General features: G+C 36.0%; 1 protein-coding gene across 1 annotated transcript; it reads left to right on the top strand.

Annotated features, from left to right (window-relative positions):
- The first annotated feature begins 28,208 nt into the window (after window positions 1-28,208).
- On the top strand, window positions 28,209-103,439 carry Gabrg1 (gamma-aminobutyric acid type A receptor subunit gamma 1). The gene is given in 9 exon segments (NM_080586.2): window positions 28,209-28,411; window positions 54,410-54,558; window positions 68,921-68,988; window positions 79,497-79,717; window positions 81,311-81,393; window positions 85,615-85,752; window positions 85,877-86,029; window positions 88,590-88,801; window positions 102,930-103,439. Coding segments are annotated over 9 exon segments (1,398 nt in total). The 5' UTR covers window positions 28,209-28,307; the 3' UTR covers window positions 103,200-103,439.
- Window positions 103,440-144,179: the final 40,740 nt, after the last annotated feature.

The following is a 144,179-nucleotide window of genomic DNA, read 5'->3' on the forward strand; positions in this document are numbered from 1 at the left end:
CTGAAACTGTAACCCATTATATTGAATTAGCAACAAGTACTATCAGTATACACCAAGAGTGGAGAGGCCTGACGACTTTACCTATGTCCCTATCTTAAATCCCTATCGTAGAGACCACTATGGCAAAAAGAAAAAATATGACTTTATGTCATATTTAAATTAATATGAAAATTAATATCATTTGATCTTGTTCACTTATCATACCATAATCTTTCTATTTAATTGGGGGAGAAGCCTATGGTAACTTAATCTAAATTTGAAATATCAATATTGTAGGCTGTTTGTATGTAGTAAAGGTCAATAAACATAGAACCTAATCACTATATGATTATTGAACTTTGGTAACTAACCACTGATGGTCCCATTATTTTCACGATAAAAGTACGGAAACTTTTTCTGAAATTTTAAGTGCATGGTAATCCTGTTTGAGACTATGAATCTCATCCATCTTTTCATTAAAAGGCCAACAAATCCTCAAAAGTAGTTCAACAGCAAAATTTAAGATCTAGGAAATATTTTAGTGTTTCCAGAAAAATAATAAATTTACCAAAGGCATAACCAGTTCTTCTATGTATTCATTGTTAATTGTCTATGTAGACTAAATTTGCTGCTGTATTTTATATTCTCTGGGATAAAATGTTTTAAATTATCTTTATATAAGAATTTCTTGAGATGGCTGGTATGATGGCACAGCAGTTAAGAATATGTATTATTCTTTCAGAGGCCTCAACTTTGATTCTCAGCATATACATCAGGAAGCTCTCAACCAACTGTAACTTCTACTCTAGTGGATCTAATACATCTAGAATTTTCAGTCACCTCCACACACGTGCACTTTGCCCCATATGTATTTTATGAAATAAAGCAAATCTTTAAGAATCTTTTGAGGAATGTCTTTGACATATGTGTTCAGATTTTCACCTGCCCAAACTGTATGTGTGTGTGTGTGTGTGTGTGTGTGTGTGTATGCACACACACATTCTATTGATTCTTTAGAATTTTCATCATGCACCCTGCTCAAGTGTGAGATTGTCCAATTTGTACTTTTTTCCCTTTATCAAAAAATACTGATAAAAATGTAATTTAAAATACCATAGAGGATGATTTTACTTCATAATAACCTTAAAGCAAATTGTTGGGGCAGAATACTTTAGTGGTGTCTTTAACAATGATGGAAGTTCCATTACTAAATATAGTATTTACTTGAAAATTAAAATAAAATTCATTTTTTTCAGACATTTTTAAGTACACTACTTTTCAAAATTCCTGTGGACAGAGCATATCCTTGAACTTGTGTAGTTCTGAAGATTTTAGTCTCAGAACTCTTAAGCAAATGTGCACTTTTGGCAAGTAATTCTTAATATTATATACATCTCTTATCAAAATCTTTCAAAAATTTATGTTCTTTGTTTGCATCACTTTAATCTTTTCTAGTGAATTCTATTTGGGTTTGAATTCTGCTTTATGTGCCTCATAATGATGTAGACCTTAATTGTTCTTATTTCTGATTTAATTCCATCTACAAATTTAATAAATACTAGCATCATTCTTTGAACAAAAAGACAAGGAAGCAGATTTACAGGATAATGTTTTTGTTTATATAACTACATTATGATTCCTGTCATTATCAAACTCTAGGTCTTGAAAAGGTGTAACATGTAAGGTAAAATTGCCTGGAAGTTATAATAGGTTATAATCATTTACTTACCATGTTTTTCCTCCTGTACTTATCAATAAGGCTATAGAATGATTATTGAGTTCAGTTCTAAAGAACACAGACAATCAAATAATTATCACAGTTTGGGGTACTATAGCAGAATAAGAAATAATGAGTGAATTATTTAAACATCAGATATGGGTTTCTCATAATTCCGTGGGTTATAATATACAAGGTCAGGAAACCATTTGACCTGTTTCTTGTAAAAGGGTATCTTCCAGTCATACACTCATATGACCAAGATAAAATTTCTTTCTTTTGGAAAGGCACTAATTTCAATTGAAGTGGCTCTATCATTTTAGTGCCTTAAATCACAATCATCCTATTGTTTTATGTCATGAAATTGGACATAACAATCAAACATAAACATAAAGAAACACTAGGGTAATTCCATAACTCTTCCTGGAGCTAGAGATCAAGTCCATGGCCTTAAGTTTTGAATACCAGCTTTCTAATAAATGAGCTACATTCTCAACTGCTATATGAGACATTTTGGTTCTTTAAAGTATGATAACTACTTTGTGTGCTCTGTTGTGCATTGACGCAACCAAAAACATATTGGCTCTGGTAAATTCTGCAATTTTCTAACATCATCATCATGGTAATCATCGTCGTCGTTGTCGTCATAGTCATAGTCATAGTCATAGTTGTTGTCCTCCTCATAGTCGTCGTCGTCGTCCTCGTCGTCGTCATCATCATCCCAATGAATGCTGGGTAATTTTTATACTGACTTTCGGGAATATTTACCGTTGGCAATCTTGATCTATTGGCAATAACTGTTAGAGAGCTTTTAGAATCTGGTGAGGCATGTTTCATAAAACATTTAGACTAAGGGAGTATATTTAGAAAACCCAAGCGTTGACATGGCTGTTGCTCAGCAAATCTTACAGGACTTGAATATGAAATTATTTATCCCTAAAACTATGGATAATGACTTTCCTCAATGACATTTCAAGTTTGTTAACAGGTTACCATAAAACCATTGTTGAAGCAGGAAACCAAACTCTTAAGAGACACTCATACTACTTGTTCTAACATATTTGTTATACTTTTCAGTATTAATGTTCCCCAGTGATTCATGTTTTAAAAATATATTCCTTAGCCTTTCCTGGTATTTTAAGTTGGTCTGGAAACTGTAGGAAACCTGACGTAGGTAGGAAAAAGGGTTCAATAAATCTGGTGTTTTACTCATTTAATCCCAAAGTGAATTTCAGCTCCTCCAAGTATATTTCCCACAATGATATATATTTTGTGTCTCTATGAGAGAGGCATCTTTGAAGAACAGGGTTGAGCACTAATATTTTTGAAATCATAAGCAAAGAAAAGAAAACTATTCCTCCAATATGTTGTTTAAGCTAGATGTTTTGTCCCAGTGTTACAAAAGAAACACAATTTCAAAACTAGGTTCTGTTCTCCATGTTTTCACTCCCTCAGCATATTTTATCAACCAAATATTATACTCTTTCCATGTTGATTAAACATTTTATATATAATTCTCACAAGAACTTCCATATAAAGAAACTTGTATAAAGAAACGCTAGCAACTCTTTTGGTGTTTATGGAATCTCCTTATGGGAATAAGAAGTGACTTGATAATAATAAATATTTTATTTCAATTTTTATGCAATTATTTTTTCCTCTGTGGGTCAATGACAGGACAAATGGGAGGAAAATATGAAGTCCTCTCTCTTTTTCAGTTTCGCTGCTTCTTTCTGTCTCTGTTACAATGATCATGAGAAACTGTTATTTTTCAGCTGCTAGTCAAAGTCACATAGGTAGACTTATTATGGGCTATAAACCTGATAAGTAGGGAGTTAGGCACTGAATAGGACCATCTATACCTGCCCTGGGGGCTACTATTTCAATGTAGATCTGCTAGCAAGACAATTTTAAAAATAAAATATATTAGGCTACATGCAAGGTGAACTGAGTAACTATATAATAAAACCCTGAGGGTTTTCATTAAATGTCAGGCTGCAATAAATTTTCAAGTACTGGACCCCATTTCTACAAGTGCCCTGTACCTTAAACAAGACTATATACCTTTGAAAAATAGCTGATTGAAGGCCATTCTTCAGAAATTCTTTCTCACTTTTGACATTTTTATGAGATGACCCCTTAAAGTAAAATATGAAAGGTTTTCATGTCAAATATGTCCTAAAATGTAGCCACAGAAATAACAGTATTGGTTAACCAGAGTGGAAACTATAGTGTTGGAAAAAATATGAGCTGTTTCCTTAAAGGAATGTGCCATAATTCATTTCTAGAGGTTATCATCATGCAGCAATTTCAGATTTGGATTTGCCAATCTTACTCTCTAGGTTCAAGCCTTGCTTCTGCCAGTCACTTAAAAACCTAGGAAAATTAACTCTCTCCTCAGATTTCTCTCTTGAGGAATAACAAAATAACAATAATTGACAATAGATAAGGCTTTTAAAACATTTAAATGTTCCAATCTTTCCAAATAAACAGGAGAACCAATCCTCAGTGAAATATGAGTATTATCCAATTGTCAGCTCTTTCAAGTTTGGATATCTGAAGAGGAAAATTTATACTATGATAGTCTAGAGGATAAAGGAAGGCTAAATTAGTGATTGTAAACATATTTTAAAGTAAAATATCATAATTTAATATATACCATAGAATATGGTAGAATGCCATTTTATTTATTTTAGTGTTTTTAGCATATTGAAGAGTACTTGAGTCCCAGGTGCTCTGTTCCCTCTTGAGTTAATTGAATCAATGAATTATTATAAGGCAGAGTAGTGTCAGGAAGGAAATGTGCTGAGTGCCATTGGATGTTGTAATTAGACGATTAATTCATGTTCAGAAGCTAAAGTTTCTTGGAGGACATGTTCTAAATAGGAAATGTTTGATTTCATTAAACAAAATAAAAGTTTCAGAGTTTTGCTTTGTAAATAAAACACACACGCACACACACACACACACACACACACACACACACACACACGAATGAATGACAGATAGACAGTGATTTTAAGTATCTGAATAGAAGCTGAAGCCACTTGGAGTAATTGTCAAAAAAGGTCTAAACAGTTGGGATACAATATTTATAATTAACTATGATAAATGCATATATTCATATAGATGAGATAGAAAAGGTAAAATGTTGATATATTAAGAAAATAAGCTAAAGTGATATTCCATAAAGACACTATATTAATGTTAAGAAAATAAAAACATATTTAATGAAATCTAAAAACATAATCAAATGCATTATGAGAAGGGGTAACACCTCAGAAGATGGAAAGATCTCCCATGCTCATGGATTGGCAGGATTAATATAGTAAAAATGGCCATTCTACCAAAAGCGATCTACAGATTCAATGCAATCCCCATCAAAATACCAATCCAATTCTTCAAAGAGTTAGACAGAACAATTTGCAAATTCATCTGGAATAACAAAAAACCCAGGATAGCTAAAACTATCCTCAACAATAAAAGGACTTCAGGGGGAATCACTATCCCTGAACTCAAGCAGTATTACAGAGCAATAGTGATAAAAACTGCATGGTATTGGTACAGAGACAGACAGATAGGCCAATGGAACAGAATTGAAGACCCAGAAATAAACCCACACACTTATGGTCACTTGATTTTTGACAAAGGAGCCAAAACCATCAAATGGAAAAAAGATAGCATTTTCAGCAAATGGTGCTGGTCCCACTGGAGGTCAACATGTAGAAGAATGCAGATCGATCCATGCTTATCACCCTGTACAAAGCTTAAGTCCAAGTGGATCAAGGACCTCCACATCAAACCAGATACACTCAAACTAACAGAAGAAAAACTAGGGAAGCATCTGGAACACATGGGCAGTGGAAAAAATTTCCTGAACAAAACACCAATGGCTTATGCTCTAAGATCAGGAATCGACAAATGGGATCTCATAAAACTGCAAAGCTTCTGTAAGGCAAAGGACACTGTGGTTAGAACAAGATACTGTGAAACACAGAATTTTGAAAATGAGATTGCCAGCTAGATCAGGTACACATTAAAGATCATATTGGTACTCTCTGTCTTCAGATTTCTCACTTGGAAAATAAAGAAATAACAATAATAGATATTAGATAAGGCTTTTAAATATTTATATATGCCAATCTCTCAAAATAAAATAGCAGATTCAATCCTCTGTGAACTGTGAGCATTATCCATTTGTCAAGTTTGGATTTCTGAAGAGGAAAAATAATACTGTGATAGTCTAGAGGATAAATGCTACAGAATAGCATTAGTGTCACAGAGACAAAAGCCAAATGAGAGTGTTTAGTGAGTGAACATGAGAGGAAGCAGCAGAAAATGGCTGTGGATTAGAGTCATACTGTAAAGACGGAGAGGGAAAGAACATTGTTTTGGTAATTTTTTGAGATTAAAATCTAATTATATACCTTTCATCCTCCAAACACAGTTACATATCCCTCCAAATCTATCTATCTATCTATCTATCTATCTATCTATCTATCTATCTATCTATCTATCTATCTATCTATCTATCTCCCTTTCTCTCTTTCTCTCTGCATATATATATATATATATATATATATATATATATATACACATATATACATAACCTTGCCCTAGACTTCTAGAATGCCCTTTCTAGTATACTAGCAGCATTTTTAGAAATGTATTCATGGCATGTTCTGCAAGATACAACCAATACCTGCCACTATTATCAAGAATCAGTGATTAGATATGTCATAGTCCATAGAGAATACCTAGTACTATTATTCTATTAAATGAACATAATATACAAATGACTCCTAGTGACTTACTGCCCTACCGATAGACTAGTTCATCTTTCAACCTTTATCAGAGAAATTTCTTTATGCTAGAGATTGTAATTAAATCAGGGATATAAAGCTATTCAAGATTCAAAGAATTTGAAAACAATGTGTTCTCAATTCTAAATAGGGCATTATCAAACACACTCCTTTTTCCAAAGTGCAAAGAATATCACAGAAAATGGGACAAAACCTTTCCTAATTTTCAGTGAACTTCTGTTAATCAGTTAGAGTCCTGACTGTTAAAAAAAAAAGGTGATCCTCTCCTGAGTAATAATGTATTTCCTCTGGCCGGCTTTCAGAGTGACATTTTTCTCTGGCTTCAAACATGAGTAGAAGTATCAATTGATCCTTGATACCTGACTTGTTGACCTTGAGGTTGGCATTAACTAGTAACTTCCTGGGTAACCAATTTTCCAATATACCCTACAGATGTTGATACCAAACTGTCTCCATAATCATGTGCAAATAATTTTATGAGTATTTTCATCTGTAGGAGATGTTTTCAGATCCACAGTGAAAGCTTCATACAACTCAATTTTATACATAATGTGCTTTTTTCTATAAACTGCATATATAACCTGTAAATTAGGCACAATTAAGAGATGAATTATTCCTACTAATAAAATGGGATGATCAATATACTATAATAAAAGTCATGTAAACACACACACAGAGAGTCAGAGTTAGTAGATGAATTCAAAGAAGAATTGTTTTCTGGCTAAAAGTGGTGACTTCACAACTCATAGCATTGGTGACAGCATATGCAATACTTAAGCAACAGGGAGAAAGAAAGTAGACTTGAAATGGGTAGAGATCTATTCATCTATCTGTCTGTCTGTCTGTCTGTCATCTATCTATAAAATAAAAACCCATTATAGGAATGGTTTATATCTTCTCAGGGGGAGGGAGTATTTTTTCTTTAAGGGCATAGCCTTAAAACAACCCCTCATCCTAGAATATTTGATTAACAAAACTTGGACTCTATGTGTCAAGAAAACAAAAGGAAAACATGAAGTTTGGTGGGAAGGGAATTGAGGTGGAGTAGGGAGAGGAGTTGAATAAAGGATAAACACTCAAACAACCAAAAATAAATTGTATGACACTCAGAGAATTAATAAAACACTCATACATACGTTCAAAAGCTCACAAGCTGAAGACTGGTCCTTGCTTTGTGAATGTAATCATTAAAGTATTCCTGAAACCTGAGGGTTCTTATCTACTAGGTGAAATGATCTTTTAGTAGATACATAATCTGATGCAATTTTAGTGGTTGGTAGAGTCTGGTTAGAGAAGTAGGTTATAGAAACCTACATCTGAAGACAATATTCTGATATTAGATTCTTATCACTAATTCCCATGTGTGGAGTTAATCTCTTTTGTTTTCCATAGTAAAAATAATGTATGTTTTCAGAGATATTCTTTACATTTATTTATTTATTATTGGGCATGAGCATCTCAGAATATAGGTATGGAAACCAGAATATAACTTGCTGGAGCTGGTTATCTCCTTAGAGCATATGAATCTCAGGGATTAAACATATCAGAAGGCTTAATGACAACATTTCTATTAAGTGGACAATCTAGCCCTGATGTAACTTTCACAGTAACAAGATACTTGCTTATTTATAAAGAAAGAGCTGGTGTAAGCTTTGGTTGGATGACATAGTAGAAAAAAGAAAAGTACAGGTCTGGTTAGGATCCTTGATACTTGCATAAGAATGTGTTACTTTATTATCAAATTTGTTCTATGATGCCAATAGGCAACACATTAATAAAAATGATAAGCAAACACTAATTTAAAAAGAAACTGAAAAATCCCTAACAAAGACTAATAAAATGAAATAAATACAAATGACTAACAAAATGTAAAGGAAACTATAATGTAAAAAAAGAAAAATTTTCTAAATCTAGGTGTCTGCAAATTTTCTGTTTCGTTTACTTTTTCCCCAATTTTTGTTTCTGAGTTGATCATGTTTCTTTGCAATATTAAACACACTGTGATTCTGCCTACCAGATATTTATGAACCATAGTCTCAAAACTATGAACCAGTCTCTCTCTTAGTTGTAATTTGTAAATGATTTGTCCTAGTGATGAAAAATATGAACACAACAATGTATAACCATTACTTAAAATGTGATAGGCCAGACCTATATTGCAGAATACTTTTGAGTGAGCAATTAATAACGATTTCTCAGAACACATGGAAAGAACAAAAATGAGGAAGTGTCATGCAGACAATGGAGGTAGGAAAGAAGCCGTGGGTGACTGAAGAAAATACTGTGCTATTTAGTAGTTTATAATCATTGAAATCCTATTGAGAACATATTAATACAGATAAAAATAAATAAAAATGTATCTTTTCTCCTAAGATGCCAGGTATGGGGACAACATTGAGAGTATAAGAAATCATTTTCGTTCATTTTCTCTAGACCTCAGACTCAAACTGTGCTGTACCATAATCAGAACAACATTACTTATATTTCAAATATACCATGAATGGTTTATCAATAGGTAACTAATATTTGTAGTTATCGTTATTTATGTGCCTCTCAATGTAATCCTGAAAATGCCTCTGTACATAGTAAGATCACATACTCATACACAATCACTCAGACACACAGAGAGAGGGGGGGAGAGAGAGAAAGAGAGAGAGAGAGAGAGAGAGAGAGAGAGAGAGAGAGAGGGAGAGAGAGAGAGGGAGAGAGAGAGAGAATAGGTAGATAGATAGATGGCCAAAAGATAGTTAGATAGATAGATAGATAGATAGATAGATAGATAGATAGATAGATAGATAGATAGATGGATGGATAGATAAAGTAAGGCATGAGCTGAATTGTTGGTTCAATGGATAAAGTGTTTGCTATTCAAAAGTAGGCTGGAGATTGGATTCCTGACAACCACACTCAATAGTAGTTATAGTAGGATGGCATGCCTATACACCTCATTTTTGGAAACATAGGCAGGAGAATCCAGGTCTTAATACAGTCTCTCTGGCCAGTAAGACAACTCCATCAGTAAGCACCCTGTTAGGAAGAGAACTTGACTAAAAAATAAAATTAAGGTGAAAAATGGAGGATGTAGTCATCTGCTGTTAACCTCTGGTCTTCTCATGTATATCTAAATCAGCATGCACAGTTGCATTTGCATAAACACACAGATACACACACACACACACACACACACACACACACACACACACACACACAATCCTGTGGGAACAACTCCTCTACCTCAGACAACTAAAACAACAAAAGAAAGGAACAAAGGCAAAAAGCAATACCTTTCTCACCATTTTATTTTAATATCAGCATTTGTACCTAGATCATGACTTATGAATGACAGATAGTTCTTGTCTGCTATTGTCAATGATGCACAGGGTATCATAAAGCTGCTGTATTACTAGTCTGACAGGAATATTGTTCCAGGAACATGGTTACCGCGGCAAGTTATCATGTCGAAAGACATGTCCTTATACCAAACAATGTAGATAAGGTTAGTTTGTAGAAGAAATCAATCATGATTAAAAGTGAAATCTAACTGGGAAGAAGGAAAAGTGATGAATCAGAGAAATATTTGACAGAATGCATGAGGATAGAATATTTAGATTGTTTTTATGCAGGTAAAGACAGGCACAAGATAAGGCAAGGCCTATGATTGGGCAGTGAAATATTAAGGTGGGGACAGAATTTTCGCAAGGTGGGAGAGAGAGTAGATGAACCAAGATAGAGGCAGAGAAGGATGACCCAAATTCATGTGACCTTAAATGGCCACAGAGAGTTATGAATATTTCTTAAAGGATGGATTTTTATATGGCAATTTGTATTATCTCGGTGGGCATTTTATATCATTATCAATTGGTGGTGAATTTATTAATGTGGACGTTTTGTGGATTGAGAATTTAAGATATAAGTCTGATTGCTAAATTACAAGCTTATTGAGTTTTTATTTTAATGGGTAACTGGGAGTTGTGATTATAAGTATAGGGGCAGATGCTGGGAATGTGAAATCAAGAGATTTGAAAGATGGCTCAGACAGTGGTAAGTAGCAGCTTGGGATAGAGATTGGGAGCTTAGCCAGTGAGACACTTTGCTGACTGAGATGAAAATACCATGAAGATGCCATGTGGTCCAACAGTGCAGGCACTAGCAAGGGATGGTGAGAATCTTTTGATATTTACTACAACAGGTGGCCAACCAATGTATTAAGCAAGAATCTATTAAAACTTAATATTAGCCTGAGAGCTGGACTTTTATGTTATTTTTTTATTATTTTATTTTTTCTCCATCTTTATTAAATTAGATATTTCTTATTTACATTTCAATTGTTATTCACTTTCCCGGTTTCCAGGCCAACATCCCCCTAACCCCTCTCCCTCCCCTTCTATAGGGGTGTTCCCCTCCCAATCCTCCCCCCATTGCCGCCCTCCCCACAACAATCTCATTTACTGGGGGTTCAGTCTTGGCAGGACCAAGGGCTTCCCCTTCCACTGGTGCTCTTAGTAGGCTATTCATTGCTACCTATGCAGTTGGAGCCCAGGGTCAGTCCATGTATAGTCTTTGGGTAGTGGCTTAGTCCCTGGAAGATCTGGTTGGTTGGCATTGTTATATTTATGGGGTTTCAAGCCCATTCAAGCTATTTCAGTCCTTTTTTCTGAATCCTTCAACAGGAGTCCTGTTCTCAGTTCAATGGTTTGCTGCTGGCATTCGCCTATGTATTTGCCATATTCTGGCTGTGTCTCTCAGGAGAGATCTACATCCGGTTCCTGTCAGCCTGCACTTCTTTGCTTCATCCATCTTATCTAGTTTGGTGGCTGTATATGTATGGGCCACATGTGGGGCAGGCTCTGAAGGGGCGTTCCTTCTGCCTCTGTTTTAAAACTTTGCCTCATTATTTCCTCCCAGGGGTATTCTTGTTCCCCTTTTAAAGAAGGAGTGAAGCATTCACATTTTGGTCGTCCTTCTTGAGTTTCATGTGTTCTGTGAATTTAGGGTAATTAGAGCATTTGGGCTAATAAACACTTATCAATGAGTGCATACCATGTATGTCTTTCTGTGATTGGGTTAGCTCACTCAGGATGATAGTTTCCAGTTCCAACCATTTGCCTATGAATTTCTAAAGACATTGTTTTTGATAGCTGAGTAGATATATAACATTTTCTGTATCCTTTCCTCTGTTGAAGGGCATCTGGGTTCTTTCCAGCTTCTGGCTATTATCAATAAGGCTGCTATGAACATAGTGGAGCATGTGTCTTTGTTATATGTTGGGGCATCTTTTGGGTATATGCCCAAGAGAGGTATAGCTGGGTCCTCAGGTAGTTCAATAACCAATTTTCTGAGAAACCTCTAGACTGATTTCCAGAATGGTTGTACCAGTCTGCAATCCCACCAAAAATGGAGGAGTGTTCCTCTTTCTCCACATCCTCGCCAGAATTTGCTGTCACCTGAGTTTTTGATCTTAGCCATTATCACTGGTGTGAGGTGAAATCTCAGGGTTGTTTTGATTTGCATTTCCCTTATGACTAAAGGTGTTGAACATTTCTATAGGTGTTTCTCAGCCATATGGCATTCTCAGCTGTGAATTCCTTGTTTAGCTCTGAACCCGATTTTTAATAGGGTTATTTGTCTCCCTGCGGTCTAACTTCTTGAATTCTTTGTATATTTTGGATATAAGCCCTCTATCTGTTGTAGGATTAGTAAAGATCTTTTCCCAATCTGTTGGTTGCCATTTTGTCCTAACAACAGTGTCCTTTGCCTTACAGAAACTTTGTACTTTTATGAGGTCTCATTTGTCGTTTCTTGCTCTTAGAGCATAAGCCATTGTTTTTTTGTTCAGGAAATTTTCTCCAGTGCCCATGAGTTCGAGATGCTTCCCCACTTTTTCTTCTATTAGTTTGAGAGTATCTGGTTTGATGTGGAGGTCCTAAATCCACTTGGACTTAAGCTTTGTACAGGGTGAGAATCATGGATCGATCTGCATTCTTCTACACACTGACCTCTAGTTGAACCAGCACCATTTGCTGAAAATGCTATTTTTTTTTCCATTGCATGGTTTTGGTTCCTTTGTCAAAAGTCAAGTGACCATCGGTGTGTGGATTCATTTCTGGGTCTTCATTTCTATTCCACTGGTCTATCTGCCAGTCTCTGTACCAATACCATACATTTATTAATCACTATTGCTCTGTAATAATGCTTGAGTTCAGGGATAGTGATTCCCCCGGAAGTCCTTTTATTGCTGAGGATAGTTTTAGCTATCCTGGGTTTTTTGTTATTCCAGATGAATTTGCAAATTGTTCTGTCTAACTCTCAAGAATCAGATTGGAATTTTGATGGGGATTGCGTAGAATCTGTAGATCTCATTTGATAAAATGGCCATTTTAACTATATTAATCCTGCCGATCCATGAGCCTGGGAGATCTTTCCATCTTCTGAGATCTTCTTCTATTTCTTTCTTCAGAGGCCTGAAGTTCTTATACAGATCTTTCACTTGCTTGGTTAAAATCACACCGAGGTATTTTATATAATTTGGGACTATTATGAAGGGTGTCATTTCCCTAATTTCTTTCTTGGCTTGTTTCTTTTTTTGTAGAGGAAGGCTACTGATTTATCTGAGTTAATTTTATACCCTGACACTTGCCTGAAGGTGTTTATCAGGTTTAGTAGTTCTCTGGTGGAACTTTTGGGATCACTTAAATATACTATCATATCATCTGCAAATAGTGATATTTTGACTTCTTCCTTTCCAATCTGTATCCCTTTGATCTCCTTTTGTTATCTGATTGCTCTGGCTAGGATTTTGAGAACTATATTGAATAAATAGGGAGTGAGTGCACAGACTTGTCTAGGCCCTGATTTTCGTGGGATTGCTTCAAATTTCTCTCCATTTACTTTAATATTAGCAACTGGTTTGCTGTATATGGCTTTTACTATGCTTAGGTATGGTTTTTGAATTCCTGTTCTTTCTAGGACTTTTATTGTGAAGGGGTATTGAACTTTGTCAAATGCTTTCTTAGCATCTAATGAAATGATCATGTGGTTTTTATCATTCAATTTGTTCATACAGTGGATTAAGTTGAAGGTTTTCCATATATTAAACCGTCCCTGCATCCCTGGAATTAAGCCTACTTGATCATGATGGATGATTTTTTTTTTTTTGGTTCTTTTTTTCCGGAGCTGGGGACCGAACCCAGGGCCTTGTGCTTCCTAGGCAAGCGCTCTACCACTGAGCTAAATCCCCAACCCCTGGATGATTGTTTTAATGCACTCTTATATTTGGATTGCAAGAATTTTATTGAGTATTTTTGTGTTGATATTCATAAGGGAAATTGGTCTGAAGTTCTCTTTCTTTTTTGGGTCTTTGTGTGGTTTAGGTATGAGAGTAATTGTGGCTTCATAGAAGGAATTCGGTAGCACTCCATCTGTTTCTATTTTGTGGAATAGTTTGGATATTATTGATATGAGGTCTTCTATGAAGTTCAGATAGAATTCTGTATTGAACCCGTCTGGACCTGAGCTCCTTTTGGTTGGGAGACTTTTAATGACTGCTTCTATTTCTTTAGGAGTTATGGGGTTGTTTGACTGGTTTATCTGTTGCTGATTTAACTTTGGTATCTGATATCTATATAGGAAATTGTCCATTTCCTCCAGATTGTCAAGATTTGTTGAATATAGGCTTTTGTAGTAGGATCTGATGATTTTTTGAATTTCCTCTGATTCTGTTGTTATGTCTCACATTTCTTTTCTGATTTTGTTAATTTGGAAACACTCTCTGTGTCCTCTGGTTAGTCTGGATAAGGATTTATCTTTCTTGTTGACTTTCTCAAAGCACCAACTTTTGGTTTTGTTGATTCTTTGTATATTCCTTTTTGTTTCTACTTGGTTATTTTCAGCTCTAAGTTTGATTATTTCCTGCCTTCTACTCCTCTTGGGTGTATTTGCTTCTTTTTGTTCTAGAGCTTTAGGTGTGCTGTCAAGCTGCTGATATATGCTCTCTCTTGTTTCTTTCTGCAGGCACTCAGAGCTATGAGTTTTCCCCTTAGCACAGCTTTCATTGTGTCCCATAAGTTATGGTATGTTGTACCTTTGTTTTCCTTAAATTATAAGAAGTCTTTAATTTCTTTCCTTATTTCTTCCTTGACCAGGTTATCATTGAATAGAGCACTGTTCAACTTTCATGTATATGTGGGCATTTTTTCTTATTGTTATTGAAGACCAGCTTTAGCCTTTCATGGTCCGATAGGACACATTGGATTATTTTTATCTTTCTATATCTTTTGAGGCCTGTTTTATGACTGATTATATAGTCAATTTTGGAGAAAGTACCATGAGGTACTGAGAAGAATGTCTATTCTTTTGTTTTAGGATAGAATGTTCTATAAATATCTGTTAAGCCCATTTGGTTCATGACTTCTCTTAGTCTGTCTATGTCTCTGTTTAATTTCTTTTTCCATGATCTGTCCATTGATGAGAGTGGGGTGTTGAAATCTCCTACTATTTTTGTGTGAGGTGCAATGTGTGCTTTGAGCTTTAGTAAGGTTTCTTTTATGTATGTAGTTGCCCTTGTATTTGGAGCATAGGTATTGAGGATTGAGAGTTCATCTTGGTGGTTTTTTCCTTTGATGTATATGAAGTGTCCTTCCTTAACTTTTTTGATGACTTTTGATTGAAAATCGATTTCATTCGATATTAGCATGGCTACTCCAGCTTGCTTCTTCAGACCATTTGCTTGGAAAGTTGTTTTCCAGCCTTTTACTGTGAAGTAGTGTCTTTTTTTTCCTCTGAGGTGTGTTTCTTGTAGGCAGGAAAATGTTGGGTCCTCACTGCATATCCAGTTTGTTAATCTATGTATTTTTATTGGGGAGTTGAGCCCATTGATATTGAGAGATATTAAGGAATAGTGATTGCTGCTTCCTGTTATATTCATATTTGGATGTGAGATTATGTTTGTGCTTGTCTTCTCTTTGTTTTGTTGAAAAAAGATTAGTTTCTTGCTTTGTCTAGGGTATAGCTTGCCTCCTTATGTTGCCCTTTATCATTTATTATCTTTTGTAGGGCTGGATTTGTAGAAAGATATTGTGTAAATTGTTTTCGTTACGGAGTATCTTGGTTTCTCCATCTATGTTAAATGAGAGCTTTGCTGGGCACAGTAACGTGGGCTGGCATTTGTGTTCTCTTAGGGTCTGTATGACATCAGTCCAGGATCTTCTGTCCTTCATAGTTTCTGGCGAAAAGTCTGGTTTGATTCTGATAGGTCTGCCTTTATATGTTACTTGACCTTTTCCCCTTACTGCTTTTAATATTCTTTCTTTGTTTTGTGCATTTGGTGTTTTGACTATTATGTGACGGGAGGAGTTTCTTTTCTGGTCCAATCTATTAAGAGTTCTGTAGGCTTCTTGTATGTTTATGGGCATCTCTTTCTTTAGGTTGGGGAAGTTTTCTTCTATGATTTTGTTGAAGATATTTACTGGTCCTTTCACTTGGGAGTCTTCACTCTCTTCTATACCTATTATCCTTAGGTTTGATCTTCTCATTGTGTCCTGGATTTCCTGTATGTTTTGGACTAGTAGCTTTTTCTGTTTTACATTATCTTTAACAGTTGTGTCAATAATTTCTATGGAGTCTTCTTTTCCTGAGATTCTCTCTTATATCTTTTATATTTTGTTGGTGATGCTTGTATATATGGCTCCTTGTCTCTTTCTTTGGTTTTCTATATCCAGGGTTGTCTCTCTTTGTGCTTTCTTTATTGCTTCTATTTCCATTTTCAAGTCCTTTATCTGTTTGATTGAGTTTTCCTGGAATTCTTTCAGGTATTTTTGTGATTCCTCACTGTAGGCTTCTACTTGTTTATTTATGTTTTCCTGTTTATGTTTCTCTAAGGGAGTTCTGTATGCCTTTCTTGAAGTCCTCCATCATCATGATCAAATATGATTTAAAAATCTAGTTCTTCCTTTTCTGGTGTGTTTGGATACTCAGTGTTTTCTTTGGTGGGAGAATTGTTCTCCAATGATGCCATGTAGTCTTGGTTTCTGTTGCTTGGGTTCCTGTGCTTGCCTCTCGCCATCAGGTTTATCCTTGGTGTTACCTTGTTCTGCTATCTGACAGTGGCTAGACCGTCCTATAGGCCTGTGTGTCAGGAGTGCTGTAGACCTGTTTTCCTGTTTTCTTTCAGCCAGTTATGGGAACAGAGTATTCTGCTTTCAGGCGTGTAGTCTTTCCTGTCTATTTGTCTTTACTTGTTCCTGTGGGCTTGTGTCCTCAGTCCACCAGGCAGGTCACTTGGAACAGAAAAGTTGGTCTTACCTCTGGTCTCAGGCCTGAAGTCGTTTCTCGGGGGCTGCATTTCAGCTCTACATGAGGGCAACAACCAGAAGGGTCTGCTCTGCCTTTTCTTGGGTCCCTGTGCACAGGGGTCCCAGATGGTGCTAGGCGTTTTCCTCTAGAGTCAGAAATGTAGGCAGAGAGTAGTCTCATCTGGCTTCCCAGGTGTGTCTGCCCCTCAGAAGGTCTATCTCTCCCTCCAAGGAATTTGGGTACAGGGAGCTGTTTAACTGGGTCTCTTCAGACCCGGGTGCATTCTGGACCACTATTTTATTTTATTTTATTTTATTTTATTTTATTTTATTTTATAGTTTATTTTAAAGTTTAAAAGGTGATGCCACCAAGAAGAGTCTTATGGACTCAATCACCAACTTTGAAACAAAGGAACAGAGGTTGAGTGTACCCTGCTATGAGAAGAAAAGCCTGCTCTAGGTCAAAATCCCAATTGTGTGGCTTCATTCAAAGACGGGTTTATTTGCTTTTAGAATAGATTTATATACAGAATTTGTATGAATCACTTGGGAAATTTCGGACCTAAGGTAAAAAAAAAAAACAAAAAAACAAAACAACAACAACAACAAAAAAAAAAACACATTGAATTCTGTAGCACCAAGCAGAATGCATAACAGATGTATATTATACAAGTTGCTAATGGGTAGAGATCTGAAGTTCTGGTAGAGAGCTTAACAGATAGATGGTATATTTTCGTCTACAGGATACTCAGATTCTTTCTAATCTGGGCTCCATGGGAATATTTTTGTGTTAAAATCCTGGTTTGACAAGCTGGCTGCTTCTTATTGACAGGTATTAATAGAAGTGTGATTAAATTTTTTTCAGAGTTAGAAGGGGAATATAAAGATTTTGCCCAAGTCATGCAGGAAATTCTGCCCACATTTCACAACTAGTACAGGGGAAAATAGACATCGGTAGCACCAGGCAGAGTGCATAACATAGATATACTATAAAAGTTGTTTGTGAATGGACATCTGACACTCCAGGTAGAGAGATTTAAAGAAAAATGGTATATTTTGGTCTGCAGAAGGCTCCTATCATTTCTATTGTGGACTCCACAGGAATATTGGGTTGGTTTCCTCGCATGACAGATTTAAAAGGCCTAAAGTAGACTCGTACAATATTGTTTAGTTTACTTTACTTATTTTGAATTGTTTTAATTTTCAAAATGGGTGTGATTTAAAATTTTGTGATCATATTATTTCTCGAAGAGAATACAAGATACAAACTTTTCTGGTTGCTGACTAAAGAATATACTGATTTGGAGAAAAACGTTTTGCCTTTGTGTTTTCAGAAAAGGTGTTTAGGCTCTGAACACCTTCCAGAACTATATGGATCAGATTGAATAGAGGGAGACCTCCTGAAGAACTAGATTCAAGAAAATAAATCAAAAACAGAATTTCATGCTAAAAGAGTTGGTACACTTTTGGGCTTTGTGATAAACATGAGTATAATTACATTCTTCTACAGGCAGACATACAGTTAACCCACCATTATTTGTTAAAGATTCTTTTATTTTTCCATTGTTTGGTTTTGATTTCTTTGCCAAATATCAACTGTCCATACATGTACAGATTTATTTCTTGGTCTTCAACTCTATTTCATTGGTCAACCCGTCCATTTTTATGCCAGTATCAGAAAGTTTTATTACTATTATTCTGTAGAATAGCTTGAAATCAGAGATGGCGAAAACTCCAGAAGTTCTTTTATTGTTTATTGTTCAGGATGCTTTAGCTATCTTGAGGTATTTTTGTTTTGTTTGTTTGTTTGTTTTGTTTTGTTTTTCATACGAAGTTAAGAATTGGTCTTTCATGTTCTACAACTAATTGTGTTGAATTTTTAAAGGGAATTGCATTGAATCTGTAGATTGCCTTTAGTAACTTGGCCATTTTTACTGTGCTAATTTGACCAATTCATGAGCATGGGAGATCTTTCCATCTTGGGTATCTTCCTCAAAATTTTCTTCTGATGCTTGATATTCTTATTGTACAAGTGGATCACAGTGATGAATTTTCATATATTGAACCTTCCCTGCATCCATGGTGTGAATCCTATTTGGTCATACAGGATAATGCTTTTGATGTGTTCTTGGATTCAGTTTGAAAGCATTTTATTGGGTATTTTCGAATCAATATTTACAAGGGAAATTGGTCTTAGGTTATTTCTTTGTTGAATATTTAAAGAATTTCAGTATCAGTGTGGCTGTAGCCTCGCAGAGTGATTTTACCAATGTTCCTTCAGTTTCTATTTAGTAAAAGAGTTTGAGGAATATTGGTATTAGCTCAAACAATGCCCCACTATACTATAGTGACATTTGCTCAACTATGTTCACAGCAGCTTTATTCATGGTAACCAGAAGCTGGAAACAATCCAATGTCCCTTGACTGAAGAATGGAAAAAAAAATATGGTACATCTAAACAAAGGAATACTATTCAGCTAGTTTTAAAAAAGAGGTCTTGAAAATTGAAGGCAAATAGATAGAAGTAGATAGTATCCATCCTCAATAAGGAAAAATAAGAGTACATATAGAAAGACAGTTATGGCATGTTCTCATTTATAATTGAACATAAGCCTTAAAGTGGAAAATAAACATGCTACTCAACAGACCCAAAGAAACTGGATAATTAGGCAGGTCCAAGGGAGGATGTGTGATTCTCACTCAGAAGGGGATGTGAATGGAGAGAGTTAACTGGGTGGGAGAGGGGGTAAGGAAGACTATGGCAAGGACAATCAGGTGTGAGGGAAGGGGGTAGGAAAGGACTGGGACTGAGAATGGAGATCAGTGAGAGGTATCTCTTGAACCAGGTGGAGATTAGGGATGGGGGAATTTATGGGGAGCTTATGGGGATGAGTGTAGCTAAGATTTTTGAGCTGCAGGGAATATAAAAACAGAAGTGGACACCTTCTGTAGCCAGGCAGGTCTTCCAGTGGAAGGAGGCATCAACTCACCCACAAAACTTTCCATACAAACTAGTTCCTGCCAGAAAGATGAACAGAGATAAAGATGGAGCAAAGACTGAAGGAATAGCCAACCAATGACTGGCCCAACTTGAGATAAATTCCATGGAAGAAAAAAATGACACTATTAACGATACTCTGCTATACTTACAGATAGGAAACTAGTATAACTGTCTCCTGGAAGTTTTCATTCAGCAGTTGATGGAAGCAGATGCAAAAACACACACCTAATTTCAGGTGGAGCTTAGGGAGTTGTCTGGAAAAGTGTGGGATAGAACTGAGCAAGCCTAAGTGTTCAAGGATATAACAAGAATACTTACAAAGTCAACTAACCGGGGCTTATGGTAGCTCACAGAGACTGATCCACCAGCCAAAGAGCATACAGGAGCAGGACATAGCCCCAATCACATTTGTAGTTGATATGCACCTTGCTGTTCATGTGAGTCCCCTAACAATTAGAACAGAGGCTGCCTCTGACTCTGTTCCCTGCCATTGGAAACCCTTCTCCTGTTTGGACTGCCTGGATGGGCAGAGGAGGTGCTTAGTCCTGCTGGGATTGCATGTTCCAAGTTGTGGTGGTACCCACTGGTGGCTTCTTCTTCTCTGAGGAGAAGGGAGGGGGTTAATATGAGAAGGGGTTTGCCAGAGTGGGTTTGTAGGAGAGCATGCATGGGGGGATGAAATTGGGATGTAATGTGTTAAAAATTAATTATAAAAGGAAAGAGAACAGGGCGGGAAGGGGGGCAGAGGGAGGCAGGGAGAAACAGAAAGATAGAGAAAGAGGGATATATATGTATATGTATATATATATATATATATATATATATGTGTGTGTGTGTGTGTGTGTGTGTGTGTGTGTGTGTGTGTATGTATGTATGTATGTATGTATGTATGTATGTATGGAGAGAGAGAGAGAGAGAGAGAGAGAGATTGATTTTACTGAAACTGTTTTACAAGTTGCAGGTGAAAACAGAACCAGTCACAGAATGAGAAGTAGTCATAAGACTGGAACAGATTCCCAGGCTTTGAGGACACGGAGAAAATTCAGTCAGAATCTGAGAGAAGGCAATTTGAATCAGTCAGTTTGGAGAGGAGATTTTAGCTAGAACAACTGAGCTGAGTGAGCTGTCCAGAGTTCTGAAAGGACTAAAAAGGATGAGGTTATTCAGCAGAAAGCCTCTGAGAGGATAATTATATCAGGTGAATAAAAAGTTACTTTTACACTAGTCATCACTAGTCATTTTGAAAGATGATGTAATGGCTATGGCTCTCAAATTCTGATGTATAAAATTTTACGTGGCTATTATTTATAATTCTTAATCCATTAGGTCCAGTGTTTAACCTATGTTATTTTACCTGTAGGTATATCAAAAGTTTTATTCTAAAGTAATTCCAAAACCAGAAACAACACTCAAACCTTTTAAAATAAAAAATCATATGATTATGAGTTGATAGTCACTATGCCTAAATATGTATATAATATATATTAATGCACATTAATTAATACATTAATTAATTAATATGTTAATACATATTAATAGGTATATGGTAGGTATAAATATATATCATATGTAGAGAATAAAGAAAACATTTGCTTTCTAATATATCATTAGAAGATATTTTATGCTATGAACCTCCAGAAAAATAAAATCAGAAGATCATTCAACCCTCTTTAGGTTTGAAGCTTCTTTTGTGTAGCAGATGGTAATTAACACATGGACACCCAGTTGACAACATTCAGAAAGTCAGTATCTTTTCAGTACTAAGGCCTAAATGGGTCTAAATGGGTTATTGTTAACAAACCCTTCCCCTCAAAAGTCAGGGATCTATATAGAAGAGAAGACAAAAGGTTGTAAAGCTTGAGGTGATGTATGTTCCTAAACAAGGAACAATTTGCAACTTATAGTTCTTGGGAGAGATAAATCAGTATTAAACAATGGAGTTTTATTGGTTATGTCAGCCATACTTCATGTTATGCCCCATGCTATATAGTTGTTGGCCAACAGGACTAACTCCATATCTCCTTTCTTTACTTTTCCTTTCACCCCTTCCCCTCCTCGGTTACTCCCAAGTCCCTCCCACCCTCTACCTCCTATGAGAATTTGTTACCCCTTCTAAGAAGGACTGAAACAACCACGTTTTGCTCTTCCGTTTTTTTCATCTTCATAATGTCTGTGAGTTAAATCTTCTGTATCCCGAGCTTTTGGGCTAATATCCATTTATCATTGAGTGCATACCATGTGTGTTCTTTGGTGGCTGGGTTACCACACACAGAATGATATTTTCTAGTTCCATCCATTTGCCTAAGAATTTCATGAAGTCATTGTTTTTAATAGCTGAGTAGTATTCCATTGTATTGTACATTTACTCTTTATCCATTCCTCTATTGAAGGAATTTGGTTTCTTTACAGCATCTGGCTATTATTACTTTGCCTTACCGAAGCTTTGCGATTTTATGAGTTCCCATTTGTCAATTGCTGGTATTAGAGCATAAGCCATTGATGTTCTGTTCAGAAAATTTTACCCATGTGTTCAAGACTCTTCCCCACTTTTTCTTTTATTAGTTTGAGTGTATCTGGTTTTATGTGGATGTCCTTGATCGACTTGGACAAGAGCTTTGTACAAGGAGATAAAAATGGATCTATTTTCATTCTTCTACATGGTGACTGCCAGTTGAACCAGCTTCATTTGTTGAAATGCTTTTTACCACGGGATGTTTTAAGCACCTTTGTCAAAGATCAAGATACAGTAGGTGTGTGGGTTCATTTCTGGGTCTTCAATTCTATTCCATTGATCTTGCCTGTCTCTGTTCCAATACCATTCAATTTTTATCACTATTGCTCTATAATACAGCTTGAGGTTAGGGATCGTGATTTTCTCAGACGTTCTTTTATTGTTGAGGATAGTTTTTGTTATCATTGGTTTTTTATTATTCCAAATGAATTTTCAAATTGCTCTTTCTAATTCTATGAAGAACTGAGTTGGAATTTTGATAGGGAATGCATTGAATCCATAGAATATTTCTGGCAAGATGGACATTTTTACTATATTAATCCATGAGCACGGGAGATCTTTACATCTTCTGAGATCTTCAATTTCTTTCTTCAGATACTTGAAATTCTTGTCATATAGATCTTTCACTTGCTTGGTTAGAGTCACAATGAGGCATTTTATATTATTTGTGATTATTGTGAAGGGTTTCTTTTCCCTAATTTCTTTCTTGCATGCTTATCCTTTGAGTAGAGGAAAGCTACTTATTTGTTTGAATTAATCTTATCAACAACTTTGCTGAAGTTATTTATCATGCGTAGGAATTCTCTGGTGGTATTTTGGGAGCACTTAAGTATATTATCATATCATCTGCAAAAAGTGATATTTTGCCCCTTTCCTTTCCCATTTTTATCCCTTTGACCTTTTGTTGTCTAATTTCTCTGGCTAGGACTACTATTACTACATTGAATTGGTAGGGATAGAGAGGACAGACTTGCTGAGTCCCTGATTTTAGTGGGATTGATTCAAGTTTCTCTCCATTTAGTTTGATGTTAACTACTGGTGTGCTGAATAATGCTTTTAATAGGTTTAGGTATGGGCCTTGAATTCCTGATCTTTCCAAAACTTTTAACATGAGTGGGTGTTGAATTTTGTCAAATGCTTTCTCAGCATTTAATGAGATGATCATGTGGGTTTTTTCCCCTTTGAGTTAGTATATCTAATAGATTACATTGATAGATTTCCATATATTGTAACATCCTTGCATCACTGTGATAAATCCTTCTTGGTCATTGTGAATGACCATTTTGATGTGTTCTTGGACTTGATTTGCAAGGATTCTATTCAGTATGTTTGCATTGATATTTATACGGGAAAATGTTCTGAGGTTCACTTTCTTTGTTGGGTCTTTGTGTGGTTCAGGTATAAGCATAATTGTGTCTTAAAAGAACTATTTTGGTAGTGTTTCTTCTCTTTCTATTTTGTTGAATAGTTTGAAGAGTATTGGTATAGGTCTTCTTTTAAGGTCTGATAGAATTCTGCACTAAACCAATCTGGTCCTGGGCTTGTTTTGCTTGGAAGACTTTTAAGGACTGCTTCTCTTTCTTTAGGGGTTATGGGTCTATTTAAATGGTTTATCTGATCCTGATTTAACTATGGTATCTGCTATCTGTCTAGAAAATTGTCCACTTCATCCAGATTTTCCAGTTTTCTTTAGTATAGTCTATAATAGTAGGATTTGATGAGTTTTTGAATTTCCTCAGTTTCTTTTGTATTTCTTCCTTTTCATTTTTGATTTTGTTAGTTTGGAGACTGTCTCTGTGCCCTTGGCTAGTCTGGCTAAGTGTTCTTCTATCTTTGTGATTTTTCTCAAAGAACCAGCTCCTGGTTGTCGATTCTTTGTATAGTTCTTTTTAGTTCTTTCTTGATTTCAGTCCTGAGTTTGATTTTTTTCCTGCCATCTACTCCTCTTCGGTGTATTTGCTTTGTTTTGTTCTTGAGCTTTTAGTTGTGCTATCAAGCTCCTAGTGTATACACTTTCCATTTTCTTTTTGGAGGCACTCAAAGCTACGTGTTTTCTTTTTAGCGCTGCTTCATTCTGTACCATAAGTTTGGTTATGTTGTGCCTTCGTTTTCTTTAAATTCTCAAAAGTCTCTAATTTCTTTTTGTATTTCTTCCTTGACCAAGATATCATTGAGTAGAGCATTGTTCTGATTCCATGTGTATGTGGGCTTTCTGTTGTTTTTATTGTCATTGAAGACCAGCCTTTGTGGTAATCTGATAAGATGCATGGGATTATTTCAATCTTCCTGTATCTGTTGAGACCTGTTTTGTGACCGATGAAATGGTCAGTTTTGGAGAAGGTACCATGAATTACTGAGAGAGAAGTATATTCTTTTATTTTAGGATGAAATATTCTTTAGATATCTGTTAGCTCAATTTGGTTCATAATTTCTATTGGACTTACTGTGTCTCTGTCTAGTTTCTGTTTCCATGATCTGTCCATTGATGAAAGTGGTGTGCTGAAGTCTCCCACCATTATTGCATGTGTTGCAATGTGTGCTTGGACCTTTAATAAGGTTTCTTTTATGAATGTAGGTGCCCTTGTGTTTGGTGCATAGATGTTCAGAATTGAGAGTTCATATTGTTGGCTCTTTCTTTTGATGAGTGTGAAGTGTCTTTCCTTCTCATTTTTGATAACTTTTGGTTAAAAGTTGATTTTATTCAATATTACAATGGCTAGTCGAGCTTGTTTCTTGAGACAATTTGCTTGGAAAAAAAATTGCATAGCCTTTTACTCTCAGGTAGTGTTTGTCTTTGTCACTGAGGTGTGTTTCCTGTATGTACAAAAATGCTGGCTTCTGTTTCTATAACTAGTGTCTTAGTCTATGTCTTTTTATTGGGGAATTGAGTCCATTGATATTAAGTGATATTAAAGAATAGTGATTGTTGTTTCCTGTTATTTTTGTTTTTAGAGCTGGAATTATGTGGGTATCTTTTTTTGGGGTTGTTGAAAGGAGATTACTTTCTTGCTTATTTCTTGTCTGTAGCTTCACTCCTTGTGTTGTAGTTTTTCATCTATTATTCCTTGAAGGGCTGGTTTTATGGAGAGATATTGTGTAAATTTGGTTTTGTCACGGAATATCTTTGTTTCTCCATCTATGGTTATTGAGAGCTTTGCTGAATGATATAGTAGCCTGGGCTCATGTTTATGTTCTTTTTTTTGTTCATTACAAAACTTGAGTGTATATAAGTGGGTGGTCCACTTATCTCTAAATTTTTAACCCAGAATTGCTCCAGTCTAAAGGAAATATGGTGACAAAGTATGGAGCAGATACTGAAGGAAAGGCCATCCAGAGAATGCCCCACCTGGGGATCCATCCTACATACAGACACCAAACTCAGACACCCTTGAGTATGCTATGAAGTACTTGCTGATAGGATCTTTATATAGCTGTTTCCTGAGAGGCTCTTGTGAGCAAACTGTCCCAAAGTGAAAAGAAGCCCCACAGTGCTCTCTCTCTAGTCCTGCATTCATAGTCATTTTGCACCTTCTAGACTTGAATCACTAGGACATATGACCTGTTCTTCCTATGTATGTGCTCCTGAGATCCAGGAGTTTTATTGAGGGGTACAGTACTTTCTTTTGGATTTTTTTCAGAGCCATAGTTACCATATTTGTATGGCTATCTTAACTTGTCCAGAAGGAGAAACAGAGTTGCCAAATGGTAGCCAACATCCAAACTTATGCCTTTTTTCTTTTTCAGGTTGCAAGGCACTTACATCTATTTTGTCTATTTTAGAGTGAACTGAAATTAGCCATTGTAGTTATAGATAGTAAGAGTTTTGAGAAGAATACCTCGGCACATATTGGACACATCATATTTTGGACAACACAGAAAAGTCCCATCATTGTAACTCTCTCTGTTTTGTGAATGTAAGTCACTTGTTACTATCCAAGGAGACACCCTTCACTTTTCCTTTCCATTCATTTCTTATATCTGCTGCTAGAGCCTTCCAGTCAGATATGAGAAGAAGAGAAATACATTTTGAAAGTTATTGATAGGACAGGATAAGGTTACTGTTGTAGAGCATTAGATGGTATCATAATTTCATAAAATGTGGAGAAAACCCATTTAATATTAGCCAAATGCAAGGAGTAACCAGAAAGCTATTTGCTATCAATTCTGTACTAGAAGTGAATTAATTCCTGCTGTACTGGCTAATCAGATTCTTGAATGTGTGTGAGCATCCTGTGAAGCAGTTAAGTAATCCTTCACAAACACTGTTAATTGACAGAAAAAAAAAAACTTAGATTTATATTGACATCATGGCCCACCTAAATGCAGGCACTTTAGAATCTATTATAACGTACTTTATTTGGTATGTGAATTATTAGATGTGGGCTGCTTTAATTAACATACTTTATGGAAGAGAAAAATGCTAAATAGTGTGGAGTAAGAGAAAAGGAACAAGGAAGGTCAATACACATTTTCTGATGACGGCGAATCAAAAAGAAGGAAAAATACAGCAATATATGATATTCTGAGCAACATGAAAGAAAGGAAGGAAGGGAAAGAGACAAAGAGAGAAAGCCAATCAGTCTCTAGTCTGCCATGCTCATCGTGTTTCTTTAATGGATTTCAGTGGCTATGATAGCAACAGTTCCCTTACCGCCTGGCAAGCACAAGCACTGTTACTTTTGCTTTGAACTGTTTGCTTCTCACGTGAGTACATGGTACATTTCACTTCATTTCTGAATTTGGGCAATTCCAGGTGGTGTGGAGTGATTAATGATGCAGCCTAGGACCCCATCCTTGGGCGACATCCCTGGGAAGCACGGATTTAGCAAGGCGTAAAGGCAGAAGATGGCTGGGCACTGAGCCTGCTTCTCCACAGCCACGGGTCTTTGCAGTACAGTTGTTCCAGCTGCCAGAGGCTTTCTGGTTGCCATGGCAACCCTTGGGCTCTCGGTTGAGAACTCAAAGCAGAGCCTCTGAAGTTAGGAACCAAACACAGGAGCTCCACAAATGCAAATGAAATGCGCTTGGGCAGGGGTAACACAACAGGATCATCCTTGTCAAATGTTACATCGCCTTTTACTGAAGGAGCTAGCGCAATCAATTTTCATGGGTTTTGTGTTTGTAAAATAAGAGAGGACTTGCCTGATATTCTTCATTACTGTCATTTTTCCAGCGACTGATGAGAGATGTACATTGCAAACCGGCACACTAGAACGCAGGCAGTAGGGGGGGTGGGGACGGAAACGTGCTTAACGGGAATGAGTCCAGCCTGCTCATTCATTTACTGAGTTTTACATTCCTCAGCTCCAGAGAGCTCATTTGTGTAGGGCATTGTGTCAGGTTCTATGTCTGCAAAGAGAAACAAGACACTGTCCGGAATCAAAATTTGTAACAATAATTAATCAAAAAAAATAATAATAACAGGATTCTCGCCAGCGCAGAGTAAGGCTTTGTCCACAGAGGGACACTTCCAGGGGCTCTCTGTGAAGACAAATTACGGCTCTCTGTGAAGACAAATTAAGAAAAATAAAATAAAATAAAAAAGTAAATAAGCGATTGCTAGCCAATGAGAGGGTAGAGGTAGTGGCTCCGATATGGACTCGCCGGGCAGCGAGAGAAGCCCTGGTTCCCTTGGGAGCCTGACTCTCAAGGCCACACAAATATTTCTCAGGGGCTGGGACGGAGAAGAGGTTTATTTTTCTTTTACAAAAAACCAAGCCCTTTTCCCCACTGGGCTTGATTTCTAGTTTGGAAAACCCCGCCTTTCTGGAACGCTGATTGGTCCAACTCCTTTTGAGATAATTTATGCCGCATCCATCCTGTCTGATTGGCTTCTCAGCTCAGTTCTGCTGGGAGTCGCATCCTACCTGCTTCGGAGGTGTACTGCCTATGCACATTCCTTGTACTCACTGTGCTGCTGCTGAGGTGTGAGGCAAACTCCGCTTGGGGACTGAGCTAGTGGAGAAAGGATCTTAAAAGCGACCTGATGGGTTCTGGGAAAGTCTTCCTTTTCTCTCCTTCCCTCCTGTGGAGTCAAACTAGAGGAGTGAGGTTGATATTCTTGTTACTAACCCTGCATCTGGGAAACTGGTGAGTAAACTGAGGGACTTGAAATTGTCTCCTTAATTTTCTTTTTCCTTAAAAAAAAAGATCATTCCAAGTAATTTGCATTTTCCCGGAACACGTGCAATGTTTGTCATCATTGTGTGTTTTTGATCCTGCTTACTTGGAGACAGCATGAACTTGGCCTATTTCTGAAGCAAGGATGTTAGTTCGTTTGTTTTTGAGTTCTAAGGGATTATAAACTAATGTAGGCTCCATTTCCACAAAGGAGATTAGGAGTAGAAATGACTTTGTCAATATATTTGAGATTAAATGCTCTTGATGAACTTTGTGGATGATTCTGCATTTTAAACACAAAGTTTTTTTCTTCAGAAACTTTGTGTTACATAGCATGATGTTTATGCTGTATGTATATAAGCAAATATTATGATTTTTTTTTACTCATATTTTGGGTAACATTCTTGATTGAGTTGTTCTTCCCTAAGCTAGGTTTGACAATACATCTTACAGCTGTAAAGATATATATTCACAAAATATCAGAAAGGACTCGATATTTTATTAGAAACAACTTTGAAACTCTCTCAGGACACTACGAATGTCCTGCTATATTTTTGTGTGGTACTACCGTACATAAACCTTCAGGGTGACAGGAGCAAGAATAGACTGTTAAGCCTTTTGAAAACTTTGAAGCCATCTTGTGCCTGATAGACAATCACACTTGGACTGTGGAGGAGACAGTGGAGAAGATGTTGTCACGTTCAGTAAAGGCACAGATACTTTAAAAGTTTGTATATACCATTCATGCATTGTTTCACTGGCTTTAAATAAATTTGCATTCAAGTTATGGTCTTCTAGGCTTTATTCTTGCTTAGAATTCCAGTAAAGCACTCTTACAATTTTTTATATGGATTTTTGTTGTCATTACCAGTCAATAGAACACCTGTATATCCTTGGGATGTGAACACTGGATGACAGCATAAGCAATATTGGCCTCCCTGGATTGGAAATTTGATATTTAGTATGTTTAGCTTTCATTCGAGTGCTACAGTTCTATTTGTCCTTTTGCCTTAGACTTTTAAATGTTCTCTATGTAGAGACCATGTGATGAATGATTCATTCTATATGCTATGTTGTAATCGTGTATGTCCTTGAATATGTCGTGTTTAATAGGAGATATTTAAGGAGAATTGTTACTTTTATACCACTGCAAAGGAAAGCTCAGATTGGCTCAGTGTTTTTCTGGAGTAACAACCTGCATGCTCTTTTTCTCTTTATAACTTCGCATTTCTATTTCAGTCATGTCGGGACACTGTCTCACAAAGAACACATTGTCTATCCAAATGGATGTTTCTTTCCGAGTCGATTCAGATTATATTCATTGTAGCTGGCTCTCAAACTCTCATCAAGCTACTTGGGGTAAAGAGCTCTGTGGTGCAGTGGGCAAGGAACTCACTGGATGGAGGCTTTTACCTGCCACAGCTTTTTAAACTCAGTGGATACAGTAGTTTCATCTACAAAATGTAGGATAGCAATAGACCATGTCTGACTGCTTCAAATATCCACAGTCAATACATCTGAGATTTAAAAGGACATATGCAGTGATTTAAGGGTCTTTTTGTGGGTCTGAGTGGTAATGAAGAGGAAGTTTCTAATGTGGCTACCATCTCCTTTTTTTTACTGTATGTGTGAAAGAATGAATATGTTTCAAGGTTCAAATTTATAAATAATTCATCATTATTATATAGATAAACTGGATTACTTTTGTAAGATGAACAAATGCATATTGAAACGTCTAAACACTGCTACTATTCTTATGGTCCTCAATTATGAGCACTTATGGCTTTATTTTATAAAGCAGCCAACCATGTGATTAATTTTAAACTCTTTCAAGGCATATTTGTAGAAAATTGTCATCAATACTTATAAACTATGTATGATAATAAATATTATTTTTCTTTCCCCTATTCATTTAAGGTTTCTCTTCTCAACACATCAAAGGTTCTGTCTGTAAGAATTTCAATGTCATAATAGTTTCTAAAATACTTGTGCAACGTCATTTATTTAGATATTTAATAACTTGGGTTATGTTACTTTTTATATGAAATCAATGGGGAGGTCTTATTTCCATATTAGTTTCCATAAAGAGCAAAGGGAGACAGTATATTGACTTTCCATATTGCTGAGTTATGAAAACTGATCCTCTTGTTGGATCTAAAAACTCTGGTCACAGAGCCTGGGCTTCATTCTCCAGGAGAGTCTGTAGCATCTTGAAAACTTGGCTTATGCTTCACCAGCCTGATTTCACTTTTGTAATGTTAAAAACTATACATAAGTTAATCAAGTTTACATGGAGTTGAAAAGATCTCTTAAGATTTTAGCTGTTCCATAAAAAAACAAAAAAAGCCATTGTAACCTTTGTCTGAGAAGTTACATTTTTGGAAACCTGCAGAAATATGATATATTTAAACATTTCCAATGGGTTAAAAAATCCACTGCAGCATTCAGTTTTTCACGTTCAAATATTCAAATGCATCTACTTTAAAAATATATTATTTTAGGTCATTTCAAGAATAAATTTATTATGAGTATGGTAGTTAATAGAAGATTTTTTATATTTTTCTAGCATTTAGGTTTATTTTTCTAGTACAATGCCCATGATAGCCATGTAATTGTCCCGTGATTACAAATATTAAAAGAACTCTAGAGACAAATTGATTTTGAAATGAGATTATAATTGATGAAAGTTCTGAATAGAGTACCTTTTAGATTATCTAAACACAAAGTTTCAGTCCAGCTGCCCTCCATTCTTTTTATTGAAACACTTTGGGCCAAGCAATAAAGGAAATGCATCATACTGCATTCAGAGTTCATATATGTTTTGTATTTAGATGCATGACATTATATTTGTTTCAGAGTACAAGAATGAAAGTAGAGTCAAGAAAAAGAAGTGAGTCAAGGTAGGAGAGAAAACTGAGTAAGGGCTGTGTAGTCCTGGGAAAACAAAGATCACATGTAGCAAGTGACTTCCTAAAAGGGAGGGAATGTTGGGAACAACTTAAATGAGGGAACCCTGGTATGCATCATCAAATTTCAGTTTTACTTTCAGCTCTCATTTCTTCCTGAGTGATTTCAGGCAACTTTTGGGGCACAGAAAACTCATTTTCCAAAGTTAATTCTAAGCTATTAAAAATATTTGGGAAAGTTCCTGCACATAATAGTTTGAGAAGGACATAGTATCAGATATTTTGTAGATTCATCATAATTCTAATATTATTTAACTTTTATAGTGGGTTTTTAATAGTGTAGAATTAAATATTAAATGTCATTTAGATTTTAATGAGATCATCATTTATTTATTACAACATGTTTACTGAGTACTAATAATTACAAAGACAGTGAATAGAGGTAGGCTTAATCCAGCAAATGAGGTAAACACATGCTTTATACAAATGAAGATTATCTCTCTGCTAAGTTCTATTAAAGAAAAATATATGGACCAAATAAGGGAACAGAATATCAAAAGTCCAAAGAAAGTTTTTCTATAGTTCTTCATCTAAGGGTGAGATCTTGTGAAATGTTCTCCTCCCACGTTGGGATGTCAAGTGGCATTTTGTTATTTAAGTTTTGTTTAATCAACTATATTGAAGAGATTTCAGGTGTGTAACTTTCATGTCCTATCTAAGAAACGCTGTCTATAATAGTGGTAATCAACCTGTGGGTCAAAAATCCTTTGAGTTTACCTATCAGATATCCTATATATCAAATACTTACATTATGTATAACATTATGTGTAACAGTAGGAAAATTACAGTTATAAAGTGGCAACAAGATAGATTGTATGGTTGGGGAATCATCACACCATGAGGAATTGTATTAAAGGGTCACAATACTAAGACAGTTTAAAACCACTTGTCCAGCTGACAGTGGTCTGATCCCTCGGCCCTTAGAACTTTTCTATCTTCTTTCCTTCAGTTTTCCCTTAGCTGTCAGTAGAGGGTTTATTGAAAATGTCTCAGTCAAGTGTGGATAGTAGATGGATTCTGCATTTTGACCAATTGTGGATCTCTGAAGTCCTATTTGTTGAAACAAGAAGCTTCTCTGAAGAGAAGTTAGAGAAAAATCTTATCTGTGGTTATAAGTATTGAGAATGCAGTTTTCAATTACATTGGTTTAGGGAAAAGGTAGTAAGAGGTATATGATATCTCTAGTCATGAGTAGTTAGTTTGTAGAATAACCCGTTAGTTTCCTGCTGAGCAATCCTTAAGTATAATTACAAAGCTGTTTGTTATCCTTCAAATAAATATTTATTATTGTACAGTGATGGCATCACATTAGTTGGTAAATATGATTCATTGGCTTTTGTGATGGGTAGACCTACAAATTGATTGTCTCCTTTGGCATGTAACTCAGCATTTTCTGATGATGGGGGAGGCAACCCTGAAAGAGGACGTTGTTAGATCACTTCTGGCTTGGCTGCTTCAAGTGCTTTTTCTGAAGTTTATTGGTATTTTCAGCAATAGAGTTTTCCCTTTGAATTCTGAGAGGCAGCCAAAGGCAATGGTAATAGAATGTATTGTTTTGATAGTTTATTGGACTCATCTGATCAGCAGCTCAACAGTCAGTTTCTCATCCCTGATACTGGGTTTATTAGATAATATTTGGATTCTAGGGTGTGTATTATGACCCCATAATGAACAACTGTATATATATATATATATATATATATATATATATATATATATATATATATATAATTTTAAAGTCAGAGAACACAAATCACTTTTTTCCAGGAATGAGCTGCCTGTTAGTTTATCTATTCCCATTGCTCAGCCATTGAACATTAAGAACAACACTAAATGGATCCAATTGGAATATGTATAGGATTATGACATTTGTAGATATCACTAATACACATATATATATATGTATATATATGACATGAAATGCGACTAAACTCTGAATAATGAATCTATTATTCATTCATCTATCACTATTCATTATATATCAAATATATATATATGACATGAAAGGCGACTAAACTCTGGTTACTGCTCTTTCCCTCATTTTACAAATGGAAATACAAAGGAATAGATATTTTTAGAATATATTAAGGGTTATCTTGCTCTTAAGAGCTAAATCATAGAAATCCATATGTTCTCAGGCCAGAACCTGTATTCTTAATACCAAATATTCCATATCACAAATGTACTGTAAGTCAAAACCATGAGTGTGTTTCTCAATGGATGGAGACTGAAGAGCAAAGAAACAAGGGAAATATTACATAATGTGAAGAGGAGAAAAAGAGACAGAAGAAAAGAGAGGAAGAGAAAGCCATGGAAATGTAATTGTGGGTTCATTGATGCAAACACAGTGAGTAGAAAGTCTAGTGTATACCTATCTCATAGGTCACTGAACTATGCTAGATTCATTATTTTAGGGGAAGCATTAGGCAAACTGGAGTACTTGATAATTAAAACTGACAGGGTCGAAAAGAAATAAAGCAAGAACTTTCAGTTTAGATAAAATTTGTATCTAAACAGCTACTTATTGTTTCAGGGGTCTATAGAAAATCACAGTGAGATTTATTATGTACAGGTGTACCACATACCAGAAGAAAGTAATGAAAGTCACAGGAAGCCACAGCTTCTCTACAAAGAGATAATAGATGCCTTATCACCAGACCCATTCAAGCAGAAGCTTGTGAGAGTGTTCTTGTACTCGGTGGGAGGCTGATGAGATTTATGGTTTTATCTATTTTTAAGCAGTATCTAATTTTCTCCATACTAAAATAGTTTGGCCAATTGAATTCTAATGCTCTAACAAATAGCCTTAGCTATTAATCCATTCAATGAATATTTCTTGCCCATTATTCATCTAATAACTATTTACTCAGTGCTCACCATGTATTAACCAGTGTCCTGGAACCTGATGCTAAAGTGGTGATCAAGAAAAACCTTTGGCCCCTTGTATTTGTAAGTTATAAGAAGAACATAGATATGACACGGGACAGATATATGAGGTATTATTACAATTGAGCTTGAGTTCTGTTGCTTATTGTGTTGACAGTATGTTAATAGAAACAAATAAATACAATAAAACCAATGTAAGCTGTCCACATGTGCTAAGTGAGGTGCAGTACTAATGGTTAATACTCTGGTCTCAATGAAAATCCGAGCAAAGACCATATGCTCTGGATTATGTTAGACTGAAGTTGATCCAGAGCTGTAGAATGAGAGCTCAAGAAATATGTAACAGTCGTGTGTGTGTGTGTGTGTGTGTGTGTGTGTGTGTGTGCGTGCGTGCGTGTGTGTGTGTGTGTGTGTGTGTGTGTGTATGTGTGTGTGTGTGGTGCTATTAGGAAGTTTGATAGTTTTTGGAAACGTCATTGCTCTGATAATCTCATGTAACATTACAGTAGAAACAGCAGTTTGGTAAAGGCTCTAATTTTCTATAACAGTAAAGTTCTGAATTGTACATAGCATTTTCTTCCAGAAACAATGTAGTCTGTAAATTGACGTATCTCTTTACATTTTGACTGCTGAGTAGCAATGTTAAGAGACTACTATGCCACCGGGACATGGAAACACACTTAGAAATTCTATATGATAACTTGCAGCTGCAGGGATAGATTAGAAAATCAATGCTAATGCATGTTGGGTTTAATATTAACATTTTACTCTTGGTGTGGTCCAGTTTCTGAAATAGATTTAGAAGTGTTAGGGTTAAGGGTTATGGCCATTAAATAATCATTGTGTGTACTTCTGAGATGATCACTTGAAGTTGTACAATAGGAGAATTTCTTAAATGCAGGGATGAATTTGCTTCTCTGTCATTAGAGATGTATGCAATTTTCAGAACATTCATCTAATATGTGTAATTCATTGTTTTCAGTAAGGCATACATTTTTCCTAAAGAAGTCATTTTTAATGCATTAAATTTGATCTCAATGGACAACTTCAATCTATAAGGTATTTTGTTATTTGTGCAAGTGATTTATGAACAAATGCATATTTCCAGGATTTACTTAGAAGCAATTTCATTTTAATTGCCCACATTGTCACAATTAGCATATATGAGAAAAAATGATTGCCTAGTTCTCTTACACTCATTCGTATCCCTTGCTTTCTGAAAGAAATATTTCACAAGGATCTTATATTAATGAACACTATACTCTATTTTAAATCTCAGGACAAGATACTGGCTGGCATGTTTCTCTTATTTGAATTACTAAGTCTGAATTCTTTCCCTTTAAAATATTTTAAAATATCCTGTAATTGAATAAGAATCAACATGATGCCTTTACTTTAAAAAACTCTTGCAGATTTAAAGCATACACTTGATACATAAAGGCATCAAAGATTTAGAAAATATAAATGTCTTGAAGGATTGTGTCATATATAAATCCAGTTTATGTGTTGTCAGGCTTTATAGATATAAATTGAAATAGAAACTCTGATGTTCCCTTTAATATAATTTATATGTAGTGGATACTTAAAAAGTACTGTTCTGAAGATTATGTTTGCTTTCTCTTTCTCAAACAAACAAACAAACAAACAAACAAACAAAATCTCTCATGGAAGTGGTTACAAGGAACATTTATAATCTTTGGACATTGACCATATCCCTGAAGACTTTTCAAAGGATCCAAGGTTCCTAGTTTTCTAAAGTCAGTTTACGGGGCTAAAGAGGTGACTTGACATTTGGGGCAGAATGATTTTAGAGGACCAAACTTTGATTCCAGGAATTTGCATTGCATGACTGGAAACTTTCTGTAAATTCATCATTGAGGGTCTCTTATCATGTTCTGCTTTCCAAAGAAAAACCCCCACCTCCACATACACACAGATTTCAAAACGAATCTCTGATTTTAAGGACAGAGTTAGCCCAGAAAATAAAACAGAAAAAAATCAAAATGTTGGCAAGTTGCCTGTTTTATTAGTAATATTTGCTGCTTTTTTTTACTGTCATACATATCAATAAAAATAAAGCTTTTGAAATGGATATCAAAAATATTAAGAAAAATATTTTTATCATTTTATTTTTATTGTCCTAAATATATGTTTCTAGTTATGATTTTTTTTCAAAAATCTACTCTGCGCTACTCCTACTTTCTTTTACTCATTAGTGAAAAATTTTTCAATCATATAGTTCTAATCTGACTTAGTAAACTAGGTTGCAAAAGCTTAGGAACTCTTCAAAATCTTGTTGAAGACAACAATGACCTGAGAAGACCTCACTCCTATGGAAGGAGCTATGGAAAGTTGAAAACAGTGAAGGGAGGGAGAGTCACTCACTCTCCTTTTAGGGACCTGGCTGCTGGTAGGTTACCCCTCGCATTGATGGAGTGGAACTAATATGTGCAAAGGTAGCCCTACTAGGACTTATCAGGTTATTAAAAATAAAGCTATACTCCTTTTGAATTGGTTTAATATTTTATACTAAAGATGAGCACTGATTTATAAATAATTTTTTAAAAAATTCTCTCAGTTCTATAAACATGAATTTTGTGTTTATGTGTGCATATGTAAATAATATATGTGACTGTTATTTCAATAAATTAATCAATATTTCTAAATTACTTCACAAAGAGCAAGTCTCTGATTCTATTAATTGTTGTAAAATGCCATTTGTCTGTCTTCTTACTAATGATGCTTAAACGTCTTTTTATATTTTAATTTATTTCATATTACTACCAGTGAATGTTAACATAGTTCCATATATTTACTGGTTTTTACAATCTTTGAGTTCTCATATGCTTATTGTGATGTGTATCTTTCTTGTCTCTAGTGAGGTCTAAGTTGAACTTTGTTATATAGCTTTTCTAATTTTTCTCTTTCATTTTGCTGTTTATTTATGTGCTTTAAGAGTTGTCAGTTTATTGATTTTCAAAATTAACTCTATCTGCAGTTTCTGTTAGGAATCTGATTTTTATTTTTATAACTGAATTAATCACAATTTCAATGCAATTTGCTAGATATTCCACTATTTTATTTCTAAACAAACTAGTCATTTTTTTCTTACCAAATCTTTCCATATCACTAGATTTAATTCTGAAGATTTAAATTATTTCCATTGACAGATTTTTGTTTTGCTAAGTTAGCAAAATTTTAAAATTTATTTTTAATACTTTTGTTTTCTGAGAATTTTTGCATGCAAACAATGGTAATTTTAATGAGCGATTTCCCCATAGACTCCAGTATTTTAATATTATCTCCACTTGGTGCTGCTGTTTGTGGAGCTTTAAGACGTATGTCCATGTTGACAGAAGTTACTCACTGGGGCAGGCACTGAGGTTCAAAGCCTCACACTGTCTCTAGTTTGGTCTTTCTGCCTTGAGCTCTCTGCATGCTGTTCTTATTTTCATCTTCGAAATTTGCTACAATGCTTTCTGCTTTCATAGACACTTATCCTTCAGAAAGTCCAAGCAAAATGAAGTCTTTCACAAGTGTCTAGGTCATGGGTCTTATCACAGCAATAGAAGGGTAGTAAATATGCATGTGTGTCTGATGAAGTTAATTCTCCATTCTTTTTGCTCCAATTTCTACTCCATCTCCACGGTTACTCTCTTTCAATCATATGCATTTTGTTTTACTCATTTTTACACCAAGTCCAGGCAGCACTACCAGTGGTTATGTGCACAGCTTAAGAACATCTGCTAGAACAAGACAAAGAATTGATAAATGAGACCTCATGAAACTGGAAAGCTTCTGTAAGGCAAAGGACATATTAAATAGGACAAATTGGCAACCTACAGATTGGGGAAAAAACTTCACCAATGCCATATCTAATAGAGGGTTAATATCCAAAATATATTAAGAAGGCAAGAAGCTCACCACCAGAAAAACCAAACAATCCACTCAAAAGATGGGGTATAGAACTAAACAGAGAATTCACAACAGAGGAATCTCAAATGGCTGAGGAGCACTTAAAGAAATGTTCAAAGTCCTTAGTGATCAAAGAGTGGCAAATCAAAACACACCGGAGATTCCACCTTGTACCAATCAGAATGACTGAGATCAAAACCACAAGTGACAGCACATGCTGGTGAGGATATGGAGAAGGAGGAACACTCCTCCATTGCTGTTGGGATTGCAAACTGGTACAACCACTCTGGAAATCAATCTGGAGATTCCTTGGACACAGTAAAAACAGTGCTAAGAGGAAAACTCATAGCTCTGCATGCTTCCAAATAGAAACCTAAACATAGTAAAAGCAATATACAGCAAACCAGTAGCCAACATCAAACTAAGTGGAGAGAAACTTGAAGCAATCCCACTAAAATCAGGGACTATAGAAAGCTGCACACTCTCTCCCTACCTATTCAATATAGTACTTGAAGACCTAGCCAGAGCCATCAGATAACAAAAGAGGCCAAAGGGATACAAAACGGAATGGAAGAAGTCAAAATATCACTATTTGCAGACACATTACTTTTTATAATTTGAAATTTTTCCCAGTCGTGGAAGAATCTGTATAATTTTTCATTCCACGCTTATCACTGTCTTTCACACAAAAACTTGCTTTGTATTGTGCTAACATTTAAAACAATTTCTTTTATCCAGCTCTAGTACTGGCACTGTAGGGCCACATGGCATCTGTGGAATATTTTCATCTCAGTCACCAAAGCATCTCACCAGCTAAGCTCCAACCCATACTACACTGCTGATTGCTACTCTCTGAGCCCGACAGCAATCTCTCTACCAATCTAGTTCCCAAGGCAGGTTGTCACCATGCCAGACAAACACTTCCCAATTCCCTGGCAGGCCCAGTGTATCCTGTCACCACACACTCTCTTGAACTCAATTAAATCGCCACATGAAAGAACACACCACACAATAACCTCTAATCCAGTTGATAAGATATAATTGTCCTACTAAACAGCACAAAATCCTGTACACATCAAACCGGGAAAGGTAATAACAATTGAAATGTAAATAAGAAATACCCAATTTAATAAAGATGGAGGAAAAAAAGAATAGCCATGCCAACCTGTAAGTGTGCAGAGAGAAATCTTAACATCTGCCTCCATCTTCTCTCGGCTGCTCCTTTCTCCTCCCCCTCTGGTCTCCTCCTCTCTAAAACTTTTCTCCTGTGCATCCTTCCTGCTCATCTAATGACAGGACTCATTCTATCCTGTACCTGCCTTCACCTGCATAATGACATCAACCTACAGGTTTAATATTTCCAATTGACAATGGAATAAGGACAATTTCTAACAGTATTTTTGGCAAATATTTACATGTTTAGTGCATGCTCAGGATGTGACGGGCCATTCTTTGTCTTTTGTTCTCCTTAGGTTTTTGTGATCACATTTTTTGCTTCTTTCCTACCAATAAAAGTAGAAAGGACCATGTATCTTTCTCCCCCTAACTTTGTCAAAGTGTTTTGAGCTATTTAGTAATTCTCATCTTAAAACAAAACAGCACTCAAGCATACTAAACAAGCTAAGTATTTTCCATGTGGTCTATGTGAAAGGGGAGATGGAAAGACCTTAGGAGCCAGTGACCCCAAGGAAACAGCATCTTCCAGACACCATACTGCTGTAAGTACAAATTCACAGAAACTGTGAATTCATAAGACTTGTACAAATTTGGTCAAACTAGACCTAATCTCAGCATAGAGAATGAGAAATAGTTATAAATTCTCACCCCATTTATTTTATAGATTCATGGGAGGAAAAAAATCAGTTTGCTTCATTGTGTTACATTGGATATATCAACAAAATTTAAGACAAGCTTTAGGCTCAGGAATAGCTGACCAACACAAAATGGATATTAATTTGCATATATGTGTGTGTATGTGTGTCCGTGCGTGTGTGCATGTTTATGCCTTTATTTATTTATTAGACTTTTTGTTCTTTGAATTTTGTTATGTTTATGAGGGAGAGTGTGAGGTAATGTAAGGTGTGTAGGGCTTGGGAGAAGGGAGGATCTGAGAGGATTTGGGGTAGGGGCAGAAGTATCATTCAAATGCAGTATATTAATAAAAGAAAACACTAACCAGTTGGCACATGACAACAAAATGCTACAGAACCTTGCTGAGAAAGATAACCATTCTGACCCATTCCTTGTTGAAATTCGATCTTTTTCCTGATCTGTTAAATTTAAGTAAGTATATACAACTTCACTGATGTGAACTTTCCTAAGATTGAAGGCATACGTGTCTTTTATGAAGGTTATAGTATTGATCAGATCCATAATATTATTTACATGAATTTTTATGATATTAACATATTTGACATTCTTTGGGTGACAAAGAACCAAGATCTGAGACAAGATAGCCTAGAGACTGCATAAAATGAAGTAATATTCTTCTAAAAGGAAAAAAGTTAGTAATAAAATGACTTCTAATGACGTTCTATTATACACTTCCTATGGCATTGCTTAGCGATGAGAGAAGTTCCCTCTTTCAGAAGATGGGAAGAAACACAGAGATTCATAAGCAGACTTTACTCAGAGAGTATAAGGCCTTGGAACACTGAGCCCTTAAATGGATGCCTCCCTGAGATTCTTCCCCTTAGGACTCAGAGAATATCGCAGAAGGCAAACTCGTATGAGTGGATGTGCCAGCTGGATGGAAGAGACATCAAGAAAACAAGGTTCCCTGCATCACCATGTTCAAGGCACATGTGATCAACTCACTGAGATTGTGTCAATATACACAGGGCCTTCAAAGGATGCTATCATGTACTTTTTGTATATGTTATGGCTTTCAGTTCTAGTGTTCTTATTCAGATTTCTGAATGTAGAAATGGGTAGCTCTCTGATTTTTCTACCTTCTGGGCCATTTTCCTTCTCTTTGTTTTGTTCAATTCCAATGTGTTAGACTTTATTTTATCTTTCATATTATTATATTATATTGTTATATTATATTCATTGCAAATTATTATCCACCAAAATTTTATTTGTTTTCTAATAAACAAATTTGTTTGGGAAGGAGGTGGGGAGGGACAGAGGGAAAGAATAATCGAGTTACATTATATGAGAAAAAAGATGAACGGTTTTCTCTATAAAAGTTTCTGCAGGAAAATAGTTGTCTTTAAAACATTATTTTGTTTTGAATATAGTAATTACTATGCTATGCACAGCTACTCTCCACAACACTTACACTTGTAGGCAGTCAAGACAGAGCTCTTCACAGTAGGAAACCTCTTGTGCTTCAGTCAAAACAGCTGTGTGCTCTATAGCTGTTATTCTTTGCTATTCTTTCAGCCTCACTGAATTTCATTTCATTTCATTTTGTCTTGTTTTGTTTTGTGCAAGTCATTTATCGAAAGGACCTGTATCTGCTACAAAGCCATTCAGTTGAATCTTCATGACGAGTTTACCTCTTGACTGCAGAAAGGAGCATTTTCTAGATCCCCAGATGTGTATAGCCCTACACTTACTGTGTAGTTCATGTTTGAGATGTCTCCATACTCGTCAACAGTGGTGCTTGGGAAACCATCTCCCACTTTCCTACCTCTGCTTGGATTCTGAGAAACACAGAGTACCATACCAATAGACTCTTTCAAAATGCAACATTTGTCCAGATTTTAAAGATCTGCAACTGTAAAGCATAAGAACAATCTGGATCAAAAACTTTTAATGACTTCTTTAAGTCCTGCAGTTTCATTAACAGAACAATACTAATGTATATTCTAAACCTTCTATGTCCTATGGGTTTTAATCTGGGGATATTGTCTTTTCCCTTCTATTTTCTTCATCTAGAAATATCTAAGCCTACAGCAATCACTCCATAGTTATTGTAAATAAGATAGCATCATTTTGCAGATGCTTGCTGCCAACCATTGGACTGAGCATGGGGATCCCAATGGAGGAGTTAGCAAAGGACTGAAGGAGCTGAAGGGATTTGCAACCCCAAAAGAAGAACAATAATATCAACCAACCAGACACCCCCACCCCCACCCCAGAGCTCCCAGGGACTAAACCACCAACCAAAGAGTACTCATGGAGGGACTTCAGCTGCATTTCCTGGAATCAATGGGAGAAGAAGCTCTTGGTCCTGTGAATGCTTAATGTCCCAGTGTAGGGAAATGCAGGGGTGGTGAGGTGGGAGTGGGTAGGTGGATTGGGGAGCATCCTTAGAGAAGCAGGGGGAGGGGATGGTATAGGAGGTTTGAGGAGGGGATCCCTGGAAAGGGATAACATTTAAAATGTAAATAAATAAAATGCCCAATTAAAAATACTAAGGAAAAAAGATATCATTTATAAAAGTAGCATTAAAATTGAAGCTAGACTATAATTCCCAGCTCAATTGCTTAGTAATTTTTCCAAATCAATAGGTACTATTCAGCATTTTTCTATTTTACTCATGAATCATTATCAGCAACTTATTTTCCTAGCACTCATAGGGATTGCATAGTGTTTCATACTTATATTTACAAAACGAATTATGTGATTATGTCTACCAATATATAATATGCAATAGTGTCATTTAGTGATAAATACGTATAGAGTAAAATAAAATAGCTATAACATTAAGTGTTATAATATTCTGTCATTAAAGAGAGAGTAGATTGTTTTATACCTTAAATGTTTGTTGAATTCATACAGAGCTAACAACTGCATTATTATCTATGGTATTATAATCCCTAACAGATATCTTTCTACCACAATCTCATCCTCCTAGCTCATCATATGTTTGCTTGGTGTACATTGAAACAGCACGGTCTTTCTTATTTGATTGGAGGCCCTCACACTTTTACTCGCAGAATCATCCCTGACTCTGTGTGCATTCAGAACTTTTGGAAAAATTATTTGTGTCTCACATTTATATTTAAATTAAATCACATCATTTGCATTAAATTAAGAGCTCTTAACTGGGCTCTATTTACTGAATGTTTTATGAAAACAGTAAAATATGTAAACTATATATTTTGATAGCCACTTTTCCTTGAAAGGGTTTTAAATCATCTACCAATTTCATTTACTGATATTAGCATGACAGTATTTGAAAGTTCAGCTAATTAAGTGAATAGATTGATGTGAAAACAAGATCAAAACTTATAGTCAGAATATCTGTGTATATATCATTTTTTTTGAAAATGTTAAATGGTGCCAAATCAGGTTCCTTGCCCAAGTACATTTATCATGTTGCATTTAATGTCTATTGCTCATTCTTATTTCAGGAAATCAGAGTTAGTATAATCCCCACAAATAGTATTATAAATTGCCATTTGGATGATTTTATTAAAGGTGGTAGTATTAATAGTAGCAGCAGCAGCATCCATAGCTATAATAGGAATTTTGCTTGTGATGATGTAGTAATCATTTAGTTGGTCCCAAAGTTTTGAAGTATGAATAACAGTAACAAAATATGTATTATAATTACTACCCAGAGGTCTTATTCCATATATTCTCAGTAAGTAAGTAATAGTTTTTCTGTCCTTGTCCAGAATGTATATAGGGAATACTTATGTAAAAATTATGACCCTGTCACTGGATATCACTTGAAATTTTAATTTTTCTTTTTCAAACCATGGGAAACAGGCAGATAATACTCGTTTAGGGTTTAGAGAAATTCCTTAGGCAACTCATTAAGATGGTCTGGATTACACCCTGTTTTTTCTTAGATTAATGGGAGAGGCTCCACCGTGTGTCAGAATCAGAACGCACTGTTCTTTTCATGTGAACTATCTACAGAGTTTCTGTATAATTCATCATCCTAAGTAGGTCATTTCGTAAGAGGAGAGAGAGGGATTTAAAAATAATTCCGTAGCAACAGGTTCAAACCAGGCTTGTCCTGAGAAAAGTTGAGGAATTTTCATTTTGTGAATGAAAATTAGTTTATGGCAGTCGATTGATTCGCTTTAGGCAGAAGTATGTCATCATTGTGTTAAACATAGCTCCTCCTTTGATTGTATGACAGAGCCCCACTTGTCTTTTCTGATATTATCTCTCAAATAATAGGTAAAACCCTTTCTACATGAAAAAATATGTAATGTAGCCATGGAAGTACTTTCCTTATGCAATATTGTGTCATCAGAGGTCTTCATGGGGTACACTACATTAAGAGTTTAGAGGATGGGTCCCATATAGAAGGAACGGAATAGGGGTTGGGGGATGTTGGCCCTGAAACCGGGAAGGGGAATAACAGAGAAATGTAAATAAGAAATATTCAAGTTAATAAAGATAATAAAGAGTTTAGGAAGATATGATACATATGACATCAAAACATTCTTTATAAACTAGTTACAGTTAACCATAGATGCAGAAGCATCAGTGTGTAGTAGAGATGCCAAGATGAGATAGGGTCTGTTAGAGACACTTGAGAGAAAAATAGAGAAGCAAGTATTGTGAGGAGGGCGAATATAAGAGAGAAGCTTCGTGCAAAACAGTTGCTTGACACCTGTGAAACTAGAAGGTGAAGACAAGTTTAGATGGAATGTGTTGAGAATACATTGTTCTTGTAAGAGAGGCATAGTGGACAGGATGCCTTAGAAAGGGAAGCATCAGACAAGAATAGGTTCAGTACTGCACTGCCTTAGAGGAGCTACTGGTAGCTTAGGGCCTCTATAGTCTCCGTGCTGCTCCCAGGTGCCTGCAGCTGGATAGGATGGAGAGCAATGTTGTCAGGACAGGGAATTTATCAGTGGATTTCAGGGTCATCCTGATAATGTTGACAGAATAATGTTCTGCCTCTCCCTAGAAAAAAGCTCCATTTAATTATTTATATTTTTTTTTGATTTCTTTTTTTTTTTTTTTTTATTAACTTGAGTATTTCTTATATACATTTCAAGTGTTATTCCCTTTCCCGGTTTCCGGGCAAACATCCCCCTCCCCCCTCCCCTTCCTTATGGGTGTTCCCCTCCCAACCCTCCCACCATTGCCGCCCTCCCCCCATAGACTAGTTCACTGGGGGTTCAGTCTTAGCAGGACCCAGGGCTTCCCCTTCCACTGGTGCTCTTACTAGGATATTCATTGCTACCTATGGGGTCAGAGTCCAGGGTCAGTCCATGTATAGTCTTTAGGTAGTGGCTTAGTCCCTGGAAGCTCTGGTTGCTTGGCATTGTTGTACTTTGGGGGTCTCGAGCCCCTTCTAGCTCTTCCAGTTCTTTCTCTGATTCCTTCAATAGGGGACCTATTCTCAGTTCAGTGGTTTGCTGCTGGCATTCGCCTCTGTATTTGCTGTATTCTGGCTGTGTCTCTCAGGAGCGATCTACATCCGGCTCCTGTCGGTCTGCACTTCTTTGCTTCATCCATCTAGTCCAATTGGGTGGCTGTATATGTATGGGCCAAATGTGGGACAGGCTCTGAATGGGTGTTCCTTCAGTCTCTGTTTTAATCTTTGCCTCTCCCTTCCCTGCCAAGGGTATTCTTTTTCCTCATTTAAAGAAGGAGTGAAGCATTCACATTTTGATCATCCGTCTTGAGTTTCGTTTGTTCTAGGGATCTAGGGTAATTCAAGCATTTGGGCTAATAGCCACTTATCAATGAGTGCATACCATGTATGTCTTTCTGTGATTGGGTTAGTTCACTCAGGATGATATTTTCCAGTTCCAACCATTTGCCTACGAATTTCATAAACTCGTTGTTTTTGATAGCTGAGTAGTATTCCATTGTGTAGATGTACCACATTTTCTGTATCCATTCCTCTGTTGAAGGGCATCTGGGTTCTTTCCATTTTCTGGCTATTATAAATAAGGCTGCGATGAACATAGTGGAGCACGTGTCTCTTTTATATGTTGAGGCATCTTTTGGGTATATGCCCAAGAGAGGTATAGCTGGATCCTCAGGCAGTTCAATGTCCAATTTTCTGAGGAACCTCCAGACTGATTTCCAGAATGGTTTTACCAGTCTGCAATCCCACCAACAATGGAGGAGTGTTCCTCTTTCTCCACAACCTCGCCAGCATCTGCTGTCACCTGAGTTTTTGATCTTAGCCAATCGCACTGGTGTGAGGTGAAATCTCAGGGTTGTTTTGATTTGCATTTCCCTTATGACTAAAGATGTTGAACATTTCTTTAGGTGTTTCTCAGCCATTCGGCATTCCTCAGCTGTGAATTCTTTGTTTAGCTCTGAACCCCATTTTTTAATAGGGTTATTTGTTTCCCTGCGGTCTAACTTCTTGAGTTCTTTGTATATTTTGGATATAAGGCCTCTATCTGTTGTAGGGTTGGTAAAGATCTTTTCCCAATCTGTTGGTTGCCGTTTTGTCCTAACCACAGTGTCCTTTGCCTTACAGAAGCTTTGCAGTTTTATGAGATCCCATTTGTCAATTCTTGATCTTAGAGCATAAGCCATTGGTGTTTTGTTCAGGAAATTTTTTCCAGTGCCCATGTGTTCCAGATGCTTCCCTAGTTTTTCTTCTATTAGTTTGAGTGTGTCTGGTTTGATGTGGAGGTCCTTGATCCACTTCGACTTAAGCTTTGTACAGGGTGATAAGCATGGATCGATCTGCATTCTTCTACATGTTGCCCTCCAGTTGAACCAGCACCATTTGCTGAAAATGCTATCTTTTTTCCATTGGATGGTTTTGGCTCCTTTGTCAAAAATCAAGTGACCATAGGTGTGTGGGTTCATTTCTGGGTCTTCAATTCTATTCCATTGGTCTATCTGTCTGTCTCTGTACCAATACCATGCAGTTTTTATCACTATTGCTCTGTAATACTGCTTGAGTTCAGGGATAGTGATTCCCCCTGAAGTCCTTTTATTGTTGAGGATAGCTTTAGCTATCCTGGGTTTTTTGTTATTCCAGATGAATTTGCAAATTGTTCTGTCTAACTCTTTGAAGAATTGGATTGGTATTTTGATGGGGATTGCATTGAATCTGTAGATTGCTTTTGGTAAAATGGCCATTTTTACTATATTAATCCTGCCAATCCATGAGCATGGGAGATCTTTCCATCTTCTGAGGTCTTCTTCAATTTCTTTCTTCAGTGTCTTGAAGTTCTTATTGTACAGATCTTTTACTTGCTTGGTTAAAGTCACACCGAGGTACTTTATATTATTTGGGTCTATTATGAAGGGTGTCGTTTCCCTAATTTCTTTCTCGGCTTGTTTCTCTTTTGTATAGAGGAAGGCAACTGATTTATTTGAGTTAATTTTATAACCAGCCACTTTGCTGAAGTTGTTTATCAGCTTTAGTAGTTCTCTGGTAGAACTTTTGGGATCACTTAAATATACTATCATATCATCTGCAAATAGTGATATTTTGACCTCTTCTTTTCCGATCTGTATCCCTTTGATCTCCTTTTGTTGTCTGATTGCTCTGGCTAGAACTTCAAGAACTATATTGAATAAGTAGGGAGAGAGTGGGCAGCCTTGTCTAGTCCCTGATTTTAGTGGGATTGCTTCAAGTTTCTCTCCATTTAGTTTAATGTTAGCAACTGGTTTGCTGTATATGGCTTTTACTATGTTTAGGTATGGGCCTTGAATTCCTATTCTTTCCAGGACTTTTATCATGAAGGGGTGTTGAATTTTGTCAAATGCTTTCTCAGCATCTAATGAAATGATCATGTGGTTCTGTTCTTTCAGTTTGTTTATATAATGGATCACGTTGATGGTTTTCCGTATATTAAACCATCCCTGCATGCCTGGGATGAAGCCTACTTGATCATGGTGGATGATTGTTTTGATGTGCTCTTGAATTCGGTTTGCCAGAATTTTATTGAGTATTTTTGCGTCGATATTCATAAGGGAAATTGGTCTGAAGTTCTCTTTCTTTGTTGTGTCTTTGTGTGGTTTAGGTATAAGAGTAATTGTAGATTCGTAGAAGGAATTCGGTAGGGCTCCATCTGTTTCAATTTTGTGGAATAGTTTGGATAATATTGGTATGAGGTCTTCTATGAAGGTTTGATAGAATTCTGCACTAAACCCATCTGGACCTGGGCTCTTTTTGGTTGGGAGACCTTTAATGACTGCTTCTATTTCCTTAGGAGTTATGGGGTTGTTTAACTGGTTTATCTGTTCCTGATTTAACTTTGATACCTGGTATCTGTCTAGGAAATAGTCCATTTCCTGAAGATTTTCAAATTTTGTTGAATATAGGTTTTTATAGTAAGATCTGATGATTTTTTGAATTTCCTCTGAATCTGTAGTTTTGTCTCCCTTTTCATTTCTGATTTTGTTAATTTGGACGCACTCTCTGTGTCCTCTCGTTAGTCTGGCTAAGGGTTTATCTATCTTGTTGATTTTCTCAAAGAACCAACTTTTGGTCCTGTTGATTCTTTCTATGGTCCTTTTTGTTTCTACTTGGTTGATTTCAGCTCTGAGTTTGATTATTTCCTGCCTTCTACTCCTCCTGGGTGTATTTGCTTCTTTTTGTTCTAGAGCTTTTAGGTGTGCTGTCAAGCTGCTGACATATGCTCTTTCCTGTTTCTTTCTGCAGGCACTCAGCGCTATGAGTTTTCCTCTTAGCACAGCTTTCATTGTGTCCCATAAGTTTGAGTATGTTGTATCTTCATTTTCATTAAATTCTAAAAAGTTTTTAATTTCTTTCTTTATTTCTTCCTTGACCAGGTTATCATTGAGTAGAGCATTGTTCAATTTCCACGTATATGTGGGCATTCTTCCCTTATTGTTATTGAAGACCAGTTTTAGGCCGTGGTGGTCCGATAGCACGCATGGGATTATTTCTATCTTTCTGTACCTGTTGAGGCCCGTTTTTTGACCAATTATATGGTCAATTTTGGAGAAAGTACCATGAGGAGCTGAGAAGAAGGTATATCCTTTTGCTTTAGGATAGAATGTTCTATAAATATCCGTTAAGTCCATTTGGCTCATGACTTCTCTTAGTCTGTCGACATCACTGTTTAATTTCTGTTTCCATGATCTGTCCATTGATGAGAGTGGGGTGTTGAAATCTCCCACTATTATTGTGTGAGGTGCAATGTGTGTTTTGAGCTTTAGTAAGGTTTCTTTTACGTATGTAGGTGCCCTTGTATTTGGGGCATAGATATTTAGGATTGAGAGTTCATCTTGGTGGATTTTTCCTTTGATGAATATGAAGTGTCCTTCCTTATCTTTTTTGATGACTTTTAGTTGGAAATTGATTTTATTTGATATTAGAATGGCTACTCCAGCTTGCTTCTTCTGACCATTTGCTTGGAAAGTTGTTTTCCAGCCTTTCACTCTGAGGTAGTGTCTGTCTTTGTCTCTGAGGTGTGTTTCCTGTAGGCAGCAGAATGCAGGGTCCTCGTTGCGTATCCAGTTTGTTAATCTATGTCTTTTTATTGGGGAGTTGAGGCCATTGATATTGAGAGATATTAGGGAATAGTGATTATTGTTTCCCTTTATATTCATATTTGGATGTGAGGTTATGTTTGTGTGCTTTCATTCTCTTTGTTTTGTTGCCCAGACGTAATTATTTATATTTTATGGCTAGAAATTCATTTCAGAACACTTTTTGGTATAGACAAAGCAGAAGTTTATTTTTAGGCTGTGATCTCTACTATATTAGGCCCTCTATTCATTAATTTTATAAATTATATATTGGAAAATTATATAATACTAGTAAATGAAGAATAATGTCTGTGGTTTAACATGTATAAAGTATTGAGTATATATATATATATTACCTGTTTTCTTAGTAAATACTTAGAATCACTTTAAACATAAATGATAGACAAACTGCTTAATGTTATGTTCATATGCTCTTGTGCTCATGCTGTATTTTTATAGTTTTGGTAAATAATTGTAGAGAATGAATTCAAGACCTCATGCATGCTAGGCACGTGCTGGAGTTCTCAGCTGCTTTGCTAAGTTCCTAGCCCCGTTTTTCAGATTATTTATAAGCATTAATTGATGACACATGAACAATTTATTATTTGAATATTTAATTATTTACTAAGACATACTCATATTATAAAATGTCTGCTGTTTCTTAACTCAATAAACTCTGTTGTGTATGATATTTTTCAGTATTATTTGTTTGACTACATATGCTCTGTTTTAAGAAATCTTCGCTCTCTTGCTCTCTCTTGCTCTCTTGCTCTTACCCTCTTTCCCCTTTGTCCCTTCTCTCTCCCCATTCCCCTCCCCCTTGTCTCCACATGCTCAACTCCTCTACTCTTCTATTTCTTGACTACTCTTTCTCTTTCTCTGTCTTACTACCCTTAACCCCCTCCCCATGCCCTGAATAAACTCTATTCTATACTAAAAAAAAAAGAAAGAAAGAAAGAAATCTTCAAAAGTCATGTAAACCATGCTATTTGTCTTTGCCCTTTCCAGAATTTCTCACATTTTAAAGACATGGTAATTTCTCCTTAAATGAATGAAAACTGTGTGTTGGAGACTAAGCTCCTTAGAAAGTCTTTTTTCACAGAGAAGGTGTGATTCCTTAATATTCACACTTTCAGAAGTGTGATCCCTTGAGGTTATTATTTTACTTTCTTGGAACCAAAGGATAGACAAGGAAGCATTCTAGACTTACATTTTTCAATAAGCTTCATATATACCTTTTATTGTATGTTCCTCCAAATTAGCAAATTCACATCCCACCACCTTTTCAGGATAAACTGCTTTTAGCTTATAAAAATTTTTAGAAACAAAAAAATAAACAAATCTTCTTTATATTATTCAACCCATAATGCATCCTGTAAATCAAACCCTTTCGTATCTATGAGATAGGATGTATGTGTTTTCCCCAGAATTAATGCCTATTAAATGATATATATGTTAAAGAAACCAACACAATATAAGGGTAGGCAAAAGTACTTAAAACCATTGGTATTTAATAGGTACAGTAGCTGATAATAATAATGAAACCGTTAATTATCATTGTACACAATTAGGAAAATTGCATAATCAAGGCTCAAAGAGTCTTTGAGGTTGCATTTGCATGAATTTAAATTGCTTATAGACTTCTTTGAGAATGAGTCCAGAAAACTTCTAACGTTAGTAAAGGAAATTTAGTAATGAATTCTTACTTCCTATTGTTGCCCAAAATATGTTGACTTTACAGTAATCTCCCAACTGTTTACAAGATCTACACAACCACTTGAATATAGTAGTTATGTTTCAAAAATGGAATTTTTCACTATATAAGTAAGACTACCATGATATTAAAATACTCTTAAAAAAATCCCGAAACTGATTTGGATAGCTTCAAAGAAGGTGTAGTGAAATTAGAATTAATTAAATTTCTTTTATATAATGAGATAAAATAAGGTTTTCTGCTGCATATTGAAGGAATAATATAACTCACTAAAACTTTGTTTATCAAAGTTTATCATATAAACTAGGGTGAAAAACCTTTAACTTACTGAGAGATTAGACTGCAATTATGTTTTAAGAGAAGGTTACATTCTTATATGTTCAGTGTCTCTTCCACAAATGCCAAACATTTAATTTTATATATCATAAATTGAGAGATGAAAGGGAGTTTAAAACATAGCTTATTAACAGTGTCTCTGCTACTAGAAGTTAAACAATTTACAATAAGATTGCAAGATGTCTCACCAGTCTGAATTCTTAGAATTTCAGTGTTTTCAATGTCTTAGTTTACCTAAGTATATACTTACTTATTTTAGAGAAACAAATGAGATGTATCTCAGAAAATAATATATTATAAGAGGATAATTTGCAAAATACATAAAAGACAAGTGAAGGAATAAAATACTTGCATAAAATTCTAATAACTAAATATTCATGGAAGTTTATATTTTCATTATTTGTAATAGCTATTGCTTTATTTGAAGTGTAGGGGAAAGCCTTCATTTTCATTTGTAAATGTTCCTACTATGGAGGCAGTATTTCGTTATCTTTGCTGAGCAGTGCAACTGTCAGACTCTCATACCCACCAACAGATCAGAGTCAAAGAACTAATCTCTCAGGTGCTGTTCCCCCATCAATAATGTACTAGAATACCAATAATATGACAGAAGCATAGAACTATGCTCTGTCAATTACCTTGTGATTCTACAATGGAGATTTCCTAAGGGTGTAAAAAAAGTACATGTCATTATAATTCTTTTATCATTGAAGTAGGATGAACTGAAAGGCAAAGATTAGACTATGTCTTCCTGCGTTCGGGATGTGGCCTTGGTGAGAGAAACTGATAAAAGTTGGAGAAAACAATGAGAGGCAAGAATCACAAGTATATGTCTTCTTGTTTCCTAAGATAGATAGGAAATGAAAACCAAAAAGACCATGGTGACTTTATAAGTAGGAAAAAGCCAGGGTAAAGTGTGTTGGTTGCAAACTGATCTGAAAACCTTGTAACTTGCAAGCCTGGGCTACGTGACCACTATAATTCTGTTATGGCTTGTCCATACCACCTTCATTCTTGGACCAAAGAGACCAACTGCCCTTTTATACAACTAGTTATATTCCATGGGAAATTGATATGACATTAGACTTCTGCTTGGATATGATTAATAATTTACTTTTCAAAACCATGTAAAGAGTCAAATATTAGTTCCTGAGGCCAAGGTTTATATAATTCTCTTGCAGGAAAACAGACCAAGCCAGATGTTATTGGGCTGAGAAGTATGCCAGAATAGAAAAGAACAGACACACATTGAAAAGAAACTAAACACAACCAGCTCTTAGCTCAAAATATCAGAATCACTGCAGAGAGGATTTAGGAAACCAAATTCTTTAAAAGTAATCTTCCCTTTATTGTTTAAATTAATTGTGCATTGCTCAACATTTTGTACTGTTAAAAAATGACAGATAAAATTAATGCATGTGGATAACAGTCTCATCTTGGTCCATGATTTTGGAGGGTTCACCAAGTAATTGTTATCCATTAAGTTGGGTTAGTAAACCCACATGACACAGAGAAAAAAGCAATATTAGACACTCACTTTCCTCTTGGAAATCTTGAAGCGAGATGATAGGGAGACAAAGAGAATGATTGTCCACAATGCCTTTCAAAAGCATATCTCAATTATGTATTACATTAAGTAATATGTAATACATTATGTATTAACATTACAATCCACCTTCAAAGATACTATTACTTTTCAGTGGTTCCACAGACTGGAGGTCAAAGTTTTACCTATGGATGCACACACATTAAATTTACAAAAAATAGTGTGTATTTACTAATAATTTATGTCCATAGCAATAGATATCTAGTAATAGTGCATACTGGTATAAATATACTAAGATAAAACTGATGTAAGTGATTTAGAAGAGCACAGTTCCTTGAGTTTTTCAATGTTAGGTTAGGTATTGGACCTTGTTCACTGAATAACTAAAGGCTTAATAAAATAGAGTCTGTTGCCAAGTCTAGAATAAGTTCCATCAGACTAGAATGGGGTGGTTAAACTTCATGTAATAAAGAAATCCATTATTTCTATTTTCTATTTTTATCTATGTATAAGTAGTATAACCACATCTACACTTGTCTAACTTGAATATCTCTACCACTATTTGGCAACAAATTGAATTCTTATGCTTATTATAAATGGATCTGTGTTTGTATGTAGAGATGTAAGCAAATGCACATATGAGTATAGGAAAACAGTGTAGAAAAGAGTACACTACAGAAATGCGAAGAGGAAATGTTAAATGTATGGAGATGAGTAAGGACAGAATGTAGATCATGGGCCTGAGTTAGGACAAAGGATAAAAAGCTAATTCTTTTTCTAGCTCTAATTCTGTCTTGTCTAGTTTTTAGTCTGGTGGTCTTTAATGAAAGAATTAGAAATACAAACTTTTACTCCTTGTTTCTTTATATGCTTTCTTGATTCTTGTAATACATGTGTTAAATATTTTGCTAAATTATTATACATTTCCTTATGATTATTCATTACCAGGTCACCACATATGTTTTGGGTATTAAATCCTGAATAAGTCTAGGGAGCAACATTCATATTTTTATGGATAATCTGTTTAGGTTATGAGCAGTTTAAAGACAAATTCAATATTTGCTTTAGCATGCTTAATGTGTATTATTTTTAATGTATTTCTTATTTTAGTATTAGCTCGTAAGTTACTGCAGTTTAAACTAATATATATGTTTACCCTGTATTCATACTGCCATAGAAGTTACAATTTTGAAGTAACTTACATATTTATAAATATACCTTTTGATAAAACTTTTTCTGCAAAACATTCTCTTTGAATCATTTAGCATTGATAAAGCAGATGATGAAGATGATGAAGATTTAACTATGAACAAAACATGGGTCTTGGCACCTAAAATTCATGAAGGAGATATCACACAGATTCTCAACTCTTTACTTCAAGGCTATGATAACAAACTTCGTCCAGATATAGGCGGTAAGTCTGAAGTATCAGTCTCAGATCTTGATGGCTTCACTGGTGGTAATTTAGTCATTATCTCAGATCCAATAGATGTTTCTGTTATGGTTGACGGTTGTTAGACGCTGTGGTCACAGTCTTTAAGGAGTTCCTGGTCTGAGGGGAAACAGGAAACAAAACAATTTTAATGTGGTTTTGTGTCAATTGGTACTATAAAAGGTGTTGGCAAGGAGTTTTGATTAAGTGCTTTGGAAAGACCAAGGAGAATCATAAAAGTGATGGTGCTGAAAAATAATTGATGCTTCTAAATTTCTGGCAAAGGAACACATTTTACTAACACAGGACTCTAAGAAGTGATGGCAAAGTGACTGAAGAAATCAACTCTATTCAACATTGTCTCTCTAACGCCCTGGCAACTATGTCTGCATTATTTAACAGAAGGTCCTCACATTAGCTGCAAAGAAAAATCAAATAAACAAATAAAAAAATCTACAAAAACTTTAATTGAAATTGTCTTAAAATTACAGTTAGCAACAAAATCCATACAGGTACAAAACTTTCCCAAGCTTATTATACTTAATGGTGCACTATTTTTCCTTGAAACTATTATAAGACATATGCTTAAATATAATAGATATCTTTGAACAGTACTTTAGGAACAGTAATTGAATTTTCCCAGAATGTACAGTCAGTCTACGTGAATAAAATCAATTTGGTGTACATACTCAAAGTTGATTAACCATTATCTATTGTACAATAACACTGTATTTGTTTTAATAATATAAGGATGCGATTATCTTCACAGTGATGACCACTTCTTTAATTTCATTAAGAAGTCCCATGGCAGGACTGGAATGCAGTATACAATAGTTTTGGTTTGTTTCTGATCCCAGAGGTCGAATTCACATTTCACTCGTAATAAGAATGCTGACAGCTTTGAGACTGCTTGCTACACTCTCCTTTTATATTGCAAGGGTTTTTATTCCCCTAAACCTTGAAATATTTTCTGATATAAAGAGTGTATTTTATCCGTATTTTCTACAAGAAATTTTAGCCACATATAAATTAATATATATTCATATATACATATACATACATATATGTATATATATGTATACATAAATATATGTCTGTATGTAAATATATATTAAATATAAATAAATTATATATAAATATATATAATTTAGGGTGCAACTTCTCCATTCTTTCATCTATTCGCATGTTTACCCCAATGTAAAGCGCACACACTAACTTACAGCTCATAACTCATTTAATAAGATTATACCTGTGTCTGTGTAGGAGACTGATTGACCACGTTGATCTTTGTATTGTCTCTGTGTTTTTAAAAATGTTTTTAATGACATGGACTAATGAGTTACACTTGACATCTCTTTTATTCTCTGGAAATCTGACATGAATGTACATACTTTCTTAAATATTTAAAAAATATCTTATGAGATTTATGATCGAATAGAATAGTATATGTGGAAAATATCTGCAATATGTAAAAGTTTTATTAGATTACATTCAAAGTTAAAATGTCTGTGCAAGTTTTGATTGTAACCATTACAATTCATATGCTATATTTTTAAATTATTCATCTTAAATAATTTTATTTTCTATTTTTATATTTTAATGTTCCTGGGGCATTAGTGTTTTCATTTTCATTCATCTTATTAACAATCTGCTTCTTCATTTATGAAAAAATTTGAAGGTTTTCAATTTTATTTTTATATCAGGTCCAGTCATTTATTTGCCAATTTTCTGTGGTGAATAATTGCAGGACCACTTTGCTGATGTAAAATATTGGATTTTTTACTTTAGTACTTATACATATCTCTTTTCCTACAATACATTAATGTTGAATCAATAAAATCTGTACGTAGACTCAATAATCTGCAATGTTAACATTCAAAGCTCAATTTAAGAGAAATTAATACAAAAACATTGACATAAGGCTACTATTTAATCTATTTATTCTATCAGATCTTCTAACCTTATGCCTCTTTGACATTCTGCAGTATTTGTATTTATATGACCTAAGTGAATTAATAGAGAAAAAGAAACAGTCTTCTTTGGTTAACCAGAATCAAGCAGTCAGGCCTAAAATCACAGACAGACAGACACACGCACACACACACACACACACACACACACACACACGCACACGCACACACACACACACACGCACACACACACACACACACACTCATACACATATTTGCACACACAGGAATCACAAAAAAATCTCAAACTGTAAGCCAAATTATTTATTCAAAGATATGTAAAAAAAATAAGAAATTAAAAGAAGCCCAACATGCACACATACACATATGCATACATATGACATACATAAATACACATATACATTTATTTATGTATTTATTTGTTGGTTGCCTTTGTTTGTTTGAAGTAGGTATCAGTCACAGATAGCCTGTGGGTTATGGATGAGATCCTGTATCCCCTTCTTGCTTCAGCTCTAAGATCGCATTTGCTTCAGCTCTAGGACCTCATTTGCTTCAGACCATTCTGGCCCTGTTAATGTTGCTCTAGTCTCTTTCTGAGTTCATATTTGGGCCAGCTCTGCTGTGTCTCGAAGGCCTTGGGTTCTTTGGTATACTCCATCCACTCTGGCTTCACCACTGCCTCTGCAGGCCAGTGCTCTGAGCCATGAGGGGAGGGGCTTAATGGAGGCATCCCATTGACGATTGCAACTGGGAACAAGGTGGAGTACAGAGATTCAAAGGAAGAAAGAGACAGTGGAAAATTAGGTCATTATATTTTAACTTAAAGAAAGAGGCAAAGAGTACTGGCCATTATAGTGTCTTTAAGTGTGAATTTGCCTAATAGTTTTGTTGCAGTCGTGCTAACCTTTTCGCCGAGAGTCCCAGAGCACTGATTTGATCCCTTTCAGTGCATTACATCAGGAAGACACAGTGCTCGGGCTGCTCCATCCCAGTCCAACTTATTGCTTGTGATATGAACATTGTTAACATACTTAATCAAACCTTTCATGTGTCTCTACTTCAAAGCTTCTATGTTTCTCCTTACTGATTAATTTATTTTAAAGTGATACCGTGAAACTGCAAAACTTTCCAGCACAGTCTTGTCCATGATTCTTGAATCATCAGTGAGTCATGCCTGTGACATTCGTTACTGTCCCGTCTTCCAAACAGACTCAGTATTTCCATTATTTATTCTGTGCACATCGACTGTGATTCTATCAAAAGGTACAGTGGCTCTTTCTTTCTCTTGGTATTGCTAACCTATGATTACCATCATCAACAAAGACCATGAGCAATTATTTTGTTTTATGCTTCATAATCCGTCATTGTTATTATTTATTGTGTTGTACAATGTGAAGCGTTCAGCTAGAGGAGCCTTTTATAACTTGTCCTCTTTGCTTTTGTAAGTGTCCCTATTGTTTTATAAGCTCATGATTTCTCTTCCTCTCATCAGACATTCCAGCTCATCTTGACCTAGAACTACAATTCACTCATCCTCCAAGAGCATCGAGTTCTCTTGGACTTTTATTTGGTTTTTGGAGTGACATTTAGAATTTAAATCTAAGCCTTAGGTGTATTCATTACTACTGTGTCATTTTTTATCCTCTTTGTGGACTATGATAGAAAATTACATGTTTTCTACACACATTCCTAGGCATCAATACTCATAGATATTTCCTTTATACATGCATGATGAGGCATAATTTTGTTCTGTAGTTTTGGCTTAAATACAAATATCGCAGCATTCATTCTAGCCCTTGGCTCCTTATTTCTAACAGCTTCTTTTTCCAAGGCAAGATTCTCATGTCTCTACAATATATCCTCATCCTTAGCCCTCATAAGTATATATGATTTTAGAACTTAATGTATCTCTATGAATTTTATGCTTCATATGTAGTTTACTCACACATTTTTAATTAATTCCTGGATTCGGTATAAATTCTAAATCTATCTATATTTTCCAATTTTTTTTTCATTTTTTATTGGATTCTTTTATTCTGTTGACTCAATATCATAAATTATTTTATTTATTACTTGAGTTATTTTCTTATTATACATGGTATTTTAAGCATATATTTTTCATTTTCCAGCATACTTTACATACTAGAAATACTTATTATTATAGTTTATAATATATAGTTTGTAATACAGTAATTATTCCAGCCCATCTTGACCTGAAGTAGAATTTTCTCATCCTCTGAGGACATTGAGATCTTTTGTACTTTTATTTGGCTTTTGGAATGATGTTTAGAAATTGAGGTCTAAGCCTTAGATGTATTTAAAACTATTACACTGCTAATATATAATATATTTTAAAGCTACAATCATCTCATGATTCTATATTATCTTTGACTTTTAGAGTTACCTGAGCTGACATGCCTGTGTGTTTGAATACATCAAGTTTACTACCCATATATTGGTCCTAAATTTTTTGTTATTTTTATGGAAATTGTAAAGTATTTGTAAAGTTGCTTGAAAAACCTGACATCTTGATAAGATTGAATTTCCCCAGAGAAACTCAGTTTGTGATTTCTAAGAGTAATTAAAATATTTCCCATGTGTTTTTTCTTATGCGTACTGCATATAGTCTGAGGTATTTATTAATATTATAAGCAATGTTTCTTTCAACCATCATACCAAGGAACATTTATTTATAAATACTCATTATGTATCCCGCTATTTCATAATTTTATTTTAGTCATCATTTTATGAATTTTCAGATGATGCTCTCATAGCATATGTAGATAATTAACCCCCTGCTTCATCAGTTAATATGCAATCCCATTTAATAATGCTCACTAGTAGTCTACTTGTCTTCATATGTTCTGCTATCTCACAGAAAACAGTATTTTCAATTCACTTCATTTGGGTCCAATATATTATCCTATTTCTGCATTGTTAAACTTAAGCTTTTATCCTTTTAATCAATAATCTTTCTTGTCATTTTTGATACTTTGAGTGATTCTCTCTGTGGGTAGATTTTCCTCACATCATTTCTGAGTGGGAAGCCTTTTCTGTTGACTTGATCTTTAGTGTAGAAAATACAGATGCAAAAGCCTGGGTCTACTCTTTCTTTACTGAGTTCCCCTTAATAGCAGACTTTGCCCCAGGCATGATCAGCTATTCCATTTGGAAAAGTGAGATGACAGTTCAATACTCTATCCCTTGAAACTTATTTGATTTTAAGTTGTTCTTTCTGTGATGGTGTCCTTTGAATTTTTTTTTAATATTTCAAAAGAGTAGTTTTATAATATATACCCAAGAATCATTCTGTTTAGTTACCTGGAATTCCCCCAAACATTTAATTGTTCTAAAAAATCTGTTTTTCTGCTTTTAATGCCAGGAAGACCCATTTGTTTGTTTGTTTGTTTGTTTCACATGATTTCATTCTTATTTGTATTCCAATGCAATGATTTCTTCGCTAATTTAATTATCAATAAGTTTCTCACACTTGCTTACTCTGTGTTTATCATGTATTTACCTCTGTAATGATTATGCTCTATTACTAAATTTTTAAAGTATTCACTAGTGGTCATCCTGTGATTCCATTTTTAAATACAAGCAGCAACTGGCTTCTGCTGGTTTTTTTTTTTTTTTTGGACAGGGACTGTGCCTCAGGCTTACCTTACCAACTGAATTTCCTTGAAATTTTGATCCAAATTGATTATAGTTCTTTCTAGAATTCTTGCTTGAATACAGGCTACTCTGAGTATATTCCTTTGAGGTCTCTACAGCTTACTTTTTGTAATGTTTTTCCCCATGTTGCATTATTATGACTTTAAATCATTTTTGAAATAATCCTTTTGTCTAATTATCTTGTGATTTGTAGATATTTTTACCATAGCTTCAATCCATTGATGTTCTCATGTGACTGTATACACAGTATTAATGGTTTTAGTGGCTGGGATGGCGATGTTTCTTTTGTATTGGGCAAGGATTAAATGACATTCATATTATTGGATTCTGTTCCTTTGTAGAAACATATAATTCTCCTTTTGCTATTTTTCTCTTTCCCCATTCAATTTTTAAAACATGTTTCTATTTTCACTTTTGACATTGTGCTCTGCCCAGAAACACCTTGTTTTGAAGAATGTTCTTTTATAACACACTTAGTCATAGATTTCTTTTTTCTTACCATTTGTTCTAGTCTCAAAACACGTTCTTAAGTACCTTCAGATTGATGACACACAAGTTCTTGTAATGGGATTTTGACATCATTCTGAAGCTTGTTACGGACTTCCTTCTCTCACAAACCTCATTTCATTCTGTTAACAGAAGAAAAGCCGCACAGAGGATGAGGCAATGTTTGGGGTATTTCTAAGAGAGTTTGATTTCAATTCTGTACCCCCATCTCACCTCTTTCCCTGTCTTTTTCTGATTCTGTCTATCCCCAGAAAGCCATTTTGGAATTTGAGCATAAATGCTTTCTTTCCTTTCTGCACGACGACATTTCCCATTTTGTTGGAAATGTTGAAACCTTGGGGAGAGCTATACACATTACATTAAGTGCTACTTTGGCCACACAGTTTAGTCTTCTTTAATTTCTTCTCTGACATATGGGAAATTAAATGAATATTGGCTAATTCTAATAGTCGAGAAGTGTTTTAGAAATATTCTTATCACTGACCATTTATTTCTACTGAACAAGAGTGATGTACATTGTCTGGGTCTAAGACTTGTATTCAGAACCTGATTCCTTGGTTTCACAGAGATCCCTGAAGTAACTGAAAAGGTTTCCACATTATCATAAAAGCCTACTAACTTGTTATATTCACTTTGTCAGATAACTTCAGCACACAAGTGCCTGAGGACTTTTCATGCAGGATGCCCAACTCTACTCCAAGTTATTTCCCTTGCTGCAGATAAATCCCGGCTACCTCACAGCACTTACCCATATTTTTATCTAACTTAGTGAAATAGCACAAGTGGCTTGATGGACCTGAAGTTTTCTTTGTTGAAGGATGTTCAATCACAATTCAATATCTTTAATATTACGGGGATTCTTCAGTAATTCCTATGAGCTCTCTTAAGGCTATCACTGTCTTCACATTGCTTGCATTTTAAAACACCTGTTTCCCCAGGTTTTTCCTCATCTCTGCATTATTGTGTAAACTAACATCCAAAGTATTTCATATAGAAGTGAGGTTATCACCATATCTTTACATTTATTTTTAGTTTCTGTATATCCTATACAAACATCAGAATCATAACTATAACACTAATATATTGATATTGATTATACAAGTCCCATTTCTGTTTTTTTTTTTTTATTAACTTGAGTATTTCTTATATACATTTCGAGTGTTATTCCCTTTCCCAGTTTCCGGGCAAACATCCCGCTCCCCCCTCCCCTTTCTTATCGGTGTTCCCCTCCTCACCCTCCCCCCATTGTCCCCCTCCCCCCAACAGTCTAGTTCACTGGGGGTTCAGTCTTAGCAGGACCCAGGGCTTCCCCTTCCACTGGTGCTCTTACTAGGATATTCATTGCTACCTATGAGGTCAGAGTCCAGGGTCAGTCCATGTATAGTCTTTAGGTACTGGCTTAGTCCCTGGAAGCTCTGGTTGCTTGGCATTGTTGTACATATGGGGTCTCGAGCCCCTTCAAGCTCTTCCAGTTCTTTCTCTGATTCCTTCAACGGGAGTCCTATTCTCAGTTCAGTGGTTTGCTGCTGGTATTCGCCTCTCTATTTGCTGTATTCTGGCTGTGTCTCTCAGGAGCGATCTACATCCGGCTCCTGTCGGTCTGCACTTCTTTGCTTCATCCATCTTGTCTAATTGGATGGCTGTATATGCATGGGCCACATGTGGGGCAGACTCTGAATGGGTGTTCCTTCAGTCTCTGTTTTAATCTTTGCCTCTCTCTTCACTGCCAAGGGTATTCTTGTTCCCCTTTTAAAGAAGGAGTGAACCATTCACATTTTGATCATCTGTCTTGAGTTTCATTTGTTCTAGGCATTTAGGGTAATTCAAGCATTTGGGCTAATAGCCACTTATCAGTGAGTGCATACCATGTATGTCTTTCTGTGATTGGTTTAGCTCACTCAGGATGATATTTTCCAGTTCCAGCCATTTGCCTACGAATTTCATAAAGTCGTTGTTTTTGATAGCTGAGTAATATTCCATTGTGTAGATGTACCACATTTTCTGTATCCATTCCTCTGTTGAAGGGCATCTGGGTTCTTTCCAGCTTCTGGCTATTATAAATAAGGCTGCAATGAACATAGTGGAGCACGTGTCTTTTTTATATGTTGAGGCATCTTTTGGGTATATGCCCAAGAGAGGTATAGCTGGATCCTCATGATTCCTTTGGTAATGTGTTTACAGCTTAAGGATTCAGTGAAATTCCAAAATCTTTTTGTCTCTATTTGTGAATTTACCAAATTAGTAATAAATGAATAAATTCTGAAAAAAGTATCTCAAAAATTATGGTCCCTGACTCAATTCAGTAAATGGGCAAAATCTTGTTAAATAAACCAGAGTTAGACATTCTAGTAAAATTTGAACACTGGCTCTCCTAACTGAGCAATGTGGCTAAAATAGTTCCTTGGAGAAGTAATTTTCAGATATTTGAATCCATAAAGAAATTTGAAAAAAATCATAAAACTCTGACCATGATTTGGTAATTAAAATTAAAATTTTGGAAGGAATATGAAAATGTGAAAACAAGAGTTGTGAAATCTCCTTAGTCAATGTGGTTCTTTGCGTGGAATTGGGTTTGTATCATTTGCAAACAATATATTTGGTTTCTATATGAAATATAATTCATAAACATAGTTTTAAAACATTTGTTATGTAAAATGTTTCAATCAATTATATAGTTTAAATGATTTAAAGACTATTTTGTGACAATGAGAAAAGTCTGTAAAAATGTCCTCCATTTATTATAGGTTTGACTTAGACGAACTGCCTTAATAAAAGAAGATACATCCAGATGAAAGCAGAATTCTTATAAAATAAAATAAATGTTCAAGTCAACATTATTAAAAATATTGAAATTCTCCTGAAACATTCTGAAAGGGATTGGAAAAGTGCTTCCAAGAATTCATGATCAGAACCCTCTGTGGAGAAAAGACTTATTTTCATTCTCTTACGTAGATGGTCAAGTTAACCTGAAACTCTGTTCTTTTTGTATATTTATTCCTCCTGGGATGTCTCTTACTGTCTTGGTGTGTATTTATAGGAGTATGTTTATCCGAAATGGGAGCCCAGCATGAACATGCCAAGATAGCTGTTGCAAGGTCTGTGAGGCGCTAATCCTATGCAAAGAAACATAGACAACTGAGGAAAGCTTGGAGCAGGAGAGATGGTCATTCACAAGGAGAGCACTCAAAATGGATGTCCACTGCCACATGGTGATCTCTGCAAACATACACAGAAGCAATAGTGACAGAGCAGATATATTTAGGGATATACATATATACATTCATGCATGTGATAATTATAAGTGAGAAAAAGAATTCATGAATTTGAAGAGTGCTGGGTAGATAAAAGGTTTAGAAGAAAGAAATGGAAAGGAGAAATGTCATTATATTATAATCTCCAAAATAAATAAAATTTATAACAAACCAGTGAGGAATATTTAAAGCCACAGCTCAGAAAGGAACTTTACAGAACTAATGCAGGCCATTCTCAGTTTCTTGTTAGTGTATGGGTCTCTTGTTTGTTGTTAGACTGTTTCAAGGAAGATCTTTGATAGATGTGGGTAGGGATGAATTAAACATAATCTGTGCTGACTCTTAAAAAATCACTTCATGAGGCCAAATGGCATTTCTCTCTAAAATGTTTTTCTCTCATATTGATCTGAAAATGTGTTTTCCTTTCTAAATATCATAGAAATGTTGCTGTTGTCCCATTTTGCATAACATGATGTCAAGAAGATACTCTCTCAAATATTTTTTTAATTTTTTATTATATATTTCTTTACTTACATTTCAAAAGTTATTCCTCTTCCCGGTTTCCTGTCCATAAGCCCCCATTCCCTCCTCCCCCTCCCCCATACAAATATTCCCCCCATACATTCCCCCTTACTGCCCCCCCATATTCCCCTGCACTGGGGGTCCAACCTTGGCAAGACCAAAAGCTTTCCCTTCCCTTGTGCCCCAACAAGGCTATTCTCTGCTACATATACAGTTGGAGCCCTGGGTCAGTCCATGTATAGTCTTTCAGTAGTGGTTTAGTCCCTGGAAGCTCTGGTCGGTTGGCATTGTTGTTTTTATGGGGTTACAAGCTCCTTCAACTCTTTCAATATTTCCTCTAATTCCCTGCAAGAGTGTCCTATTCTCAGTTCAGTGATTTGCTCCTAGCATTGACCTTTGTATTGTACATGCTCTGGATGTGTCTCTCAGGAGAGATCTATATCCAGTCCCTTCCTGCATGCATCTTTTAGCTTCATCAATCTTACCTAGTTTTGGTGGCTGTATATATATATATATATATATATATATATATATATATATATATATATATATATATATATATATATATATATATATGGGCCACATGTGTGTCAGTCTCTGAATGGCCATTCCTTGAGTTGCTGCTCTGAACTTTGTTTCCACATCCCCTCCTATGAATATTTTTCACCCTTTTTAGAAGGAGTGGGAGCATCTGCATTTTGGTCATCCTTCTTCTTGAGCTTCCTGTGGTCTGTGGATTGCATCTTTTGTAATTTGAGGTTTTTGGCTAATATACACTCATATATATACCAAGTGTGTTTTTTCTGTGATTGAGTAACCTCGCTCAGAATGATATTTTCTAGTTCATTCCATTTGCCTATGTATTTCATGAAGTCATTGTTCTTGATAGCTGAGTAATACTCCATTGTGTAGATGTACCACATTGTTTAAATCCATTCCTCTGTTGAAGGACATCTGGGTTCTTTCCAGCTTCTGGCTATTATAAATAAGGCTGCTGTGAACATAGTGGAGCATGTGTCTTTGTTGCATGTTGGAGCATCTTTTGGGTATGTGCCCAAGAGAGGTAACCTCAACTTTTAAAAACATTTGATTTTGAGTAATTTTACCTGTGAACAATACTTGCGGTATAAGTCAGTCATAAGGACAGTGAGTCACTGTGATAGGGAACCTACAGAACCTTGTGACTTTTCTTTAATTCTGTATTTTGTGCCTCATAATCATTAAGTTTAGTTTTAAAATTAATCTGAAACATTTTCCACAATTTTCACATCCATGTTCCCTTATCTTTTGCAGGGCTACAGTTTAAACGACCTTAACTAAGTACCAGCCAGCAGTTACCAGATGATATAGGAAAATAAACCATCTTTAGAAAAAATGTGTTTCATGATTGTTATTGAAGCATTATTGTCACCACTGAACACAGAGAGTAAAAAGCAAAAATTGCTCATATTCTATAAACAAACATGGAGAATGGTATCTCATTTTAGTAATATTTTCATCATAGTATCATTCCCCTTTTCTGGTATTACAAAAACACAGTTCAGAATAATATATTGCATATTTCTTATCCAAATTTAGTTTCTTTATACAATAAACCAGCAATTTACCTATTAAGAAAATATTAAAATAAGACATGAAATATCTATGTCAGCAGCATTATTTTGCCTTGAACTGGTGATGTTTCCTCCACCGTGGGGACCTCAGTGGCCTTGCTTTTTGATGTTTGTCAGCAACCCTCCCAGTAACTGGATGTCATCTAGCCTGTGCCCAAACACCAGAGTTCATATTTGACTAACATACACAATTTTATCTGATAATTAGTTCAGAAGTATAGCTATTATGGAGTCAGCATAACTGATTAATATGTAGAAGTTCCTACATTTTAATGTGATCAACACGTCTTTCAAAATAAATAACCTATTTTCATTTGTTTTTACTGTAGGCAGTAAGTGTTGTGCATTAAATACAAAAAACCCCAAATATTTGATTTATGAGTATAAATGAAAAAATCTGATTATGAAAGAGTTGTGTGTTTAGATCAGTTGTAATTACTTAGAATGACAATAAATATACTTAACAAATTCAACTAAGGAACCTCTTGTAGTGTTGTTAATTGGCTGCATAAAAATTATCCTTTAAATCGTAGCTATAATTAGCTTAATTATCTATTTATTGCCGCCAGTAAATAGTTATCAGGAATAAATGACAATTAAAGGCACTCATCTTAGATGTCATCAGTCTCATATAGATTCCAAACCTCTAAATCATGTGACCTATTTTTATTTAAGACAGCCACTTGAGGCTAGCTATTTAAATTACATTTTCTTATGCTATGTTAGTTTGGAAACTCAACTTTCTTTTAAGATACTTTGAAATGATTTATTTGTATTTCTGCTTAGGTAAATGAGTATAATAGTCAACAGTTCTTGTCAGAAGGAACACATAAACAAATCTATGTAGAGAATGAGCGATCCCCCAGCTGCAGATGCTAATCATCGCCATGTCTTTGTGAGCACTGTTTTACAAAAAATGCCTATGAATTTCTATTGAAAATTTGTAGCTTGTGGGCTTTGTTAGGTAGACCAGTAAATAATAACTTGATAAACATTGAAACTGACAGATTCAGCCCTTTGCAAAAGAGCAAGAGAATTCAGTGAAGACTAACACAACCCTGGAACACAGGTAATGTATATCTGGTTAGAAAGGCAAAGCATTCAAGGCTCACAATGTTGGAACAGTGAACTGAACACCATGGTTCCAGCCATGCTGTGATTACAGACAAATGTCCCTACAAGGTGACTTTTCTCCTCACTCATTTCCTGTATCCAGTTCTCTGGAAGACATGATAGATTGTCTTCTTGCAACTGTCTTTTTTTTATTTTTTTAATTAATTGTATTATTTATTTCTATCCCAAATGTTGTTCGCCATCTCTGTCCCCCCATTCTCAGAATTCTTCATCCCCTCCTCTTTGCCTCAGAGATGGTCTCCCCCTTTCATCCCCTCTTTCCTATGGCATCAAATCTCTATAGAATTAGGTGCATCTTCTCCACTGAGGCCAGACAAGACAGTCCTCTGCTACACATGTGCCAGGGGCCACAGAACAGCCCGTCTATGCTCTTTGGTTGGTGGCTTAGTCTCTGGGAGCTCCCAGGTGTCCAGGTTAGTTGACAGTTGGTCTTCTCATGGGGTTGCCATACCCTTCAGCTTCTTCAGTCCTTCCCCTAACTCTTCCACAGGGGTCCTGACCTCAGATCAATGGTTGGCTGTTAAGTATCTACATCTGTCTCTTGCAACTCTTATCCTCTCATGCCTACACTGTCAATATGTTTTGTGTTGGCTCAACTAAAATCCAATGAACCAAATCAAAACGGTCCTTTGCATGTTTGATTATGGAGATGACAAGTAGAATTAAAGAAAGTATGTAAAAATATTCTCCGTGGCAGAAAAACAATTGTCAAATATTTTGGTAAATCTCATTAGAGGCAGGTTTAATAGGAACAAAGGACTTCAGTCACCATCAGATATGGAGCTGTAGTGCATAAGTTTTAATTATAAATCATATCACTTTATAACAATTTAAAATGCAGACCATTGATGTGCATTTTGATGGAATATGCAAAATCAGATGCGGTCTCTGAGTCTACCTGAAAAACCTTTAATTGCAATACACAAAGCAAAGTAGATGAGGACCATAGAAACATCTCTGTACTGATCAGTAAAAACCAGTATCAACAACATCAGGGAACACTGTTACTAAAACATAAAGTAAGGAATAAATGAATGTTTGCTAAGATCCTCATGAGTCTCAGGTCTGGAAGCAGCTTCTTACATTACCTCCTTTGATATGTATGCTAGTTTCACAATGTGCCAAAAGTGGCTCTAATTGGTAGAACTTATTCTATATCATCTCAACTCTTTATTTAGTGACTTTACATTGTATCCTTAAATTAGACATCCTGGATTAGATAAGCACTTTGAAAACAGCAATAGTTAGAAATCAACACCTTTTCCCTTACTCTATGAAAACAAGATTGCTATACACTCACTAACAAAAGACTCATTAAATTTAAGTATATATGTTATTTATATACAAATAGAAATATATATTATTATATATAAAAATATAGTCTAACCCTAAAGGCCTAAAGGAGCTCAGAAAGAGTTTGGTAAACATTTTATTGAATTTAAAGTTGTAATCTCAGTGAAAAAAAATTTGGTGAATAATTTTTAGATGTCTTTAATATTTTAGATGGTACTCATGAAATATCAACTCAGTGATTTATACTCATATAACTGATTTCAAATCAGAATTACTTTCAGATGTTGTAACAGGTTTTTGTTGCTAATTTCATAATGACATATATTATTATTGAAATATATAAATGATATGATGCAAAACTAAATTTAAGGTTTCTCTTAATCCTTGATATCATTAACCATTCTGTGCTAATTTGCAGTGAGACCCACAGTAATTGAAACTGATGTTTATGTAAACAGCATTGGACCTGTTGATCCCATAAACATGGTAAGAGCTGTTTTAATACAGGGTTCATGAGTGTGCCTTACAGCAGAATGAGGAAATGTGTGAATTAAGATGGTTGATGGTGAAATAATTTTGTTTTCAGACTGAAATTACTATTACCTTGGTTAGTTTGACAATTTGACACAGAGTAAATTCATCTGGGTACAGAGAACCCCAGTTGAGAGAAAAGGACTCTATCAGGTTGGCCTGAGTACATGTTTGGGGAATTTTCTTAAGTAATGATTGATGTAGGTAGTACCACAATCTGGGCAGGTGGTTCTAGGTCATATGAGAAAACAGAATGAGCCGGCTCTGGAGGGCAAGCCAGTAAGCAGCAATCCACCAAGGTCAATGCTTCAGTTCCTTTTAAAAAGGCTTTGGCCTGCCTGAATTCCTGCCAAGGCTTTCCACAATGACGGAGAACGACCAGCAAGCCAGATAAAAACATTCTTCCTCAAGATTTGTTTTTTGTTAGCTGTTTTGTTTGGTTTCGTTTGGCTTTTGACTGTGGTCTTTATGACAGCTATAGAAAACAAACTAGACGAACTCTGTGTCAAATACAGGCAAGTGGAACTGTGACACTCTTTAGGGAAAAAGTAGCAACACCTCATTACAGTGGGTTCAGTTTCTAGTGCATAAATAATTATCACTCAATTTATCAAGAGTCAATCTCTGATGAAATCTAGCAAAAGAAAAATGAGAAAGCCCAATGAGAAAACAGACTAAAATTAAGAAAGCTTAGTAGAGAAACAAACAAAACAGACATAGTTTCTGCTAGCAATTTTATGATTGAAGGCATTCAGAATAAGCATTTTAATAGCTTTTATTTATTAAAGAATAAATATTTGTAGCTCCTAGGAAGCTACAAAATTCCATTCTAGCACTCAGACTCCTGTGAATACGTAATGGGGCTCAGTGATATACTTATTATGTAGGTCCTCTAACAGTGCCATCAGTGACTAATTTTCCAGGGTTACTGTAAACAAACAGAGACTGTCATGAGAGGAATTCACTTCACAAATGGGGAAATAGAAGTTCAAGTTTTTCATGGGCATCGTTCATGTCTTGTTCCCCTGGGATCCTAACAATGCTTTTGTGTGCTTACTTATTCCTGGTGTCCCATTCAGTATGCTTTTAAATATTTGTCTCTATAAAATTATGTATATGCTTTCATGTGAATGCAGTATTCATGAGTGTAATTCTTAAAAATAGGAATTTTAAATTTAAAAAGTATATGTCTATGTGTGTGTGTGTGTGTGTGTGTGTGTGTGTTTGTGACTGTCAGGGTCTACCAGTCTGTGTGCCTTTGTGGATGTGTGCTCATAAAACAGGTATTCTGGAGGCCAAAAACTTCAGAGGCTCCTAGAATCAAAGTTATACATGGTTGTAAGGATCTCGGTGTTGGTGTTGGGAACTGATTTCTGGTCCTGTAGAACAGCAGTTCCCCACCACTGTGCTAGCTCTCTCTAACCCCCTTTTCAGTATCTTAATGTTCTTTTCTCATTACAAATCCTAGTGAGTTAGGACGGAGATTAAAAGTTTCATTTTTCAAGTAGTACTTTTATTAACATTTCCTGTTTGCAAATACAATCACATTCTGAGGCACTGAACAGATAGAATTCAATTATGAATTTGAGGAGTGTACAATTCACTCCAAGGATGTCTAACATTTGTCTTATTTTTTTCCCTTGAACTATTTTATTCAATACTACAGAAGGAAAACTGTGTCTTATTATAGCCCTTAATTTCTTTTCCTACACGGTACTTACTAAGGAATTGAACTCAGTGCCCGCACACATGCTAGCCAAGTGCTGTACAAGTGACGTATGTGCCTATCTCATTTATTACCAGGAAAACTGTGAAGATACGTTAACTTTTGAGTGTAGTCATCCAAATTATACTATACCATACTTCATTTCTCTCTTCCTCCTGGATCAGCAGTTCGGCATAATGATTACTCCCCAGAAGACTTACATTTGATTCCCAGAACCTATATGGAAACTCATAATCATCATAACTCGCGTCCCGGGTATCTGACGCCCTCTTGTAGGGATATTCACATGGAGTGCCTGGACATGTATGCAGGCAATACATACATGTTTCCATACATACATACATACATACATACATACATACATACCATAGAAATGATAAAATAAAATGAAAATTCTCTTTCCGAATATGTTGTGTCCGTGGCTAACACTAACTTCCAGAGCTGTCTGTGCCGATGGGTATAATGACAGCATTTTAACCATAACATGACTGACATACTAGTTACCTTAATGCAAGTGAGTATAAAAAGACTGTAGCTCAAAAAACTGAAATGATAATGTGGTGCCCTGTTGGAGTGGCCTAAAAGATGGTCTTATTTATGGGCTAACACTCAGGGGAGAGAGGACTATAGTCAGAACTTCGTGAATCATCTGAACCTCTTCTTAAAGAGCTAATGAAATGAAGTTGTTTTTGAAGCTAATGACACTAAAATATGTGGGGAATAAAATGATCTCCGTGGTGCAGAACATAGAATTTATTGTAGAAAAATAAACAAACAACAGAGAAAATGAATCAAAAGCCCACAGTTACAAAACGGGCTCGTAAGAAGCCCATGTCGAAGACAATTTTAACTAAGAAATCCAGGACAAATATTTCATGAAATGAAAAGAATTGCTTGGCTGTGAGTGCAGAGAAACATGAGCACAGCTCACCAGACAAGAGCTTCACCCTTATCTCAGTAATTGCCCGCCCACTGCAGCCCGAGTGCAAGTATTCATGCACTGTTGTAACTGTTTGATGGGACCAGGTTTGCTTACACCATGTTATCCTTCTTTGTAAAACTTGGCTATATTAAGTAGCACATAATAACACCTAAAATTTCATTTCACAATTAATTGCAGATTTCTTTCCTGTGTTTCAGGATTGGATCACGACTTTGAAATATCATATGCCTATTTTAAAAATTAGGGCTTTTTATATTAACTACATGAATGTTTTCAGCCAATTAACAGTTTTTTTACTTTTTATACTGAGAATTTATATTAAAATATTTGAGAATGTACTGGTGCAGGCTGAAAACAACTAAGTAACATGAAGAAGCATTATAGTTTTATTTACATTCTTACTAAAATGCATAAATATAGACAAAAAGCAGGTACATACAGATCTGAAGCAAGATAATATCAACAGGAGCAATGTAATAGGAGTAAAGCTCTTTCCTACTTGCACATTTACTGTCTTTGAGAAGCGGGTAGGGTTTTATTTTTTTTTCCTTTTTCTTTTTTTTCGGAGCTGGGGACTGAACCCAGGGCCTTGCGCTTCCTAGGCAAGGGCTCTACCACTGAGCTAAATCCCCAACCCCCAGTTATGGTTTTATTTTGTTGATCTCATACAGCTCACACTTACTAGTGGGGAAAACAACCAGTGGTTAAAGAATTCAGTAAGGGACACAGCACTTTTTTTCTCCAGTGAAGGCAAAAGAAGAGAAGCAACCAGAAAGTGAAAGGAGATCTCTTTATGTAGAGAGACTAGAGCAGGAGATTAGCAGGTTTAACTCCATGCAGTGGGTATTAGTGGGAATCACTGGAAATGAAAGCCAGGAGAGAAGTAAGCATTAACAACCTGTCATGGGGTAGACCACATCTTCAGAACATAATCCCTCTGATCCTAGGTACCAGAGTGACCTCTCTCGTTGTCGCAGAACACAACTTCTGAAGGCCCATAGATTCTTCTTGCTAGATTTTCTAACTGGTTTTGCTAATGGAGGCAGAGCTGAGAACGCAAAATTCAGATATGAGGTGTGTAATTCAGAGACAATCTGGATGATCAGCGGGACTGGATTCCAATTATAGGACTGCCCTGTAGGCTACCCGGCCAATGGGGCAGACAGAATAACAGACACAAATGCTTCTAACCTCTCTAGGTTGCTTCCCCAACTCTATTTCCTCTCTTCTCTTCTTCTCAGTTGCTTCTACATTTAAGAAGGGGAAAAACATGAGATGTATGTTTTACACATCAAAGAAAATATTTTCTTTTCGTTTACTATATTAACAGGAAATGTTATTATGCCAAGTGAATTAACTTGAGAAATTATGAACAGGAAAAATGGCACAGGAAGAAAGCTCATTTTTTTCTTAACAGAGTAAGTAGTCTGCAGGTGCTGTGGAGTGGAGAAAATAATTTGGATATTTGGGAGTTGGTGAATGGTTGTTCTGTTTGAAGAAACGCACCTTCAGTTTTGACTTTTAAGTTTATTCCCTTAGTTTTTATGATCATTAAAACTTGCCACCATAGTTTAATTTCCTTACTTAGGCACTAGTTATGACATTTTTGTAACCAATTACAAAAAATGAATTTAATCACAAATCATATTTTAGAACAATAGAAAACATTTTTAACATGGCACTAGCAGACAAAACATATATATATATATATATATATATATATATATATATATATATCTGCCTCAATGATCTGGTGTGCTCATTTTCCATGGACTTACTCATTACATCAAAATTATATTAATGTTTAAGTACCTGAAATTCAATATAAATTTTATTTTGCCTTAGACAAAACAATTTATTTTATGTTTTGTAAACCTCACCTTCTGTATTCCTGAAGTGTTTGAGTTCATGGTATGTGTGTATGTGGGCATATGCATCCCGGCACTGAAATGGAAGCTTGAGGTCAACTCTGGAAATAGTTCCCTTTTTCTACTTATGACTTGGCTTCTGAGGCTCAACCTCAGACTATACACAATGTGATGAGCCATCACATTGATCCATAATCTTTATTTTTATTGCAGTTTGTTGTATTTATTGTTGCTTAGTTGATGAAAATTAGTGCAAACACTTCTCAGTTTGAATAGAAAATCTGGGAGAGATGCAAAAGAAAAAATTTCAGAAAAGGTGTCACAATTTTTAGCAAGTAGATATTTTGGGTTATTTTGTTATTCTATTATTTATTTATTTTACTATTTTAGCAAGAAGCTATTTTTCAGAAAGCAGAAAAGTAAATAGATGTTAAGATCGCTGTATGAATCTATATCAATTTAAGATGCTAATGCCGCTTAAGCCAGTGCCATTTGTTATAAAAGAAAAGTTGATGGGAGTAGTGTTTTCCTATATTGCAAAATAAATGGGCTTGTGATTTAGCCTAATTATGCAATCAACAGCAACTCTTCTAGGGAGAGAGAAACTGTGGGAAAGAGAGGAGAAAGAACAAAGGAAAGAAGGAAGGGAACAAGTGGGGAAGGGAGTGAGGGAGGGAGGACATAAGGAGAAAGAAAGGAGCAAGGAAAAGAGGCAGAAAGGAAGAGATAAAAGAGAACAGAGCTAGCTGTTGCGGTCATAGTGAACCTACAGTTGGCACAGTTGTGATCAATTTTTCTTAAAGGCTGTAAGCTTTTATGAAATTACTTCCTTGCATCACAATTAGGGCAAGAAAAACCAGTAGAGCATGAAAAGGCTGAGCTTGAAAATGCAGAATAATTATTTTGCAAAAAAAATATAGACTCTAGAAGTGAGAATGCTTTGAGGAAAATTATATTTAGTCATCTGTGCAATGAAATATTTAAATGTGAGCATGAATACACTTGTATCTTATAAATGATGTTTCACACACCCAAATCTGATTCCTAATGGCTTTCCGGATCTCATTTTCTGGGAATTTCTTGGAATACAACATGTCTTTAGGGTTAGTCATTTATTTCTAGAATTGATGATCATTTAAGTAAACCTCAGCATGCAGTGAAAATACAATCATGAATCTATAAACATAAAGCTTTAGTTTATTTTTTCCAATCAATTGATAAATATGAAACAAAGCAGAATTAAAAATGAGATGAGACAACATGAAGTAACTGTGAACAGTCTTAGAAAACACGACATAAAATTCTCCCTCCAAAAGGGATCATCCCCTTGTCTAGAAAGAGAGAAGTGGATATTTTTTGTTAGATATTCCAAAGCCAAAGAGAGCTAGTTAATCTAGTGGGATGACACTCTGAACAATAGTCTCTGGGTTATTTTGCTTTGGATAAGATTAACAGTTATTTGTCCAAAATACAATCCCAGATCTTTTTCTAAAAGTTTTTTTTATTTTTTTTACTAATATATTAGAACAGTTTTTAAAAAAGTAAACTAACTTCTATAATGGGGGTAAGCCTCCCAAAGTCACAAGAAAGTATAAGAGAACAAAAGCGGTTCCTCAAAAGGCAACTTTTCCGCAATAGTAAACTTGTGCGGGAACCCTCTCTCTAGCTGTCTGTCTGCTCTGCAAATGTCAGAGGAGCCATCCTTCCCAGGTCTCTGGAGCCAATTCTATATGAGAGGCTTATCTACTCTCTCTGTCATGTGTCCCTCTGATGTATCTGCTCGTTCTCAACAGAAACTGATCAGCATAAATCCATGGAGACAGTTGTGTGCAGATCTGGGTGATAAATGGTTAGAGACAGGAGTTGGTACTGGCCTTTCTGTTGTGCTCGAGTCTCCCTAGGTCTGGGGAAGTTCTTATTTTCTATTCTACAGCAAGAGTTTAGCTGTGGCTCTCCTAGGTTGGATATTCTACTCTTTGAAATTACACACAGATTATCATGAAATTTACACCTGTTAGTAAATATATGATTAAGCTGATACCAAAAATCAACAAACGAATTATTAGGAATTTAGGTTCTTAGCTCCAGTTGTAATAGTACATGGATTTAGGGCTATATTTGTATCTCAGAAAAATTGAGAATTTGATATTAAATAGATAAAAGCTTACACATGTAAAATATTTTGTGTATTTTGTAAAAAAATCTTTGACACACACACACACGCACACACACACACACACATACACAGTCCATTCCTTTGTTGTTTGAATCATGCACTTCTTCAAAATTTGAATATGTGCTAAAATTTAGAGTCTTATTATCAACTTATTAACCAAGGGGCCTTGTACCTTCCACAGTCCTGTCCTTATGTATCCTGTATCACTGTAAATTACTTCCAGCTACAAATAATTTTTACCAGTCTTCACCATTTGGCTACACTTATTCAAACTTTATTGATTTTCAAGTGTTTATTTCAAGTATATTCATATCAAACAGAAGGAGCACAATAATGACGCCATCAAAAGCTGTTTGATGAATGGGTTAGCAATTAATATTTATGATACTGTGTGATATTTGCAAACTATATTCACAGAAACTAGGCCAGAGCCAAAGGATACACAACCGAATTCAGGACTCAAGGGAATTTCTTGAATCTCTTTTTATCATTTCATGACCTCCATGTTCTCCTTGAAAATTTTTAGGAAAAAAAATCATCAAATTCTCTACTTATTGTGAGATTTTCCAGTCTTCTGTTTTTACGATAGTTGAGTGACGTGCAGTTGGTTCTGTGAGCTGTTACCCACGGACACTCCCATAATATGGGTTCACTATTCATCCCTCTTCCTGTCTGTATCTTTACTTTTGCTAACAGATGACTTGGTCATTTAAGGAAATACTTATATGAAGGTAGACAGACAAGATCAAGATCAAACACACAGCACAATAAAGTTATAGCTCTATATTAATAGCTAGGTAGATCATGCATTTTATATGAAGATTTTTTTCCACACTGAAAAAAAAAACCAAATATCAAATATCCCCTTGCTCCTTGCAAACTGATGTATCCAAAAGGTAGCTACAATATTTAACTTTGGTTTCTGTAGTCATATCCAGTGGTAATTTTTCTCTTGCTACCTTATAAATCAGAGTAGCTCATTTTTCTCATTTATTCATTTTGTTGGTTAAATTTCAAGGAGACAGTAAAGTTTGAAAGGCATGGCAGATCTCAAGTATTAAATGTACTGTTCCTTATCTAAAATGTTTCTGCTAGAAGCAATTGTACTTGTTCTGAGTCAGTAGAAACTCCATTTCTAATTTTTTTCTTATTTTGTATGCAGATTATTATAACCTTTAAATGGGAACATAAAGTACAAGAACATAGTTTGATCATTTTCTGGAAATTACTCTAATATGAATGAGTAAACAAAAGTGGATTTTTTGATTACATATAAAATGGCACAGACTTCAATAACCTTCTTATCTCAGTAAGACATTTATTAAGGATTAGCCGTTTAAAGGGGCCTGGGAGTGCCGCACCTGCAAGGCTTTGTGAAGGACAAGTTATCAAGAAATACGCTCTGCCTCTCTTTCTTTTCACCGCAGATTAGTTTTGAGGAGAAACATTTCAGTTTTCTTTAATATTTTCTATTTAGGGAAATTTGACCTCTTGGAAACCATAACCCCTCCAACAGCGATGAACACATTTAGAATTATGTATAATGAAACAAGGATCCATGCTGAGCTTACGGCCACGCGGGTAGAAAGCCCTGCGTTCAGACATTCCTTGATGTTGCTGAATAGCATTTGTGTTGTGTGAACATTTCTATTACTGGGAAAATTGTTCTCAAATGCCACTTTTGATGATATCTTAGGAATCCGGAATTTAATTATGCCTAAGATCACAATGTTTTTTTATACTAGCCACATTTCTACCTGGTTTCATATAAATTATCTGCTGTAGTTGCCTGTCCAAATGTGTAGGGGAAAATGGAGTTGGCCTGGGCTAGCTGGGTTGAGAGCTATTTGTCATAGGTTCTTCAGAGTAGAATCCATGGCTTCTGGGGCACAATGTGCCTTTCAGTTCCAGAGAGACATATGCACTCCCTCAGGTAGTGAAATATTCAGGCTGCTTGTTTTCCTCTGTGTGTTTCCTTAGTAGTGAACGAGGCCTGGAAGCTCGACACGACAATTGGTCATAGATATTAGTCTTGTGTAAACAGTGTAGCTTGCAAACTTCATATATCCTAGCAATAACTAGTATTGACCCTAGCAACTGCCTTTTAATTTTATGTCTGATAAAGCTATAAAAAGCTTGATTGCTATTAATAAACTTGCTGCAGCCTCGGCTTTGCTGGGGATCCTTCAAGTGGCCTGTTTAATGTTGTTCCAGTAAGTACAAGCAAATTCATGAACGTATGACTTGGCTCTCTAAATAGCATTGGCCATGTTCTCTTTCCGGGTGTACCTAGATTTCCCTCTGTTTATATTTGCTGTTAAAAGCCAACTTTCCATCATTGGCAAAGTTAGTGTTGGGCTTCAAAGAGTTAATCATTTGAGTATATGAAGAGAAAATATAGATAAATATCACCAATATCAAATACTTATTAGGGATATTTGCCCTGACCAGGAAGTGAGAAAAGGGTTAAATACTATAACCTTTTATGTTAATGATAATAATCATTTTCACATAATTCAAGGAGCAGTCAGTCCAGTGCTAGTGTGTTTAGAAGTAGATTTGCCTGGCTAAAAATGCAGAGGTAATGCAGCACACCACCGATAACATCCAGTAAGATGATTCAGAATCTCTATCATATGTTTGTGATAAAATCAAGTTTCCCCTCTTAATTTATCTCTGTATTCCAGTAACCAAATGATAAATATTCCTCCTGCAACCTAGGATTTTATCCAACTTCCCTATTGATAAATTGGGTCCCAGACTGTTTATTCATTAGTCTCTTTGGCTTAAAAATAGATATTAAATATTCATCACCCAAACTCACAGTCATGCTTCCATTTCTTATGGTAAATATTTCCTTTCAAGCAAATTGACCAATTGCAAATATCACATCAAGAATATCCTTTCTACTAGCCAACAGTAAACTGCTTTTACTTCCTCATTTAACGTTAACATTTTGCACACATACAAGTCATTGGCCACACAGAAACACACATATGTTTACAGTTTCTTTTTTCTCTCATTGTTCTTTCCTTATTTTTTATGAAAAAATAAACACTCATAGGATGGCAGGCATTTTTTTAGGTTACAAAGGTAGGCGATGTCTGATTTGATATTTGTGATTTATAGCCACGCTTCTCTCTCTGGTAGCTACTTCTTGTTACAGAGTGTTGCACCCTAGGTCTCACCATGAGAACTCTAATAGGAATTTAATATTCAGCCTTGTAAATGTCCATTGGCAATAATGATACATATTTCACAAGATGTTAGAAAGTTCTGGTAACAGGATAGTATACAGAACCATTGATATTAAGTTTCAGATGTAATTGCTTGGTAGTCAACAGTATTGAACTCAAATAGTGGGAATCAAATTTCAGACTAAAGATATTATGAGTGACCTTTGATAAATTGGTAGATATTGTTCATGTTTATGGAAAGTATGATGTAAATATAACCAAATTTAACACTGCTAATGGTACTTAATAACTTCTAAAACTGAAGATTATGGAACTGAAAAATATTACAGAAGATTAATACCACAGAAGGTATCTGCAATTACTGGATTTCACTTTAGGTGAGTCACTCAAACTCAATTTTAAAGTAAGTTTAAAATACCAGAATTATTTCTTCAAAGAGACAGAATCTAAGTGCTACTCATTTATAGGAAATTTTGTTCTATGAAATTCAAATTTCATAGAGAAACATCTAAAATAATACCATTATTAACATATTATTATTGTTATCTTATAGGAGTACACGATAGACATCATTTTTGCCCAGACCTGGTTTGATAGCCGTTTAAAGTTCAACAGCACCATGAAAGTCCTTATGCTTAACAGCAACATGGTGGGAAAAATTTGGATCCCTGACACGTTCTTCAGGAACTCAAGGAAATCTGATGCGCACTGGATAACAACGCCCAATCGCCTGCTGCGGATATGGAGTGATGGAAGGGTTCTCTACACTCTGAGGTAACAGTGATTGTAACCTACAGTACTCTGTCTGCTACCAATAGGCCTTCTTCGTACCAGCCGAGCAGGACACAGGAGCCCCTTCTACTTGCCAAAATCTAAGATGGGGAACTCTTTAGGTTACCTTTTCATAAGCAGAGTTGCTCTTATGTGAAAGGTCTGGGGAAAGTCCTTGGACTTTTTCTTGGAAGCCGAGAAGATTTCATCTAGTGTTGTAGTATTCGTTCATTTATTTATTTGATGTTTTAAATTCTTTCTATTTTATATGTCTATTACTTTTGTTTGCATTTTATCGAGGCAGGCTTTCTTTGTGTAGCCTCAGCTGCCCTAGAACTCATGAAGTAGATCAGGCTGGCTTTGAACTTACTGAGATCCACTTGCCTTTGTCTCCTCAGTGCTGGGATTAATGGTGTGCATCACCACTGCCCAGCCTTACTTACACATTTCCCACACTCATACCTGCTAGAAACCAAACGGAAGCACTTACATCTCCTGGAACTGGATTTATAGATGATTCTGAGCCACTGTGTGGGTACTGGGAAGCCAGATAGGTGCTCTGCAAGGTCAGCAAAAGTGCTTGCCTGCAGATTCATCATTCTAGCCGTGCCTTATATGGCTGAATATGTAATGGAAAATACTGTCAATCTTTCTTTGGAATTTAATATTATTCTGGTTTTAAGAACTATAATAAAACATGACCAGAACAGATTGATGTATGAGTTCAAATCTACTCAACTTATTCCCATCAACAAGTATGCTTATTAAAAACTAAATTCTCTATTTTTACTGTTTTAATTTTACTCTTGAGATTATAATATAGTTGCATTTCTCTCTCCAGTGTCCTCCTTCCTTCTCATATATCCTTTCTCACTCTCCTTCAAATTTATTGCCTCTTTTATTATTAATTGTTATTACATGCGTACATGTATATGTACATGTATGCATGCATTAATGTGTACGTGTATATGCATACAAATATATATTCCTAAATATATGACTTGCTTAGTCCATATAGTGTGTAACTTTTATCAATTTTTCAAGGTTGACCATTGGCCCTGGACAGCCAATGGGTATGCTCCTCCTTGGGAAGTCCTCTTGACAGACAGTGAATATGTTCTTCCTTGGGAAGACAACCTCTCTTGTTCCAAGGTTTCCTCAGTTGCCTGCAGTTCTTTGAGGCTTCAAGAGGTTTTCACTTTGCCATGATCCTTAGTGTTGTCTTTGAAGATTATCATACAAAACTTAGAGAAAAAATTCATACATAGCCTTGCATAATGTACTACTTTCATATTCCTATAAATATATTTGCAAATATATGTATTCCTGAAGTTACAGAGATTTTAATGTAAGTGTAGAGATTGAAACATATAGAATAGTAGAACAGCTACTTAGTTGGCTTTAGAATAAAAGATGTGTGAGTTTCATACCCAACAGTGAATGATATCATAATAATCATTAATCTTTAATGTAAGCCTAGTATTCTATTAAACCATAATCCATTAGAGGTGGTCCTAATGCTATTTTAAAACATACATGTTTTTTGATGATTCAAAGTATTTTCTTTTATGCAGTACTTTTCCCCCCTTTAAACAGATTAACAATTAATGCAGAATGCTACCTTCAACTCCATAACTTTCCTATGGATGAACATTCCTGTCCACTGGAATTTTCAAGCTGTAAGTGAAAAAAATGATAATTCTACAAAGTTTAGCTTCAATATACTTTATTAATATACAAAATGAAATAAAACTAGTATAATTATAGTTATTCTTATTAAAATTCTTCAACTTTTTAGTAACATAAGTCATATTTGTTTATTGAGTTTGAATAAAAAATTGCAAATAAATATATTGTCTGAATATATGCATTACAGAGTAATTTTCACACATTTTAGTTTTATTTTGATGCCGTTAATATTTTTCATGTTATTTTATTGAAAATAGATCTTAACAAGGAAATAGAATTTTTTTCACTCAATAATCTATTTATTCTATGAATTCCACTTGAGCTCTATTTTGTTTAAAGTTGCCTTTTGAAATTAGCTCACTAGCTGGTAGATATCTATAAGGCTTCTCATACATCCTTAGCTTTGGTTAACTCAGCCCCAACCGCTTCCCTTTTCCAGTCCCTGCACCTCATCTCTGCTGCTTATTTTTTTCATTTTGTTTTTCTCCATCTTTATTAAATTGGGTATTTCTTATTTACATTTCAATTGTTATTACCTTTCCCAGTTTCCAGGCCAACATCCCCATAACCCCTCGCTCTCCCCTTCTAGATGGGTGTTCCCCTCTCCATCCTCCCCCCATTACTGCTTATGCATATAATATGTTCTGCTTACAATTTCCTGCCCCAAATCCTCCAAAATACCATTCACTTCCTTTCCCATTCAAATCCACAAAGTTTCTGTTTCTCTGGAGAAAAACAAACTGGTATTGAAGAATAACGAAATAAGATAAAACGAAGCAAACAAATCCACAAACAAACAAACAACAGAAAAAGAAAAACAAAATAAAGAACACAATAAAACATTCCTTATTTTTACCCTGTTTTGTCAAAGGTGCTAGGAATCTTGTTTTGCATTCAAATGTTTCTACACAACCAGAAATTTAAAAAAAATGTTTTAATCATATTAATCTTCCTTATGCAACATTTAACTTCATTAAATTATCTTTAAACTATGTTTTAAATGGATTGAGAGAAAAGTATTTACTGTGTGAATAACAAATATTGGAGAAGACTGTAATAAGCTGGAAAAGCGAAGGTAAACGTGGTTTATTTGGTTAATGAAAATAGGTGAAAGGAGTATTTAGATCTCAATAACCTGAAAATAAAAACCAATCTATTATTATTTATGATATGATAGTTATAGTGTTTTATTGAAATATTAATTACATTCAATGATTATTAATACATGTTACTCATATATAGTTTGCAAAAATAAATACTTGTTTAGATAATAATCAAGTATTAGGAATATGTGATCATTTTGATAATACAATAGTTTATATTGATAAATTAAGTTTCTTTCCATTTCTATAAATAATGATTTTTTTTAAGACTCTCACCTACTTCCTCTTGGACTGTGAGGTAGCCATTCCCAAATTTCACCCAGCTTTTATCCTCTTTAACCTCTTAAATCCTTTTAAATTCAGTATTAATTTTTTGAAACATATTAATAAGCTTGCAAAACTATAACATAATTCTATACTAATCAGGTCAGAACTCAGTTCTTTGTTTTCCAAACTGTATCTCATGGAGATAAGATTCAATTTCCAGGTGAGATATGATTGCTCACGGCATACTTTATAGGTAAATATTGATGTTATGACAATCATTGTTCTTTTTAAACTCTTACCTCTGGATATGGCCTTCACTTGGCTTTGATTGATATTACTTGGGAATTCTACATCTTGTATGGACAACTTGGTGTCAATGACACACTAATACATTAGTTATGATCAGAGTCCAGTAGAAAAATTCAAATTTTCACTTCTAGCACTTTACAACAATATGTAGAAAATCCTGTTATAGCATAATTCAGTCAATGTCATAGTTTTGTGTTTGTCAGTGTCCATGGTATTGTTTAAATATATCATCTAGTTTCTATACCTATAATTAATAAGAGCAAGCAACACAAAATGTGATAAAAAAGTGACATGAAAAAAGGAAAGAGTAAATAATCTTAACTAGGTCTTCGAAGGTGAAACATTTTATTGCTTTAATGACAGAATATCCTGCAAAATAATGTCTTTATTTGAAAATATCTACAGTGATTAGTCTCTACTGATCATGTAATATGCATACCAACTCCGGTGTAGAAACAATTAAAACTTTCTTTTTCCCAAAATATTTCAAACATTACAAGTGATTACAAATAGAGGAACACTTCAGTAACAAGAATTTATATAGAATTTATAACCAGAAAGATAGAATTGTAATCAACTTAGATTTGAGAATTTCTTTTTTTCCATCTTTATTAAATTGGGTATTTCTTATTTACATTTCAAATGTTATTCCCTTTACCAGTTTCCAGGCCAACATCCCCTTAAACCTACCCTTCTATATGGGTGTTCCCCTCCCAAACCTCCCCCAATTACTGCCCTCCCTGCAAGAAACCCGTTCACTGGGGGTTCAGTCTTAGCAGGACCCAGGGCTTCCCCTTCCACTGGTGCTCTTACTAGGCTATTCATTGCTACCTATGAGGTCCGAGTCCAGGGTCAGTCCATGTATAGTCTTTGGGTAGTGGCTTAGTTCCTGGAAGTTCTGGTTGGTTGGCATTGTTGTACATATGGGGTCTCGAGCCCCTTCAAGCTCTTCCAGTCCTTTCTCTGATTCCTTCAACGGGGGTCCCGTTCACAGTTCAGTGGTTTGCTGCTGGCATTCGCCTATGTATTTGCTGTATTCTGGGTGTGTCTCTCAGGAAAGATCTACATCCAGTTCCTGTCAGCCTGCACTTCTTTGCTTCATCCATCTTATCTAGTTTGGTGGCTGTATATGTATGGGCCACATGTGGGGCGGGCTCTGAATGGGCGTTCCTTCTGCCTCTGTTCTAAACTTTGCCTCCCTATTCCCTCCCAAGGGTATTCTTGTTCCCCTTTTAACAAAGGAGTGAAGCATCTGCATTTTGATCATCCTTCTTGAGTTTCATGTGTTCTGTGGATCTAGGTTAATTCGAGCATTTGGGCTAATATTGTTGACTTCATGTGTTGGTTTGACAGTATTTCGGGAATATCTAGTAGAAAATAGAAGCTACCAGGCCACAGTGATGTCGACTTGTAATTCTAGCACATGAGATTCTGAGATGATTTCAAAATCCAGACCAATGATGTTGGAGAAAAACTGAGATGGATGAATAAGAATGATAGGGTGACATCCATGAGTCCTTATGAATCCTTCTGAATACTGCTATATAATAAAATCATCATAACTGCTATATAATTCTTTAAAGCACAAACACACACAAATACATACCCACATGCATACACACACACACACACACACACACACACACACACACACACACACGTTTCAGTTAGCATTTTCTATATTTGACAAACCTGAAATATTGAATGAGAGAAGACTTTTTTCTCGTAATTCTTTTCTTTTTTTCTATTCTTTTATTGGATATTTTCCTTATTTACATTTCAAATGTCATTCCCTTTCCTGGTTTCCCCTCTGGAAACACCCCATCCCATCCCTCCATACTCTGCCTCAATTAGGGTGCTCCCCCACCCACCTACCCATTCCCTCCTGCCTCCCCATCCTGGCATTCCTTACACTGGGGCATCAAGCCTTCACAGGACCCAGGGTCTCTCCTCACATTGATGCCCAACAAGGCCATCCTCTGCTACATATGCAGCTGGAGCTATGGGTCCCTCCATGTGTACTCTTTGGTTGATGATTTAGTCCTTGCAAGTTCTGGGGCGTCTGGTTGGTTGATACTGTTGTATTTCCTCTGGGGTCGCAAACCCCCTCAGCTACCTTAGTCCTTTTTCTAATTCCTTCATTGGGGACCCTGTTCTCAGTTAGGGTTAGCTGTGAGCATCTGCCTCTGTATTTGTCAGGCTCTGGTAGAGCCTCAGGAGACACCTATATCAGGCTCTCATCAGCAAGCACCACTTTTGGTGGGATGGATCCCCAGGTGTAGCAGTCTCTGGATGGCCATTCCTTCAGTCTCTGCTCCACACTTTGTATTTCCTCCTGTGAGTATTTTGTTCCCTCTTCTAAGAAGTACTGAAACATGCATACTTTTGTCTTTCTTCTTCCTGAGCTACATGCAGTCTAGAAATTGTATCTTGGACTTTCCAGTAGTAATTGTTTAAATGTGTTGCTATTGTAATTGTAACTTGTTTAAATTTTGCTACACTACATACATTTTATTACAATTTTCTCTACAGATGGATACCCTAAAAATGAAATTGAGTACAAGTGGAAAAAGCCCTCAGTGGAAGTAGCTGATCCTAAGTACTGGAGATTGTATCAGTTTGCCTTTGTAGGGTTAAGAAATTCAACCGAAATCTCTCACACAATCTCCGGTAAGGAGGAAATAGGATTCAAATGAATAATTCTGGCAGTAACAGTCACTGTTACTAAAGTTTGTAAATTAGAATCTATATTTTATATACTTTACTCAATTTAAAACATATCTGTTTTTTATAGGAGATTATATTATCATGACTATCTTTTTTGACCTGAGCAGACGGATGGGCTATTTCACAATTCAGACCTACATTCCGTGCATTCTAACAGTTGTTCTTTCCTGGGTGTCTTTTTGGATCAACAAAGATGCTGTACCTGCTAGAACATCCCTGGGTAAGGCTGTGCTACTACATCACAGACTTAAAGATTAGTAAATATATCTTTATTGATACATTTGTTAGAAATATCCCATAGACTACAATGAGGTATTAATAAATAGGAAAATTAGGTGTTATACCAACTTTAAAGGACTTAAAAAAAAGACAAAACAAAACAGAAAACCACACAGTAAGAACTTTGTATTAGAAAACTCATATTTTCCTGTAAACATAACTTTATAACATATGAGAAATAACACATGAAGAGCAGAAAGTAGAAATAGCTAAATACTATTTAATCAATATTTCAATTGCTTTATAATAAAAATTGGTTTCTTTTAGCAGAATCACAAAAATCAACATTCGTTTCCTGGTGAATCATGGAATCACAAATCAATACTCAGCTGTCCTGAGAGACAGATATCTGGAAGGAACATGAAGCTTCCTGGCTTCTGTACCATAAAAAATTGATTAATTTGTTATTCTTGGAGTTTCTTACACTATAATTAAAAGAGTACATTCTATTCATACTTTAAAAAATAGGTTATTCCTTCCCTGTAAGAGTGTTTTTTACTGAACATTCTATATAGGAAAATAAATGATGTATTTTAAATGTGCTTATAAGAGAGAGACAATCTATTGTCCTTGTAATGATATACAAGGAAAACTTATTTATCAACTGATTCATTTACAGCATGAAGATTAAATCTCAACACAGTTATAATGGTATCCAAAATATAAAGTTAAGTTGATTTTATTTTTTTCCTGTAATTTCTATGAGTGCTGTTAAACAAGTTTGTCTTATAAACACAGTAAAATGGAAATCACAAAATATGTCAGCTATAGAACCTGAAGATTCAAGTAGCAGAAAAAAATTAGGGGGCGTTACTAAAGGTGTAGACAAAATGAGTAAAAAATCTACATATCTAAATTTATATTAATTAATTAAAATGTTTTATGATCCTATGGTCCATAAGTTTTATGACTTATGGAAAAACTTTTATGATAATAAAATTATGACTTAGTTACTGTGAATGTTGATGGCTCTGATCTATAGGTACAATTAAAAACAATTAAGACATTGTTGCTATGATCACATAGCAAATAATTGAAAAGTCAGAAGGTCAACCTAACTTTGTTTATATTTATACACACATAACAAAATCTATAACACATATATCATTTTTATCTCTAATACTATTTATACATGAAAGAAAAAATTATGTTCATATCAGGGAATTATTTCTGAATGCTTCAGTGGGCACATAAGAGAAAATGGTCCCTGCTGCTTGCCCCATAATAACGATGTTTCTATAGCCCTTTCTCTTCATATCTACAACATAATTTATTTAGCATTATACTTAGTAAATTTAAGAGAGTTAAACATTCCACTTGTAGATCTATCGTTGGTGACATAAAAAATGAGAATATAGTTGGTAGGATCTAGAGAGGTAACTTGGAGGTTAAGAGCAGAAGACCCAGGATTGGTTTCCAATACTATTGTGACTACAGTTTCAGGAAATCAGGTCCTGTTTTCTTACAATATATGTATGTGACGTACATACAAATATAAAAGCATACCCAAATGTGCTTACATAACTATGAACATAGATGAATGAGAACGACTGTGCTTTAGGCACAAAGAATATTGAGGCTCTTCTCATTTATGTGTCCAAAGACTGACAGAAGGGGGAAGACTAATGTGTGAAAAAGAGAGGTAAATTAGAGATGGACCAATGGGCTAGGCTCTGACATGTATTACAATTACACATACTGAATTCTTGGAAATAAAAATTCATTGTGTCTTTGAAATATAAAATTGATGTAATTCTGGATGGATCCTTACATATGGAATTTTAAATACCAAGTCAAAATTACCATGTTAAAATATATTTTGGTAGTATACTAGTTTAGGTTATTTTCACTGGGTAAAGCCAAACAAAACAATAGTCGTGCAGTAACTGTTGCTTCAAGTGAGTTGAAAAGTACTTTTTTTTTATTGTACAAGTCCAGATGTTGTGGTTCATTGTGGTATATATAATGTGGCAAGAAGGATTCAGGGACATTATGTTTACAGCTATGTTGTGGGGGAATTTCCAGAGTCTTCTTATAGTTTGAGGGGACTACACTGGCTTCTCAATTTTACATCACAGTAAACCTAAGAAGACAGACAAAAAGGAGAGCATTTCCAGCAGGGAAGCGTCTTCTTCTAGACTTAATTTTGAGCTTAGATCTTATTCTGTGGTCACAATCTGCAGCAGAGAAGGTAGACAATGAAAATGTTTTGCAGAAAGCCATCTCACAATGAAAAATGGTTCTTTTTTTAATGACAGAAGAAGGGAAGACTGAATATTAGGAGCCAACCTGCAATCCATAGTAATTTAAATCATTAAAATTTCCTACACAAAGAACACAGTGAATGTAATGTAGCCATGGTTACTAGTAATTCTTTCTGGCAATCATATCCTTTTGTCTCTATTGTTTATTTCAGCTGACAATATTGTCAAATTAGACAAAAGAATACAAATGTTCTGTTAAATTACTTTTAATCATCTATTTTCCCCCTTTCTTCACAGGTATCACTACGGTTTTGACTATGACAACCCTCAGTACAATCGCTAGAAAATCTTTACCTAAGGTTTCTTACGTGACAGCAATGGATCTCTTTGTCTCTGTGTGTTTCATTTTTGTGTTTGCAGCACTCATGGAGTATGGAACCTTGCATTATTTTACTAGTAACAATAAAGGAAAAACCACCAGAGACAGGAAGCTGAAAAGCAAAACTTCGGTATGTTTTATTTTTAGTTTTTAATATTGATATGATGATAACTTCACACAGGAGGGAACATTGTATAGATATCACTCTCCTTTTTTTTTTCTCCTGCCTTTTCCTCCCTTCCTAATTCACAAGTTCTCCTTCAACTCTTCTTGTTACATGTACCAATAATTTGTATGTAATATGTGTGCAGATGTGCATGCAGCACTCTGCGTCCATTTTCCGTTGCTCATATGTGCATTGTCGAGGGTTGCCCACTTGGGATTGGACAAATCATGTGGATGTCAGTTCCCAGGGACAACCAGTTCTCCCTTTCTCAGCAACAAACTAACCCCCCTGTAGCAATTCATCCAGGAGTGAGACCTTGTAGAATTTCTCCTACCTGCAGCTGGTGTTATGATGGTCTTGTTCAGACAAGTAGGCTGCTGAGAATCCATAGGTGTGCTTACTTGTTGTGTCTAGGAGATAAGGCCTGTGAACAGGCATCCTCAGTCACTGCTTATGAGAGTTTTCCACTCCATTTTCCGTGACTTTCACTTCCCCTCAGTGTTAGGAATTGTACTGAAGATGTATCATTTGATATTGACTACCTGGCAGTCTCTAATGCTCTGCAGAGCCAGTAGTTGTTCAGCTATGGATTTGTCTCCATCTCTTGGAAATGAAGATCCTTTGATGAGCAGTGACAGCTACACTTATCCGTGTATATGATGGTATTTTGAAAAAGGTTAGAAATCATATTAGATTAGGAAACTGGCAGTAACATTGTTGGTTCTCAAACTTACGACCATTTCAACCACTGGTAGGAGGCTATGCTGATAGCACCATCATGCATTCCCTCCTTTCAAGCTGGTGCTAAGAGTGGTTAGACAGCTGTTAGCTATATCTGAGTAAAAAGTACTTCTCTTTCCCCAGTGTGGATGCCTTAACAGCACCTCATTTTAGTTGGAGATGCTTTTCTGAACATCGATGGGTTTTCTTTCTTATATAAACAGTTTGAGATGTTTGAGAACTATGATAAAAAGTAAATAAAATTAAGGTAAAACTAGATTACCCATAACTGCCCAGCCATAAATTCTTGGTTATAGCTTTCTCTATTGGTTATTCCTTGCAAAATGACACACACACACACACACACACACACACACACACACACACACACACACACTATACAGCATCCAGTCTTGATAATACTATGTTTCACTACCCTTACTCAATCTCCTCTCCCTAGGACTGTAGCAGTACATTTTTATCCTAACTTCATGTTGTTTTAGAACTATATATTTTACATGTTTAGTCTTTTCAGTCCCGATCACATGCATATGTGTATGAGATCATCCTGTAGGTCCTGGACAACCTTCCGATGATCATAGTTCTAAAGAAAAATGACCCTTTCTCTTAGAGCAACTACAAACACTTAGTAGTTCCTCATCTGAGTAGTGGTTGTAGAAACCATAATCTGCTTCAAGCTAGGATCTTAACTGGATCCCGTTATGCAATCACAGATGCTTTTAATTCTTGCGTGGAAAAGCCATGTCCAGAATACAGCATTTCACCACACCCTTCTTACAATCCTTTTCTCTGTTTCTTACAATGTCCCATGAAGTTTTGTAGGAGTGATGGCATTGATGTAGATGTTCTATTATGAGGCATTTGCAGTAATTTCCAACACTTTAAAGCGTAACTACTATCCACCGAGGTAAAAATGAATATAAACGTAAGTTCTTGTGTTAGAAAACATGGCCGTTTAGAAGAATAACATCAGTAAGTTACCCTCTGAGGTCCAAGACTTCCACAGCCATGAGTTTTGATCATGTTTTCAGTACTCCTCCTGTGAAGCAGGCTTCAAATCTTGTGGAAAACAGCTGGTTAACCCAGAAATAGAATTTCATTATTGTACCAGTGGACAGATCTTGTCTAGCAGGTCAGCATCATGGTATTCAGGGACCAGAATTAGATAACTCTGTTGATGTCCTTTCTTCCCCAGCAGCCTAGATGACACCTTGTAGTTCTATGAACGCAGGCAGCAGGTAGAGTTTCTGGTCAGCTCAGGATTGATTTCTCTGGAAACTCAACCAAGTATGTGGTTTCTCCAGCAATAGAATCTAATTATGTGAACAAACATGGAAGATGGCAAAAGACTTTATTGTTTAAGTTTTTATTTAGGCCTTCCTGACCTTAGAGAGGCAACTTAATCCTTTAACTAAGGTTTTCATTTAATAACCACCTCTGTTAGTAGTTAGTACTATTCACTAACATTCAGTATTTCCGTTCAATTTTCCTTTTAAAAGATTGTATCTTAAATTAGCTTAGAAATGAATGGGGTTCCTTCAACGGGGGTTCTATTCTCAATTCAGTGGTTTGCTGCTGGCACTCGCCTCTGTATTTGCTGTATTCTGGCTGTGTCTCTCAGGAGCGATCTACATCCGGCTCCTGTCGGTCTGCACTTCTTTGCTTCATCCATCTTGTCTAATTGGGTGGCTGTATATGTATGGGCCACATGTGGGGCAGGCTCTGAATGGGTGTTCCTTCAGTCTCTGTTTTAATCTTTGCCTCTCTCTTCCCTGCCAAGGGTATTCTTGTTCCCCTTTTAAAGAAGGCGTGAAACATTCACATTTTGATCATCTGTCTTGAGTTTCATTTGTTCTAGGCATCTAGGGTAATTCAAGCATTTGGGCTAATAGCCACTTATCAATGAATGCATACCATGTATGTCTTTCTGTGATTGGGTTAGCTCACTCAGAATGATATTTTAGTAAGAGCACCAGTGGAAGGGGAAGCCCTGGGTCCTGCTAAGACTGAACCCCCAGTGAACTAGACTGTTGGGGGGAGGGCGGCAATGGGGGGAGGGTTGGGAGGGGAATACCCATAAGGACGGGGAGGGGGGAGGGGGAGGGGGATTTTTGCCCGGAAACCGGGAAAGGGAATAACACTCGAAATGTATATAAGAAATACTCAAGTTAATAAAAAAAAAAAAGAAACTGAAAAAAATGAATGGGGTTTCATGGTGCTTCTTTCTACATCTGTAGTTTTAGTTAATTCATCCCCTTCCCCCAAATCTCCACAGTTTTTATTTTAGTTACTTTTCCATTGCTGTGAAAAGATAACAACATAAAAGCAGCTCTTATGAATGAAGGCATTAATTGGGGGCTTTCTTAGGGTTTTATATGGTTAGTCCATGATCATCACTGCACAAACCAGACAGGTATGGCACTGGAACAGTAGCTGAGAGCGTAACAACATGAACGGCAGGTAGGAGAGAGAGAGAGAGAGAGAGAGAGAGAGAGAGAGAGAGAGAGAGAGAGAGAGAGAGATTTTTGAAACCCTAAGCCTACTCTCAGTGAAATACCTCCTCCTACAAGGCCACCATCTAATCCTTCCTAACAATTCACCAACTGAGAAGAAACATTCAAATCTATGAGGGTATGGTGCTCATTCCTTTTCAAGATATCTCAATGTTCACTTAAATCTTTATTCCCCCGCTGTTACCTCATATCTAATGTGTTCTATTATTCTCTCTCATTGTATTTTTACTTTAATTGCAACATCATAGGTTTCCAATATGCTCTCATGCCTTCCCATAGGCTCTCGTGTCTCGAATCCTGATTACTTCACTACCTGCTTTCCGTGTTTCTGTCCCAAGATTTCCCCTGCTTTTTTGTGTTCACTTCATATCTGTACAAATTCCCATTCCACACATGCATCTCCCTCATCAAAAGTCCTCTTCATGTTTCCTAGTTTCCACATGTGCAACGGGTTAAACACACAGAAGCAAGCAATTGACAGAAAATATGTGTTGTAAATGCAGAGAAACTCGGTGCCTCCACTAACATCAGAACAAAGACATGAGTTCTGGCAATTTCTATTCAATTACTGTAAGGTTCTTCTATATTAAATTATTTTATAAAAGTATCAAAAGTTATTTAGGATGCATTTTGAATATGGTTGTGTTTTTTCACACCTGCTATTTCAGCAGTTGGAAGGTATAGGAGGGGGACTGTTATGTGTTCTGGGCTGTAAAATAAGGCCTTGTGTCAATGTAACAAAGCAAATATTAATAACATCAAATAACATCTCTTTGATTTCTATTTCATAATACGTTTGGATTTTCAACAATGAATGACACATGGAATTAACTTACTTTTAAAAAGTAAGGTCACATTTAAGGTTAAAACCCAGCGGTAGCAGAAAGTCATAGCTCTTCCATTCTTCCTTGTTTCTGTAGATTTGTAGACCTTCACGTTCCCAATCACAGTGACTAAATTACAGACTGCATAAATTGATGGTAAAATTGATTTTAATGATTCTAATACATGTAACAACTTGATGATTGACAGTAATTTCATTTTATAAAGGCAATTATAGCAACCTGAATCCAATCTCTGACATTCATTGAGGGTTCCAGGAATTGATTTGAGCACTTTACATGATTTCATTTACACTCAAAGAAACCATACAAGCACACTTTTGGTGATTTTTCATGAGGACAGCTTTGTTTAATGTTGGATCACAGACTAACACACAGGACGTTTGAGAACATACAGCTCTGACTTGCTGCCTTTCATTTTAACATTTCCTCTGTTCAAAGTATTTATTAAAAGTAGGTTTTCACGTCACCAAAATTGACAGTGACAGTATATTACTGATTCCAGCAAGAATGCTCAGAGCAGATTATGCTGAAGCTCAAATAAAGACAGTGTAAAACATCTCTTCTCGATAAGCAGCTTGTAACACTACTGTGATGCGTGCACCATTAGACTCATGGGATCATGTTGCTCACTTTAAGTTTGGGAGCTTAATGATTTGAATCTCTTTTCTTGTTTTTATATTATTCAATTTATAAATTTGGACATGATTTTAATCCTATTTTATTTCATCTATTATATTTTAAACGTTAGAGCCTAGTAAACTTTGGTTTTAGTTCTACACAGGCTATGCCTAGCATCCATGGACTGCTTGAGACACCATGGAAAGTGGTCTGTGAGGTATAATTTTAATAGACACATAGTGTTGAGAAGACAACTATGTGAATGTGGGTCACATGGTACTCAGAAAAATTTCCTTTCATTTCAAGTGGAAAGAATTCACTTGTAAGGCCTTTAAAAATATGTATTCCATTCAACATTTGGCAGAGAAAGTTTATAGAGATACTGTAGCACTGTCAAAGTAGTTGTCTGGACAATAAATTGCAGTTTTCAGAAGAAAAAAATTTGGAGAAAAATTAAAACAGAGGAAAAACCACATGAACTGAGTTGAGGTTTGGAGACTGGAATGAGAGAAAACTAGTTTATGCCCAGAGATATGACATCTAATACAGTAGCTGTTAGAAACTGGTTAGGTGGGTTCCAAGTGATATGAGCTGAACAAAATTCAAAAGGTAATGTCTTCATAGCATTTTTGCACTCCATATTTGACATGCTCCTGCTATGCTGAGTATAGTTGACAGAGAGTATATTGCAGCTCCATTGGACACCACTGCTTACAACACAGGAGCTTTCTGGACAAAATTACTCATGTTGAAGATAGACAAGTAGTTTGTGGATAACTTGTGCATTTCTAGTGTCATGTTAAGATTATAGTTTTTGTTCTTTCAGCTCTGACATGCTACAGACATTTCTAAATAGAATGGGAGAGTGGCATCTATATACAATAATGAAAATTGAGGATAAGTACATAGTGTGTATTCTTAACTTGTTGAAGAGGTGGGCCCTAAATCTTACAACTATGGTATTAGCTCAAGAAACACCATACCACTGAAAATAAAAACTGGCATCTCAAAGGAAGAGAATGCGGGGAAGGGACTACCAGCCCCCCAGTTCAGTCTTCTTTGTGCAAAAGGCTAATCCCCTTTCCAATCAGCACATGTCTGCATGAATAAACCCTCAGATAGCTTTCAGAGGATACAATGAAATAACAAACACTTGTGTCAATCTTCAATCTCACAAATCATAAAAGATTTTTTTTTCTTCTGAAATGGTGTTTGGCAAAGCTCCTAGGCAGTATTTTGTGGTATTGGTAATATGTAAAATACAACAACTACCAAAAAGGCAGCAGCTTAAGAAATTACAAAATGTCAGTGGATGGTGGGATAAGGCGGTAATCGCTTAATGTCAACTGCAACATCAGTTAGATAATGTGAGTTCACATGCATCCAGGTCCCACTCGTACCTTTCTATTTTGTCATCTTATATAGCATATGTTTGGGTTACTACTGTCCTCAGACTAAATAACTATATTAATCATGGAATAAGATCCGACAAAAATCTAAATTTATACTAATATTAGTATTTGAAGCAAATAAATAAATAGAGCAATAATGTGTAATGAGAAACATGGCTATCTCTGCCTAACTCTGTGGCCACAGATTTCAACATTAAAATGTATCACCATTTTGGCTTTATTCTCATGAATAATCTCACTTGTTTCTAATATTTTATAACAAATTTCAAAGCAAAAATGTCAGAAAAAGTGAAAAATACTTATTTTATATGAAAGATAAGCTTTTTTATTGTCTTATTTCCATATATGTGAATATATTTATATGAATATATAGGAATAAATATATTCACTCACGTATTAGTATTTTGTATATTGTTTAAATTTAAGTCTTAAAATTTAAATTCATATTTATGACCAATTTTGATGCCACTTTATTTCTTCTAACTTGTAAATTTTATTATATTTTATAATGTAAAATAAATGTCAAATTTATGGTCCCTCTTTTTATTTAATATTTTTATCTTTTATGCTTGTGAATTTGATTCTTTTTCTAAAAGCTTCATTTTATCATTTTAATCGTGTGTGTGACTGTGTATGTATATGTGCATATGAGCACAGGGGACCATCGGGTTCAGTAGATGACTCCTGAACATAAAGTTAGAGGTGTCTGTGAACCATACATAGTGAGAGCTAAGACCCTGTACCAGGTTCTCTGAAAAGCCTCATGCCATATGTGGACTTAAACAGTGAGAACTTTTCCAGCCTCTACTTGATTCCTTATTACGGAAACGTCTATTTACTCCTCTAAACGTCGTCATTAGGATATTAAGATATTTATCTTTTTCCAGAGAGTGTATGCTATCTGGTTGCTGGCTTTGTCTCTGAGAGACATCAGGGCTCCAGGTTAGTCAAGACTGCTGGTCTTCTTTTCTTTTCTTTTTTTTTTTTTTGGTTCTTTTTTTTTCGGAGCTGGGGACCGAAACCACGGCCTTGCGCTTCCTAGGCAAGCGCTCTACCACTGAGCTAAATCCCCAACCCCGACTGCTGGTCTTCTTATGCCATTGCCCTCCTTCTCAGCTTCTTCTAGCTTTCCCTAATTCAACCACAGGGTTCTCCCAGCTTCTGTTCATTGGTTGGATGTAAGTATCTGCATCTGACTCAGACAGCTGTTTGTTGGGTTTCTCAGAGGACAGCCATGCTAGGTTCCTGTCTGTAAGCACACCATAGCATAGGTGACAATGTCAGGCCTTGGAGACTCTCCTTGAGATGGATCGCAAGTTGGGCCGGTCACTGGACCTCCTTACCAGTGGAGGTCTCTTCTCTCCATTTTTGTCCCTACAGTTCTTTTAGATGGGAACAATTCTGGGTCAGAGTATTGGTTGTGGGATGGCAACCCCATCTCTCCACTTGATGCCCTGTCTGTCTCCTGAAGGTAGACTCAACAACTTCCCTCTCCTCACTGTTGAGCATTTCATAAGTTCCTTCCCTTTGAGTCCTGAGATTATCTCACCTTCCAGGTCCCTGGCACATTCTAGAAGGTCTTTTCTCTCCTCCCCTCTCCTCTTCCAACCAGCCTTCTCCTTCTCCCTCCCCCATGATTTCTTTCTTCTCCTTCCCAAGAGGAACTGAATTATCCTCATGTGGACCCTTAAGTTTGTTAAACTGCTTGAGTTCTGTGGATTGTATCCTGAGTACTTGGTACTTATTTCATTAATATCCACTTATTAATGAGCGCGTACCATGCATGTACTTTTGGGACTGGGTTATCTCACTTGGGATAATATTTTCTGGTTCCATCCATTTGCCAGTAAAATTCATAATGTCTTTGTCATTAACACCTGAATAGTATTCCATTGTGAGAATGAACCACATTTCGTGTATCCATTCTTTGTTTGTGGAACATCTCAGTTGTTTCCTGTTTTTGGCTTTCACAGATAAGGTTACTATGAACATAGTGGAGCATGTCCTCCTGTGGCATGTTGGGGCAAACTTTGGGTATATTCCCAAGAGCGGTATTGCTGGGTCTACAGGTAGAGCTACTTCCAATTTTCTGAGGAACCTCCAGTTTGTTTTCCAGAAGGGTTGTACCAGTGTGCAATTCCACCAGCAATTCAGGAGTGTTCCCCTTTCTCCGCATCTGCCAAAATGTACTGTCACCTGAGTTTTTAATCTTAGCCATTCTGATTGGAGTAAAGTGGAATCTCAGGGTCTTTTTGATTTGCATTTCTCTGATCACTAAGGACTTTGATCATTTCTTTAAGTGCTTCTCAGCAATTCAAGATTCCTCGGTTGTGAATTCTCTGTTTAGTACTATACCCCATTTTTGGATTGGGTTGTTTTGTTTTTAGGGAGTGGGGAGGCCTGGCAGGGGTGGGGTGTGAGTAGGGGTGGGGACAGCCTCTTGGAGACAGGGACAGGAGGAATGTGATGAGGACCTGTTGGGGGATGGACAGGGAGGGGTATTATGAATAGACTGTAAAAATAAATGAATAAATAAAAGTAATAAAAACAATAAACAAACAAAAAACATACAAACAGAAAATCCAGCCTTTAAGTAAAAGGAATTATTAAAACATGATATTTATTTTTTTGAGAATTTTATGTATTCTTATGTTTTGATAATGTAAATGCCCATTCACTCGTCTCCAATCTATCCTAAGCCTTCTGACCAAAATTTACCTTTATGTGTTTGCTTTTTATACTCTTTGAGTCCATTTAGTTCTACTAGCATGTACGTACTGTTGGACCATCTACAGGGCCACATGCCTGAAGAAGATAGACTCTCCTTCCCTTATCAGTCATCAATTGCTAATACCTCCTCCGACAGGACTGAAACCTCATAAAGTCCTCCCCAATTTAATCCAGCCTTGGAATGATTAGCGGGCTTTATCTTACAAGGGTCTTCTGCTATGAGTCGTATGTACTAAGGTTCTTGCTACAACAGCCATGTCGTGTCTGGTAAAATTGTTCCAGCATGGAAACCCACTACCTTTGGCTCTTTAAAATCTTTCATAATCTTTCTTTTCCACATGACCTCTGAACTGTGCATGTAGGATGTGATGTCACATCATGTATATATTTCTTATTTTCTGCCCATTGAACTTTTCTGAGTCTCTGCAAAAAAAAAGATGCTTCTCTGATGAGGAGGTATCTTACAGTCCATATTTCCATTTTATGATCTTTTACTTCTCCTTATATTTTTAAATAGCTTACAAACTTGTGATTTTTAAAAGAGTTTTCATCCATCCAACATTTTTGTTAACCCACTCCCTGTCCTCTCCTTTCTTTTTCTCTTCTCCCTTTGGCCCCATTCCTGCACTCATTCTGGCTTAAAACTTTAGTCCCCCATTTGGTCCCAACCCACAGGTGCTTATCATCTTATAAACTTTCCTTTTGTGCCAATGTCATAGATTTCCATGTAGCTTTCTTACACACAGCTCATTTTGTTAAGCCGTTTCCTCACTCCTGTCCCACCCTCACCATCACTCACACCAGCTGCAACCCTTCTGGTTCCAGCATTATTCTTCTCTGCCACCATTTTCCTTTCCTTCTCCTGCCTTCACCTTTGATTAAATCCTTTTCCATGGATCATTTCTAGTGTCCTAAAACAAATACTCTAAAACAGAAGACAGGAAGCTAAAAAGTCTCCACTTTATTCAGTTGAGGTCTCCTATTGAACCCAAGTTTCACAGGTAGGCTAGGGGAGGTAGCTAGCTTACCCTGGGATCCACTGTCACTTGTCTCTCAAGCACTGTTGTAACTGGAAACCACCACGCCCACTAGGCAGGGCAAACGCTCTGTCTTCGGAGCCATTTCTTCGCAGTCTGCATCTGCTCAACTTTTCACAGTTTATTCGTCTGTATTTTCTTATGTTTTAGAAACACAACAGCTTTGAATAAAAGTTCAAATTTGAAGAAACTCATATATCATTTGATTTTTAATTATTTCTCTTAAAATATATCATGCCTGTGAGGTGGCTATTTTTTTTTCAAAATCTAATGCAAAAAAAAAATTGATAACCGTCTATATGAGAAAGAATTAAGCCCAGTATAATGGTGTTTATATTCTTGACTTCTGATTTACTGCTTAGATGGCCACAAAACAGTGCTTAGAGTGAGATTTATAAGCCATGCCTCAGTAATATCACACCATCCCAAAGTTATGGAGGACAATGGATGACTAAAGCTGTTGTCTTCCTGCCATTTTAATGGATTGATTTTTTTTGTAATAACCACTCTTCTTGTTAGCAGAATGTGTATGTGCATTTTGCCATGTGTTTTATAGTCTGTTTGACATGCTCTTTTCAGAAAGCAATAGCAACTTAGAAGGAACAGCAGTAGTACGTGTTGCCTAGTTGCCACCAAATGCATGCTCCACATGCCCTATTACTTAAGTTGGTCTGTAGCATTGAAACAGTCACTTTTCCATGACAGGGATCTCAGAGACAGAGGAACAGCCATATTTCTTCTTCAAGTTCACACATACAGCCCAAGTTTTTCTGACTCTAAACTACTTGCTTTATATTAGCTAATATTTCAACTCTTTCCTGAGCTACGGCATTTTCAAATATTATTTTTATCATTACAAATATTCATATTCAGAATCAGTTGGGTATCTCTGCATGTAAATACATATTTTACCAAGACTAACAAACTAAGTTCAATCTCAGGTCTCAAGGACTTTACATTTATCCTATATATTCATTATTGTGCAGATGCACATGAACACACATGGAAATATAATAAAATAAAAATAATAATCAGAACCTGTTATAAAATGTTAATTTCATAAGGATCTCAAATAATCCTTGAGTTATTATTATGGTCAAGCAGTATTGATTGTTGTATAACAGCTTATAAAACTTACTTAGGCACCAATAAATTTTCCCCAGAGAAGATTGCCACATTCCTCAATGAGCCTAGTTTGATGCATCTCTTGCTCCTAATGCTGAGTTTTGATGTGTCTATATGCATTACTAACTTGTACATGTACCATATATGTCTTTGTCCTTTCTGGTTTTTCAAAGCGTTTTTCCTTTTTTTTTTTTTTTCAACTCCCTTGTTATCAACTTTTATTCTCTGTCTTCAATAGGGTTTTACTGCTGTGAACAGACACCATGACCAAGGCAACTCTTATAAAAAACAACTTAATTGAGCCTGGCTTACACATCCAGAGGTTCAGTACATTAAACTCAAGTCAGGAGCATAGTAGCATCTAGGAAGGCATGGTTCATGAGGAGCTGAGAGTTCTACATCTGGAGGGCAGCTAGCAGAACACTCACTTCCAGACAGTTAGGACTGGGTTAAAGCCTACTCCAACAGCAACACACATATTCCAACCAGGCCACACCTCCAAATAGTGACACTCCCTGGGCCAAGCATATACAAACCTTCATATACCATTCCCTGGCCTCCATAGACATGTTCAAACACACAAATCTACAGGGGTCATACCTAAACATAGCATAATGCAAAAAAACATTTAGTCCAACTCCCAGTGTCCCAATAGTTTATAGTAGTCTTAATAGTGTCAAAAGTCAAAAGATCAAAGTCTATTATGAGATTCATTCAGCCACTTAACTGTAATCCCCAAAGCAAGACAGGAAACTCCACACTCTGCATCTCCATGTCCAGTGTTAAAACGTTCTTCAGATCTCCAGCTCCTTTTTCATCTTTGTTGAATGCAACAAACTTCTTTCTCCTGCACTGGTTCTACTCCCGATTAGCAGCTTTCTGGACTCCAGGGCAACTTCAATGTTACAGTTTCTTGTTTCAAAATCTGATATCCACACATGATCTTCTGGGCTACTCCAAAAGGCTGGCATCACTTCTCCAGTCCTGCTCTCTGTAGCACTCCAAACTCAGGTTGATGCACTCCACTGCAGCTGATTTTCGTGGTCATTGAAAGACCCCCAGAGTGGGGAGACCCTCACTCAAGTCTCGGGATGACGCAACCCCCCAAGAACTCACACAAGACCGTCCTTGTTGTAATCACATGAGGTTTATCGATAGCAACCAGTGCACTGGGGTCGAGACTCGTGTCCCACGCAGGGGCAGTGGAGTTCGACCCCGAGAGGCTGGGAGAAGAGGTATTTAAAGGGAGAAACCACAACCTGAGGGGGCAGGGATGTCGTCATAGAATAACAGTGAAAAATCACAAGGAAGAACTCTCTGTCTCCCAAGATTGTTTCCTAGGAGAAGCTGTCTCTTACTTCTCAGATTGTTTAACTTCATGGTCTGCTAGTTCCTAGGAGAAGTTGTTTCCTGCTTCTCAAAATTTTTCTCTAAGATTTATGGTCAGCTAGTTTCTGGGAGAAAGCTGTTGAGCTGGCCAATGTAATTATCCATTCTATAGCCCTAGGAGAGGCTTCTTGGAACATACAATTCTGGGGCCTAACCTGTTTTCTTTTTCTGCTCTAAACTTTGTGTCTAGGGGGGCAACTTTAAAACTTTTATCTTTCATTCCCCACTTCTTCTCGTGGCTAGTTCTAATCTTAGAACTAAATTTTTGTATCTTTATAATATTGTTTTTTTTTAACCTTGTAAAACATGATATTGTTGACGTAACATCAAAATCTGAACAGTACTCATCTTTTTCTAATAAAGGTAACTAGCTTATTTAACACACAGGGACCTATAATCAGAAACAGAAGCAAAATTAAGAAGGGTCCCATAAGGGAAGATATCAGAGTAGTCATTCAAGGAGATCTACTAAACCAGCTCTCGAACCATCTCTGATGTGTTAAGTCTAGGGAGCTTTTTGGCTCTTTTTTTGGTTCTTTTTTTTTTATCGGAGCTGGGGACCGAACCCAGGGCCTTGCGCTTCCTAGGCAAGCACTCTACCACTGAGCTAAATCCCCAACCCCTTCTAGGGAGCTTTTTGAAGATCTGAGTGTCCCTCTAGGTCCCAGCTCTCAGCCCCAACGACTAGTATGTGGCTGGTGAAGGCCAAGACTTGACAGCTGTCAGGGTGGTCAGCAGCACCAGGTACGGTTCTTTCTGGCGAGGCTCAAGTGTCTGGGCTCAGTGTCGTTGTATGTAGCCAAGTCTCCAACCTGGAAGTGGTGAGATGTCTGAGGGGTCCCCGGGGCATAGGCTGCTGCCAGCTGATTTCTTTCTGTATCACCTGTAGGTCTTTTAGCCTCCTTTGCATGACCTCTTCAGTCCTGGGCCATCAACTGCAACTGAGGCTGCACCTTCACTAATGGCCTTCCATGACCTTTCTCGGTGCCAAGCCTCAGCTGTTCTTCATTACCCTTTCATTCCTTCAAACCTAGTACCACCTGGGTGACTCTTAAATATTACCAAGGACAGCTGCAGCATAAGGTACAACCTTGACTATCTTTGGAACACAGCTTCTTTGTGCTCTCAGAAAAAAACTTCCCAGATTTCACCTCAAGGATGCTCATCTCTTCTTAATCTCCACTAATTTCTTAGCTCCAGGTAACCAGCATTAATTGTCCCAGTAGCCCCTTCTATTTTTGAAGAATCCAAAGCGTTTTTCCTATTAGAATATCTTTTCTTGCTATTTATTCTCATTATAGCTAAGATAAGTAAATTGTATAACATCCAATAGCAACATTATAATTGTTTGAATGTTCAACACCATAGAAACATGTTCATTGCCATTTTCTACTTAGATTCATAGTTGACAATATTTTTGTAAATAAACTTTCTAGTTAACCTGGAAATATAACCTATTGTATAAAGTTACCTTTTCCTACATAGTTTTCTGAATAGAAGAAAAGCTATCTATAACAAAGTTGATTGAAATCTGCAAATACATTGTAATTGAAAACAACCAATATTTTGAATCAAGGTGTGTTTTTTAATTGATTATCTGTTTCCTGATGAGTCCCTGGCAGGAGCAAATCTATTTTCTTTTCTTGTATTTTTCTGTCTCATGGTCTCCCTTAATTACTCAGGTATCCCCAGGTCTCCATGCTGGATCTACTCTGATTCCCATGAACAACATTTCTATGCCTCAAGGGGAAGATGATTATGGTTACCAGTGCTTGGAGGGCAAAGACTGTGCTACCTTTTTCTGTTGCTTTGAAGACTGCAGAACTGGGTCCTGGAGAGAAGGGCGAATACACATACGCATTGCCAAAATCGACTCCTACTCCAGGATCTTTTTCCCAACAGCTTTTGCCTTGTTCAATCTGGTTTACTGGGTTGGATATCTATACTTATAAGTTCTGCCAATAGATAAAAAAATTCATAAAAATCTGGCTTAGTCCAATATAATCACTTGCATTTCATAACAGGAAGTTAGAATTTAAAATGAAAGTCTACCAGTTAAAATCTGAATCATTTGGTCATATGATTAAGGCTTTCATAAATAAATAAGAAAGAATTATTCAGGTTAATTTACCTAACTAAACATGAAATTCATTGTCCAATATAGCACATTTAAATCATAAACTTATATTTTTACTTTGATGTTTTTATGTTTCTTATATACAACTAACATTGGACTTAATACTTATGTGAAAAGTATTTTGAATATTAAATAATTTTGACACATATTTTATTTAAATATCTATTACTTATAATGAAAAACGACTGCCTAATATTAAAGTATTCTTTGCCTAGATTCACCATTAGCTTGATTTATTTCTTGTTTTGTCTTTCCCTGTTTAGGATATAGTTGCTTTAAAACAAAGCCATGATTTTCTTGGATCATGAAAGATATGCTATTCCCCAGCTGAAAATAATGCATTAATTACTTTTTAAATAATTTATTTTGTGACCTGACAGTTTGTATACATTTATATATTTAAACACTGTTGTGTCTTGTGTTTGACGTGTAAAGCAATTACATCAAACTACTTGGCAATTATAGCTTCCAAAATGGACAAAATTTACCTGTAATCAAATCAATTTTCTGTTCAATGTTAAATGGAAGTCAAGGTACATTTAATTTGAGGTTTTTCAAATGTGGCTAGGAAACACTAAAGTCATTTTTTTGTTTTTCTTGCAATGCAAGTTCAAAAACAAAATCAAAGTTATTTTCTGCCTTGTAGGATTTTATGAGGTATAAAGAGGTTAACACTAAAATGTTAAAATGTACTAACAGTGAAATCAAGTGGGAAATGTTTTTTTTTTCTTAATGTGCTACAAAAGAGATTCACGAGTTCAAAGAAGCATTGAGTAAATGTGCTTGATTTAACAGGGCTTAAAGAACCATCTGGCAAACTAAACTGTAGGTTGTCTTGAGAATACAGATTTAAATACATGCTATCGATACTTTGTAGAGTAGACATATTTGGGAAACATCAAAACTATTTATCTACCCACTGATTTCTTACCCGGCTTTTACAGCTGTATTATAATCACTGTTTTCTCTTCTTGAGGCATGTGAGACTTCTCCAAATTCATTTTACAAATGGACTTTGTGAGAGACAACTATAATGAACTTGAGTAGGGACATCAGGAAATCCATACAGTGAGGAAAAGACTCCAGAGAGTCTCACTGTAGGGAAAGCTGTCACAGTTACCAGTGCTACATCTGTGAGCAGAGGCTGAAGCTTGGAAATAGGCAATAGAAATATTCACTGTAGGTCTGGCAAGATGGCCCAGCATACTTGGTGAGGACCCAGGCTGAGTTATCAGCCTCCATGGGGCAATTTACTATGGTCTATATTCAGGAATCTGAGGCCTCTTCTGGACTCTATTGATACTGCATGCACATGGTTTACAGAAGCAGACAAATACATAAAATAAAAATAATAAATCCTAGAAAAGAAGACATGATCATTGCTGACAGTAGTTGTCACAATGAGAGGCTTTACGAATAAGGGTATTTTTGATTTTGAAGAGGAGGTGGCCATGTGGGTTTTTGACACAAATGCTTTTAATTAAAACAATTTCTGCACCTGGTGTATCAATCACTGGATAAAACTTTGATTGTATTATAACGTGAGAATTACAATTCTCCAGGTAACTATAACTTCCCCCTAAACACACAGGATTTGAAGCAAAATAAAATATTGACTTTTTTAACAAATGGAGTTCTGAATGAAATTTTGACTCTGTGAATATTAATTTTTAGATATTCTATGCATTTATGTTCAAAATATTACATATTGGAAAATGTTAATGAAATCAACATCATTCGAGGGGTAAATGAAGTATGGACTGTCCATGAAGGCATAGCATGCTTCACTATATTTTTATGGCTACTTCCACATTTGTATTGACGGCTTGCTCATCGTTAAGGGTGGGAGGGTGTTTAGAGGCTCTGTCAATTGTATCTCAGCATGACTCTATGTTAAAGTCCTTTTAAATGCTTGATAGAAGTATGATTAATTTTCATTGCTGTTTTAATAACTAGGCTTTAAATGCTGACAATATTTACAAGTGAAAATAAAATTGTTAAAAATATCGTGTTCTCTACATATATTCCTTGTATATATAATCATCAAATAAGCACTTAGCTTCAGAGCCAGTGGGATTTTATTTAAATATAATTATTAGAAAGACAGAAGAACAAATCTAATTATTCTAAACCTAGAGACAAAAAGATCATATTTTTAATTAGAGCTTAAGAACTCCTGTAGAGGCTAGAGCTTATCTTCAAGGGGGAAAAACCCAGCACTTTTTTTCTTATTTCAATTTTAAAATCAACTCTGATGAACTATTAAAATAAAGAAATCATTTTCCAGATAAGGTGAAATAATTTATTAGATTCATTTTCCTGCATATGTGGGAAATTGATTTTTAATACTAACATAAACCAAAAATATAGTCACTAGGAGTGACAAGAACTGTCAAATAGGGAGATGTAAGAGTAAATGAAAAGGCGGTAATTCATGGAGACCGGGTGCCTCCTTACAAAACCTGGATTTAAATTGTGTGAGAAGCAGAATATGCGTAGCGGCATTTTATTCTCCAGGAGAGAACAGCATCCTAAGTAGTTTCCTCTGTGTGCTCCATTGTCCACCAGAACATTATTTTGAACAGTTATGTGCCCCTCATCTATATGATCACAAACAGAAGAAGAATCAGCATTGCATTTGCTAGCCAAGCCGGGACACTTGGAACGACCTTAGAGACCGAGATGTGTTCTCTGCCATCTTATAGGGCAAGCACACACCGTCCTGCAATTGAAATACACAACTGCAATCAAAACACAATGCCAACTGAGTCTGCCCTTCATATAGTAGGATTCTGCAGAGCTGGGGTGGGCGGAGGGAGGGAGGGAGGGAGAGAGAGAGAGAAAGAGAGAGAGAGAGAGAGAGAGAGAGAGAGAGAGAGAGAGAGAGAAAATGTTTACATTTCCAGTTGACAGCCTTTAAATTTTTATTCATAATGTGTTCAAATGATTCTGTAATTTTTTTAGATCAGAAATTGATCATTTTGGTTAGATGAAAAATTTTCCTCTTTGTCCACTAAAATTTTAGATATTCTAACCCATATTTTATTCTAAAAAACATTTTGAGTATTGGGATTTAACTCAAGATTAATTTAACACAATTTTTTAGATTCATTGATTTAATTTCATATTAATGAACATTGCCTTAAATAGTTGAGTATAAAATGGACATTTCTGAAATTTCAGTGGGTTTATGCTATGAGTGAGCATGGGCATTAGGATCATTAATTAGTGAAGGACAGTCTAGGGCTGAAAAAATGGAGAAAACATTATTGACAGAGTTTTCGGTGATGAGTCGATAGCATGGAATATGAGAGAAAAAGACTAGATACTAAAATTTAAAAATAAACAAAACTAAGAGATAGATAGTGTGTTTGGGCGGCCTTCACATGCACATCTTGTATTCAGTACTTGCATGGTTTAGAATACACAGTGAGGCACACTCTGTCCTACAGTGTTGTTTACTGTTGTACTTTAACCCCATTTTAATCTGTCTGATCTATCTCATTGTGGATGAAGAAAAAGGATTATATCCCGAAATATAAATTTTAGGTGAACTACCTTTACAATTATTTTTTTAAATATATCTTCATTATTAAAAAGCACATGCCTGTAATCACAGTTTTGGGGTTAGGGACAGAGACGGGAAGGACCCTAAAGTTCATTGGCTATTTAGTATGTTCAATTCAGTGAGCTTCAGGTTGGATGTGAAACCTTTTCTCAAAGGTGAGGTGGAGACCAATCATGGAAACCCCTGCTGTAATCATGTGGCCTCCACACATATGCTGACAAGCACATGAGCACATACACTCTTGGATACATGCATACATCACATCCACATATACAAGTCCAGAAAAAAACACACAAATGCATACTCATTTTACTGTAAATAAACCATTATTACTCTTGATAAAACCATATTTTTTATATATAGAAAACCTCTAGTCATGAGTAATAAACTAAATGTTCTTTATTAGGGAGTGAAATTTACAAGGATCCATCGAGTCTGTGAATAAGAAAATTTGTGATAACTGGAAAAAAGGACTATGTCGATTTCAAAGGAGAATGTACTTAAAGTAGTTCGTGTCTTGATAAGTCACTGTAATAACTGTTATTTGCATCCATTAAGTGTGCACAGCCACTTCGCATAATAAAGTTTCAGGCTCGTGATTACAGTGACTTTTGTTCTGCTTCTGCCTCCTCGTCTCTGCAGAACGCTTGCAAATGTCTCACAAAACATATTGCAATTTTCAAAAACATTTTGTACCTTCCTGATTCTAAGTATAAAGTAAATCCAATAACATTTTAAAGTGCAAAGAGTTCTGGATTACATTTCCTTAAAACTTGTCCTTTTTGATAGCTCCATGCATGCTCCTTTGCTCTGGTGACACCAGCATAGGGTGAATTCTGGTTAATTAAATCTCAATTACAATCAAACTTTTCTTCTGTGAGAGGAATTTTTTAAAGGAATTAAACTATAAGAAACTGTGTTAACATAACTTTTGTGTATGGTTTTCATTGGTAAGTATGAATTTCTGACTCATTCTAATAATAAATTTGTTTCGAATCAGACCTTCCTCAGTGATTCTAAAAAAAGGACTGAGGGTGTGGTGTTCCTTGTGTATCTCTGTGTTCTGGACCTTTCCTGAATCATTTGATAATATTTTAATTTTCAAGGAAAGGGAGTCTGTTTCCCACTGAGAAAACAGAGGCTCAGAGGAAATTGGTTCTCCAAGCTTATGGATCTGGAAATAAAATTGAATTTGTACACCTCTGCTCACAGTAAGCATCTTTTGGGTATAGCAAACCAGCCAGGTGGCGAAGTGACTGCTCATTTTTACCACCTGAACATGTTGCGTTCACAACAGAGAAGTGGTTTCTGAAAAGAGACCGTTTGCTCCATTCTATTCAAAGGGTAAAAATCAATATCTCGAGCCATTCATTGATAGGATAGGGGCACCTCTGCTATTCCTTCCTTGTTATTTCCACAGTGCATTTTGTTTCAGCTGAAATCCACATATAACAAAAAAGCTTTTAAAGAGACTCCCTGGTTGAGATTGGTAACACATGCCTTGAAACTTAGCCGTAGACAGTGTGAGACAAATAATTATGAGTTAGAAGACAATTGGGTTATATAAGGAGAACCTGTAGTTAACTAAACAAAACAAACCAATAAAAATTACAAAACATTTATGTAATGTATATTACAGATGGTTGTGAGCCACCATGTGATTGCTGGGATTTGAACCCAGGACCTCTGGAAGGGCAGTCAGTACTCTTAACCACTGAGCCACCTCTCCTGAACATATACCCAAAAGATGCTCCAACATGCAACAAAGAAACATGCTCCACTATGTTCATAGCAGACTTATTTATAATAGCCAGAAACTGGAAAGAACCCAGATGCCCTTCAACAGAGGAATAGATACAGAAAATGTGGTACATCTGCACAATGGAGTACTACTCGTCTCTCAAAAACAATGACTTCATGAAATTCATAGGCAAATGGATGGAACTGGAAAATATCATCCTGAGTGAGGTAACCCAATCATAGAAAAACACACTTGGTATGCACTCATTGATAAGTGAACATTAGCCCAAAAGCTTAGATTACCCAAGGTTCCACAGACCACAGGAAGCTCAAGAAGAAAGATGATCAAAATGCAGATGCTCCTACTCCTTCTTAAAAGGGGGAAAATATCCATAGGAGGGGATTTGGAAGCAAAGTTTAGAGCAGCAACTGAAGGAACGGCCATTCAGAGCCTGCCCCACATGTGGCCCATATATATACAGCCACCAAAACTAGATAAGATTGATGAAGCTAAATGGTGCATGCTGAAAGGGACCGGATATAGATCTCTCTGAGAGACATATCCAGAGCATATCCAATACAGAGGTCAATGCTAGCAGCAAATCAGCGAACTCAGAACAGGATCCCGTTTAGGGGAATTAGAGGAAGGACTGAAAGAGCTGAAGGGGCTTGCAACCCCATAAGAACAACAGTTCCAACCAACCAGAGCTTCCAGGACTAAGACTTTACATGAATTGACCCAGGGCTCCAACTGCATATGTAGCAGAGAATAGACTTGTTGGGGCACCAGTGGAAGGGGAAGCCTTTGCTTGGTCTTGCTAAAGTTGGTCCCCCAGGGCAGGAGAATGTCTGAAGGGGGCGGTAAGGGAGGTGGATGCGGGGACACCTGTATGGGGGAGGGGGTGGAGATGCGGGCTTATGGACAGGAAACGGGGAAAGGGAATAGCATTTGAAATGTAAGTAAAGAAATACATCTAATAAAAATTTTAAAAATTACAAAACAAAATATTATGATACCAGATCAAAATACTGAATTTGGGCCACAGGCTTGTTAGATTATACACAGACACCTTCAATTGCACATTATCTTGGGTTGCTTTTCAGCCATTGAGTGTAGTTGGTAGGCCAAAATCAAATAGACCACACAACTAGATTATTATTTATTCCCTATCAATTTACAAGAAAGTTTGGCATTATGCATTTCACAATGAATTTAGAGTGCTAATTTGAAAACATCATATTTAAAATGTTTTTAAAATTTTTATTAAATTTTAAACCTTCAAAAGTAAAGATGTTGATTAAGTTTCCTGTAAAGTAGTGCCGTTGACTTTTCCCTTGTTCTTCAGTTAATGTAACAAAGTCTGATTAATCGCAGCTGTACCCTTTTGAAAAGACCTGTAAATTAACATATGTGTTTGTTTCCTTAAAGGAAAGAGTTGCTTGATTAAAACTATTTCAATATTATTTGCCCTAGACAAAGCAAGATAATCTAGAGAGAGGCTCAAATGTTTTTTTGGCCACTGAAGTTGACACAATATTATTTAATTAAAACATAAGTGATCACAGTAAATATTAATTTTTTTATATTTTCCCCTTGAAATAGCATTGTTTAACCATTAAAGTTATTTATGACAACATAAAATTGATAAACTTATCATTCTTCCAGCATTAAAACCCAAGCAGTTATATATAAGAAACTTTATTAACAAAAATATTTATTTTGCACTGCTTTTTCTTCACTTTCCCATATATATTTCAATTGATTAGATGTACATTTCAAATACAAAATAGTTCAACAAAACATACATTATTTTAAAAAAAGACATTCCTAAAGTCTGTAAATTAGGTAGTTTGACCCCTTGTAGGACTGCAATCTGTAATCTTTTAGATTTTTGTTTATTGTTATTATCATTATTATTATTAATTTACTTATTTATTTTACATGTGATTACAGTCTGCCTCTCTCCTCTCCTCCCAGTCCCACCCTCACAAATCCTTAATTTCATCCTTCCTTTCTACTCAGAGAAGGGAAACTTGGGTATGACCCTGCCTTGGGACATCTTGTCCCAGCAAGACTAAGCCCATCCTCTCCCACAGAGGTATATATATATATATATGTGTGTGTGTGTGTGTGTGTGTGTGTGTGTGTGTGTGTGTGTGTGTGTGTATGACTTTTAAAAGCTAACATAAATCATATATATATATATGACTTTAAAATGCTAATATTCATGAAAATGTTCAACATCCTGTAGACAAACATCTAAAGTCCCATCTCTGATGCTTATGTGAGGTAAAAAGTTATGAAAAAGAAAATCTCTGGGAATATTGATCTTCTGATTCAGAACTTTAGTTGAGCCAGTACCAAGGAGCAAGTAGAAATGTGACTGTGATTTCAGAATCCCGCTTTTTACTGCAGGTGTATCACTTATTAAACATGTGACAATGCTAAGTAAACTGCTCACTGCTCCAAGCTACACATATCTCTTGAACACAGTACGGTGACACAGTAATGGTACATTTCCTACAGAGTGTGCAATACAGAACTATACACTGAGTGTTAACAAATGTGTTCTCAGCTTTCTCTAAATAGAAGCAAACAAAAATGTGTTTCCTAAACATTTCCGTATCCACTGTGGATAAAGCTCAGCTTGGAGAGTGCTCCTTCAGCCCACACAAAGCCCCAGGCTCAGGTTCCAGGACCAATACAACTGGTCATCTGGTATCTGTTTGAAATCGCAACATTAGGCTGGTAGACTCAGGATGAACAGAAACTCAGTCATCCCCAGCTACATTGTTAATCTGTGGTCAGAAAGAGCCACAAAGTTCCTGTCTCAAAATGTAAAATCAAAACAAAAGACACAAAATATAAACCATGAAAACAGGAAGTTTGAGCATATAATGTAGTCTCATTAACAGCCCATTGGGCAAGATCTAGGCTTTTCTTTATTAAGTTCTTATCATTATTCCTAAGGAATTTATTAGACTGATTTCTGAAACCAGCTTTTAGAGCTAACGGCTCTTGACCTACCCTTTCATCCTTCCTAAAATTAAGACATAAACCCAAGAAGAAAAAGAGTGGATTCATGTTACTATGTAAGTGCCATTTAAATCTTGGACTGATTATTTCAGAATTTTTCTTGTCTTTATGGACTAAATAAATGTCATATGTATTTGAAATAGCATAAGTCTACAAGATTAAAGGAAGGAAATTGTAGAGAACACTTTGTGCAGAGACTTAACTCATATCAACAGCAGACAGGCATACTACTGAGTACACCTCTCAGAAGGCTTATCTTTCACATGCTCTAACGTTGAGCACTGGTAAGAAAATGTGCTCACAAAGAATCTACACTTATGTGATAATCCGGACTTTTAGTAATCTCTTATCCCTTTTCGGTATGTATCCTAGGTTTTATTAGATTACCTGGAGCTTATTTTGACCTATTATTTTGCTTTTGTTGTTGTTGTTGTTGTACTGGATAGTGGTCCTAGGTCTCATGAACCAGATGGCTAGATCTTGTTCTCATAACCGAATCTTACTGAGTTGCTCACAATGACTCATATTAAGGATCTGCCAATGTAATCCAATTGATTCAGTGGAAACTTATGGAAACATATTCAAAGTCATAAGAATATAATGTAAATACCTCAAGAGGAATTGAAAAATCGTTCCTTGTATGAGTCTTACTGCTGTATTAAAAATATTCCAAGTGCATCTGTTTTTAGACTATGTTGATGACTCTTAAAATATCTTGTGGGAAGTAGAACGTCCTTGCCATATGTTCCAGACTTAGTTCATTGATTGGTTTATTGAGCTGTGCTGACTTCCTAGTGGAAAGCCGATTCATTTTATAATTTATCATAAGAAAAGCTAATGAAAACCTCAAATGCTTTTTCTGCTCTCCTGGAATATGTGTCTTTCCTAATAGCTTTTAAATGGTGTGGCTCTCAACCATGACCTTGATTTCATGTCTCCAAGATGAAAATTAAGATAGCATTTAAATTGAAATGTGGTATTCAGTGAAGTAAAGATGTTTCTGGTTCTTTGAAAGATGCATGGACCCTATCACATTCAGAGTTCATTATTTACTTAACTAGCCTGTTCCAGGGTGGTTTCCTAAAATGCTACAATATTTCCCAATGCATACATTCTAACAATCAGACTTTGACTCCTCTCCCATTAACAGGTCAGACATGGAATGCTTCTTCATAGCCTGGAGACTGGAAAGGAAGGCAAAGCACTGCAGGGAGACACAACACAACTTAAAGGCTGTCTGGATACTACCAGTATCAATGCAGTTGTGAAGCTCCAGGATCCACATGACAGCCCCAGCTGGAACAGTGACATCAGCGCCTGCTTTAAGGGCCACTGGCCCTGGTGCCAGAGAAATTTAACTGTTAATTAATACTACATCTTAGTGAAAAGCCTGGGTAAGAACTTGAAATCGAACAATTTGACTGTGTGGGAATCACCTCCTAAAATATAAAAGAGGAAAAGTCAGGAATAAGAAAACTTCACTGAGCTTCACTAGGAAGCATTAATGCATGTAGGTAATGCATTCTCATATAAAATACCAGCAGATAAAATTCATCAAATAGAGTTTCATGGCATAGAAAGTGTTTGTTAACTATTACCATCTTCTGGAATGACAATGAAGTTTGTGACCAGCAATAACTCATAGAGATCACAGAGCTCTAAGTGCAGCAAACATATTTTTGAGGCTACATTTCTGACTCTAGGGAATGAATTCAAAATAATATCTCACACAAATGATAACCTTTAAAAAGCTTTTTTAACTTAGCATGTATGTGTATACAATTGTTTGTATATATGTTTATGTTTGTGTGTGTGTGTGTGTGTATACAGTGTGTGTGGGAACATGAATATGAGAGTGCATAAGTACACAAGAAGTCAATGTAAAGTGCTTTTCTGCATCTTTCTCACCTTTACAATTTTAAGAAGAGTCCTCCCTTTGAGTCTGTACCTCACCCATTGACTACTATAGCTAGAAATTTTGGGATACTTTTGGCAGGCCTCAAAAATTGGGGTTATAAGTGGCTATTTGACATTTTCAACAAAACAGGACATAATATTTCTCACATAGCTTCAACTGTTCACTAAAACCTCCCAGACTTATTTGAGACAATGTCAGTGAATTGTGTCCATCAGATGCAAGTGGGATATTTAATAGCTAATGATATAAGAAGGTTCAGTTAGTGAGAAGTACAATTCACAGGCAAGTGGGCCAGGACAGCCTCATAAACAGGCCAGACATATAGCAAGCCAGCAACCAGTATTATGCTATGGTTTCTGTTTCAGTTAAGTTCCCACTTGGGTAACTGTCCTGATTTCCCTCATGATCTACTGTTTTGAAGTCTAAACCAAATAATCCTTTTCTTCCAGAAGCTTTTTATGGTCATGTGCTTTTTCTTGTTTGGCTGGCTGTTTATTTTTTAAACAGAATATCAGCTAGAATATGATCATGGACTCTGAAACTTGTTTTGAGAATTTTAGTTTAGACTTCTCCTAAAACTTAATACCTGTTAATCATTCCTGTTTCAGTTAGGTACGCATAATGACAATTTTCTGTAGTAATAATAAAATCAGTATATTGTTACTGGAGATAGAACACAGATTATCAGACAAAGATAATTGCTGAATGATCCTGAGTTCAGTTTCTTAAACCTACATTAAATATGGAAAGGAAAATGACTTCACAAAGTTATCCACTGGCCACTACATGCATAATGTAAAAGTTATATCCACATACTCAATTATAAGAATGTACACACTAATAAATGAATAAATGTATTTATATAAATACATACACACATACATACATTTAAGTTGTTAATATGAGAATTATAACACTACTTGTATTCCAAGCATTTGAGCAGTAGACACTGCAGGATCAGGACCTTGAAGACGTCCCTGGTAACATAGGAAGAGAATGTGAGGCAGATATCCTAGAAGGTAAAATGCGAACAAACGTGAGCACGAGTAAACAGAATCTACACTAAAAATTTTTTAACTCTTATAATGAAAGCCAGCTTTTAGAAAAATATCCAGCAATTCTATCCATCATACATGTGTTTTTCAAAACAGCACAATTAAATTCATCAGACCAGAGCTCCAATAGTATGGATTTCTCTGATTGCTTCATACTCTCTTAGATTATTTTACATATTTTAAAGGCTATATGTTTCAGGTAAATTCTGGAAGTTCATTCTATAAAATAATTATTTTGTTTGGTGCCTCTGCAGTGGTGTGATGCAGGAGGAACCCCATCCTTTTGTTGCAGTTGGTTTGAAACGTACAGAGAAGCCACCATGAAAATTAAGGTGAGAGCAATCACTGGGAGTAATGACTAAGGAGCGTTGACAAACGTGATCAAGAGAAAGGAATCGCCATGGAGGTTGAACATCTGTGAAAGAAATGGAGCGGGGAGAAATGGGTTGGAACAACTTAAAACTAAACTGCATAGCCAAGAAAGGTTTGGCAACACTGGAGAGGAAATCTAAAACCATTTCATCAGTTAGAATAGGTCTGAGACTCGAGTGACCAAATATCAGGGCTCTTGTCATTCTAATGCAGTGGCTGGGAATAATATATAATTAGCACCAATTTCAGACTGCAATATTTTTGCAGAGCACTATTAAGGTGTTTAAAATCAGGATTAATTCATATGCGTCAATTACAGGCAGCTTTTAGATACTTATTGGCTTTTAGCTTTGTCATGCAAAAGTGGACAACTTTCAGCTTTAATATATAGCTTTCCCTTTTGTTTGTTTGTACTTAGGAAACTATATTGCCACTACTTAGTCAATAGAAAGGTACAATGAAATCAATATATAATACACATTAGAAATGTTAGCCATATTACCTTTATTTCTTGGCCTTGTTCAAATAATACTTATTGAAAATCAGAGATGATTTATTGATTTACGTGTAATTATCCTCCTTCAGGCTGTAGAATTTATGGTGGCATTATATCAGAGAAAAATATCCTATTGGGGCTTTAGACATGTCCAGCAGCTACCTGCATGTATTGCTTTAATACAGGACTTAAGACTAGTTTCCAGGACACATGACAGACTTCTCAAAACTACCATCAAATCTAGCTCCAGGAGCTACTAATGTCTGTCACCACTCCAGACAGCAGTACTCATACATGTTCCTACTCATGCGATTACATGCATTCTTTCTGCCTTTCTGTCTCTTTGTGTCCCTACAGGCACATGTGCACACACATGTTCACACACATACGATTGAGAATTGTATCACAAAAGTATAAATATCATTATTAGGAAAAATAATACTATGACTAGTAAGGGGAAAATCAAATGTACTTCAGCACCATAGAGAGATCTATATTATAAACTAAGATTCTGCAGCTATTCTATTTTAAAATATAACACGAAAGTTTACATGAGAAACCTAGCAAATACAAGGGCATACTTAAAACCAATTACTATGAATTCATTGTGATACACAGTATGCATTCAATCAATGTATTTCAATCTTTTATACAGATTTATTATTTTTCTTCCTCAAATATACTTGCTATCTTCCTTTCCTTTAAAAAAAATATACCATAATACTTTAGTCTGCCTTAGTTTATAGAGGATCAGGGAATAAAATCTATTTGGAACATCTTTAACAACATAGGTTATTATTGTATTTTTAAAGATTTACTTATTTAATATGTGAGTACAGTGTCACAGTCTTTAGACACTCCAGAGGAGAGCATCAAATGCCATTACAGATACATGTGGTCTCTGGGAATTGAACGCAGTACCTAGTCAGTGCTCTTAATCTCTGAGCCATCTCTCCAGCCCAACAACATAGGTTTAATTTTTTCCACAGTTACTCTTTTTTGTAAGTATTTTTATTGGATATTTTTATTTACATTTCAAATGTTATTCCCTCTCCTTGTTTCATGTCCATAAATCCCCTAACCCATCATCGTCTCCTTCTTCTATAAGGGGGTTCCCCCTCCTCAACCACCACCCTTTACCCCTTCCTGCCCTGACATTCCCCTACACTGGGGGAGGGGGTGTTCCAGCCATGGCATGACCAAGGGCTTCTCCTGCCATTGGTGTCCAACCAGGCCATCCTTTGCTACTTATACAGCTGGAGCCATGGGTGTGTCCACGTATAGTCTTTGGGTAGTGGTTAAATCACTGGGAGCTCTGGTTGGTTGGTATTGTTGTTCTTATGGGGTTTCAAGCCCCTTCAGCTCTGCCAGTCCTTTCCCAAATCCCTTCACCTGGGCCTTGTCCTCTGTTCAATGGTTTGCTGCTAGCATTCGCCTCGGTATTTGTCACACTGTGGCTGTGCCTCTCAGGAGATGGCTATATCAGGCACCTGACAGTATACATTTCTTGGCTTTACCCATATTGTCTAGTTTTGGTGGCTGTATGTATATATATGTATATATGTGCTGGATCCTCTGAAAGGCCGTTCCTTCCATCTCTGCTCCAAAATGTGTCTCCATATCCCCCCATGAATATTTTTGTTCCCTCTTTTAAGAAGGACTGAAACATCTGCTCTTTGGTCATCTTCCTTGAGCTTCCAATGGTCTGTGGATTGTATCTTAGGTTATTCAAGCTTTTGGGCTAATATCCACTTATAAGTGAGTTCATATCATATTGGTTTTTTGTGATTGGGTTGCCTCACTCAGGATGATAATTTCCAGTTCCATCCATTTGCCTATGAATTTCATGAAGTCATTGTTTTTGATAGCTGAGTAGTACTCCATTGTGCAGATGTACCAAATTTTCTGTATCCATTCCTCTGTTGAAGGATATCTTGGTTCTTTCCAGCTTCTGGCTACTATAAATAAGACTGCTATGAACATAGTGGAGCATGTGTCTTCATTGTATGTTGGAGGATCATTTGCGTATGTGCCCAGGAGTGGGAAAGCTGGGTCCTCAAGTAGTGCAATGTCCAATTTTCTGATTAACCTCCAGACTGATTTCCAGAATGGTTGTACCAGTTTGCAGTCCCACCAACAATGGAGGGGTGTTCCTCTTTCTCCACATCCTCCCCAGCCTCTGTTGTCACCTGAGATTTTGATCTTAGCCATTCTGCCTGGTGTGAGGTGTAATCTCAGGGTTGTTTTGATTTGCATTTCCTTGATGACTAAGGATGTTGAACATTTCTTTAGGTACTTATCAACCATTTGATATTCCTCAGCTCTGAATTCTTTGTTTAGCTCTTTACCCCATTTTTAATAGGGTTACTTGGCTCTCTAGAGTCTAACTTCTTGAGTTCTTTTTATATATTGTATACTAGTGTTCTATTGGATGTAGGATTGGAAAAGATCTTTTCCAAATCTGTTGGTTGCTGTTTTGTCCTATTGACCATGTCCTTTGCCTTACAGAAGCTTTGTAGTTTTATCAGATCCCATTTTCGATTCTCAATCTTATAACATAAGCCATTGGTGTTTTCTTAAGAAAAATTTATCCAGTGTCCTTGTGTTGGAGAGTCTTCCCCACTTTTTCTTCTATTAGTTTTAGTGTTTCTGGTTTTATGTGGAGTTCCTTGAATCATTTGGATTTAAACTTTGTACAGTAAAATTTGTACCCAATATGAATGGGTCAATATCCATTCTGTAACATGCTGACCTCCAGTTCAACCAGCACCATTTGCTGAAAATGCTATCTGTTTTTCACTGGATGGTTTTAGCTCCTTAAGATCAAGCCCGTAAGTGTGTGTGTTCATTTTTGCCTCTTCAATTCTATTCCATTGATCTTCCTGCCTGTCTCTGTACCAATACCATATAGCTTTTATCACTATCACTCTGTAACACAGCTTTAGGTTGGGATTGGTGCCTTCCCTAGAAGTTCTTTCATTGTTCAGTATAGTTTTCACTATTCTGGGATTTTGTTATTCCAAATGAATTTGCAAATTGCTCTTTCTATCTTTATAAAGAATTGAGTAGGAATTTTGTTGGGGATTGCATTGAATCTGTAGATTGCTTTTGGCAAAATGGCCATCTTTACTATATTAATCCTGCCAATCCATAAGCATGGGAGATCTTTCCATCTTCTGAGATCTTCAATTTCTTTCTTCAGAGACTTGAAGTTCTTGTCATACAGATCTTTCACTTGCTTGGTTAACGTCACTCCAATATATTTTATATTATTTGGGACTATTGTGAAGGGTGTCATTTTCCTAATTTCTTTCTCAGCTACTGATTAATTTACAAATTTATTAATTTTATACCCACCCTTTTTGCTGAAGTAGTTTATTAGGCTCAGTAGTTCTCTGGTGGAACTTTTGGGGTCATTTAAGTATACTATCATGTCGTCTGCAAATAGTGATATTCTGACCCCTCCTTTCCAATTTATATTTGCTTGACCTCCATTTGTTGTCTGACTCCTCTGGCTAGGAATTTGATTATTATTTTGAATAAGTAGGCAGAGAGTGGGCAGCCTTGTCTAGTCCCTCATTTTACTGGGATTGCTTCAAATTTCTCTCCATTTAGTTTGATGTTCACTACTGGTTTGCTGTAGATGGCTTTTAATATGTTTAGGTATGGACCTTGAATTCCTTCATTTTCCAAGAATTTTACCACAAAGGGGTGTTGAATATTGTGAAATACTTTCACAGCATCTAATGAGATGATCTGTAATTTTTTTCCCTTTGAGTTTGTTTATATAGTTGACTATATTGGTGTATTTCCCTATATTGAACCATCCCTGCATCATTTGAATGACACCTACTTGATCATGATGGATGATCGTTTTGATGTTTTCTTGGATTCCAGTTGTGAGATTTCATTATTTTTCCATTGATATTCATAAGTGGAATTGTTCTCAAGTTCTATTTCTTTGTGGTCTTTTGTGGTTTAGGTGTAAGCATAATTGTGGCTTCATAGAAGGAATTGGGTAATACTCTCTCTGTTTCTCTATTGTGGAATAGATTGGACAGTATAAGACACTATGAAGGTCTGAGAGAATTCTGCACTAAACTCATCTGGTCCTGGAATTTTATGGTTGTGAGACTTTTAATAACTGTATGTATTTCTTTAGAAGTTATAGGACTGTTTAGAAGGTTTATCTGATGCTTATTTATGCTTGCTACCTGGAATCTGTCTAGAAAAACTGTGCAGTTCCTCCAGATTTTCCAGTTTTGGTGAATATAGACTTTTGTAGTAGGATCTAATGAATTTTTGAATTTCCTCAGGTTCTGTTGTTATGTCTCCCTTTTCATTTCTGATTTTGCTAATTTGGATATACTCTCTGTGCCCTCTGGTTAGTTTGTCTAAGGTTTTATCTATCTTGTTCATTTTCTCAAAGAACTAGCTCCTGGTTTTGTTGATTCTTTAGTTCTTTTTGTTTCTACTTGGTTGATTTCAGCCCTGAGTTTGATTATTTCTTGCCTTCTCCTCTTGGGCCTATTTGTTTCTTTTTGTTCTAGAGCTTTTAAGTGTGCTGTAAAGCTGCTAGTGTATGCTCTTTCCGTTTCCTTTTAATAGTACTCAAACCTATTAGCTTTCCTCTTAGCACTGCTTGCATTGTGTCCCATAAATTTGGCCATATTATGCCTTCATTTTCAGTAAATTCTAAATTGTCTTTAATTTATTTCATAATTTTGACTATGTTATCATTGAATAGAGTGTTACTCAGCTTACAAGTATATGTGGCTTTCTTTTGTTTTGTTTTATGTTATTGTCATTGTTATTGAAGATCAGTGTTAGTACATAGTGATCTAATAGGATGTATGGCATTATTTCAATCTTCTTGTATCTGTTGAGGCCTGTTTTGTGACTGATTATATGGTCTATTTTGGAAAAGGTACCATGGCTTGCTGAGAAGAAGTTATATTCTTCTTTTAGGAGGAAATGTTGTATTAATATCTGTTAAGTCCAATTGGTTCATTACTTCTTTCTGTTTTTCTATGTCTCTAAGTATCTGTTTCCATGATCTGTCCATTGATGAGAGTAGGGTGTTGAAATCTCCCACTATTATTGTGCGAGATGCAGTATGTGCTTTGAGCTTTACAAAGTTTTCCTTTATGTATGTAGATACCCTTGCATTAGGGGTACAGATATGCATAATTGAGAGTTAATCTTGGTAGATTTTTACTTTGATGTATATTAAGTGTCCTTTCTTATCTTTTTTGTTAACTTTTTTGTTGAAGTCGATTTTATTCATTATTAGAATGCCTACTCCATCTTGTTTCTTTAGACCATTTGTTTGGAAAATTTACTGTGTGGTAGTGTCTGTCTTTGTCTCTGAGGTATGTTTCCTGTATGCAACAAAATGCTGGGTCTTCTTTACTTATCCAGTCTAATAGTCTATGTCTTTTTATTGGGGAATTGAGTCCATTGATATTAAGAGATGTTAAGAAAAAGTGAGTGTTGTTTCCTGGCATTTTATTTTGCTGGTAGAGTTGGATTTGTGTTTGTGTGGCTTTCTTCTTTTGGTTTGGTTGCAACTAGAGAACACATTCTTGCTTTCTCTAGGGTGTAGTTTCACTCCTGTGGTGGAGTTTTCCATTTATTATCATTTGTAGGGCTGGATTTGGAGAAAGATATTGTGTAAATTGTCATGGAATATCTTGGTTTCTCCATTCTGGTCCAATCTATTTGGAGTTCTATAGGTTTCTTGTATGTTTATGGGCATCTCTTTCTTTAGGTTAGGGAAGTTTTCTTCTATGATTTTGTTGAAGATATGTACTGGTCCTTTGAGCTGGGAGTCTTCACTCTCTTCTATACCTATTATCCTTATATTTGATCTTCTCATTATGTCCTGTTTTTCCTGGATGCTTTAGGCTAGGAACTTTTGCATTTTACATTATCTTTGACAGTTTTGTGGATGTTTTCTATGGTATCTTCTGGCTCTGAATTTGTCTCCTCTACCTCTTGCATTTTGTTGACTGTGCTTGCATCTGTGACTCCTTATCTCTTTCCTACGTTTTCTAACTCCAGATTTTTCTCCCTTTGTGATTTTTTAATTGTTTCTATTTCCACTTTTAAATCCTGGATGATTTTGTTCATTTCTTTTACCTGTCTGGTTGTGATTTCCTGTAATTCTTTAAGTGATTGTTATGTTTCTTCTTTAAGGGCTTCTACTTGTTTAACTGTGTTGTCCTGTATTTTTTAAGAGAATTATTTATGTCCTACTTAAAGTTCTCCATCATCATCATGAGATGTGATTTTAAATCAAAATCTTGTTTTTCTAGGGTATTTGGATATCCAGTATTTGCTTGGTGGGAGAACTGGGCTCTGATGATGCCATGTATTCTTGGTTTCTGTTGCTAAAGTTTCTGTGCTTGCCTCTCACCATCAGTTTGTCTCTGGTGTTTCTGGCTATCTCTGACAGTGGCTTGACTTTCCTGTAGGCCTGTGTGTCAGCACTCCTGTAGTCCTGTTTTTGTTGTTGTTGTTGTTGTTGTTGTTCATGTTGTTGTATTTTTTTGTTTGTATGTTTGTTTGTTTTTTCAGCAGAATCTGGGAACAGAAATTTTCTCCTGGGTTTGGGTGTCCTGAAGCTTTTAGGTGGGTTACTTGGAGCAGAAGAATTGGTCTTACCTCCCCTCTCAGTTATGTTAGTGCTCTAGAGGACTCTGGGCTCAAACAGAAACTGGAATGGTTCCGCCCCTGACTGCTCCTAGGTTCCTGAATCCAGATGGCACTAGGTAGGTTCCTCTTGGGCCAGGAATGTGAGAAGAAATGGTGGACTCCCCTGAGCTCTCAAGATTGTTAGCACTTTTGAGAATCTAGCTCTGTCCCCCATGGGACCTGGGTAAATTCTACAAAGACATAAAATGTCAACATTGTTTTATGACAAAAGTTGAATTATAACTGCAACAGCTTTGGCCTGAAGATTTTTCTTTAGCCTAATAACAATTAACACTCTGATTATTAAGGGTTAATAATACAGTGCTTAGGGTACGACAATGCCCAGGCTGCCTTGGAGATTTTCTTTTTGTCCAGCATCCCTTGAAACAGCAAGACACTTAAATACTGGGTTATGCGGTTTAATAGTGAAAAAGACTGTAAAAGATAATGCTCTTCCGTCACTGTTTATCAATGATGTCTAAACTTATGTCCAAGAGGAAGTTAAGACACATGTCCAGGACAAAAGTGATATGATTTATGTTTTGAAACAATATGAATCTATCTCTGCCTACTGAGTTCTGTCTAAATAAAGAAGCATTTGGACTGTCAGTCAGGTTGCAAGATTCCACTGAACTCCGTGTCTATCTCTCTTCTTCCTTGCTGAGTCCTAATTTCCTCTTCAGGATCTGGCAATTGCTAGGGCTGGCTCCAGGAAGATTGTTAACTACTTCAGAAATACTTGTGCTATGCCTTAATAAAACAAAGAAGCAAACTAAGATGCATCCAGTTGAGGAGGTTCAAATTAACACTCCATTGGCCATGTCAACATAAGAAAATAGGTTCTCCTCACTAATAAAACCCTCTTTGAAAAGTATACTCTATCTATATAAACTGTTTTGAAATAATGGTTAAATTTTGAAAATATTAATTTACCTAGTTGTAATTAAAATACATAAGAAAATAAATTTCTCTGTGTAGATATATTTTTGTCATCTTTTTTTTATTAACTTGAGTATTTCTTGTATACATTTCGAGTGTTATTCCCTTTCCCGGTTTCCGGGCAAACATCCCCCTAATCCCTCCCCCTCCCCTTCTTTATGTCATCTTTGATGTAAGCAAAGCCTTTGAAAATAGAGCCATCTCTTCAGACCTAGACAGACACATTTTATTCCACAGCTTAATATTTTCTGAGAAAGTATTTTCAAACATCTTAGCATCTAACCTCCTCATTTAAGAGAGAAAAAATAAATTTGAAAAATCATGGAGTTTATAACAGTTTTATTTTGGGCCAGATTGATTCATGTTAAAATAAATAATTTATTCATTATTTTTTATTCTTTTAAGCTTGTCTGTTAATAGCTGCAATATCGAATTTTTTTCTAAATTTAGATGATAAGTGATGACAAAATACATGTTCTATTTTATGGAATGCCTGAGTAGCTCAAATAATATATTTTATTATATTTTATATTCAGTTTGTTATATTTCATCACTTTTAATATTTATTTGGGAATCATTTGTTTCAGGAGGTGATCAAATAATTCAGTACCATGTTTTCTACGGATAATCTAGAGCAAATACTTATTTTTGAGTAATCAGACTTTCTGGCTTACTAAGATATTTCTGTAGTTTCTTTTTTGGGGGGGACAGTGTTTTGTTTCAGAGACAAATTTGTGCAGTATGCTGACTCTTACTGGGATCTGTTTATTCTAAATCAGGTGAAAATATAAAAGTCAGAAATTTTGTCTGTGTGTGCTTGTGTGTCTGTGTAAATGCAGCTGTGTGTATGTGTTCGTGTTTTGTGTATGTGTGTCTGTGTTGTGTGTCCCTGTTCTGTCTGTGAATGTGCATCTATGTTGTGTGTGCCTGTGTGTGTCTGTGTTATGTGTTTTTGTGTTATATGTATGTCAGTGTCTGTGTATGAGTGTGTATGTGTTGTGTGTGTGTGTGTGTGTGTGTGTGTGTGTGACAGGATGAAGCAAATACATAAATGTAGTGAGTGGTTTTACCACAATAGAAATGATAATGAATACAAAAGCAGGAGTGAACTCAACTTATTGTACTGAGCTAAGTTTCAATATGTCTGTGCATTGTGCTAATTTTATAAAGGAACTGTTACTGGTTAACTCGTCTCAGTTTTTTAAAGTAATGTTGCTTTTTTCATTTCTATTCCCATTGACATGAAGATTTTTCTAAATGTTTTTAATGTAATACTGTTCCCATAAGACATTGTCAGGCTGAATTGCAGTCATTAAATTTGGGGAATGTGTTCTCTCTTCCCTCTGAAGATAACAACAGAGCCTGTCTAACCAAAACCCAGAAAAGAGCTGATCACAGAAGCATCCTCCTCTATTTTTTCAAAGGAAGAAATCACAGAAGCGTTCTGAAAAATGACAACCTAGAACATTTCTACAGAAAAATGTCCTAGATAGAGCTAGGATGAGAAGAAGCAACCTTGTTCATATGTCAAACTGTACATGAGATCCCCATTTTTGTCTTGGGAAAAGTAGGATAGTAAAAGTATTTTTCAGGAAAAATTTAAGGAGTGGCTTAGCCAGCATGTGTTGAAGGGTTTTTCATTCCCTCTTCCTTACAAGAGATATATTATATTCTGTCTTTTCAGGAGTTTAATATACTGGCACAATAGCCATTTATATGAAGATTCATATTTGCAATTAAATGCAGGAGACAACTTTTCATGTTCTTCCTGCAGAAACATTCACCATTCTTCATGTAGCAGCAATGATTCAAGTTACAAGGGCTTGGAATTACAATGGAACAAATTTTTCTACATGCCTAGATCTACTTTTGATATTAACATCTCTTTGATAATGTATTTATCTCTCTGCTACAAATTTTGTTTCAGGTTAGAAAGAAAACTAAGTACTTAAAATAATCCCAACAAACTACAACATGAGGAAGAGAGGATGCACTTGAATTCAACCTGGGCTCAAGTTGTAAATGAGACCAGATGTTACAGTGGGACCTTGTACACACACAGACACACATGCAAGCACGCACACATGTGCACACACACCAGACACATTAAAAATTATATTGCCATTATGTACATACATAAATATTACCTAGGGTGATTTATTGCTTTATGTCTTTTTTTTTAATAAAAAAGGATGTGGAATGCATTGAAAACACATAAAGCCCTCAAAAACCTCATAGATATCATCAAAAACAGAATTTCCAAATTTCTGATTTCTCAAAGCAAATCTTTGATGTGTGCATTCACAAATATTTTTTTCTTTTTCTTTTTGTCTAACTGTATTTGAAGATGAACACACATCTGTGGGTCCACATACATGCATGCAGAATCCACTTTAGAATGATAAGTTTCCTCCTCTGACATTCTATATTTTTCCTTGGACACAGGATCTCTCAGAGAACTGGAAACTTAAATTTTTTAGCCTGCAAATCAGCAAAGACAAGCAATTCCGTGTCTGCACTGCTCCTCCCAGCACTGAGGTACTTGCCAACGTGGCCACACAGTCTTCTTATGTAGCGTCTTGGGATTTAAGAGCGGTTCTCAAGTTTGCACATCCTATGATTCACTAGCTCAGCCATCTGCTTAATCCTTGTATGATTTCTTTGATTTAATCTAGACGATTTACTTTTTTAGTATTTTGAAGTATACATTCATTCTTCAAATATCCATGTCATCTTTACATTGTGCCAGACACAATGTCAGTCATTTGAGAATGAAGAATACTTGTATGTCCATGGAAAAGGTAGGGTGGGCATAATAATGGAGGTCCTACTATGAGATGTGGTAGGTAGCAACTTTGCCTATCTCTTCAGGTCTACTTCAAGGGGAAGTTTAAGAAATCTGTTGATTTATAAAACGTAATACTATATAGACCTCATTCATATCATAAGTATTTTTATATGTCATATAACTCCATTGAATGCGATGATGAAAAATACTAAATAGTACATCCTACTAGGAAATGTGGTGTGCCTCCATGTATCACTAGAATATATAACTAATTAGTTTTATTGTCATTATAGTTTTGAGTATTGGCATTTTGTGACAGGATATCAATATTTAATCATGTATGTCTCTGACTTCTGTAGCCTGGTTGACCTTGAACTAGTAATGGTCTTCCTACCACAGTCTACTGTGTGCTTGGACTGCAGATGCGTCCTATACCCAGTCACAATCTAGAAATTCTGACTAACTCTTGTGGAAAAGCCAAGTGTGCTGTTCATTTGGTATAGAAGGAGATACACATAGCTAGACATGCTGACTTAAGCAAGAGCTATTAGGAAAGATGCATAGGGGATCATCCGTTACATCAGACAGCCAGATGCAGGTTTCTGTTTACTCCTTGGTAAACAGCACATATTCCCAGCAGCAAACTCAGTGACCTGGCAAAAAAAGCTCCTTTTCTGGACAGGGTGACAGATCTCTCCAGTTGCTCTGCTGAAATGTATGTTAAGGCCAAAACATGACACATATGTGAGTGAGAACCCTTGTTTAAAATTCGTGCACAAACAGAAGGCAGCAGCAGTTGTGTCCTGCAGCTTTCTGAAAGCGTGGCACATCTCTTGATTGTTCTTTTCCTGGGCATCCTCATGAATAAGCTTTTGTGGGGAAGAGAACAGCAGATAAGCCAGTTCTCTTTCTTCCCTTTCTTCCTCTAGGGGCTGATTTCTGCCTCTCACTTTCAAATTAACTCTGCCTGGTCTCTCATTGCTCTGCATTAAGTCTAATTTTTCTTCCATTACTCTCTAGATTTCTGTGGCAGGGACAGGCTGTTCTTTTCATGGTAGTACCTCAGCTAACCACACTGTGTCAACATTTTTATCAGCAAGGTGACGTGGGATCACCTGGTCAAGACTTTTATTTGCTAGGAGAGCAAAAGGAAGCCAAGAAAGGTTAAATGACATTGACTTCTCTCTTCCCTTTAAGTTGAGCTGCCACTATTTCTTTGTTTCTTTACTCTAATACCTGCCTAACTCATGCTAGTATATTCTGCAGCCCATACCCCAGGCTGGTATTTGAGTCTTCACTCAAAAAAAAAAAACCATGACTTCACATCTCTTTACATAATTCCTTTCTTTTCATTGCAAGTCTGTGATTTACCTTGTCTCTTCTGATTGTCCAGCTTGAATCTCCATTACCTCTCTTCGTATCTTCTAGCTACCTACATATCCCTACATTCTTACATTCCAGGTCTTACAAATGCAACCATCTGCCCCCAGGCCCATGGCATATTATCTTCCACTTAAAATGACTTTTATAAACCATAGGTCAAAACATGATTGTCAATTTTCCTTCCTGTCTCATGCACAAGTGCCCTGAGCTATCATTTTCTACCTCCTACTTAGCAAATTAAGCATATATATATATATATATATTCTTCTTTAATGTATATTAAGTATATATATGTAATAAATATTCTTTAATATATAATTCTTCTTAGATTAATGCTCATTCCTCAACTCTATACCTTTCTATATTTTATGAATCGTTTATAAGTTTATGATTACAAATTTGTTGGTGTACTGTGTTTCCTGGTTCTTGGTTACCTAGAATTCCTTTTAAGTACCAATTGCTCTGTATCCTCTTAGCTCTCCTTGATTCATTCTGATGCTATTTATAAGTTACCACCATTCAAACCATGACTGTCCTCATGTTAAACATCTTTGCATTTTGTACTTTAGCTGCACTTTATCCAACATTTCCACTAGGGACATTACTATTTTGATCTCTGAATATGTCTATAAATTAATAATTTAGGATATATAGATTGTACTGTGTGTTCAAATGGCTTGTTACTTTATAAAGAACCTGAGAGAATAAACTTGAAAGTTTAAATATAATTTGATCCATGACTTCGACTAGCTCCTTGCACTGTGTCCTGTAGAAGACACTGAAACACAGCAGAGAGTCCATAGCACAGGAATACTGTGATGCCTCTTAGTAACTGTGGAATAATGAGAAGAAGCTAGAGTACTGCTAACTACTTCAAAGGCATTCTGCAGATGACTTAATTTCTTTACATTGTAACCTGTAACCTAATGTTTCCGTCAGGGAATGCTTTCAAACCAGAGCAGGTTATGATACTCATATATTTTAATGTTGGTATCAATGTTAATATCTGAACAAAACCTCTTAGTTGTGGATTGCTGTCAATTAATATACAGGTAAGGGCAGTTGAAATATAAGACTAGAGTCTGTGATTGGGAAAAAAAGGAAGACAGGGCTGCGAGTTTTAGACAGAGAGGAGAAGGGACAGAGAGATAGAGGATGAGAGAAGATGGAGGAAGAGGATGAAGCTGATCCACATGACTTGAAATAGCCACAGGTAGCTATGAATATTATAGAAAAGCATACAATAATAGAGGGCAATTTGTTCAATCTAGGTAGGCAGCTTGTATTAAATACCAACTGGCTCTGAATTTATTGTATGGGTGTTTTGTGGGTTGATAATTTGGTGATATCTGCATGATAATTTACAAGCCTCTGGGGTTTTGGTTTTAGTGGGTTTACAGGGATTTGTGTCAACTATCCACAGGGGGTAGAAGATATGAGTGGAAATGAGGGGAAACAGGGAAGACTATGACTTGCAACACCCAGTAGAGGAGGGGAAACCGAGTTACTAGAGTGTAGCTGACTATAGCATGGATATTTTAACTACAGACAACACTTAGTTGCTTGTCTATGCTGGGAAGAGACACCATGATTAAAACAACTTACATAAGAAAGAGTTTATTGGGTTTTTAGAGTTACAGAGTATGGTTCCACAAGCATCATGGTGGGAAATACGGAAACAGGCAGGCAGGCATGGCATTGAAACAGTATCTGAGAGCTCACATCTTAGACAAGAACCATGAGGAACAGAGAGCTAACTGGAAATGAAAAAAGCTTTCAAAGTATCAAAGCCCACTCCAAGTGATATGCTTTCTCCATCCAGGTCAATCTCTAAATATTTTCCAACATTTCAACATTTCATATCCAACATTACTGAGAACCAAGTGGTCATATGTGAACCTATGGAGGGCACCCACATCCAATCCACTACAGAAACTTACAATGAATTTCTCTCACCTTTTGCTCATACATAGTCCTTGTTTGCTTATTTTAGTTTGCCTTTATAATGTAATATACCATGTACTCTATTCTTTGCATGTTAACAATTCTTTATGAACACAGTACATATTAAAATGTATTCTATGAGTTTTGGTAAATGAAATTAATGTATTATCTTTAATAATAACATTTTCATTTTTGCAGTTGTAAAAATACTAATCTTATAAATTGTTTATACTATCATGTTAAGTGAAATGCTTTACCATCTGAAAACAAAACTATAAGATATTATTTTTAGGTGAAATAATTAAAATCTTTCAAATCTCATAAGCGTATCCAAACTTATTTGCATAATTTTGAATATTAATTTACCTTCTTTCTTGGAATATAAATAATGTCTACTCAGAATAAATGCTTCATTTATATAATTTATTTTATAATAGTCTTATATTCTCTCATACCCTTGCTACTTTAACAATAAAAACAATTTACTTATTTTTAAGAGTACATTTCTTTCCTTACTAATTAAATTCACTTTTTCTGAATGTAACACATATGCTTCATTAACTGTGGATGGTTTTCACTATTACCCTATTGTCAGAAGCCATCTAGGAAAGGCTAAGCAAAGCAAGGGAATTTTCTGGAAATGCCCCATCAATTGGCATGACCCATGCAAAAGGCAGGTATAAATTGCCAGAGAAAAGAAATAAAGTGTGGCATTTCGGGGCTCAGCCCCATCTAGCTAATGTGCGTGCGTGTGTGTGTGTGTGTATGTGTGTGTGTGTGTGTGTGAATATATACATATATATGTATATATTCAATATGTATATATTCACACATACAAATGTGTGTAGGTATATGGGCATGTATGTAACTATGCATGAATACCTGTAGAATTGTTGAGACAGATGATTGGGCATGGACAAAGTATGTGTGTCTATGCAAAGTATGTGTGGCTATGTGTAAGTGTGAATTCTCCCTTTCTTTATCTCTTTTCTATCTGGTTCACAAAGACTTAAGGAACTCCAAGCCTCTGTGGCTACTGAGGCCTCTTGAGCCAGAAAGAAAACAGTTTTTTTGTTGTTATTTTGTTTGTTTGTTTTGTTTTTTTTTTTAATCTCCTGCTTCTCACCTTAGGATATAATTACCAGAATCCAGTGACTTTTGGGCCATAGAATAACAAAGGGTTAAAGAAAGAGAAAATTTACCAAAAGTAAGCTGCTTTTGCCCCTGCAATGACAACTTTTGCCCCTGCAATCACCCACCATTGTCTGTCTCAGTTTAGCAGGATGCCTGGCTGGTCACTGGCATCCTATCTTAAATTTTACAATTGGAGTAGTGAAAAAGTTAATATAAACAAGCACCGTGGTATTTATTTCAAACATTTTCCCTGCTACCTTCCTCCTGTTGAATCTGTATCTTAATTATTTTGACACATAAAAGCTTATGTCACTCTTCCCCATTATCACAGGTATGAGCAGAGCTCACCTCCACAGTGACACAAAATAGTTAGGTATTTTCATCATTTTTCCCCTTTAAATGTAAGCTACTGAACATGAAAATAGGTTAAAGTTCCTCAGGGACACGCTTAGAATCCCATCTCAGGTTTCATATTACAGAATCTCTGTTCCTTGTCAGCATGTCATATTGTCTCTAAATTACCTAATTAAGCACACAAAAAAATGCCTTTGTTTTAAATATCTTCTTGGCTTTACTGTCTCTTTTCTACAATTCAAAAAATATTAAAAAATAATATATGATCCTAACAATTTAGTTGGTTTTAGGTTGGTTGATTGTTCTATTTCAGAGTGTAAGAATAATAATTTTATGTACCAGTTTGGATCCCGATGATTCATACAATTGATAAGGACTCAGATGTTTGCTGTGTATTAGCTATGTATAGACAAATGAGTTTCTTGCATCATATATTATAGACAGAAACTCTGTATATTGCTCTTATAGTCTTATATTCATGGTGCTCTCCACTTTGATATATATATATATATATATATATATAATAAATGTCAACTATTTATTTTTGAAATGTCATTATTCATAAATATTTGCTACATGATTTCATAAGAATTCTGATTTCCCATGAGTTGTATGAGAAAAAGGTCGTGAACTTTTGACAATGCTTTCCATGTAAACACAGAACCATAGGAGGTATTACAAAATATGTTGGCGGAACAACTTACTATTCTCGATAATCAAAGAGGTACATAAAATAAGCCTTCAGGCCTGATATTTTTATGAACCAGAAAAAAAATGTTTAACCAATGCACTTATAAAAGACACTTCTTGCATCCTACCAATTAAAATGTATTTTAAAGGGAGTAAAATCTGTCCCAATTAGTGAAAGTACTGACCGTGGTTTTGAGTAACAGGTCACATTGTGTTAAACCAACCAAGAAGGAGTACAAAGAGTCCTTTCACTTGTCTAATGTAGGCCGCTATAACAGTCATCGGGTGCTATATCTTGTTATTTGTATAGTTGTGACACTTTCCCCAGGAGATGCCAGACAGGAATCTCTGCTGAAATGTTATCTTAGAAGTCTGGATGTCTCTGCTGTGCATGTGTGCTTCTGATTTGCCAGTCGTGGTGGAATACCATGAACGTGTGATCCAGTACCGAAAAGCAACTGACCCTAGATTTGCAATGGAGAGCCCCTGGGTTGTTGTGACATAGTATTGGATGGAAGGCATTATGTTTCAAAGAGCAGAAACGGGACTCAGGCTGTTCAGTCTGAGTTCTTATTTCAGAATGTTTCATCCCTGTAATTTCTACAGTTGTTTTTGAGAACATCGAGTGGAGACATTGAAAAAACTAAGAGAGATAAAGGCTGGGATGCTTTTGCTATATTGAAGCATTCCAAAAAATGTCACATAATATAAAAATTAGTATGTGTGTCCTTATGATAAAATATGGCCAGAAAGGAGGTCAATGTGATTGTTGTTTTAATCAATAGGGATTAGATTGTGAATATAAATCAGGATACTATTAGCATCCTGAGATTTTTCTTTGACATTTTTTTCAATAAATGTTAAGAAAAAATATATTGAAATTGAGGTTATTTTCTATATATACTGGCATATATTACACAGTAGAAAATAATGTTCTGTTGTTATGGAATTACTCACCTGAGGCTTGATGAGAAAAAAAATCTGTGAGCTTTACCTCCTGTAAATAAGAACAGGGATCACTTTTGTTTAAAATGATGATTATTGTTAATGACAATCAATTTATAAAGTTGATTTTTGGAATATATGTTCTTGGTGTTGTCAGTATTTGATTAGTATGAAGAAAAAGGTAACAAATACAATCACAAAATGAATTATAGTGCTATCCTATCAATTAGTTAATAAAATTCTGTTAGCAGAAGTTAGGGTGGAGATTAGACAGGCAGGTAGGTGTTTGCTGAGAATAGACATGGCCAAGTCATGAGGTAAGAGCAGCACGAGATCCTAAATCTCCACACAGGTATTATCAACAAAAAGGGTGGTATTGAACCAAATTGAGGTCATAGGAAACTGATCTCATACATGGATAAGACAAATGATGACTTAAGACGTCATTATAACTTATGATACATTTAGAATAAAATGCGAGTGTATTCAGTATTCTATAGCATAATCTTCCAGCAGTATTGCACACATTTGTCAGACACAAAGTATATATTGTACAGACTTGCATATAGTTCAATTCATCATGCTTCCTCTATTCATGAAATTGTTTCACTATCCCATTACAAGTTTTCCTTCTTTGTATTTTATTTTATTCATTACACTGTTTTATTTGTTTTTATGCCTAACCTAAGATTCTCACATATATACCATTACTAAACTTTGCAGATGATTTAAACAATATACCTTTTCATTGTATCCAAGTGAACACTTAAATTATGTGTTAAACAATTATCACTTCTAGGAAATAACAATTGTTGACACCCATGGGCCTGTCTCAAAGCTTACCAAATATATTAGCTTATTTGACTGTTATAGAAATCATGGTAAAGACAATATTTTTTAATTAAATAATTGGAAACAAGCATTCAGGGCAAATGTCATGACTTGCTCAAAATTACCTAACTACCAGGAGACTGGATATATGAAGAAATGAAACTTGAGGGTCTAATCAATAGATCCTTTTTTAGAACATGAATTGGATTTCAGATTTCTTTCAATATCTTATTTATGTTTTAAAGATTTTAGCAAACTACTATTGTTTATTATTATTATTATTGTTATAGAGTAATACTACTGGGTTCAATTTCTTTTTAGATTGAATTCTCAACATTTCTGTTTAACAGTTCTAGTGAGAAACAAGAATAAAGAGGGCTGTTATCTTAGTGGTCTTCAATTAGTCCAAGGTTTCAGCCTTGTTTCTTAATATATTTTAAGAATATCTATAGAATATAGATATTGGACATGGGTATCTCATGTTAAGAAGCAATTGGCTAATACCCATACTCTGCTTTTGTTCATTCTAGCACTGTCTGTCAGTGGTTTAGCTATATGTGTCACATAACCCTAGGTCTACAAATTGCAAACCACAATGGTTTCCCGGGTTCCTCAATGTGAAGTTGCAGGGTACATGACTGTGTCACTCCCAAGGCATGATGATCTTGGAGGAGGGGCTGCTATTAAATAAGGTTATGCTTCTATTGTTTCTTGCTGTCTCAATCCATATGTGTGTGTTCATGTATTCATGCTTTAATGTATGTGTGCATGTGTATATGTTTGTGTGCTTGTGTGTGTGTATGTGTGTGTGTGTGTGTGTGTGTGTGTGTGAGAGAGAGAGAGAGAGAGAGAGAGAGAGAGAGAGAGAGAGAGAGAGAGAGGGTTCATTGTAAATCTTTGTTGTGAGGGGAGATAATTTAAAGAAAGGCACTTGTAGACCTCTGCTTGTAACTATTCGAGATGAAAGTAAATGGGCATACATCACTGTGTTGACTACAGAACAAAGAAATGATTGTACCCAAGTCCATGATGATAGGGCAATGATTCTTTTTCCATCTTTATTAAATTGGGTATTTCTTATTTACACTTCAAATGTTATTCCCTTTCCCGGTTTCCAGGCCAACATCCCCTTTACCCCTCCCCTCCCCTTCTATACGTGTGTTTCCCTCCCCATCCTCCCCTCATTACCGCCCTCCCCTCAACAATCACGTTCACTGGGGGTTCAGCCTTGGCAGGACCAAGGGCTGCCCCTTCCACTGGTGCTCTTACTAGGCTATTCATTGCTACCTATGAGGTCAGAGTTCAGGGTCAGTCCATGTAGTGGCTTAGCCCCAGGAAGCTCTGGTTGGTTGGCATTGTTGTTCATATGGGGTCTCAAGCCCCTACAAACTCTTTCAGTCCTTTCTCTGATTCCTTCAACGGGGGTCCCATTAAAGTTCAGTGGTTTGCTGCTGGCATTCACCTATGTATTTGCCGTATTCTGGCTGTGTCTCTCAGGAGAGATTTACATTCGGTTCCCGTCAGCCTGCACTTCTTTGCTTCATCCATCTTATCTAGTTTGGTGACTGTATATGTATGGGCCACATGTGGGGCAGGCTCTGAATGGGTGTTCCTTCTGCCTCTGTTCTAAACTTTGTCTCCCTATTACCCTCCTACTGTATTCTTGTTCCCTTTTAAAGAAGGAGTGAAGCATTCGCATTTTGGTCATCCTTCTTGAGTTTCATGTGTTCTGTGCATCTAGGGTAATTTGAGTATTTGGGCTAATATCCTTTTATCAATTAGTGCATACCATGTGTGTTTCTCTGTGATTGGGTTACCTCACTCAGGATGATATTTTCCAGTTTCATCCATTAGGGCAATGATTTTAACTGGATTCATTCTTAGAAAACTGAGTGAAAGGTTACCTACTGGAGTATAGAACATACAGGCAGCTATGCTATGGAAGAATAACTACTTCCAGCAATTGTTAACTGTTAAATCATATGTTCCCAGAAAGAGAAGAGCTTTCTTTTCATAGTGCCTTCTTCTAGTCTATCATGATCTTTCATCCCAGTCATATGCAAATGTTTCTGGTCCCAACCATTTGAGTTTCTCTTACCAGTTATCAGACCCACCTCCTTCAATTTCCACACTCACTAGCTCTGTCATATCCAGAGCAGGTTCCATAGCAGCCTCCCTTGTGCTGTTTGACCTTCTCCCACTGCAACACTGCTTAATTGATATGTTTACCACGTTTATGATTTTAAAAGAAAGTACAAAAATTCCTTCCATACATCTGTGTAGGAGTAAACAGTGGCATCAAGACAAGGAATTTCCCTGGTTTGGTATAAATCTTAACATTTCTATATCATACTGACACTATTACAAATGGGAGTAAGTAACTTTAAGACCCCGTTTTTCTCTGCTATCATTTAACTTACAAAAAAACAAAAACAAAAACAAAATAAAACAAAACAACAACAACAAAAACCCTCTGTACCAGAATGGAGATCATAAAGACAACCTGGTCCTTGGTTCTTTCATCTAGGAAAAGCCTAATTAAACTATCTCACTGCTAATTACATGTGTTCTTGCCTTTGCCTTTGGGCTTTCTACAAAATGCTTAAAATGACTACAGATATAGCAGGAAGGATGTTAACCTTCTTTATATTATATTTTGATTAACTTTATTAATCCATTCTCCATACCAATTTCTGTTTTCTATTTTTTTTTCACACAACACTAAGGTTTTGGTCTGTGGTTCTAAGTTTCCATCACCAAGTGGGTTCCGTCTCAGTAGATACTTTCAATAACTCTGAAAACGAAGTTCAGATTCCATAGACTAAGTTATTGCCAGTGCACAGCGACTCTAATTTGTACCTAGAATATTTACAATTCTGAACTCGCCCCAAACAGTCCTATGGAAAGCATTCCTTTAAATTCTGCTTTGAGAGTTGGGGATTTAGCTCAGAGCTAGAACACTTGCCTATCAAGCACAAGGTCCTGGGTTCAGTCCTTAGGCCTGGAGAAAATATTCTGCTTTGAGCCCAAGCTTGAATTGGGACTAAAATTCTCATTCATGTAAATATACACATGCGATTCTACTATAATTTCTGTATTTGATGTTTATTTCCACTAAGAGGAATTTACATAAAGAAACAGCTTATCACATGATTCTAAACAGTTAACAGAAACACATACCCTTCCACACACACCCACATACAGTGACCTATACAAATGATCCCCCATCATCAGATTTTTCAAATGTTAAATTTAATTATTTGCTGGGCCTTTTCTGGCTGCATACTGTATTTTTTAGATGTTAAATGTACCTTTCTATGTGAATACACAAAAATAAAATAAAATCGAAGAAGAGTACAGGAGAAATTCAGGTTTTCTCTGATGGTTATGGCTTTCCCTCTTGATTGGTCTAAAATCACAAGTATTTTTGAACCACACTTAAAAGCACAGGAGTGTTGGCAAAATATATTGAAAAGAAATCTTTGCCAACCCAAGAAATCTCTGTGTAAATGCAATGGAGAAAGAAAACAGTGTTATTACTGAGTAATCATTAGCTGGAAAGTGTATTTTCCAAGCAATCTGCTGTTTACAAAGAAGAAGGAAATTTCACCAGTAAAGCCAAGGGAGCAGAGGGCTCTTCAGGTAAACAATGAGCAGACCTCGGAGATGCCTTGACAGCACCAAGTGCAGGATGTTCACTGTAAATGTATTGCTGCTCGGGGTGATCATTTTCTTTGCCTATTTGGCTGGATACAAAGTAAAATACACCTTTAAAATTCTGTTCTAAATGATTTGGAAGCCTGCTGTGTCTAACTACTCAGCAGCAATAGACAAGGAAACACTTTTTGATAAGGTAAACTACTAATGTCTTCTCTTGTCCATTACATCCTATTTAGGTAATTTGTAATAATTAGAACAATACAAGGGCTATTTTATTCGTAGTTATATAGAATTGTTAAAAAATAGTAACAACAACAACAACAACAACAACGACACCAGCAAAATTTAAGTCTATAACCATTATCTACAGACAAAAAATTTTCTTCGAATACTTTCTAACAGGTATTTGATTGAATTGATAACACAGAACCCAAGGCATAAAAGTAGGAGCTAAGGTTTTATGTAACTAAATTATTTTAATTCACTTCCATATTTTAATTATGAGAAAGTAGTGGAGGGGATCTTGTGTTTTATACAGGGGCATTATCAGACAAATACTAGTGTGATGCTCTCTGTTTCCCATTAATGCGAAAACTCAAGCTTCTTGTTGGTTTGGGGAACTGTTTCTACCACAGTGGGGGTTGGGGGAATGTTGCTCATCTATGATTTCCATTTTGCTGTAAGTTCTTGTGTACTGTTGGAACCCTACTTAAGTATATGAAATTCAGTGAGATTGTCCCAAGGATACCCTAGGAGAGAACATTACCCTTTCTTAAGAGAAATGGAGATAAGGGAATATAAAAGCTTGATTATCTGACACCAGCTTTTTTTTTTACCAGTACCAGAGAAGGCTAGGGCACATTCAAATTGACCTAAAAATGAGGAGGAAACATGTCCACTGTAATATTTATGAAGTGACAAAATGTTATGTCTGAGGTACTTTTACTTCATAACTGCCCAGCCACAAAATCCAGAATATCACCCTTTGAGCTTCACCCAATTACCTCAAATTCTGCAGAATGTAAAAAAGAACAATTGTTGATTAATAGGGAAAATATTGATTCTGTCCAGGGAAGCAGTTCAATGACTTGTTTATCCATCATCAGAGACTCTTTCTCCTGAAGAACATGGGAATAAATAAAGCGATCCACAGTCAGAGATCATGCAAAATGTGAAAGACCATGGACCACTCAGCTTTACAAAAAGATCTTTCCAACAAGTACCTCTCATCAGTCACAGGCAATCCATAGAAAAGAAGACAGAAAAAGCATTAGAGTCAGAGGAAGTGGAGGACACCAAGAAAAGAAGGGCCTCTCAGTCAAAATAATCAAAGCTCATATGAGCTAACAGAGATTGAACCAGGATGCATAGAATGTGAACAGGTCTCCATCAGGTGTTATGTTTATGGGTTATAGCTTCCAGTTTAAGGATCTTCTTCTGAGTGTGTCAACAAGTGGGTGTCTCTTTCTTGCACATTCACATGGGCTCTTTTCTTTCTCTTTGTTTGTTTTTATTCAGTTCCAATATCTTAGCCTTTGTTTTGTCTGATAACGTATTATTATTTGATAATGATTCCTTAGAAGTCTGTTTGCTTTCTAATGAGAAACAGAAAAGGAGTGCGTTCAGATGAAAGGAAAGGTAAGGACTGGGAGGAAAGGGAATGGGCGACTGAAATAAGGATGTACTATCTGAGAGGGGAAATCTGTTTTCAGTAAAGGGAAAACAATCTCATCTGTCACAGAAGAAAAACAAAAGAAAAGAAAATAAATATAAACTTAGAGAAAACATCACCTCAGACCATCCTCTTAGAACCTTACTCTTCCAACCTGCCACTGTATTTTAGCCCCAAGCTTCACCAGTTACTCCTGCTCAACTGCATGCCATGCATGCCAACAAGGTAAACTGCCTGCAGACTTTCTCCTCTCTCTGTGTTCTCCCAAAACCAATCCCCAAATCTCATCTCCAGTGCTGCAACAGATACTCTGCTTCGGTTTCTCACAGAGCAACAAATAGGCTGAAGCCAGAATCATGCCTCTCCCATTGCTCCTGAGATCCAGGACCCAAGGGTCATTCCAAACTCTGTAGTAGGAGTCCTGCTGTGATCTTCCTCTCTTCTCAGACTCCATCCCTATGGATCAGAGATCTTCTTCTCCAACATCCTTCCCCCCAACCCATGCCTCTAAACACCAGCTGAGCAGACAAGAAAGCAGGCAACACACAGGCATTACACTTTCTTAAAATTCAGAGAATATATAGAAAACAAGGGGATAAAGTACCCACCAAAGACAAATCCAGAAGTCAGCACCTAGACATATAATGATTCTAAACCCAGATGCCAAGACACAACATTAAATGCAACCAATAATAGTCATGGTGATATGTATGTATGTATGTATGCATGCATGCATGTATGTATGTATGTATGTACACAACATTTATTCTACCATGGAAGGCCCTGATTACTTCAACATAGTTGAAGCACAAGAAAAGGAGGTTAAAGATGATTTGAGGATGGTAGAGGCCATTAAAGAGGAAATGAATCAATTCCTTAAAGAAATCCAAATACAACAACAACAAAAAAAAATCATGAGTTGAAAGAAACATACAACCGTTCAAGACCTGAAAATGGATATAGAACTGATAAATAAATCAGACACTGAGAGAATTTTGAAAAGGAAAAGTTAGAAATTTGAACAGAAACTGCAGAAGAAAGCGTCCCCAAAAGAATACAAGAAATGGAAGAGAGAATCTCTGGGATTAGAGATACAATAGAAGCAATTGATAAATTTGTTTGTGCAGGAATAGAAACCCTGACTAAGACAGCAATTGTTTTAGTTTGGGTTAACATTGCTGTGAAGAGACACCATGACCAAATCAACTCTTAAAAAGGAAGACATTTAAAAGCCTGTTACTCTTTCAGTTTCAGAGTTTCACTTCATTATCATCATAGCAGGAAACATGGAAGTTTGCAGACAGGCAGGATTCTGGAAAAGCAGCTGAAAGCTCTAAATCTTCATCCAAAATCAGAAGAAGGAGACTGTCTCTTCTAGAGGGAGCCAGGAGGAAGGTCTCTTCTGCACTGGGTAGAGTCTGGGCATAAGAGGAGACCTACAAGCCCACTCTCATTGTGACACATGTCCTCCAACAAGGCCACAACCCTTAATAGTACCACTCCCTATGGCTCAGGCATATTCAAAGCACCACACCACCTACTATCTGTAGACCTAGAGGGATCAGGTATAGAGGAGTGCTTTAGGAAGGACACATGGATTGCCCTAGAAAGTGGAGATTTTACAGGTAGAGTGGGAGCATATGGGGATGGAAAAAAGAAGGATCGGATAGGGTGGGATAGAGGGAGGTAATACAGGAAGAGAATGCTGGAGTTGGGGTACGTGAACAGGAGTATGAATCCAAGTGCTGTGGAAACTTCCTAGAATCTAATAGTGATCCGAATGACGACACTTAGTATTGAGGAATAGAGTCTCAGCAGCCAGGTAAGGCTTCCAGTGCCAGAACTGGGTTGCATTCACTTGAATTGTTGGCTAAGGGAGTCCCAAGGAAATATTCAAACAACTCAGCTAATGCTAAGAGAAAAGGTTGCTCTTCGTGAACTGATAGTTGGGCTCCATTTCTTAGAACAGTGTCCATACATCCCATTCAACATGGACAAGTTGAGCCGGTGCATACATGGAAACTTCATCCCTATATTATAGTCTATTTAGTGTCTGAGGTAGTCTGAAGGTTTCCAAAAGAGAAACCAGCAAGGAAACATTTGACTTGTAATCTGTTCTGCCTGCAAAATAAGCAAGGGTAATGGTGGAAGAGAACTGTGGTGGTATCCAACCATTATCTGATTTGACTTACAACTCACTCCATGAGAGGGAACCCATACCCAACATTACTTTGGAAATCAAGAAACAGAGACTTGGTAGCCCAGTGATCTGGGCTGTGTAAAACTAAGCAGTACTGGCCTTAACAATCAATAAAATGATTCTTGATAATATTCTGTTATACTTATAGAACAGGGCTTTTCCTAGTCACCATCAAAGAGGCTTCCTCCAGCAGAAGATGTAAATATATGCAGAAATGCATAGCAAGATGTTATGCAGGCAGAGTCTACATTTGAGATCTCCATCAAGTCCCTTTCTTCAAATAACTGAGAACCTCATAGAAGAGGAGGCAGAAAGCTTGCAAGTATGACTTAATTGTGGACACCAGGAGAACAAGGCATTTGAAATAACTGAACAAAAAGCATGTGAGCTCATAGACACTTAGGTAGCAAGCCTTGAGCCTTTATGGTTACAGAACAGATCTGACTATATATTACAGCTATTACCTGAGTATTACATGGAATTCCTGACTAGGAGAATAAGTAGGTCTCTTGAGTTTTTTGCCTGCTTTTGAGTTCTTCCTCCTGTTGAGAGGCTGCATCTAACTTCGCTATTATAGATTTTGCTTCAACTTAATATAGTTTGTTTTATCATATTTGGCTGTTTCTTAGAAGACTTTTTGCTTCTAAGAGACAGAAAAAGAGTACATTTAGAGTGGGGGAGAGGTAGAGAACACCTGGGAAAAGCAAGGTGATGAGAAAGTGTAAACAGGTATATTTCATGAGACAAAAGCTATTTTCTATAAAAGAAAAAGAGCATTTCACTTTTTTTTCCTCAGCAGTGAAGAAAATTGGGAATGCACGGTGGAACTTCAGGAATGTGTATTTAAAATTAGGACACAGTTAACCTTTATAAAGCTTATTAGTGTAAATGTTTTTCAGAAAAAGAAAGGCCACCCCTTAAATATTACTTATGTGCTGACAAAAATTTCAAAATTTCAACATTAGCAAAACAACAACAAAAGTCCAGTAGATTGCAGATTTAGGGAAATGGGTAATACAAAGGAATTTAGTTTGTTACAACAGCTCAATGCTTTATAGTTGCTGAGGAAGAGGGGACACCAGGTTCAAGAGAAATTCACTAAAAAGAGAGAAAACTAGATAAACTAGAGGTAATGTGCCTCTGCCAGCACAGATCGAAAGTGATACACATTCTAGAATTATACTTTATTCCTTGCAGATTCCAGTTCCCTGGTTTTGAATGGGAAAAAATACTTTCTTGAAACTAAAATTCTCTGTCTGTGAAATAACTACTGAGATAGCATTTATATCATGAAATTGTCTTGGAATAAAATGCGATGAAACATAGTTAAACTCTTAGCACAAAATGAGCCATGTGGTAAGAATTTAATGTTAGCATTTGTGTCCAGGGGTAAAATAATTTATGTACATTTGACACATATACTGCTTTTAACACATTTTAAAAAATCATTCTTCAAATTTAGATTGTGAAAAGCTTACGTGGCCAAAAGTAAAATATTTTTACCTCATATCTTATCACTAGGAAGTTTCTCAAAGCTGTACCCATAGCAGTCAAAGTTAGAGAAATGTGTGCCAGGCTTTCGTGTAGCATGTAAGATATATTTGCTGAATTAATGCATTTCTGTTATAGAATTACCGTCCTACAACACTAGGAAGTAGGAGAATTAACCTAATCTAAGCAATTATTTGATCTAATTTCGTGATATCACTGAAATATGTTTAGCTTTTATTTAATATTGTCAAGTTTTTGTGGTTATTGCTCAATATGAATAATTGACTAATAATACCAAAATAAGAAAATATCATAATTAACAATCATAGTACTGTAATTTGTATAAATTATGAAACAGGTTCTAATTCATTATGTAAAAATAACTTCAAACATTAGCACAGTGTCCTAGTTTGGGGTACCATTTCTAAGATGAAACAAAAGCAAGTTTGTGAGGAAAGGATTAATTAGACTTACATTTCCACATCATAGTATATCACTGAAGGAAGAAATTCAAATAGAACAGGAACCTGGAGGCACAAGGTTGATAAAGAAGCTGTCTTAATTAAGTTTTCATTGCTGTGAAGAGACACCATGACCAAGGCAAATCTTATGAAGGACAACATTTAATTGGGGCTGGCTTACAGGTTTAGAGGTCAGTCCATTATCATCAAGGTGAGAAGCATGGCAGAGTCCAGGCATACATGATGCTGAAGGGGCTAAAATTTCTATATCTTATTCAAAACAAAACAAAACAAAAACTAGAAGTCTTGTCTTCCCAGAAGCCAAGAGAAGGGTCTCTAAGACCCACCTCCAGTCCCTAGTAACACACTTCTTCCAACAAGACCAAACCTAGTCCAACAAGGCCACACCTTTCAATAGTGCCACTTCCCAGGCCAAACATATTCATACTACCACATTCCACATTCCTTGTCCACCATAAGCTTGTTCAAATACATGAGAGCCATACCTAACTATAGCATAGTGCAAGATATATTTAGTCTAACTTCAAAAGACCTCACAGTCTATAGCAGTCTCAACAAAGTTCAAAGTCTCATTTGAGATTCATCCACACTTAACTGTAATTCCTTATAAAATCAAACCCAAAAGCAGACCATATACTTCCAGCATCATGGGATATATATATATATATATATATATATTGTCATCCCAAAATGTCATAGTGAAGAAACCCTAGACAAACGCAAGACCAAAAGCCAGTTGGGCAAACTCCAAACTCTGCATCTCCATGTCTTATATCCAACTCTTTTCTGATTTGCTAAATGTGTTGAAATTACTTTTATATAAATAATTGTAGAGCCTGTTTTATAAACACAATTTTTATTGGCTCCTTCTACTCCCTGTTAGTCACTTTCGTCAGGAGGTATCCCATAACTCTGGCTTCTTGAACATCTTGGGGTCTCCAAGACAACTTCAACATTACAGCTGTTGAGGTCTCTCCTAAAGTACAGCTGTAACCCTTTTGTTCCTTGCTGTCAGCTCGTTCATATTGTTCCTGTAATATGCCTGCCAGTCACTGACACAGAAAGATAACTTGGTTCAAAGCAGAGTCATGTTAACCACTCCCCGTGTTATGTTCTGTATACGCTGTATAAGGTTTGTTCATCTTAGGAAATTCTGTGAAGCTTTATTTAGGACCCATTAAGCTAAGGGTCATATGGACTGTTATGTCTAAAATGTCTTGAATTAGAGCCACTGAAAACAGGGCAGCATTTCCTGCAACTGTGTATGAGCTGAAAGTGGTGTGTGTGTGTGTGTGTGTGTGTGTGTGTGTGTGTGTGTGTGCACGCCCGTGTGTGTTCCTTTATAAGTCTGTCCTGAGAAATGTTATCTGAGATATATTCCTAATCCAGTCAATGTTAGG

The sequence above is a fragment of the Rattus norvegicus genome, chromosome 14 (genome assembly GCF_021556685.1).
Source record: "Rattus norvegicus strain SHRSP/BbbUtx chromosome 14, alternate assembly SHRSP_T2T, whole genome shotgun sequence".
Taxonomy (NCBI): Eukaryota; Metazoa; Chordata; class Mammalia; order Rodentia; family Muridae; genus Rattus; species Rattus norvegicus.